Source organism: Loxodonta africana, chromosome 19 (assembly GCF_030014295.1).
Source record: "Loxodonta africana isolate mLoxAfr1 chromosome 19, mLoxAfr1.hap2, whole genome shotgun sequence".
In the NCBI taxonomy this organism is placed as follows: Eukaryota; Metazoa; Chordata; class Mammalia; order Proboscidea; family Elephantidae; genus Loxodonta; species Loxodonta africana.
This window is the reverse complement of record NC_087360.1, coordinates 76,175,051-76,296,946: the sequence shown is the minus strand read 5'-3', so window position 1 is coordinate 76,296,946 and position 121,896 is coordinate 76,175,051. Positions and strand designations below refer to the sequence as shown.

The following is a 121,896-nucleotide window of genomic DNA, read 5'->3' as shown; positions in this document are numbered from 1 at the left end:
GATTTCAAAAGAATCTTTGAGACAGCTAATCTGTACACTCACTGTAATTAAATATTACAGCACAAATGGCACATAAGATACTCACTTTCTTGAGAACCTCTTAGCACCAAAGAGCAATGACATAAAAAAGGATAGATTTTCAGAGGTCTTTTCTGTAGGTTTTTCAGCTTGAACTTTTAACTCTTATAGCACCTAGAGCTTGTAAGGAGCCAAGTAACATACAGAATAGGCTGGAAATCTATTAATTGTCTTTCATTCTGTCCTCAACTCTCGTTTTACTTCAGTGCAAAATCTGCTAGCTGACTAATCTGCTGACCTTCAGGGTACTTGCCTTCATTCCCCAAAATATACGTAGGCAATGTCATATTGAGTTAGATTAATAACCAGGTCCAATTCTGTAAATGTCATCAAAATAAGTTTTGTCACAGAGTATGACAGCTAAATTTAATTTTTTAATCCAGTAGCTGAGTTCCACTGAATTTCCTTTACCGGTTAATCCCTTTCCAACCTCCACTATCCAAGCTTAAACCGCATCATTGTTGTTGTTGTGAGGTGCCGTTGAGTTGGTTCTGGCTCATAGCGACCCTGTGTGCAACAGACGGAAACACTGCCAGGTCCTGTGCCACGCTCACAGTCATTATGCTTAAGCCCATTGTTGCAGCCACTGCGTCAATCCATCTCGTCGAGGGTCTTTCCTCTTTTCTGATGACCCTCTTCTTTACTCCTTCTCCAGGGACTTGTCCCTTCTGATAACATGTCCAGATTACATGAGACCAAGTCTTGCCATCCTTGCTTCTAAGGAGCATTCTGGCTGTACTTCTTCCAGGCAGATTTGTTCATTCTTCTGGCATTCCATGGTAGATTCGATATTCTTCACCAAGATCATAATTCAAAGGTGTCAGTTCTTCCTCAGTCTTCCTTATTCATTGTCCAACTCTCGAATGCATATGAAATAACTGGAAAATATTATGGCTTGGGTCAGGTGTACTTTACTCCTCAAAGTGACATCTTTGCTTTTCAACACTTTAAAGACATCTTTTGCAGCATGTTTGTCCAACGCAATGTCATTTGATTTCTCGACTGCTGCTTCCATGGGCGTTGATGGTGGATTCAAATGGTATTCACATGGTAGTTCCATAAATTCACAATTGCTATTATACTGTATATTTTTTTTTAACCATCTTTTTCTGCTTCAAGAAGCAACCTTTGCTCTGAATTTGGTGAATAAGTCCACCCAATCCATGACCTTCATGATTTATTCCCACTTTTTCTAGACTTGATACCCTATATTTAAAAAATTTTTTTTTTTAAAAAAGTAAACACAGACATGGTAAAACCCTCAAACAGTTCAATAATCATTCATTAAATATACCTATGGTCCCCATCAACAAAGATAACCATTATTAAATTGTGGTCCTTCCACATATATTCTACTCATGGAGATTAAATACATTGTTTTTGACACATTTTTTTTCCAATCCCTCTTGAACCCATACTAAAATGAGAGTAAAGAGATTTTTTCCTTTCGAAGATATGTTTGCTTTATTTTATAGGCTTTTGATAAAATACCACATTACGCTTTTTTAAAAGAACTCTTAATTTGGTAAGAATATCTTTCCTAGAAAGTGATTTTAGTCTATACTATAAACAAGTATCATCCTCTGGACTCTGTGTTAACTCAGCTCTTCACTAGTTCTTTCGTCCACCACGGTATCGTCTCCAAAGCCAGCCATTTGTTGACTATGTGTTTGCTTTCACCATTTCGGATAATAGGCTATGGTTTTGGAACTTGCAGGCTAGCTTTATTTCATCTTTAGCTATACTTTGAAATAAATTAGGATATACAGGGTTCGTAGAGACAAAATGCAAAAAATAAATTGTTTTCCTTTTAAACAGCATCCTTTCCCCCACAAAGACAAATCTGACACTCCATTATGTAAACTTTCAGAAAAGCTTTCCCATACCAGTGACCAGAAGCTCTGTAAGGTAGGAATTCCCATGATACACCTGGAGAGGTTTTATGGCTCTGTGATTTATTCACTTAGAAAGGTTGGGAAGGTCAACTTCATGGGCCTGGCCTGTCATAGCAGAGGGTGAAAAACAAATGGATGTTTGGTGATCCACAAGATTTCCAAATTCTGGAGGCGACATTTCAGAAGGACAATGGTTCACAGATATACGTAAGTGCAAAACACTAAGTTTCTTGATTCAAGGGCAGGTATGTTTATTTTAAGATAATGTAAGATCGTAAGTCAGGTTGCTTCACAATTACATATTGTAATAAGAACAATAAATTGGAACTTAAGTTAAACAAATTTCTTATTATGAAATGGCTGTAAGAAGTACCATAAAACTTTACCACACAGATTCTGTAAAAAGTATGATACCAGACTTTGATGTACATCTCTGTCTTTCCAAAGAATGGTTTGTAGAAGGAAAGACTAAAAGCATGCGTGTTTTAGTACATTATTGTTTTCTAAGTATTTTATAATGTTTTTAAACATTAATCCAGCGAGATAATTTTACCTCCCATTTTATAGAGGATAAAGTTCAAGAACAGTAGTATGATGGGAACCACTGTAATTTACTACTCTTTTATTTCTATTTTAATTGCTTGGAATATTTTATTTATTCACATTTTAATATCAGACTGCAGCATTACAAACAGATATTCATCCGCTCACTCTGATAGGAAATAAGAATAAAGATTACAGAAGTTACAGCAAGGTGTTCTTTCTTAGGGGAGTGGCAGAGTTTTAAAGGATTTTAATGAGCCAATTCAGTTTTTAAATATATTTACAGGATTTTTTAAATAGCAATTTTTCTATGTATGCAAGATATTATAATTTATAGTCAAAGGCCAGAATAAACTGCAGTTTTTCAGTTATTTTAGATAGCAAATGATCAACACTGAGAACATTCAGTGTAAAGTAAAACACCTTAAACGAGTGGACAGGATTTTCATTTAGTCAATCTCACAAGATGCTCACTAACTCAACCCTCAAAAGACGTAAAATTAAATTATTATACTATGTGGGATCCATACTTCTGTGTCAGTGTAATAAACAATACCAGATAAAAGAGGTAAAAAGTCTATTAAATACACAGTCAATGGTAATAATAACATTTTCTTGGAAATAACATTACCTTTATAAACAGTCTGATAACTATCAATTTCACATTCAATAACTTATAAAAAAGTTGGCGTTTTTATTTTCATACGCAAAAGCGATGTAACAGTTGGAGTGTGTGTAACCTTAAATTCAATGTCTTAGAAAGGAAGATAAACATTATCTTCCGCATATAATACATCGATATGTTAGCTTATTTTCATACTTTTTTTGCTCTATTTTTGTATCATACCCTTGTATAAACTATACTTTTCAAATTGAACAGGTTCTGTTAAGTACCATCAAATTATTTTCTCCATTTGAAAATCTTTGTGTTGTTTTTCTATTGAAAGTTTTTCTTTTTCCCCTTTAAGACATATTATTTTGAAATTGTTAATAATATCTAAATTATTTATAACAACTCTGAACACTGGCATCACTTTTGCATGTGGTCCTTTTGCAAGACACAAAATATTAACTTTTACCTAATATATACATCAGTCTTTTTAACCATTTTATATTAGTCTTTTAAAATACACATTTTGACACTACAGGCATATATCAACAACATGCAATAAGCTACAGGGCTGTAAGATATTATCTTTACTAGTGTTATTAACATATGCCACCTGCAATCAAGAGCAACACTGTGTCTAAGACAGTGACAGTGAACGCTGTTACAACTACCAGTGCTTCTACCATCAATCTTTTTAAACAAAAAAAAAAACCAGTTTTAAATTTCTTTACTGTGCACATAAAAGAATATCATTCTGTTGATTCTGGAAAATGAAAAATTAAAAAAAAAACTTTACACAATTCAAACAATGTATGTCAAGTACTTTTAAAAGTACAATGTAAACCATTGTATTACATAGTAGCTTACTTTCTATTATTAAAAAAAAAAAATTATTCCAATGTGATTAAAAACCTGGAAAACAAAAGGGATTTACTAACAATTCTAAGGGCATTAAGGTTAATTTCAAGCAACACGTATTTTCTGAAAATAAGTTCACAGTCTAAAACCAAGAAAAATAAAAGTGCTTTTCATTTTTAGGTGATCTACATTCCATGAGTAATGTATTATTTTGAAATGAGGCAAATTTCTAATAAATAAGTAAAAAATACTTAAATACATTCTTACATGGTTATTAGAAGTATATATATACTCCTGAAAGGAATGAAAAAGTGCAGAGTTCACTAAATCAAGGCAAAAGTGCAACTTGATAACGTAACGTTTGTAGTTAGTTAGAAGATACACTGTCTACGTGCTACACCGGAGGACTCAGCTCAAGAAAAATGTGATTTTCATAGTGTTTCCCCTTTTGCTTCATTTCTACATGCTGTGATCTCAGACCTGCTTCCACAAGTCTCGGAGAGCTTTGCTTGTTGCATTTGCCACGTAGACAGTAATGCTTTAAACTTTGTTTTAGGAGTGCCTGATTAGAATAAGGAAAACAATAATACAAAAGCAACGTTTATTTAAGATGTTATTCAGAGTTGAAGACATAAATTAAAAAATTATTGTGATAATAATATGAAACAGTAAGGCACACAATAAACAATCTAAGAAATAAAACACTTAACAGTAAAACATTTCCTCTAATCGCAAGTTCAACGTCTTGCTCAGGAACTTGTCTGATCCTCAGTCTAGAACAAATGGAGTTATTTCTGTCGACGGTTCTATGCCCTGCTGCACGGAGGCAGTCAACTCAGTGTGGCCCTGTTACTACTTGGTTGGGAACACTCCATGGACACGTAAATGGCGCCCTAATTTATTTCTCATTTTAAGTTCTCACAGGACAGTATGTTATTGTGGTTAGGTGCTGTCAAGTCACCCCCAACTCATGGCGAACCCACACGTAACTGAATGAAATGCAGCACGGGTCCCACGCCATCACCATGACTGACTGCAGACTGGATGGTTGTGATCCATAGGGTGCTTGCTGGCTGATTGTTGGAAGGAGATCACCAGGCTTTCTTCCTGCTCCACCTTAATCTAGAAGCTCTGCTGAAACGTGTTCAGCATCATAGCTACATGCAAGGCCCCACTGACAGATGGGTGGTGGCCGCACGTGAGGTGCACCGGCTGGGAGTCAAACCGGGGTCTCCTGCACGGAAGGCGAGAATTCTACCACTGAACTACCAGTGCCGGAGAGTACAAAGACCTAACTTCTCTTCTTAGCTCCATGACAACAGTTACCACCATAGATAAGTAAATGAGCCTGCTTGCCTCTAAACGTTTTAGATCAGCATTTCCCAAAGTGGGTTCCTAAAACACCGAGCCTCAGAGCTACTTGGCAGAATGCTGGGTACCGCGGTCTCCTTGTAGAGAGACATATAAAAGACCCATAAGTTCTATGTGGGAAGGAATCTATTTAACTGTGCTTTATTATGATATTTCTCAAAATTATTTGACTAAGCAACACTTTTTTGTTTTTTTTTAGAGTAATGCGCATTAATATCCTATTGAATTACTTTGGGAACACTTGCCATGGAGTTGATTCCAAGTTACGGTGACCCCATAGAACTGTGCTCCACAGGGTTGTCAACGGCTGATTTTTCTGAAGTAGGCTCTTCTCTTCCGAGGTGCCCCTGAGGAGACTGGAACTGCCAATCTTTTGGTCAGCAGCTGAGCGCATTAACTGTGTATACCACCCAGGGACCCCAAACACTTCTATAGATAGACAATATATAATGTTTCCAGCTTGAGAAATACAGCAAAAAATACATACGTGGATATTTTTAAAGGATTTATAAATAAACAACAAACTCTTATAGTAGAAACCCAACTAATTAGCACTCATAACTGACCAAAATTATCCAGCTACAGTCAACTTATAAAGGAAAAAATGAAAAGCAAACCCCTCATTTTCAAGATTAGCAACAAGTTTGAGATATTTATTTGGGTCAATATAAATCTAACAAACCTCATGTATTTTTCTCAACTGTTGCAATCTATTGTAACAGTGTGGACCCCTGGTAGTGCAGTGGTTTAGAGCTCAGGGCTGCTAACCCAAAGGTTGGCAGTTTGAATCCACCAGCTGCTCCTTGGAAACCCATGCGGGCAGTTCTACTCTGTTCTGCAGGGTCGCTATGAGCTGGAATCGACTCGACAGCAATGGGTTTGGGTGTTTTGGTTTGGTGATAGTGTAGTAAATAATAAATAGCACAGGCTTTTCCATCAGACAGGACGAGGTTCAAAGCCTGGTCTGCCACTTACTAGCCCTGTGACCTCAGGCAAGTTACTTACTCTCTAAGCCCTGATTTCTCTCTGCTGTTAATTGGGAGGAAACACTAGCGGTGCAGTGGTTAAGTGCTATGGCTGCTATCCAAAAGGTTGGCAGTCCAAATCCACCAGGTGCTCCTTGGAAACTGTATGGGGCAGTTCTACTCTGCCTTATATGGTCACTATGAGTCGGAATCGACTCAACGGCAATGTTTTTTTTTTTTTTTGTGGTTAACTGGGATGTCTGTGAGGATTAAATAAGACACGACATGGGGACAGACACTTAGTATAGTGCCAGGCACCTTGTAATAACTCCAAAAAATCTGCTAAATTTTTTTTTTTTTATGGTTGTAGCACATGCTCAGAGTCATGATTTTAAAAAACAATAGTAACAAGTGTTCCTTAGGTTGCAACCATCCTAGGTTACAATAACCCCACATGGATTCATTATATCGTATCTGCTCGAGCAGGAAATGCAGATTACACAGAAACATTTTCAATCGAGACACTCCAGCAAGAATTCCAGTCAGACAAGTGTGTGTTCCCGTCCAGTTTTAGACCACACCTCAACGGTGGCAAGCTACTGTTCTGTCACGAAGACAAATTCTTCAGTTAAATTAGCAGATAAAAATGAAATCACGCCTTCTTAAAAATTAAAAATAAGTTATAATTACATTCCTTTCAGCTATTTTCTGAATATTATAACAGACAAGCTGTGACCCTTTCTTACGGAGCTATGATATTTAAAGAAAACACCCAGCAGCTAACGTACTTATCTGCTGTGAAGTTCCTTCTTCAGACAGGATTTGAAAGTAGGATACTTCTGAACTGTTTTATAACCCTGCGGAAGAGAATCAAAGTGTGTAAATGTAAATAAAATGTTATGAAAGCCGTAAGTATGCAGCAAATAAATTAAAAAAATACGTCACACCTAAGACAACAACAAAATGACAGAGGTTTACAGCCCAGTTTATATTTTACCTTGATCTTGCCACTCTCAAGTTTCTGAGGAAAAACAAACGATTTTAATGTATATCCTTGTGATTTGTGGCACCATCTAAAATGCTAACAAGTAACCACTAGGTGGCAGTTACTACACAGCAGCTTTATCAATACAGCTTGGACTTTAAAATATTTAAAAATTAAAAAAAAATTTTTTTAAAATCTTTAAAAACATTGTCTAAGATGAAGGTTGATTTTTTTGTGTATATAAATGTTTCTCTTTTTAAATGCATGTTGCTGTCGTCTGCTGTCGAGTCGATTTCGACTCAGGGGGACCCTACAGGACAGAGTAGAACTGCCCCATATTCCCCAGGAGCAGCTGGTGGGTTTGGACTGCTGGCTTTTTGATTAGCAGCCAGGCTCTTAACCACTGTGCCACCAGGGCTCTCGATGTATAATACTTAGGGATATTCTTGCCAACAAGGACAGGCTGAATATTCTAGCTGTTAATTAAAAAAAAAAAAAAAATTCTTTTTCCATCTATGGCACACCCACCAATGTTAGATGGGTAAACATTCACTGACTCCTGCTATAATTTCATTCCTTAAAACATGCTTCTTAGAAGAAAAATTATTGAATTTCTAGTAATTACTCTGTAGTATGTCAACAGAAAAGTAGTTCAACTGACAAAAAATATTTTTTATTTCCCATATAAAGTATGGAATATACAGTGATGGCTGAGCCTCAGGTTGCCCCTTAGAAATCTGTGTTATATAAAATGAGAAGCATGATAGTGCTTTGTATATTCACAAGTCTGAAAAGCCAGCGTGCAGACTGAATTTTTAAAAAATACTTGGCACCACCCACCCACCCACTGCCAGACCGGGATGAAGACATTAAGCTAACTGAATGTGAAAATAAACTGCTGAAGGTTAAAATGATTTTATATTTCTTCAAAATGCATCATCTTTTATTATCTTGAATCCTCTTTGAAAGCAGGTAGCAGATACGTTTTTTCTTTTAAAATAAAAATTTCATGTTTATGCCCTTAAAAATTTATAAAAATTGTTTCTGAAACTTAGACGGATTTTTTTTTTTCCAGATTTTAAAAAGGATATCAATAGGCATAAAATTTATAGGTTTACCCGGAATCCTCTATGGAGTCTGTCTTTCATAATTCCAATAAATTCTTTGTAACTTAATTGATCATCTTTGTCAACATCAAAAATCTTGAAGACAGTGTTCACTAAATGTGGTGAAAATTTGAGGCCGGTGGCTACATACACGGCACGCTTAAATTCATCTAGATGGATGTCACATAAAAAGAAAAAGAGCAAACCATTAACATTGTCTTAATAATATATGTTAATTACTAGAAAGGTTGTCAAAGAAGCTGGTTTCTAAGCATGAGTCATGAACTTATTATATACCTCATGATGTTTTCATTAATCACACTGCCTTTAGGGAACAAAAATTTCTGTGGTTTTAATTAAAAGATCCAAGAAGCGGTAGCTTAATGATGCGTTCTTATTCACTGACTGTTTAACGTGCACCTACTATCAGCGACAGATGCTTTAGTGGTCATTCAGATGTATAAATTCTCAAATGGGAGATGAGACAGCTGCCCAAATAACCATTACAGGAAAGGCACCAAGAGACTGCTAAGAGAATTTGGAGATGGTGACTCTTTTTGTCTGAAGCCTGGAGTAGGGAGAAGGGAGAGAAGGGGAGTGATAAGGAAAGGCTGTGGCTTCTTAGATTGGAGCTGAGCCCTGAAGGATAGAGGGATTTCGGCTTGTAGGGACGAGAGAAGGCAGGTGAAGTGGCCTGAGTGAACCCAGGCATGAGGAGCCATGAGAGCGTAAGGCACACTCAGAGAAGAGTCAGCGGTCGGGCTGGGCGCAGCACAGGGAAACACACAGGAGCTGGACAAGTCCTCACAGGAGGCCACGAGGAGGGGGACCTGTACATTCTTCAATAGCAATTTGGAAACTGAAAAGTTTTCCATAGCAGGCATGTTGTAGAAAGGTTAATCTGTGTTTTGGGAAGATTATTCTGTGAGTTATCTGGGAAGCAGTGAAGAGTGTTTACTGACAGAAAGCTGGTATTCCAAGCCCACAGATAAGGCCGACCCCCATGTGGGGGTGGTGGCTCACGTGACCAAGTTTTCTAGGACCGCGCGATCACAAAGACGACAGGTCCCCCGACTCTCTTGGTTCGAGTTCCTGTTCACTTCTGATTACCATTTGGCTTGTTCGTCCACCTACCCAGAAAGACTGCTGGTTCTGATTTCTATGAGAGTTGTGTTTCTCTTGGTAAATTAAACAAAATCGATATTCAGTTTTATACCTTACTCTCAAAATTCGGTTAATCTAAGTCCTTTGCTGAGAAGAGGCTGTACTGACGAGTCAGGTTTCTGAGTCAGCAGGGATTGTGAGTAAAACCAGCAAGGTGACAAATACCATCCCGTGGGGACGTTTGGGCATGGCTACCTGGCTCTTCTCTAGGTAGCCATGCATTCCTCAATGTTACCGAGTGGCCATGAGATTTCTTCCTCCTTAACTTTTACACACATCATTAGCTTTTCCCTATAACAGGAAACGAAGGGCAGTAATACATTTAATACTAAAATTTAACATATTTCTCTAATCTCTGCTTGGTTTTCTTTAAGTGTCAGAACTTCCTACTGAAAGACGACACTAGACTTTTAGGCAAGCTGATGGCTAATACGGCATATTTAATTAATTTGTTGCCAGCATTCCTAAAAACAATGCAGGATTCTTTTTGGCTGATAGTTTTCAAAAGATGATTACTTACCTTGCCCTATAGAGCGACTCGCAAAGTTATACATATTCAAGGCTATTGCGAAGTCTTCTAGGTTATTCAAAAACTGGAAAAATGATCTGAACTCATCAAATGTGATGCCCTGTATTGGGAAAATATACACATAGTCTTGTCAACTTTATTAATATAACTACCTACATTTAATATAAGTAAAGAGATTAAACGTCTGCAACGTATCATCAAGTAAGCATTTCCAGGGAATATAAAATCTATTTATGTTAAAATTCTATCAGATTTCTTTCCACCGGGTAGTGTTGCCACCATTAGCAATAAGAGATGGAAATATTTTTAAAACACTGTTATAAGAACACAAAGGTGCAAAAAAGGTTACAATAAGAAATGAATTAAAAAAAGTTTAATTTCTGAAAATGCTCTATTTCAGACCTGAATTTTTTAACCCTAAAAGTAAATATAATGATTAAGAAAACAAAAACCCCGAGAAAAAAAAGTAAAACAAGTTTCCCCCGCACATGTACTTTCTTCAATGTGATTCACCATTAGATCATTAATGTCTGCATTATGGAGCCGTGGTGGCACGGTGGTTAAGATTTTGGCTGCTCATCAAAAGGCTGGCAGTTCGAATCCACCAGGCGCTCCCTAGAAACCTTACGGTGCAGTTCTACTCTGTTCTATAGGGTCGCCATGAGTGGGAATTGACTCGATGGCAATGGGTTTGATTTGGTTTCGGTCTGCATAATGATGATGCAAAATGAAAACGCTGAATAAGTCTCAACTATGGTGTATTTTTACTTGTTCCTGCCATGGTTACGCAGCCAGGGCAGCAGGAGGGAGGATGGTATCTGTCTACAGCTCTGAGAGGACCAATGTGGGGCTGGGTGTGCAACCATAGAAAGACCTGGTCATTACGGTGGCCCCTTTTGGAATGCCATGCACACAAATTGCAGTTATTACCACTGTTATTACTTCGATTAAACAGGGCACCTATTTGAAAGGAGCCCAATGTATCTCAGATAATACAAATTTGCACACCAAGAGCTGCATGTAATTAACATGTTCTTGGCAAAATTAACATGGTTGAGAGAGAAAGTACACAGGGGAAAGAGGAGAGGGCCAAAAGCTTATGCTTGACAAATTCTGACCTTAATATGGTGGTAAACGAGGAAGGGAAGCTAACAGGCAGGGTCAGAACACTAGGGGAAGGACCAGAGGACTCTTCTCATATAAACCAAGTACAGATTAAATAATTTATCCTCAAAACACCCAATTTTTGCTACACATACTTTCCACTCCAACACAATCCTTCTTTTATTTACAGAATGAGACTCTTCACTGCCCTTCCTCTTCTCTTTCCATTTTTCTCCTCCCCTTTCCTTCTGTTCATTCATGGCCACTCCAACCCTGGATCCTGCTTTGTGACCCAGCCCCAGCGGTTCTGCTTTCCAGAGAGGGATGTGTGAATGAGTTAGGAGACTGAGCCAGGAGGGTGTTGTCTGTCTTGGTGTGGAGAGCTTGTTGTCAGGGCATCTGGCCACTGCTCTGGTTCAGTACGAGCTTACACGGTGATCAGCTGCCACAGCAAGTTTCTGTCTCAGGGTGAAAGGTTACTGCTGGCAAAAGTTAAAAACAGGAGGGTAGGAGATTTTTAAGCAAAAGGTAAATGTTGATACTTTTAGGGAGGGTGACATTAAAAAGCAAATCAAAGAATGACCGTTACCCGCTGCTGCCAATTCCGACTCGTATCGATCCTATGGGACAGAGTAGAACCGCCCCACAGAGTTTCCAAGGAGCGCCTGGTGGATTTGAACTGCCGACCTTTTGGTTAGCAGCCGAGCTCTTAACTACTGCGTCACCAACATTTAACAAATAAACTTTTAGCTTTTTTAAAATAGGGTTCTCGTGTATGGAAAGCAGGTCAAATTCAAAACCATACAATTATTCCTTTGTATAGATTAAACTTTCTGTATTTGGAAATATGAAATGGTAGAATAAGAAATAAGTCATTCATTTTGATGGAGATAATTTAAAGCAATCATTCTCAACAGCTCCAAGGGAGGGGCAGTCTGGGAGAGAGGTAAAGGGGAGGGGCACAGCCATTTCTCCTCCCTCCCCACCATCACCCCAGAATCATTACTGTAACGAACCACTGGTATTTAAGTGGCATGTGTCTTTACTGTTAGGCATCCGGTGAAAAGAAGTTGCTTAGTTGCTTACATGCTAACAACAAGAATATGATGGTAATAAGCAAAAATTTAAAGCATCCAAAATACACGTACTGAAAATCCAGAAATAAATAAAACCATACATGTATGGTCAGCTGATTTTTGACAAGGGTGCCAACAGCATTCACTGGGGAAAGAAGAGTCTCTTCAAGAAATGGTGCTGGGACAACTGGATGACCACATGGAAAACAATGAGTGAATTACCTCACACCATATGTAAAACTAAACTCAAAATGGGTCAAAAACCTAAATTCAAGAGTTAGAACTACAAAACTCTTAGAAGAAAACATAGGGGCAAATCTTCAGGGCTTTTAATTTGGCAGTAGTTTCTTAAATATGCCACCAAAAGCACAAGGAACAACAACAAAAAAATAGATAAACAGAACTTCTTCAAAATTAAAAACTTGTGTGCATCAAAGGACACTATCAAGAGAGTAAAAGATGACCCACAGAATGGAAGAAGGTATTTGCAAATCATGTATCCGATAAAAGTCTAGCATTCAAAATATATAAAGGATTCTTACTGTTTGACACAAAAAGACAAATAACCCAACGAAAAAAAGGGCAAAGGACTTTACAGTAGACATTTCTCCAAGGATGATATACAAATGACCAACAAGCACATGAAAAGATGCTCAATGTCATTAGTCTTTAGGGAAATGTACATCAAAACCACAAGGAGACATCACCTCACAGTCACTAGCATGGTTAAAAAAAAAAAAAAGGACAAAAACAAGTGCTGGTGAGGATATGGAGAAATTGGAACCATTGTGCACTGCTGGTGGGAATGTAAAATGGTGCAGACGCCGGAGAAAACAGTTTGGTTGTTCCTCAAAAAGTTAAACACCGAGTTACCACTAATTCTACTCCTAGGTAGACACCCAAAAGAATTAAAAACAAGAGTTTAAAAAAAAACAACAAGAAACCTTGTACATGAATGTTTATAGCAGCTCTATTCGAAAAGACAGAAACAACTCAAATGCCCATGAACAAACTGATAAACAAAATGTGGTATATCCATTCACTGCAATATTATGCAGCCATAAAAAGGAATGAAGTACTGGTGCCTGACACGTGGTACGGCATGGATGAGCTGTAAAAACATCATGTGAAGTAAAAGAAGTCGGACATAGCAGCCACGTATTGTGTAATTCCATTTATATAAAATACCCAGACTAGGTAAATCCACAGAGGAGGGAAATGGATTAGTGGTTGTCAGGGACTTGGGGGAAGGGAAGGAACAGGGAGTGACTGCTTAATGGGTTTGCATTTAGGATGACTGTTATGGATTGAATTGTGTCCCCTAAAAGATACACTGAAGTCTTAACCCCTGTATCATGTAAATGTGACTTTGTTTGCTCACAGGGTCTTTGAAGTTTTTATCAGTTAGATAATATGAGATCTCACTGGAGTAAGGTGGGTCCAAAACCTAGACTGATATCCTTATGAAAGAGGAGACGATACACAAAGACAGGGGACAGAGGACCGATGGCTATGGGACAAGAGAGGCAGATGGAAACCAAGGCATGCCAGGATGGCCAGGAACCATCAGAAGCTAGCAAAGAGGAATGGAACAGCTTCTCTCTCAGAGCCCTCAGAGGTAATCAACATGGCTGATACCCTGATTTGGACACACATTTAGACAATAAATTTGTGTTTCTATAAGCTGCCCAATTTGTGGTAATGTTACCACAGGAAATTAATCCAGTGATGAAGAAGTTCGGGAACTTGACAGCGGTGATGGTTCCACAACACTGTGAATGTACCTAATGCCACCAATTTATACACTTTAAAAAGTTTAAATGGTAAATTTTAGGTGTATTTGGGTAAAATAAAAATACATATATTATCATTGGAATATGTCATTCAGGATGTGAACATGCAAATATGGTTGCTTTTGGTTTGAATTGTGGCCAGTCCGAAGTGGACCAAACTGAGATAGTTTATAAGGCATAATTCAATTAAAAGAAAAACCAGAAAATGCTGTGGACATGAAGCTATAATCTAATTACAATGTTTGCACTGGCCAATAATGCGCTTGGCCCGTAGCTATGACCGTAGCTGCCAAATACAAGGATGTGATTGCTGATGTGTGCATTTGCTATCTCTGGCGTGGGTGAGGAACACGAGCCTGAAATAACTGCTAAAAGGCTAAAAGGAGGAAGACGCTGCATGGAAAAATCCAGTGAATAAATCTCACAACATGCTATCATCCAAACAAAAATAATCATTTGGAAAACATGGTCTTATGAGGGCCTCAAGTTTACAAACTAACTTTGTTCTCAGCACAAAATTCACGCTGATCCTGTAAATTAAATATACTACTACTTACATGGTTCAAGTCACATAGGTAACTGATCTAAAAGGTAACTATATAGTAACTTTAAGAAATATAAACACTTTTCAAAGGTGGAGGGAAATGTACTATTTTGAAATAAGAAGAAAATCCAAGCCCACTGGCTGCATGACCTAAGTCATTTAAGTCTTCCTGAATGTCTGTTTCCTCAGAGTTTAATCACAATAATTATACTTCTTTCTTGTTAATATTTACAATATGTGGTTATCATGAGAAACAATCTTCCCCTTCCTTCCTGTCTCTATTTTCTCTCCTAGGTAAGCGCACCTAACCTCCTGACATTTAAAAAAAAAAATTAAAATTATTTATGTAGCAATATTCTCCATGTTCACCAAAATATAAAGGACACAAAAGGATGTACAGCACAGACCTTCCCGCCTCTGTCCTTTGGCCATGCAGTTCCTCCCTTTGGAGGAAACAATGTGGATCCTTCTAGAATTAGCATAGTCTTTCTTCTTACACAAATGGTATTATGCTCTACACATTGTTTTCAACCATGATCTTTTTACTTGACATGTCTTAAAGATCATTCTATATTAGGACATGAAGAACCTTTTTGGTCTTTTTTCAGCTGTTGTTTTTAGGTGTTGTTGAGGAGGTTCTGACTCATAGCGATCCCGTGTACAACAGAACGAAACACTGCCCGGTCCTCCACCACCCTCATGATCGTTTTTATGTTTGAGTCCATTGCTGCAGCCACTGTATCAATCCATCTCATTGAGGATCTTCCTCTTTTTCACTGACCCTCTACTTTACCAAGCATGATGTCCTTCTCCAGGGACTGGTCCCTCCTGATAACATGTCCAAAGTATGTGAGACAAAGTCTCTCCATCCTTGCTTCTAAGGAGCATTCTGGCTGTAGTTCCAAGACAGATTTGTTTGTTCCTCCGGAAGTCCATGGTATATTCAATATTCTTCAACAACGCCATAATTCAAAGGCATCAATTCTTCTTTGGTCTTCCTTATTCATTGTTCAGCTTTCATATGCACATGAGACAACTGAAAATACCATGGCTTGGGTCAGGCGCACCTTATTACTCAAAGCGACACCTTTGCTTTTCAATACTTTAAAGAGGTCCTTTGCAGCAGATTTGCCCAACGCAACGTGACTTTTGATTTCCTGACTTCTGCTTCCATGGGTGTTAATTGAGTATCCAAGTAAAATGAAATCCTTGGCAACTTCAATATTTTCTCCGTTTAGCACAATTTTGCTTATTGGTCCAGTTGGGAGGGTTTTTGTTTTCTTTATGTTGAGGTGTAATCCATAATGATGGCTGTAGTCTTCAATCTTCAGTAAGTGCTCAAGTCCTCTTTGCTGTCAGCAAGCAAGGTTGTGTCATCTGCATATAAAAAAGTTGTTAATTAATCTTCCTCCAATTCTGATGTCACATTCGTCTTCAAATAGTCCAGCTTCTTGAATTATTTGCTCAGCATACAAATTGAATAAGTACGGTGAAAGGATACAACCCTGATGCATACTTTTCTTGACTTTAAACCACGCAGTAATCTCTTGTTCTATTCAAACGACTGCCTCTTGGTCTATGTACAGGTTCCTCATAAGCACAATTAACTGTTCTGGAATTCCCATTCTTTGCAATGTTATCCATAATTTGTCATGATCCACACAGTCGAATGCCTTTGCATAGTCTGTAAAACACACTTCTGGTATTCTCTGCTTTCAACCAGATCCATCTGACATCAGCATGATACCCCTCATGCCATGCCCTCTTCTGAATCTAGCTTGAATTTATGGCATTCCCTGTGAATGCACTGCTGCAACTATGTTTGAATTATCTTCAGCAAAATTTGAATTACATGTGATATTAATGATAGTGCTCGATAATTTCACATTCCCTTGGATCACTTTTCTTTGGAACGGGCGCAAATATTTTTCTCTTCCAGTTGGTCGGCCAGGTAGCTGTCTTCCAAATTTCTTGGAATAGACGAGTGAGCACTTCCAGTGTTGTATCAGTTTGCTGAAACATCTCAACTGGTATTCCGTCAACTCCTGGAGCCTTGTTTTTTTGCTAAAGGCTTCAGTGCAGCTTAGACTTCTTCCTTCAGTACCATCAGTTCTTGATCATATGCTACCTCTTTAAATGGCTGAACATCGACCAATTCTTTTTGTATAGTGAGTACGTGTATTTCTTCCATCTTCTTTTGATGCTTCCCTCATAGTTCAGTATTTGCTCCTAGAGTCCTTCAGTATTGCCACTCAAGGTTTGAATTTTTTCTTCAGTTCTTTCGGCTTGAGAAATGCTGAGTGTGTTCTTCCCTTTTTGTTTTCTTAATCCAGGTCTTCACACACTTCATAATACTTTGTCTTCTCGTGTTGCCCTCTGAAATCTTCTGTTCAGCTTTTTATGTCATCATTTTTTCCTTAACTTTCACTACAGTATGTTCAAAAGCAACTTTCAGAGTCTCTTCTGACATCCACTTTGGCCTTTTACTTCTTTCCTGTCTTTTTCATGACCTTTTGCTTTCTTCAGGGATGATGTCCTTGATGTCACCCCACAACTTGTCTGGTCTTTGGTCGTTAGTGTTCAATGCGTTCAATCTATTCTTGAGATGGATTCTAAATTTAGGTGGGGTATGCTCAAGGTCATACTTTGGCTCTTGTGGACTTGTTTTAATTTTCTTCAGCTTCAACTTGAACTTGCATATGAGCAATTTATGGCCTGTTTCGCAATTGGCCCCTGGTCTTATTCTGACTGATGATATTGAGCTTCTCCATTGTCTCTTTCCACAGATGTAGTCGATTTGATTCCTGTGCATTCTATCTGGTGAGGTCCATGTGTATATAGCTGCCATTTATTTTGTTGAAAAAAGGTATTTGCAATGAATAGGGAGTTGGTCTTGCAAAATTCTATCATGCGATCTCTGGCATCATTTCTATCACCAAGGCCATATTTTTCAACTACTGATTCTTCTTTTTTGTTTCCAACTTCCATATTCCAATTACTCGCAATTATCAATGCATCCTGATTGCATGTTTTATCAATTTTGGACTGCAGCATTTGGTAAAAATCTTCAATTTCTTCATTTTTGGCATTAGTGGTTGGTGCGTAGATTTGAATAACAGTCGTATTAACTTTTTTGTAGGCATATGGATATTATCCCATCACTGACAGTGTTGTACTTTAGGACAGATAGATCTTGAATGTTCTTTTGGACGATGAATGCTACACCATTTCTCTTCAGTTTGTCATTTCCGGCATAGTACACTATATGACTGTCTGATTCAAAATGGCCAATGTGAGATTCCATTGTACAGATAGATACATCAATTAATTTAACCAGTGGCTTACTGAAAAACATTTAAGTAGTTTCCAATCTTTTGCTATTACAAACAACACTGTAATGAATAACCTAGTACACCGTCATTTCACACATGAGGGAATATCTTTCGGTAAAATTCATAAACTAAGTTCCTCACCTTAAATGCCATCTATCCATTCATTCAACAGATGTTCGAGATGCTGTGGATATATGAGTGAACAAAACAGACACGAATACCAGCCCCCTTGGAGCTTACATTGTAGATGGGGGAGACAGAGAGTAAACAATAAAAATAAGTAAATGATTTAGTTTATCCAGATAAACAATAAAAAATCAAAACAAGCAAATTATATAGTATGTTAGAAGGTGATAATGCTTTGGAAAAAAACCACAGTTTAAGGTAAGAAGGGGCAGGGAATGTCATGGGAGGGAGTTATAATTTACATAATAGGCTACAATTTATAAAACAGGTCATATGCTACTCACAAACTATTATTTATATATTATATTGGATATGGTAGGCCTCACTGAAAAATAACAGAGAGAGCCAGGTAGATACCTAGAGAAGAACATTCTGGGAGAGAAAAGAACATGTGTTAAGAGACAGATGCTTGCCTGGTATTTGAGAAACAGAAAAGAGGCCAGTGTGGCTGGAGCAGAGCAAGCAAGCAGAGAGGTGGTAGGAGTGAGGTCAGAGAGGTGATGAGGAAGCAGGCTGGGTATGCCCTGTGGGCCACTGTAAGGACTACAGCTTTTACTTGGAGAAAAATGGGGGGTTACCATGGTAAGTTCTGAATGTTGATGTAAAGCATCTCCTTAATCGCTAGACTGAGAACACACTGTAAGGAGGCAAAGTGGGAAGCAGAGAGATGATCTAGGAGGCAACTGCAATAATCCTGGCCAGAGAGAATGGTGACATGGGTGGTAGCCGTGGAATGGCCACACTCTGTTTGTTAGAGTAGATTCGATAGGGTTTGCTGATAGATTGCGTAGAGCATGATAGTAAGGCATCCAACATTTTGGCCAGAGCAACTAGAAGAAAGGAGTTTCTATTAACTAAAGCAGGGAAGATGGTGTGTGGAACAAGTTTTGTGGGGGATGATCAGGAGTTTCATTTGGAACCTTTAAGCCCAAAATGTCTACTGGCTACCAGGTGGGATGAAAAAGTCTGGAATTGAGGAGAGAAGTTTAAGCTGAAGACACAATTCGGAAATCAGTATACTAGCAGCTATCAACAGAGTCCTGACTGCTCCCCTGAACGCTAGATTCACACATCTATCTGCCTGCTTACTATCTTCACTTAGGTTATCTAGTACAAATCTCAAATTAACTTGTCCAAAATAAAACTCTTGATTCCCTCCTAACCCTAAACCCATATTCTTGCTTAGCTCAGAAAATGGCACCATTATTTCACCTGGTGGTGCAGGCCAAAACCCCAAGAGTTCTTCCTGAGTCCTCTTTTACCTTCACCAACAAGGTCTCCTGGATTTACTTTTTAGGTGATCCAGCACCTGACCATTTTTTCTACTCTCACTCTGGTATAAGCCATGCTCATCTCTTGCCTAGACTCCTATAACAGTGCCTTAACCTGTCACCTTGTTTCAAAGCTGGGCCAACTAAAATCTGGTCTGTATATGGCAGCAAAAGTGTTCTTTCTGAAACAGTAAATCAGATCATATCTGAGTGTCAAAGTAGACACCCAGTAAACACTCAGTGGATAAATACTTGTTGAATTAATGAACATCACTCCTATGCTCTAAAGCATAGATGTTTATACATGATGTTTCCAAACCCCAAAGACAAAGATGGAATTTATAAAGATATCGGTGATAAAGGCAATAATAATGAAAACTACCAAAAAAAAAAAGAGGTATTCGACTACGTCAGAACCGACTTACGACGGAGTCGTCAGAAAGGAATCCATCGTAAGTCAGGGACTAGCTGTATTCTTTTGGAGGGAGGGGATGAGTGGTGAGAGTAAAGACTAAGTAGGTGTGGTAGGAATACCACCGGCTTAGAGAGTCCTGGGTTTGCATCCTTGGGCAAGTGTTCAAGTACTTGAGAGCTTTAGCTTCCCTCTTTCTAAAACAAAGGTGTCAATAACTGGAAGGGTGTTCTGGGGATTTCATGAGGTAATACACGGAAAAAAAAAAAAAAAAAAAGCATGGTATAAACATTCAATCAATGCTGGCTCACTTGCCAAATCTTTTTCTACTGTAATAAATTATAGTGCTTAAGATACTTGTATCAATGAATTTTCAGAAGCTGAATCTAACTTTTTAAAGTTTTTTATTTTGAAATAATTTTAAATGTAAAAACTAGTTGCGGAAACAGTACGAAGTGCTCCTGTAAAGCTTCCAGCCTGGAATCTAACTTTTTGAGCACTGACTTTTATGTTTGTATTTAATAAAAGAAAAGGAGGGGAAAAAAAAAGCAGATTCTTTAAGGTCCTAAGTAACACCTTAATAACTTGACAAGGTAGTACACTTTCCAATACTTATTTTTTAGGGAAGTATCTATGAATTGGGAAAATTCAGTTCAACATGGAAAACAGATAAAAGCCTTTGATGAACAGATAATGCAAACTAATGGCCAAATGCATCAAATCCTTTCTTCTCCTTCCTTAGAGGTCCTGGAGAATTGCGAGCACCGTCACAGTGTGTCTGTTCTAAACAAAGTCAAACTATTTGCAAGTTTTTCTAGGATAGGCTAACCTGATCCTTCTATAAACACAAACAGAGGGCAGTATATTCAAAACACCTCACGCTTGAAGGGTTACTTGTAACACCAGTTCTATTTGGTTGCAGTGATGCAGTCAAAGAGCCACTAGATAATGTGACTGCTCAGAATTGCTGACAACAGATTCGTTACTACACAAATAGACAATCGGTTGTTCCAGGTCCTTAACCATTCATGCCATCAAAACTCTCTGAAATACCTCACTTCACCTGCTGATAAGATCACTCACTCAGCAATGGCTATCTTCAAATGACCCTTTATTAAGGGTATTCTAGAAATGAATAAGGTGTGACTGGATTGATGTCAATATAAACTGTTTATTAAGAGGTAATGTTTATGTAGTAGTCAAAGTATAGAGCTCAGCAGAATTCTTTTGGAAAATGATGTTAATTTGAATAAATCAATTTTGAATAGCCTTAAGGGTTTTCGACATACTTCGGAAAAATACAGATCTCTATCCAGAGTTTTAAATTAATAATAATAAAAAAAAATTTAGCCAGAGCACTTAGGATACAGGGAAAAAAGAATATATCCAAAGTATCTATAAATCCATAGAGGTGTAAAAGAATTAACAAAAGGGCAAAATATTTTATATTTCTGTATTTCCTTGTAACACAGAATTACAAGGCAATAATATACCTAGCAAAATAAATATAGGGGATTAGATACCTTTTCTTCAGGTATGCTGTAACGCACATTTTCCAAAAATACTGACGTATTTTCCACATTAGTATATCTCAAAAGAATGTGAGCAAAATCTTCTTCACTGATGGTATTCATTCCATTAGAGTAGGAAAGGAATTCTATTTCTAGGACTTCTGTTTGGAGGTTATCCATGAATCTGTGACAAAAATCCCATAAAGAACGAACAGGATCAACATAAAATGATTATAAAGGTTACATGGGAATAATTTAATTATATGATGACACAAAGCTTCGTGAAGTTCTTTGTAAACGGGAAGAGCCCAAGTTCGGAGAGGCTTTACCACCTAATGACTGTGGCACCTGAGGCAAGTTACTTAGCTTCTCTGGATTTTGGTTTCCTAAACTGGATAACAAAAAGTACCTCAGAGGGCAGCAAAGAGATGTTAAGAGTTTTAATGCATTGTGTCAGTCACACAGTAAACACCACACACGTGCTTGTCACTGTTACTGTGGCTTATTAAGACTAAGAAATTGGCAATACACTTTCTTCTGACTGTCTAGGAGGTAACAATCAAGCCAGAGACCCGGGCCTGTTTTACTGTTCAGTAACTTCCTGCCATGATTACCAGTATAAGCACTGGCATGGAGGCGCTGACAGACGTGAGCGTTCACTGCTGAGGGAGTGGGAGTGTCCGTAGTTAAGACGAAAGCAGTAAAGCATCGTCGCCCTAGATGATCTCTAAAGCCCCTTCCCACTGTAGCATGCTAAAAGTTTTCAACACAAGTGTAAAAATGAAGGCTCACCTATAAAAGTCTTCAAAGTTGAGCTCAGCTTTTCCTTTCCTTCCAAAAAAGTGTACAAGAAGTGTAGTATCTGCTACTAAACACGAGATGTCATCAGCCCGCTTTAAAAAAATCACACATTGCAAGTTAGCTGCAATAAATAATAGTGATAATACCCCTCAAAGAATTTTAGTATCCATATATATATATATGTATATTTTTTATATATAAAGACCATAAATACACTGACATTAGAACGAAAGGCACAAGCTACATAACCAAAAAAACAAAACGACAAAACCCTTTGCTGTCGAGTCGATTCCGACTTAGAGCGACCCTACAGGACAGAGTAAAACTGCCCTGTGGGGCTTCCAGGGCCGTAATCTTTATGGCAGCAGGCTGCCACATCTTTCTCCCATGGAGCGGCTTGTGGGGTCAAACCTTTGATCTTTCAGTTAGCAGCCAAGAGCTTAACAGCTGTGCCACCAGGGCTCCTCTACATGGCTATATAAAGACATGCAATTGTAGTTAAAATTAAGCTCAAATTTTGAAAATAGAAATTTGAATAAAAGATACAGTAGAATTAAAAATGACTATATTCTAAAAAGTTTTTATCCTCAAATTATACATGTAGGATAAGTATACTTTAAGTTACTTAAAGTAGTTGAAATTCTCTAGTAATCATCTAAATATTCAATTTTTATTTAAGCAATTTAGTTTGGATTTTCCTAATCAACCTGAAAAGCCATTTTTTAAAGAATGTCCAAAAGCGGTAAATTCTTCAGATGTGTCGAATGCTGTGCGGCTGACAACAGGACACCGTCAAGCTTCACAAAGCAGCTTCCTTTCACCGTCTCTTTCCTACTGAATTCCGTAATCATGATACTTTAAATAGAACATCGTCTATTTGGAAGAAGAAACTATACTAATATTATTACCTTAGAATATACATCATCTATATTTTTTCAAACAAAACTCTTATGTAATTTCTTGAATGGATAAGAAATTAATTCTAGAAGATGTCGCCTTCCCTACTCAAATTATCAGCTAAGTTTCAACAAGTGTTTCTGAAATAGCCTGATTATAGTCCTTATAAAGTTTCAATGGCCTCAGAAAGTCTTTCCTTCCTCTAAAGTAATTTTATAGGTTTTTCCCCTTTCTTTTCTTCCTTCCTCACCCTCTCCTCCTCTCCCCTCTCTGCCTCTTCCTTCCTTCCTTCCTTTTCACTTGGCCATTAACTCATACCCCTTTTATAAACTCAGGTACAAGAGTCAGATATTCAGCTGATTTTACATATGATTTACATATCGTCCTCAGAAATGTTACGAAAAATAAAAGGTTAAATAACACTATCATTTTCTGTATCAAAAAATAGCTGCAAACGACCACATAAAGGTGCATAGTCAGAATGTATTAGTTCTTGGCCAGGATCCTGGTGGGAGTCCATAGCAAACATAAGAAACAGAAAACAAATACTTCTCCACAAAGGATCAGGCTTTTCCTCCATTTCCTGACCAAAGACTCATCTCATACACCTTCCAAAAACTAACCTTGGAGATTCCTTTGATTCTGAAAGGCCCTCTTCCCAAGCTTTCACAAAGGTAGCTATTTCCTCCTTCATAACATTTCTCAAGTCTTTATTTCCTTCCTCCCTAGACTAAATATTTTTCTTCTCTTCTAACGATTAGTATGGAATAGAGACTACATCTTCTGATGGGTCATTTTTGTCTCCAATTTGCCCTCCTTTAATCCATTACACTGTTCTTCTGAACAGTTATCAGTCTGCTACTTTAATTACTATGGTGTGGGTGAAGAATGTCAAATACACCACGGACTGCCAGAAGAACAAACAAATCCATCTAGGAAGAAATACAACCAGAATGCTCCTTAGACGTGAGGATGGCAAGACTTCATCTCACATACTTTGGACATGTTATCAGGAGGGATCAGTCCCTGGAGAAGGACATCAGGCTTGGTAGAGAAAAAAAAGTCAGGAGAAAAGAGCAACACGCTCAATGAGATGGACTGACGTGGTGGCTACAACAGTGGGCTCAAGCATAACGATTGTGAGGATGGCGCAGGACCGGGCAGCGTTTCATTCTGTTGAACACAGGGTCGCTATGAGTCGGAACCAACTTGATGGCACCTAAAAACAACAACTCAAAACCCCAGAATGTAGGCATCTATATCTTAAATTATCTAAAATAGTTGAAATCCTTTAGTAATCATCTATATATTCTATTAAAGGAATTGAGTTTGGATTTCCCTAAGCAATCTCCAGCCTATAACCTCCTTATAATTGGTGTAGAAGATCGCACCACTTCTTCTCAATTTAGCTTGCTAACAAGTCCCAAGCCCTCTCAGGGGATGGAATACCCGAGAAGTTCCCTGAATACCACTAACTTCTTTGCAGATAGGACAGCGGTTTGATCTGACTGCTAAAAAACGGGGAGGAATAATGCAGCCAGGTGTCATACATCATCTTTTGGACATATTTTCTCCAAATAGCTTATCATGGACGCTGAAATACTGAGGTGGAGCCAGCCCTTCAGGGCGTCGTGTGTGAAAGCCGAGCAGTGTCATCTGAGCAGTGCAGAACGGCACCAATCTCACCAGTAAACCGTTCTCAGTTGAGGAGGCAGACTGCTCCAATGGGAAGAGGATAGGGTTTAAAATCAGAAGAATGGGCTAACTTTTCTGGGACTTCAGTTTCCTTATTTGTAAAATGGAAATAGTCATATTTATAACAATAATACTTTTTAAAAAAACGATGAAATCTGATGTTTACTGACACCTTTTTGTGATTTAGTTCCATCACATTTAATTGGTTTATTATCATGAGACAGCTAAGTTAGCAGGCGAGAAAATATTTGAGAAAGCATTAGAATACTATTAGAATAAGTGCAGCATTAGAGCGGAGGCTCCAGGCGATCAGAAGTCAGCAGGAAGAACCAGGGCATCTGTCTGAAAGTTAGAGGAATAGGGAAGAAAAGAAGGGACAGAGAGGGGAAGAAAAGAAGGGACAGAGAGGGGAAGAAAAGGAGGCGGGGGGATGGTGTTTTAGGAAGAGCCGTTCGCTTCCTTCGTAAATAAGCAGTAGTGTGGTGAACAGATAAGATGGTGAGCTCAGGCGTCAGATGGCTGGCTTCGATTCCTGACTCTTCTCCTTAGTAGCTAGCTGTGTGACCGTGGGGACGTTAACCTTTCTGAGGATCTCGTTGTTATCCTCAGGAATAATAAAAGCACATGATACCCTAAAGGATTGTTGTAAGGATTAAATACCAGAGGTAAACCACTCTGCACCATGGCAGGCATGCTGTCAATGCTCCATGAAGTTTAGCTATTATTTAGTTTTGCTAAATGTATTTCAAGAAGTTGAAAAAGAACTGGACAGAAAATATAATAATGTGGAGTCTTTGAGGAAGAAAAAACATTTTTATGTGGTGCATTTTTATTTCTTTTTCATAGGTGAAACTACACATACAGAGTATACAGATCTGGAAAAAAATGCCTTAAAATGAGAGAGTCTGGGAACAGCGAAAGGCAGTGAGCTCAGGCGACCCAATGACTGGATGTTTTTCTCTGGGGCTGTGATGGCCTTTACCTGAAGACATAAAACACTGAAATGTAGATGGCTTTGTTTTACACAGCTTTTAAATAATGGCCTCATTCAGGCAGTTTTTCTCATGCCCACTGAGCACGGCAGAGCTTCACTTACAGTCTTTCATCATCAAAATCTTATTAGATTTAGGTTGCATTGATCCGGAAACGCAGACCCACAGAGGCATAAGAGACAGTGTGACATTCAGGGGAAAAAAAATTAGAAAATGGAAATGGTGAAAACATTTTTTTTTTCCCATTCAGTGAAACAGTCCTGCTCAGAGTCGTTGAAAACCGTACCAGTGTCGCTGGTATCCTCACAGTGTTACATAACTTAAATCACGTAAGGGGTGAGACAAGAAGGGAGACTTTATCCCTTTGATTCTTGCGCTCTTTGTTAAGATAAAATGAATTCAGGTGTTTTTATAACAAAGCGAGAAAACAAAGCCACAAGAGAACCCCATGGGCCACATACACGAAAGGTCATTATCTAACTTGTTTTGATTAACAATTACTTAGAATGATGTCATAAAAATGGAGCAAAACAATAAATTTGCACGGAATACAAGTATGTCAAACTATTAAATAGTTTTAAGATATCCTTTTAACATTTTTATTGATTAAAATGTAATAATCTCAGCAAGCTCTATCCAGGTCTGGGGGAAATCTGCAAATCTGTCCACACAGTTCTAGAATACTCTATTGAAATTTATAAAGGATAGTAGAATTTAAAGTACATAAGAAAAATTTCTAAATTTCATCTGTAGAACTTAAAAGTTTTTATAATTCTGGTGCTGACAGGCTACATTCAACAGCTGTATTAAAAGCATGTCACATTCTACACCAAGGATTTATTATATATGATTTTGATTAGAAAGTTATTTCAGCTGTGGTATATTCAAATTTTCATCACAACACAGTTTTACTAGGAAAAAAGTCTATGGTTAGGAACAGCTCTGGAGTAAGAATCTGAGAGGCCAATGTTCTATTTACCTACAATATTTAAACTACTTGATTTCAATACTGACATTTTAAATAGATAACAAAGAACTATACATACAAATTGATTTCCAGGCCTTCTTTCAGAGCCAATTTGAATCCTGAAATACTGATACTATAAACAATTCAATATTATATTGGTATGAGTGGTAAATTGCAAGGAATTACAATTGGTTGTAATTTAACTATAGTTAATTCTCATTTATCATCTTCTCTAATGCGGGAGGGCAATAACAGAGACAATCCCCAAGTAATTATTTTAGTTGGAACATAATGTAAGTTTTGTTTTCTTTTCCTCTTCTTCCACTCCATTAGATTTACTTTCATAATTACGTTTGAGTCAATTCATTAATCTAAAAGCTCATGACCCTAGCGTGGATTGATGTAGCTAAAGGTACGCTGGTAAATTGGATCTCTGAAGGAAAAAAAGCCTGTTTTGTAGTGTTTGCCAGTTTCTGCAGTATTAACACTCCCATCATGGCCACTTTCAAGCAAACAAACGGAGGTTACAGAATGCTGAGCTGGGAAGAGATGTGTAGCAGTAGGTGGTATCTCGGAAGCTGGTAAAAGCCTGCTCCACCACACCGCTGATAGAGCCACAAACATTTTCAGAAGATTTTATACAAATCATGTAATCTTCCGAGTACATAAGAGCTGACCGGTCATCTGGTATTAAACCTCCCCAGACTTAAATTCAATTTAGCATCTAAGAGCAGGCTCTGTCTGTGAGAACTTCCAGCAGAGTTAGATGGATTTAAAGATAGGCTGGAGATAAAAACAAAAAACCTAACCCGTTGTCATCGAGTTGATTCCGACTCATAGTGACCCTATCAGGACAGAGTAGAACTGCCCCGTAGGGTTTCCAAGGAGCGTCTGGTGTATCTGAACTGCCGACCTTTTGGTTAGCAGCCATAGCGCTTAATCACTATGCCACCAGGGTTTCCAGGTTGGAGACAGAGGGCTGGATATTCCAGTATGGACAGAGACACCAGTGACACGACTGCTCATCTGACACCTGAAAACTCGGTTACGGTGCGTTTGGAGAGACTGTAGGGGTGATGTTCCCAGCTACTCTTATGTGCCTAAATAAAAGGTTAAAAAATGAAGCAATTCTAAAATATCTATAAAGGGAACACACACTGCTGTTTCATCCTTAAAATAGCTTAAATTTAAAAAGTAATTGCTGGTCATAATGATATTTATATATTATGAACAAATAAGACATAGGGCAAAATGTTTTATCTGTTCGGGAATTTTAAAATTAAGCATAAGCAACAAAAATGAACATTTCCAGGTGTTTTGTCAAGCCCAGAGATATAAACTAAGCAACGCTCTCACTATGGATAACAGAAGTCATACTGGACTCCACATCGCTTCTCTACATAGTGTCAGGTGCGATTTTTTTCCAAGTCAAACTTAAAGTTCAGGAAAAGGAATGGAAGCTAATTTTTAAAGAGAAAAAGACAATGAAGAATCTCTCTCTTGGAATTCACTGAAATGGCCTTGGCAGTAGGACCGACAGCCGTCTCTAAGGAGGTTTAAAAATTAAGAATCCGTATGAACAGAGATGTCAAGAGGGAAGGCTGGCGCGGCAGTCTCCCCCAGGTGCAGCGATAAGGCACGTGTCCGCACAGAGCTCAAAACGGTAATAAAACGGAATAACGGCCAGTCGGCTTCTTGTTTTCACCATGCCTCGACGATCTCCCACAACGTCAGGGTGAAATGCTCGCCATGCCTCGACGATCTCCCACAACGTCAGGGTAAAATGCTCGCCCTCCTGGATGGGCTGCTCCGACTGCGTGTCCCACCTGCCACCACCGCCTGGGTGAGCCGCTCACTATTACTACTAGGAAACGGAATTGCTAAAGTCTTTATCATAACTGCGAAGAGTCAACTACGTTTTACCAAGTTAACCATTCGGCATTTCATGTGACATGGTAAACGGCAGGGCTAAAAGACTCAGTGAAGCTATAAAATACTGTTTTCCAGTTTCTAGAAAGTGATCCTCAATCAAAAAATAACAGTATCTTCTCTTAGTTAAGGTGGACAGCCATATTTCATGTGACAAACAGGTTAATTTAAAATAAATGATTTTATGTAACTTCACCGCCCTCTACAGCACAGCCGACATATCCAAATATAGAGCTTATATGTAGTCTTTATTGCTTTACTGGGGGGATATATGATCCAAAATACATTTCCAGTTTTATCCCTGTGATTCTAAAAGGAAATGAAGACGAGATTAACACAAGGGAAAAGAGCACCACGACCTGGTTGGAGTTTGATCATACCTCTGCAAGGTCTGAAAAGAGGGCCTGGCTTGTGTTACGTCTCAGCGTATCCCAGTAGCTTCTGGAGACAATTTCCTCTCCATCTGTTTTCAGTACCTGTAGAAATTTTAAGGGGCACAACTGAAATCTAAAGAAGAGTCACGAAGAATGATAATTTATACACTTTAAACCTCTTCTAACCAACCTTGAAAAGAGAAGAAAACACATTAGCTTACCTTTTTTGTGTTCTGCTGCACACAGTACTGTATTACACTGCCGGTATACCCCTGGTACTTTCAAAGGTGTAATGGTACATATACAACCACTGTTTCTAAGTACAACCAGGCTTTGTCAAAAAGAATCAAATTCTCCCCCTCATGTCCTTATACTAAATGGTGCATAACTTCTAAGAAAGTGTAAAGCAAAAATTTTATTCACACCTTCTGCAAAGTAAATCTATTTGAAAAAGATTTAGGTACTTTTTTATATGGTGAACTATAAAAATCATGCCTCATTTACAACTGAATTACTGTTGGGTATTATACAGCTTGTTAGTCTGTGTATCAAAGGATCAAAATGGCTATAACCATACTTTAGAAAAACAAAGTTTAAATTAATTCAAAACTTGTCAAAAAGAAATATACCTGGTTAAGTCAAACCACTCAAAGCTACTCAGGGATCTGGTAGGTGTGTCTATTTTAAATGGGTAAGATACTTTCTCGTCTTTACTACAAGGATAGAACGCTAGCTTCTACTTCGGTCTTGGCTAATCTGAAGAAGGAGATACCAACATTAAGAAGCGCAGTCTAAATTTCAGCCGACAATGTAGAAATGCAAGCCTAATTTGGGCTCCTATAGACAAAAATAATGAAATGAGTTTCTGAAAGAGTAAGATTTCACGGGCTCTCAGGTTTGGTGGCATGTGGGTTAGTGTGAGAAGGAAACGCTACACAGTGTGCCCAGGAGTCAGTGTCTGGGGATAAGAACATTTTTCTTTTGTCTTGATCTTTAAAAGTCTGGTGCCACTAACAAAATTATGGTTCATCTAGGAATTATTTCAAAGATCTTCTAAATTATAATCCACTGTTATCAACTGCTCATATTTTAATAAAATCTTTGAAAATGTTAATAATAAAAGATTCTTTAGCAGGAACTACTACGATAACACAGATATAAGTGTGACCATAAACATCTGTGTAACAACATGAATGAAAATCTGCTCATCACCCCCTTTAGTAACTAAATAAGCTTTAACTAGGTTAGAAGCTAAATAAGTAAAATCAGCTGAATATAGAACTGACAAAGCTCATTTAAAAAAAAAAAAATAGGTATAGTATACCTCAATAAATACTAGAGGGACTGAATGCTTGTTCTGAAAATATTATCTAAATAGTTTGAACTAGATGCATTTTCTATTGTAACTTAGAAGGTTAATAATACATGATCAAGAGAGGGATGGCTAAACTTATCCAACAGGAAAATAAGGTTTAATGCCCGCTATTACTAGGAAGGGAACCCTGGCGGCATAGTGGTTAAGTGCTATCGCTGCTAACCAAGAGGTCAGCAGTTCGAATCCGCCAAGCGCTCCTTGGAAACTCTATGGGGCAGTTCTGCTCTGTCCTATAGGGTCGCTATGAGTTGGAATCAACTCGACAGCAGTGGGTTTTATTACTAGGAAGGTAACAGGGATGATTCCCTTTGTGAAGTCTGGCCTTTTCTCTACTTCCAAACACTGGTCACCATCTCACACACACACACACTGCTGAAACTAGAAAAATATTCATACCACATTAAGTCAATGTAGTTTGATAAAATTAGTTTAACAAGCTATATTGACATGGATACCTATACAGAAAAGATATATATTCTGAACATAGAAAAAAATGAAGTAAAAATACTAAAATATACTGATTATTTCTGAATAGTTAGATTAGGGTTTTTAATTTTCTTCCTTTTGCTTTTCCTTTATATTACAATTGATTTATCTTGATATAAGAAGTAACTTTTTAAATAATAATAATAATAAAATCTTACTTAGAAAAAAACAGCTCAATAGTCCCTGGTGCAGAAACCTTTTTCTTCTCATAATTTAGTGACAAAGAATAAATTATGAGGGAATCCCCCAAAAAACACCCAGTGGGAATATATTACTGAATTACTGTAACTGGCTATATTTGCTTTTATCATATAGCACCTTTTAAATTACAAAGTTTTTGAGGGCAGGGAAAATATCTCCACAGTAATTACTGCCATGCCTGTACCAAGTAAATATATGACATATATGATACACACCAATACAGAAAAAAAGCTAATTATATCAGAGATTTGCCTGGCACACACATTGATTCCCATATATACGTCTATTCTGGCACCAGTATTTAATTTTTTAATCAATGACTTGGATGTTGAAATTAAGAACAAATTTTAAAAACATGCAAAACTAACGGGAAGCTTTGACACCAGAAAAATATAATAAAAACAAACAAAAACACACTGCTGTGGAGTCTGACTCCTAGCAACCCTATAGGACAGAGTAGAACTGCCCCATAGTTTCCAAGGAGCGCCTGGAGGATTTGAACTGCTGACCTCTTGGTTAGCACCTGTAGCACTTAACCACTATGCCACCAGGGTTTCCCAAAATATAATAGAGTATTTAAAATAAGCCTGAAGAAGCCATGAAAATCAGAAAGAAGGAAAGAAGGGATGGAGGAACAGAAGAATGGGGGAAAGAAAGACAAAGGAAGGAAGGAAAAGGGAAGGAACAAAAAAAAGAAGAAAGAAGACTGACTGAAGAAGAGAACGTATCACTGTGGTGGCAGAATAATGGCTCCCTGAAGAGGTCCATGCCCAGAAAGGCAAACATCCTGTGCGAAGCTGGGGTCAGAGATCAGGCTTACTGGGGGGAAAGATAAAGTAACCAGTGAGCAAAGTAAATGGTCTTTACTATTGTTGCTGTTGTGAGCTGCCACTGAACTGGCTCCTGACTCACGATGACCCCATGTACAATGGAAAGAAACACTGCCCAGTCCCGGACCATCCCAAATGATTGGCTGCAGATCAGACTGTTGTAATCCACAGGGTTTTCACTGGGTTATTTTTGGAAGTAAATTGTCAGGCCTTTCTTCATGATCTGTTTTGGTCTGGAAGCTCCACTGAAACCCATTTTGAATGATCTTCAGCAGAATTTTGCTTGCGTTTGATATTAATGATAAAAAAAAATATTGTTCTATAATTTCCACATTCGGTTGGATCGCCTTTCTTGGGAATAGGCATAAATATGGATCTCTTCTAGTCAGTTGGCCAGGAAGCTGTCTTCCATATTTCTTGGCATAGACGAGTGAACACTTCCAGCGCTGCATCTGTTTGTTGAAACATCTCAATTGATATTCCATCAATTCCTGGAGCCTTGTTTTTCTGCCAATGCCTTCAGAGCAGCTTGGACTTCTTCCTTCAGTATCATCGGCTCCTGATCATATGCCACCTCTTGAAATGGTTGAATATTGACTAATTCTTTTTGGTATAATGACTCTGTGTATTCCTTCCATCTTCTTTTGATGCTTCCTGCATCGTTTAATATTTTCTCCATGGAATCCTTCACTATTGCAACTCGAGGCTTGAATTTTTTTCTTCAGTTCTTTCAGCTTGAGAAATGCCGAGTGTGTTCTTCCCTTTTGGTTTTCCATCTCTAGCTCTTTGCACATGCCATTATAATACTTTACTTAGTCTTCTCGAGAGGCCCTTTGAAATCTTCTGTTCAGTTCTTTTACTTCATCAATTCTTCCTTTTGCTTTAGCTGCTCAACACTCAAGAGCAAGTTTCAGGGTCCCTCTGACATCCATCTTGGCCTTTTCTTTCTCTCCTGTCTTTTCAGTGACCTCTTGCTTTCTTCACAGATGATGTCCTTGATGTCAGTCCACAACTCGTCTGGTCTTCGGTCACTAGTGTTCAATGCATCAAATCTATTCTTGAGATGGTCTCTAAATTCAGGTGGGATATACTCAAGGTCATGTTTTGGCTCTCGTGGACTTGCTCTGATTTTCTTCAGTTTCAGCTTGAACTTGCATATGAGCAATGGATGGTCTGTTCCAGAGTCGGCCCCTGGCCTTGTTCTGACTCATGATATTCAGCTTTTCCATCATCTCTTTCCACAGATGTAGTCAATTTGATGTCTGTGTGCTCCACCTGGCGAGGTCCATGTGTATAGTCACCGTTTATGTTGGTAAAAGAAGGTATTTGATCAGTATAATACTAATTATTAATTAAAATATGGCAAATTATTTCTGAAGAGAGGTTAAGAAGAAAGCAATAATATCTAATGAAAGGTCCAAAAAGTAATAATAGGTAAAATGGTAAAGAGATAATATTCAGTGAGATAATGGCAATGAATTTTCAAGAATTAATGGAAGAAAACAATCTTTATATTTGAGAAGCCCAGGAAGTCCTATAATAGAAAGCAGAATGAAGAGACACACTGTAGTATAACTGTAGTATACCAAAGGAAAAGAAGATCTTAGAATAGCCAGGAAGAAAACAGATCACCTGATCACCTACAAATAAATGATAATTAGACCTGACTTTCCACCAATTTCAGTAACAGAAGTCAGTGGAACGGTACGTTAAGAATAAATGTCAGTCTAAACTTATACACTCAGTAAAATTCTTTCAAAACCAAGGGAAAAATAAAGACATTTTCAGAGAGTTTTTTTTTTTTTTTTTAATTCACCAAAAAGTTCTCACTCAAGTATACACTTTGTGGATATGAAGTCTAGGAAGGGATAAAATTACAGACTGAATGAGTAAAGAATGGTAAAGATTAGTAAGGAAAAAGCAAAGAATGGCAAATAGTAGGCAATTCTAAACAGTGATGGTATACATTTAAAAGGGCTAATTTATGGGATTAAAAGGGAGACAGAGAAAAAAAATCTGCAACAAACAGTGAAAGACTGAAGCATTTCAAGATTGTTTATGTTTGAGGAAGAGAATAATAACTTAAGAACTCTATTACTTTAAGTGTGCTTATTAAAATTTAAAAAATAACTGCACAAAGAATAGAAATATAGAGAATGTCTTTGAACTAATATGGGGAAAAATAAACAGAGGAAAAAGAAATTTCAGTTAATTCAATAGAAAGTAAGAAAAAAGAACAGTGCATAGAATGAGATGATTACAATAAATCCAATAAATTAGTAGTCACAATAATGTAAATTGACTGACTTGTCCAGTTAAAACATACAGCTTTTCAGCCTGGATGAAAAGAAACAAACAAAATACGCTTTTCAGAAAGATACCTAAGGTACAAGGAAAGAGACAGGTTGAAAAAGATATACCAGGTTTCTGTAATGATAGGCTAGCAGTTAGCACTAACCTTTCAACTAAAAAAGCTGGACAAAATAGGAAATTGATATATCTTCTTAAAAGTGCCTTAAAGCACTATTTGCCTTGGGCCTTGTGTTGACGTTCCCACTGATGGAAAAAGCAACAGCGGGTAAAACGAGTGCGGCCGTAGCCTTTGCAGAAACCAACGCAGTGACACCAAAGGCCAAAAAGTCACCACGTTCTTCCGTTGTCGGTCCACATTTCTGGGGCATGTACGCATCTTTAAGATTTGGTGTTATGTAATGAGAAGGACGCGTAAATCGCTTCTGCTGCATACCAAAGTGCTATGGTTGTGTTGAGGAAAAAAAAATGTGTGATGGTTTGTGCTGCAAGCTCAACTAGCCATGCGCGATTTTCGTGAACCACTGTTTTTACATTAAAGGACAACTGGCAGACAAGCTGCGGCTAGTCAGACCTCGTTATCTGCAGACAGATTACTGCAAATGGACCGATGAGTTCGTCACTTCAAGGGAAACAACCCACAGCATCTGTCGCCAAAATAACGGATTTCAACAGCTTGACTGTAGAAGCAGATACAAGAACGCAGCTGTTATGCTAGACATTAAGGTAATTTACAAAGAATTTTAAACACCACTGTTCTTCTCACTACATTATTGAAAATAAAGTGTTTATGTTAACATGTAATGAGCTTATTCTTACTATTTTAACATGGATTAATAAATGTTTTAAATTTTCTAAGTTTTAATTTCTAATGTGCTAAATATAGACATATGTAAGCCACACAAACACAAGCTCTTTGGAGTTCTCAGTTTTTTCATTACACAAAGGGGTCCAAAGACGAAAAAGTTTGAGAGCTGCTGCTTATAGCAATGCTAGTAAATGAACCAAGCACTACATACAACGATGCAGATGAAACTGACAATCACGACGTTTAGCCAAAGAAGCAAGACACAGAAAAATTCTACGTGATTCCATTTACATGAAGTATAAAATTGGTGAAACTATATTGTTTAGGACGCCTAAGTAGGTGGTAAAACCACAAAGCAAAGCAAGGAACTGATTTACATAAAAGTCATGATTGGGGTTATCTTTTAAGGTAAAGAAAGGGGCCACCACTGGGGGGACCTATGAAGGGGTCTCTTGGGGCATGGCAATGTTGTATTTCTGGTTTATATAGTGGTTAAATTTTTACTATTTTTCATTTTATATTTACATTTTATTTGCAGTAAATTTCTCAATTAAAAAAATCAAGGAAAGCAAAATCACTAGAGGAAAATCCAGAAAATAAACAAAAAATTTGTTGTTGTTAGCGCCCATGGAATCAATTCTGACTCATTGTGACCCAATGTGTTCAGAGTAGAACGGCTCCATAGGGTTTTCAAGGCTGTGACCTTTTGGGAACAGACTGCCAGGCCTGTCTTCCAAGGCCCCTCTGGGTGGGTTTGAACAGCCAACCTTTTGGCTAGTGGTTTGAGTGCTTAAACCATTTGCGCCCACCCACGAACTCCTAAACAAAAAACAGAAGCAATAAAAAACACAAATAAAAGTAGTATAATTATGCTGTTAACAACTAAAATAGATTCTAAGGCAAAATATTTCTAGAGGTCTGGGGATACAACTAATCTATTATTCTTATATAGGCAATAATAATGCTTCAGAATGCACAAAGCAAAAACTGACAGCTACAAGTAGAAATGAACAAATCTACCATCAGAATGTGTAATTTAAAATACTAATTGATAGATGAAGCCAATCAAAAACCATTAGTAATGATAGATAAGATTTAGAATACATGATTAACAAGCTTGGTCTAATACATATATAAAACAGAACCCTGTATCCCAGATTAGAGAATACACATTCTTTTCAAACACAGATCATTTACGAATACTGATATTGTTTTCAGCCCATAAAACAAGTCTCGACACATTTCAAACAATTTGTATAAAAATTGATATATTTTCTGAGTACAATGGTATTAATGTCATTAAGAATATTTTAAAATTAAAAAAAATAATAATAATACAAGGCAGGCCAAAGTTATGTATAATTGACTTTTGTATTCCTGTTTTTAGCTTTTATATTTCTTTTCATTACTGTGGGCAGATAATAGGAGTTGGCTGTATGTGGAATATGGAAAAGATCAGGGTTACGGGAAACAAAGTAGGTTATAAAGATAACATCTATCTTCATGGATACAAAGGAGTATGCTGAATCTTCGAAGAAAGGTTACCCTACAAACCAAAAAAAACCCACATCCGTTGCTGTCGAGTCGATTCCGACTCATAGCGACCCAATATAACCGAGTAGAACTGGCCCACAGAGTTTCCAAGGAGCAGCTGGTGGGTTCCAACTGCCGACCTTTCGGTTAGCAGCCGTAACTCTTAACCGGTAGGCCACCAGGGTTCAAATTGATTGAATATATATAGGCAGAATCTACTTAAGAGTGATTAAATTCTGGACAGGCCACTAGAGTGGCCACAGAATCTCCATTTCTATAGTACAAGCCAGGAGGGCTGACTGCCTTTCCTGAAGGAACTCATCCTAAAGATAGAAACTTGCTATTATAAATCTCTTAGGCTTCATTTAGCTCCATGATTAGCACTCAAATGAGACAGTTTATCCCTCCAGTTGATCTACAATTCCAGAAGCTAGCAGATAATTGCCAGTTAATTCACAAAATTGTACTAATCTATGTATTCAGTACTTACATCAATGATATCTCATTTAAATTTTCAGGCTGTCTGAATTTTTTTTCCCCTAATTTTAAGTGAATTTTCATTGCTTTTTTATATGTTCTGAAAATAATCTTTCCTTTCTGAATAAAAAAAATTTTTTTATTATAGGAAAAAAGTCAGATTATATAACCAACTGAACTCAAATAATCCATTTAGACTATGAAGACAAAAATGACATCAAATAAGATCACTTTAAAATATGCATTTCACACTCTTGGCTGGACAAAAAGCTGTCCTCAGTAAAATAAATGATAATTACTACAATAAAATGCAAAACTCTAAAATCACTTTCCCATTAAGTAAGCTAGCATAAATAAACATGCAATTTATGTCTGCTTTTCAATATTATTCTCTTCATGTCTGAGCGACTACAATGTGTTTCTATATCTAGCTTTAACTAAAGCTTATTAGGATCCACTTCCTCTTAACAACATCACCCTGAGATATACTTTTTAGAAACTATATAATTGTCCTACATAAAAACTACGAGCTTAAAACCAAAACCAAACCAAACCCAGTGCCATCGAGTCGATTCTGACTCATAGTGACCCTACAGGACAGAGCAGAACCACCCCAATGAGTTTCCAAGGAGCACCTGGTAGATTTGAACTGCCGACCCTTTGGGTAGCAGCCATAGCACTTAACCACTGAACCACCAGGACTTCCAAGAGCTTAAAGGAAAAGTAAATATTGCCATAATTGGAAAATGGTTCATGCAATGACACGTAAGCTTAGAAAAATAAACCATAAAGTCTTCAGTATTATTAATATTTATGAAGTTTCATGGGACATACTGCCTTAAAACACATGAGATTTTCATTTATATATTCCAAATTTTTTGAAATTACTAACAGAGGAATCCTTTAAAAACTTTAAGAAAATGATAGACTATTTAATGGAAAACAGTAGTGAATTCTATAGAAATATTTTTAAAGCATCTTGTAAGGAATCAAAAAAAATTCGTGATAATGGTCCTACGGACTTGGCTTGTTTCCCAATGCAAGACATTTGTCTAGGTCTATTCCTTGTGACTGCGTGAGATATACTGGGTTTACTTTATACGGATTCAGCCTCCATAGGTGAGATATACTGGGTTTACGTTATAGTGATTCGGCCTCCAGTACATATGTTTTCCTCTAGGTCAGAGCTAGGCTTTACTGTTTGGAATTTTGATGAACTATCCAATACTTTTTTTTATCCAATACAGGAAGTAACACACCTGCTTTCAGAATTGTGCACTACACCTGGGACACTTTTGGCCAGCCACCATCGATTCAAGGGCTTCTCTGGTAGAATTTTTTATAATCTGAGGGATCTTTCCAAATGAGTTATGGCCCCTTGGGGAAATTTAATGAACTGTGTGTGTTTATGTTCAACAGAGGCCACGGTCTATTCTTAGTTATTTAGTAGCTGGCTAACCAACAAGTTCTGATATTCTCAGGAGGACAGGAAAAAAGAAAGTTCAGCATAAGAAGAAAAGGAGATTTGCAAGTTCATTTATGGGAACTCCTAACTTTTTCAGAGACAAGGAGAGTCTGAAAATCATAATCCCCTTGAAGATATACTATGACATATTGATATATTTAATGTATAATTGATAAAGTGTCAACTTATAGCAGATTCTTGTATCGATTATAAGCAGTAAATAGGCAACAAAAGTTTAAGAACACATTTGGGAGAAATACCAAAAACTAGGGGAAAGTCTATCCATTAATATACTTCTTTCTTAGAACTGAGAAACGACTGTGTATCAGATGGAGAGATCTAGTTCTTAAAACACCCGTGTTCTGCAGGCTCACAGCCTGAGAATCTGCTCCACACTTTGTATATACCTCTTCAAACACAGCTGAAAAATATAAAATTTCAATTATTCTACCAGAGTTTTCGGTTGTTGTTGTTTACTGACTTTTCCCTTGTTTCAGTCTAAAGAGATACGATTGTACTATACGTTTTAGTCTTCTGATAATCTGAGAAGAAAAAGTAAGATTCGGTTTCATTGTATTTTACTGTATTCAGTAAATTTCTAAACATTATAAATAGCAGCTATAACTTCACATAAATAACATTATCAAGTATAACAGGTGAGGGCTATATACATAAAGAACATTTAAAGTGTTGTACATACACTATTAGTAGAAGAATGGTATCCATAAAGTTGAAGACGCTGACATAGAGCACAAAGGGCCAAATGAAGTGTCACATTTCAGAATGAACCCAAGTATAGCAAAAGAAAAAAAGAAAAAGACGACAAAATAATCAATTAGGAAGGGCAAATCATTATGCTACCTTCTATACAGAGCGCACACGAAATACAAGTGGTATAAATCTTAAAGATGAGGAGCAAAGGTTTTAAAATCTCATGTAATTAGACATTAAATGAATCTGTGCTCATTTCAAACACTTTCATCATAACCTTCTGGTAGACCTACACACGGTTTTATTTAGTTTTGATTCAGCGGTTCTCCGCGGAAGAGGGAAAATCTAGATGCAACAGCGTGGCCTCGTGGAAGTGGTAAGAGACCTGCATTGGGATCCTGGTTCTGCTCCTAATGGTGCTGTGACCTCAGGCAGGTCAATCAGCTCTCGAAGAATGTTCTCTCATCTGTGAGGCAGGTATGATACTTACCTGAGAGAACTGTAATGAGGATTAAATGGGAAAAACACGTATAATAGATCTAGCTCAGAGAGTAGCACAGAGTAAGCAACTCAAGGAGTGTTTAGTTTCTTTCCCTCTTTCCTTCTGAAGCATAGTCACTTTTCATTTATGTAAATATTTTATTGAGTTTTGATTTAAATATTCAGCTTAAAGTAGAACCTTCAGTTTTACTATGAGCTAGCCTTTTTCAGTGCTCATTATATTTCATGCAGTTATGTGCTTTTAGCTCATTTACACCTTGTAACAGTCACGTGTGGTCATTACTACCACTACCCCATTTATGAATGAAGACACTGAGGGACAGAGAGGTAAGGATCTGGCAATGAGAGGCAGGATAGGGTGTGAACCCAGAGTCCTGTTCCTGAGCCTCTGCTACACTGTCTCTCTAATGTCACCTGTGTATTTTTAGTATAAGCTAAATTCAATTGCTTCAAAAATCTTCTAAGGGTATGCACAACAGCACCCTAAATTCTACATAATCCTCTATAACTAAAGTCGTATTTAAAATATGACTATTAACAATCAGTGACCACTAACATTTGCAGTTGTAAGGAGCCCTGGTGGTGCGCTGGTTAAGAATTCAGCTGCTAACAGAAAGGTCAGCACTGGAATCCACCAGCCGCTGCCGCAGAAGAGACAGACGTGCTGGTTTGCTTCTGTAGGGATCGCAGCCTTGGAAACCCGGCGCGCCAGTTCTGCTAGATCCTGTAGGGTTGCCTGGGAGTCAGAATCGACTCCATGGCAATGGGTTTTATATTGCCATAGGCTGCTGGTTAGTTCAGAGGCTGTACTAAGGATTATTCACAAACTGTTTTAAGGAATAGTTCTGATAGCTAAATTACATATGAGATTTCAGAAGGGCAATTTAGACTAAGATAAATACCTCTAAGTTATCTGTGAAGGTCAATGACTACTAAGCACTCCTTTACTTATAAACAAGCTATATAGTACTCATAAGTTATTTTTATCTATTCTTTAAAATAAGCTTCCTTCTTCCCTGTATTTGCTAGGGAATGTTACAATGATCCATACACATATAAAAATAATACAATTTAGGGTATGCTGGTCAGGGCTCAGTGGTTAAGAGCTGGGCTGCTAACCAAAAGGTCAGCAGTTGGAAACCACCAGCTGCTCCTTGGAAACCCCATGAGCCGGTTCTACTCTGTCCTATACAGTCTCTATGATTCAGGATCAACTCCATAGCAATGGGTTTGGTTTTGGTTTAAATATTCAGCTTGGTCGGGGTGGATTAACCACTAAGCAAGGTACGCACTGGCTTACACTGACCTACCTACTAATCTGTAGTGCACTTGTTCAAAACCATGGAAACTGTACACTACAGATTAGTGAGTAAGCACAAGTAAGCCCCTGCATATCATGCTTTTGGGCCAATCCATCCCTGATGCTGGTATAATTCAGATTTCACCTTTCAGATGGACCTTCCATAATTAATGCAAATTGATGAGGTTTCCCTATGTCACCATTATGAAGTAGCTGCATGAACTCAGTATTAGGTTCCTTGGCCTTGGCTGCAGTGAAGCTTGGAGCCAAGTTTTACACCGATGCTGCAGCTTTCGCCAGCGTGGGCTGTCTGCTATGATATCCCCCTTTTCTCTCTGCTTTTGTTACTTGAGTGTTTTAGTAAATGTTCATGATCAGAATATTACTGTGTTTTTTACTGGAAGACCCATAAGTCATTTCTGGGAGTAGTTTAAGTAAATAAAACAATTACATTTCTATCTATTGAAATACTATCTGCTTTATCACTGAGGTCTATTAATAGATACATTAATATAATTCAACCTCTTTAAATGACATTTTATAAGAATTTGCCTACCCTATCAATTATAATTGGAGGCAATCTACCAAAATTAAAATATCTGCTTATTCTTTCGATATATTATCTACATGAGATAAAATTTAAGTCTTATTTCCTAATATTTTAAGAAAAACTGCATTTATGAGGCTATTCATAGAGGATTTATTAATTACAATGTGAAAACCACAAGAACCTGAATTAAGTAGAGAATTAATAATGGCTTTTTAATACTTGGCTAACACGGTGATGAGTTCTTTGATGTTTAAGAGTGTCTTCTAGAAGCTCTATCAGTTAATACACTCAGAGGAGGGTCAACAAACACCGCTAGTTGTATCAGAGTCAAATATCCTGTGAGCCAATGTGTATTCTATAATTCCGATAATCTGCTTTTATTAAACTAAATACACACATTTCATAAATATATTGGGTTTGAATATGGCCCCACCTGCTACAGATAATCCGTGTTTTCAGAAACCTAATGCATATTCTTATAAGAACGAGGCTAGTAAAAAAGTCGCAATTTTCTGAAGTTAATGACTTGAATTCCAGGTACAACAATTGAACTTGCTGCACAGAAACACCGATGTGCAAATGAAACAATTAACATTTGCATAGCAACAAAATTTACCGTGTTTCTGCCATCCAAGTACCAGATGAAGAAATGTGTGATAGCGGGTAAAAAAGCAGGTTTTGGAGCCGGCCAGACATGGGTTCAAATCCTGACTTTGCCATGTCATACCTATGTAACTTCATACTCAACCACTTCGATTCTCAGTTTCCTTATCTATGACAGATAAGAAGAGAACTGTGGGGTAAATTAATTGAGAACATGCATGCAAAGCACCTAGTGTAGTGTCCGACAGTGTCTGATATCATGTGAACGTGGCCTGTCATCAGGCTGAAATACGTGGGACAAGCAAAAAGAAAACTGGTAGGAAGGTAAAGGGAAGTGTTACTGAGCTAACTTCAGAGTAAGACAAATGTAACTCATCCCAGAAGAACCTATAATATACATTTCTAAGAATGTAAGGAAACATGTTCCTTGTGTTTGCTTTAAGATTCATATTGTTACATTACAGTTAAATTCACTCGCATTTATAATTAAATCTTTGCAATTCACCTTTAAATTTTTCATGCATAATGATCTGCATTAATCTGTTATACGATACACCCTTCAAATCTCACAGATAACAAAAATAGGGATGAAAATAATTTAATGAATGATTATGGATACAGATGTTTAATATCAATATTTGATATAAATATTGATATCAATGCATATAAATGCTGAAGCAATTTTCTCTATATAAGAACGTTAGAAAGTCTTTAATAAAGGGAAAGCACCAAAGTTACAAACTATAATTACTGTTTCTCAACATAAATGGAAGAAATCTTACCTAGAAAACCCACCTGAAACTACTATATATTATCCTTACCAGCAGTGCACGTTTTTCTTCATCTCCTTTAGTTTCTCTCTTCTCATTTTTTTTCCTGAATATCTCTTGAAGCTAAAAAGGAAGCCAAGCAAGGGTCAAATATCCAACAGAAGTTTCTGGACACTTAATTACTGACCCTGTGTGAAGTACATTCTATAAACAAAGAAAATAGTTAGCTTCAACCACTAAGAAAATTAAAACTTCTGTAGATACATTTTCTGATTGCAATTTTTTCCCCCCTAAGGAAAAGAAAATACAATCTTTGTTACTGGCAAGCATGGTTAAGTTAAATGTATAAAATTATAGCCTTTTGACTAAAATATAAAGACATGGAGTCTGTGGCACACACATATAAAGAGCTGAAGCCTACTGGGACTAGGACTCAGGGACTCTGGGTCTGAATCCAGCTTCTGTCACACACTAGTTTTATGACTGTGGACAGGTCACCTGACCCTCGCTGGGCTCCAGTTTGCTCATATATGAAATGAGGAAGGACTAGATGATGTCTAAGATCTCTTTTGGGTAACTGAGCACGGTGGTGGAAACATACTCTCTGCACGTGTAATCCCTTGGGAAGGTTACTCTAATTATTAAAACTCATTTTCCATATCTGGAAGATGGAGGTAATTGCCTGACCTAACAGTAGCGTGTGTAGGGTAAATGTTACAAGTAGTTACTTAGCACACTGCCTGTCACATAGTAAGCTCTCAATAAATGTTAGCTATTATTATTGTAAATCTCTAAAATCCTATGATTTTTAGGGAGTACACCCACAAACACAGATAAGTTTGTCAATAGACATATCTACATACATATCTAGAGGTACTGCAAACATATTTATGTATACAACAGAGCACACGGAGGCACGGTCATGAAAACTTCTCAGCCATAACCAAACACTTCACAAGAATGAATCACTGGGCTTGAGGGCTTAAGACCATTGCCTCGGGCATCATCCAGGACAACTGGCATAACATAGACCATACAGACAACATTCTACATCCTACCTTGGTAAATAGCGACTAGGGTCTTAAAAGCTTCGGAGCAGTCATCTAAAATACAACTAGTCTCTTCCCGTCCAGAACATAGAAGAGTGAAGAAAACCAAAGACTCAAGGAAACAATCAGTCCAAAGGTCTAATGTAATACATGAACCACAGCCTCCACTAGCCTGAGACCATAAGAACTAGATGGTGCCTAGCTATCACTACCGGCTGCTCTGACCGGGATCACAATAGCAGGTCCTGGACAAAGTAGGAGAAAAATGTAGAACAAAATTCAAATTCATCAATAAGACCTAATTTACCAGTCTGATAGAGCCTGGTCCCCAAAACTATGGCCCTTAGACACCCTTCAAACTTGGAACTGAACCCACTCCCAGAGGTCACATTATAGCCAAACAACAGACAGGTCTGTAACACCTGAGAGGAACATGTACCTCGGAACAATCAACTATACGAGACCAAAAGGGCACCATGTGCCCAAAAGCCAAGTTCAGAAGGCAGGTAGGGGCAGGAAAGATGGGCGAATGGAAATAGGGAACCCAGAGAGGAAGGGGGAGAGTGCTGGCACACTGAGGGGATTGCAACCAATGTCACGAGGAGCTGTGTATGAACAGTTGAATGGCACACTAATTTGCTCTGTAAACTTTCACCTAAATCACAATAAAGTGTTACTAAAAAAAAAAAAATCCTGTATGAAGCGTATGCTTCTTAGTTCAATCAAATATACGAAAACAATGGACAACTCGTGCCCAAAAACGAGACAAGAAGGGACAGGAACTGGATGAATGGACGCTAGGACTCCAGTGTGGAAAGGGGGAGAGTGCTGTCACATTGTGGGGGTTGCAACCAATGTCCCAGAACAATATGTGTATAAATTTCTGAATGAGAAACTAAGTTGAACTGTAAACTTTCACCTAAAGCACAATAAAAGAAAATAATGACAACAAACTAAAAAAAAAAAAAAAAACCTGAAACCTATTAAAGTACTAAGTGTCTACCTGATTTGCAAGTTTTCAAAAAAAATCCTATGATCTGACACACGTAAGCCTAATCCTACCTTATATCAGTTTCTTGGGGGGTTTGTTGTTATTGTCTGTATAATGCCGACAGCTATCTCAACTCTTCATTTTCTACAGCAAGAGTTGAAAGTCAAATAAAATGTACTGCCTCCCAAGATATATGACAATATTTAAGAATATAATACAAAATACAAATGATTTTATTAACACAAAAATTTATTTCACACTTTTTTTTTTAGTGAAAAGAGATTTTAGCAAAGGTTGCTCATAGTTATTTTATAAATAGGCTGGCGATTCATAGATTTTAGACATCCTATTAAAAACCTAGCCCTAGCCTAACGCCTCCTCCTGTTTTCAACGACTGCCAGAAAACAAAATAAAACAAAAATCACATAGGAAGCAGCAGTTGAGCTACACAGGAGAACAAACCAGAGCTTTAAAGCAAGGGTAGCTTTTGCCAGCCCGCAGAGTGAAGATGAACAGGAGCTCTACGCGAGCGTTTTTAACCCCCGTCTCCACAAACGCCAACATCCCGAAAGACGGCTACGCCGGCATCCTTTCAATGGACGGAGCTCCAAAACCTCATCTGTAAGTCAGTGGGGTAGGACTTGGCAGCGTGGCCAGAACAACAGCATTCAAGTCATTTAGATTACTAAACCCATTCTGGAGGCTCCTAAAATATAGCTGTGCACTTTTATAACAAAATTATATTAAACTAAACGTGTTGGTTCCAGGATATTAGAAAAGTATCTTTACCCGCTGCAATGGAACTGAGAACTCCCGCCTGCTGGGCCCTGGAATGAGGGCGCCTCAGCAGCTCAGGCTCCAGCAGCTCGGCCCTGGCTGCATGCGGCCAAGTGCTGACGGGGTGCTAGGTTAAGCTTTTTGATAGATCCCAGTAATTAGTCTGCTTGCTTCCCTTCAAATGGCTACCAATTAGCTTTTAATGAGGACTTTCATCTTTTCTCTTTCCTACCACAGGAAAAAAATGATTTCATAGTTCCTCTTCTGTGTTTCAGCCTCTGAAATAAACACAAGGCTCTTTAAGAGGTTTTCTGAGGGATTTTTTTTATGGCTTGTTAAAAAGGAAAGATAGAAAATAAAGTGGCTGGTTCATGCACTCTCTTCCCCTCTTCCCCCCCCACTCCTATCCAAATGTGAGCAGCTTAACTGCAGAATAAAGTGTGTCCCAATAGTCTCCATTCTTTTTACTAGCAGAGTACAAGTAAAGGCAGAGTTAACATAAATGCTGAGAGTGGCCTTGTTTGCTAAGGAATGAATTAATATACATCTCTATTTCAGAGGAGATACAGAACAGGGATTTTGCTGCAGAAGCAGGTGCAAGGTACCTAGAGAGAGACACATGAAGATTCTGGAAGTGGCGAGAGGGGGGTGGTGATAAGATGAGTGAGCCTCAGAAGTTAGACCCGCATCACCAGTAGCACTAAAGCTGGAGTGGTTGGGGAGAAAGATGGAAGGATTAACACCTAAGATCGGTCTTCTTCTTCCCGCCTTACAATAGCCCTCAGTCAAAGACAGAAGGGAATAGGAAAATGGGGACAAGACGGGCATATAAGGCAGACTGAAAGACAAAAGGAGAAGAAAAATTATAAATCCTATTTTGGGAAGGAAGAAAAGTCTCTGTGGCAAAGACCTGTGATTGGGTGCCTGATCTGATGGGCATTAAATATTAACTGGGCATTTATAACCTCATGAGTCCTTGTTATTCCCATAATAGAAAATATGTGACACACTTCAAACTTCCAGATAGCATGTAAACAATTATAATCGCCTTTACGCATTCAATATGATTCATATTGTAGTAATGTAAATATTACTCAAAGTATGTATTCTTTACAAATTTAAAGTGAAAGCATAAAATTTTCACTATTTTCCCTTTAGTGTAGTATTCCCAATAATAAAAAATAAAATATAAGTAATAATTATTGATAAAATGCAGAATATCATATACATACCACCAGAAATTCCTTTTTATCCACCATCTCATTGCCATCAGTGTCAAACATGTTGAAAGCTATTCTAAAACCTGCGTGTGGCTCTACCAGAAAAAAATACGGAAAGTATTTAGGAAATGGAAAAAAGTACTTTCAAGCAAAAAGTCAATAGTAGTTGTAAACTGTTACTCCTATTCTGTACAGAAATACTTTCTTCATCCAAGAATATTAAAAGTAATATGTCATAATTAGTTAAATATAATAAATTGTATAGAAGTATACATACCTTTGCTTCATATGTTAGAACACTTAGAAATAGGATCGATAGTAAACTTTAAAGGTGCTCGTGTGAGATACCTTGAATGATACCAACAGAAAAACTTGAGTACCTTCCTTCTAAAAATAAGTTTTTTTTCTTTCTTATCCAAACTCTGTCAGTTTGTTTCCAAGGAAAATATCAATTGATCACATGTGAAATATTTCAGTATGTTCAACTACTTAGAGCACCAGGAAAAAAACAAAAAGCACGTCCAAGGACCAGTCCCAATTCTAGGAAATATTATAACAAAATGACCTATGAAAATAAATCCCCGGTGATATGAGAGACCACAGCAGTGAACTTTTTTGCAAAGACACTGTGGTCATAGTGTACAAATTGTTTTAAAGTAATAAATTAAGGGTCAGAGAAGCTGAGATGAAGTAAGATAGCCAATTTTAAGACAACTATTTCATGTATAAATCTTAACATCAAGAAACAGGAAGTGAAAGGAAAATCTTTGACATTTTCAAAAAATAGTTCCTATTTTGGGGCTTAAACTTTAGAGGCTTCAAAAGGAGAAATATAAAATAAGAGGCTTGAATAAGTAATTCCCAGCTCTCCAAAATATAAGGGACAATTGCTTTTCTGAGAAAGACAGACTTTCACATACTATGAACTGCTTCAACTTTATGAACCTTATAAGGTTCAACCCTTTCCCCTTTCTACTTCTAAAGCTTAAAGGAGAAAACTTGGGTAGAAGAAAACTTGAAAGCGTCCTTCAAAGAGCTTCTCAGCGTGTATGCCTTTCTCAAAACATTTGACCTTTCCTTTTGACTGGCAATAAGTTTAAAAAGGGACCTCCCACAGATACACCTGCCACTACCTGTTGTGAAATCTTGAGTCTGGCAAAGGAGAGGCATGTAGCCCTAGGTTTCTAACCAGTAATAGCTGCCTCTGAAAAGAATGGAAATGGAAAAGAGTCCTTTAAGAAAGCTCATTTCTTGCATGTATTCTAGGAATCTAAACTTATTTTGATTACTACTCACTAAGGGAAGGAATAGAAACAGCTACACCATCTCTGATAACCAAGTTTTAAACTTTAAAAAGATCCTGAAAATACAAACAGAAAGGAAGTCCTTGCTAGCAGTTTCAAAGTTAAAATGATAAAAGGTGAAGATGGGATACCTATAGACGGGTAACAGATTCATCAATGGTTATGCAGTCCACTTCCTATCAGCCCTCTTCCCATATATTTCTTGGTTCCAACCTAAACAACATCCCATAATTTTTCAGTTAAATTCCCAACAGGTATACATATATGGGTCCTCAACTCCAGAAGAAGTTCCAAAGAACCCAAAGATTTCAACCTTTCCACAGCAAGCAAAAACCACTGTATGTTTTTCGTATACCCTTAACTCCCATCCTCTCCCATCTCAACAACTGCCTTTCCTCAACAGCCATGTTCTTATTTTGCCTACCACTGTGCTTTTTCAGACACTCACTTACATCTACTACATTGGCATCCAAAATCGTTCTGGTTAACCAGGTGGCTTTTCAACAAGTCTCTGACAGTCCTTGGCACCCGCTCCTCTAATTCCTACAGATGTGTCCGTCACTGACTGGACCTGCATCGTCGTTAGCGCTTTCTAGTCTACAACAACTTGAAGTAACCCAGTAACTAACTGCACATTATTAGTATTTGTATACTTCTTGAAACTCACCCCATGGGGTTTATTTTACATTAAAACAAAGATTGATATATGACATAAAATTTGCAATTTATGAGCATTTTACACCACAAGCCATAATGTTATTTATGGTTTTGACTCTTGATAGTGCTATGCTTAGCATTTTTCTGTGGCACTTGGACTTGAATCTGCAAAACAGCATGGATATGCCTAAAGTAATTTTCAACAGAGAATCAAGGAAAGATTTGGTTTCCAAGATGCTGAGTAAATATGAAAACTACATATACAAATAGATTTAATGAGTATACTTACTTGTTAAAATGCATAAAAGAAAAAGATATTCTGTGTATGAAATCACACCTAGAAGAAAAATATCAGTTATGCTATATGTAAAATACTACTTCATCTTCATATGTATCAAAGTAAAACATTCTTCTCACAACAGTGATGAAGAATATGAATAACAGTTTTAAAGCAGATGCTAAATATTGTTTTAAATATTAAATTACTATTATAAAAGTATAACAAAACTGATCATCCATCATGTCTCTGTAGAAATGTATACAACATCCTATTATTGCTCAAATATATTTGCAAAAAAGGAAAATTATGTTTACTTAGAGAAATTTGTTGCTAGTTTTTAATATATAAATTTATCATAAAATAAAAAAGTTGGAAATAATTAATATTATAAAGTGTTCCATAGTTAACACTTTTCTCCTTTCAAGTTATCATTTATTATCCTTGATAATCTTAATGCTTCTATTAAATGTACTCATCTAAGAAATTTTTATTTTAATTAGATGGCACTGTAACCCCATAATTACAAACTTTAAAAGGAGTTTGTAGTAAATAAAAATACAAACTCTGTTACTATAATTCTTGCTTGTGGACTATAACAACAAAAATTAGAATTAATGGCTTAACTGACTTTCCGAGTGGATCATAAGAAAATCAAAATAAAGAATAAGCCTGTACCACTTATCTAGATATCAGATAGTCCTGATGTTTGGTAAAAGAATATAAAAACCCTTAAATAGATTGTGAACCTTAAAACTCCATTTTAGCTGATGTTCTGTGAGGCTACCTCTTTGTTATAGAACAAAGAGAAGAGGAGCCACTGTCAGGCGTTTGTCAGAAGACATGACAGGAACTAGCAAGGAGGCCTTGAAAGCATTCCCTTCTTGTATTTACACTAGAATACTGTGACCTATAGACAGATAGTTCTGGCTGATTGCCATGAATGTTATGGGAGAAAGATTCTGGAATGGTCACTGTATATAAAGATAGAATACTTAGATTCCATAGGGATCTCTTAAAAGAAAAAAGCATAAATGCAGAAAGAAGAAAGGGAAATGAGATCGGAAATGGGATCCCTGTCTCCGCAATCCCCTCTCTCTGACTGGTGTTCTAAATGACCTAGTGGAATACATACAGATGTTGGTTGGTATAAAGAAGTCCAATACCTCTATATACCTTTCACCTGTTAGTTAACTCAAGATTTCCCCCAAAGAAAAGAGACTATTTAGCAGAGAGAGTACCGGTCATGACCATCACAGTAGGCACTCATCTACAGTACCGGCCATGACCATCACAGTAGGCACTCATCTACAGTACCGGCCATGACCGTCACAGTAGGCACTCATCTACAGTACCGGCCATGACCGTCACAGTAGGCACTCATCTATAAAACAATTTTTTTTTTTTTGAATTGGGAACATAATCCTCTATTAAAACTATTTTTATGAGAAAGATAAATTTATCTTAAGAACTAGATGGTTTTTGAGGTGCCATAATTCAAAGGGAAGGAGAATAAAGTGAAAACCATGATATAATTTAAAAAAATGATCAATTGAAATGCCTTTCAATTACAAAAATGGAAAACTCTAAGACTAACCCTTCAATTTATTTTAAGACTACACAGGATCAAAGAGGGGCCCTGATGGCACAGCAGTTAAGAGCTCAGGCTGCTAAGTGAAAGGTCAGCAGTTTGAATCCACCAGCCACTCCTTGGAAACTTTATGGGGCAGTTCTAAACCCACTCAGTGGCAACGGATTTGGTTTTTTTGATTTAGAACCAAAGAATAAAAATAAACGTTCACATATAATAATGCTGGATGTTTAGAACCAGACGATTAGAAAGATGCCAACTAATTTCTTTTGAAAAGGCACTAAAAAAAATCTTAAGCAGAGTTCCTTAAAAACAATAAGCGATTTAGTTGCTATATCATGATACAGTGTAGTCGGCTGTTATAACTATATAATATACATTTTCATAAAAGTTGCATAACAAATAATTTTTTGTAAATCACATAAACTTCATTTAAAAATTAATTTTTCAAGAGCTCTAAAAATTTCGTTTTCAAATTTCTCTGCCACCTAATTTCTTGATTAATAAAACAAGTTTCTCTGTACTTCTTCACCTCGCCATATTTAATGGTTTTAAAACTTTCTGGGATCATGGATTACCTTGATAACCTGATCAGTGTGATATAGATTTGTACTGTCCTATAGGGTAGCCACATATAAGTATTTAATATTAAATAACTAAATTAAAAAAACAAAAAAACTAAATTACAATTCAGTTCCTCAGTTACACTAGCCACATTCCAAGGGCTTAACAGCTACATTTGGCTAGTGGCTACCATACTGGACAACACAGAAATAGAACATTTCCATCACTGCAGACAGTTCTACTGGACATTGCTGAATGGGTTTTCTCCCCAGGGGTGGGGCCAAGGGGATGCAAATATGCATATAACATCAAAAGGATCAGGAAACATCTAAATCTAGGGCTTTCAGATTAAAGTCCTCCCTTAACTAAAGAGAGCTCTGGTGGAGCAATGGTTAACAGCTACAGTGAGCTATGGCTGCTGCCTAAAAGGCTGGCGGTTCGAATCCACCAGCCACTGCTTGGAAACCCTATGGGGCAGTTCTACTCTGTCCTATAGGGTCACTATGAGTTGAAATTGACTCAACGACAATGGGTTTTTTGGTTAACTAAAAAGACTTTGCCTATTGCATGCATTTATTTTTCTCAGACTATATTTGATCCAATTTGTACTTTCCCATGAAAGGCAGTAAGGAAATATTTTTAAAATTCACCAAATTTTCCTGATCATTTGTAGCTTTGAATTTCCCTGGTCCTACCAACCCACTCTCATATGCATAACTCATATGCATCTGAAAGCTTCCAGTGAATAAGGAAGACTGATGAAGAATTAATGTCTTTGAATTATGGTGTTGTTGAAGAATACTGAATATACTATGGACTGAATAAACAAATCTGTCTTGGAAGAAATACAGCCAGAGTGCTCCTTAGAACTGACGATGGCCAGAGTTTGTCTCATGTACTTTGGGCATGTAATCAGGTGGGACCAGTCCCCAGAGAAGGACATCATGTTCGGAGTCAACGAAAAAGAGGAAGACCCTCAATGAAATGAACTGACGCAGTGGCTACAACGATGGGTTCAAACACAGCAACGACTGTGAGGACGGCACAGGACTGGGCAGGGCTTCATTCTGCTGTACACAGGGCTGCTGTGAGTTGGAACTGACTCAAGGGCACCTAACGACATCATTTCACTCTAAGATTTAACTGACATTCTTTAAGCCAACTTCCGGGAGAAAATTTCTATGAGCTTTTTAAGATACCTTGGCTGCGATTTCTGAAAGATTTTAAAACCTTAGCCATAAAAAGCCTACGATAAAAGATAAGATGCCTGTTTTTTTCAGATTCCATGTGAACCAAGTGGAAATAATTTGAATTTCTAATTATTAGATAAAATATATGAATTATATATAACTACTACTTTCTAGTGTTTGTTTCAAGCTAGTGTTGATGTATTTCAAACTAATATGGTTTAGAACTGAGAAAGCAGAAAAATGTAAGTGTTTTATCACTTGCTTAATATTTTTATTTTATGTATTCTTATACTTAGAATATAAAAAAGCATGATTTCTGAGAAGTCACAGGTTAAATTTTAAGGTTACAGAGATTTTACTCCTCATTTATTGCTATAAATATGTATCACAAGTGGAATAAAAGCCGTATCTATTTAATTGCCAGGCAATATAGGAACTAAAGAATCAACTTGGATGTATGGATATGGATAATAGGGTAAGTTGAAACTGGTGGATTTTTCAATGACTGCTTTTTGTTTATTGTGGTAAATATATATGTAACAGGTCCTTTACCATTTTAACATCAGTCACATTAGTTATGGGACTAAATGAAAGTTATTTTTAAAAAAGAAACACGTCTAAACTGGGCTTCCAAAGGACATATTCAAGAAGATTTTCACTCTGATTAAATTTAAGATCATCTGTAATTCCCTGGGAAATGGAAGGAAGAAAAACAGACCTTCAGAGAGCTAGTATTTTTGAAAAACGTTTTCTGTAGGTAAATATAATCTATACCTTTCAATATGGTTAAAAAATCATGTTTAACTATAAGAGTTCATTTTACGGTAAAAAACTTGGAACATTAATCATACTACCTAAAAAACAATTATTATTAATATTTTGATGTTTTCCTTTTCAGTCTTTTCTCTATGCATATACTATATGAATATTTACATATAAATTTTTAAATGCTTTTAAGTATGAGAAAAATATGCATGCATAAACAATACATACAGTACAGTGTTAACACTAAAAAGTAAATGCTAATTACCTTTGTCTTTAAGATTTCGAAATAGCTTTGATGATCCTTTCCAAACAGGCGGTGTTTCTGAAAGCATTTGATTTAATTCCTATGACATAAGGTATCATAAATACTAATCAATGGATAAACCACTTATTTATAAAATAGATAAAAAATATATTTAAATAGGGCCACATAAAGCAGAGACTACATCAGCCTGAGACCAGAACTAGATGGTGCCCGGCTACAACTGATGACTGCCCTGATGGGGAACATAACAGAGAACCCCTGAGGGAGCAGGAGAGCGGTGGGATGCAGACCCCAAATTCTCATAAAAAGACCAGACTTAATGGTCTGACTGAGACTAGAAGGACCCCAGTGGTCACAGCCCCCAGACCTTCTGTTGGTCCAAGAGAGGAACCATTCCCAAAGCCAACTCTTCAGACGGGGACTGGACTGGACAATGGATAGAAAAAGATGCTGGTGAAGAATGAGCTTCTTGGATCAAGTAGACACTTGAGACTATGTTGCCATCTCCTGTCTGAAGGGGAAATAAGAGGGCAGAGGGGGTGAGGAGCTGGCAGAATGGACATGAAAACAGAGAGTGGAAGGATGGAGTGGGCTGTTTCACTAGGGGGAGAGCAAAATAATTCTCCACTTAGAAGATCTGAAACATGGCAGCGTGTATCCTACTCTAAACCTGTGGTTCATTCTGCTTTAAAAGCCAGTATCTGTCCATGGTCCAAACGTAGCGTGAACAAAGATGTTACGTTATATTCAGTTAGAGCTATTGATATTTTCATATAAATTCAGTAATTTGAGGTACATATATAAGACGTAGTGGTGCACTGGTTAAAGTGATCGACTGCTAACTGAGAGGTCGGCGGTTCAAACCTTCCAGCGGCTACGCAGGAGAAAGATATGGCAGTCTGCTTCCATTAAGATTTACAGCCTTGGGAACCCTATGAGGCAGTTCTACTCTGTCCTATAGGGTTGACATGAGCTGGAATCCACTCTACGGCAAAAGGTTTGGTTTTGGTTTTATAGAGTCTCTAAGGAGCCCCGGTGGTGCAGTAAACAATCGGCTGCTAACCCCAAGGTCAGCAGTTTGAACCCACCAGTGGCTACATGGGAGAAGGATGTGGCATTCTGCTTCCATAAAGATCACAGCCTTGGAAACCCCTTGGGGCAGTTCTACTGCATCCTATAGGGTCGCTATGAGTCAGAATCAGCTCAATGGCAATGGGCTTGGTGTTGGTTTAGTTTTATGGGAGTCTCTGGCTGGCGTCAATGGTTAAGCACTTGACTACTAGTCAAAAAGTTGGTGGTTCAAACTCACCTAGAAGTACTTTGGAAGACAGGCCTGGCAATCTGCTTCCAAAAGGTCAGAGCCTCGAAAACCCACCTTACCACCCAGTTAAGAAACAGAAAATGACCAGTACCTTACAAGCCTCTTCGAGCCCCCTCTCTTGTATACCCCTCCACCTCTGCTAAAAGTAAAGACTACCTTGAGTTTTAGTTTTCCCAGCTATAAATGCATCCATAAACAATATTTTTCATTTTCCCAGTTCTAAACTTTATACAAATGAAATTATACTTTATATTTTTTGTAAATTGCTTTATTTGTTTACTATTGTATTTCTGAGATTCATCTAGTCAAAGCATTGCTATAATTCATTTGTTTTTGCTGCTGGATAGTATTCATTGTTTTTCGACGGCACTGGGCTAGGCAGTATTCATTGTGTGAACGTATCACAGCTTATTTATCCATCTGACTACTGATGCTGTGCTGAGTTTGTTTTTGGCCATCATGAACAATCTGTAGATATTCTTGTATACTTGTCCTGCACACAACAAGAGTCACTTACATGCAGCTGTGAAATTACTGGCTCACAGGGTATACTCCAGTGTACCCTTACTGGGTACATGTATATGCACTGCTGTAAGATTTAAATCCAGGAGTGGAATTACTAGGTATAGATTATGTGTACTTTCAATTTCATTAGATAATGCTGAACTAATTTACAAAATGGGTATGCCAATCTACATTCACACACAAGAGTAACCACTGATCCATATATTCACTAACACTTGGAATTATCCAACTTTTTAATTTTCTGGCAAGCTGGAGGGCAAAAAATTGTATCTTGGTGTGATTTAATTTGCAAATCTATTCATGTATCACATATTATACACATATTGTGTATATGCATGTACATGTACAATCTATATCAAGGGCTTTAACTCACCTGTTTGGAAAATGATTTCCATGTTTTAGCATCTAAAATAAATAAATATAAATTAATTACAAGGTGAATACTTCATGTAATGCATATCCAAATTCTACATCTATGATTATAACTCATAACCAAGCTTTTATGTTTAAAGGGAAAATTTCTTTTAAATTCAAGATTAGGCTAGATGGTATCATCTTATACATATTATCTATTTGTTTTATTTATCATAAACTACAATTAATGACATCAGAGGAATGGGAAACATGTTTTTCCATAACCATAATTCTTAATTTGGGGCTTTCTGGATTTATAAAGTAAGTTACATTATTCCATTTTAAACATCTATGGACATAAAAACATAAATAATGATGTTTATTAAATATTCAAATATAAAAGATATTTATTAACATAGAGACATTATAATTTTAAGGTACTGAAACCCTGGTGGCGTCGTGGTTAAGAGTCCAGCTGCTAACAAAAAGTCAGCAGTTTGAATCCACCAGGCGTCTCCTGGCAACCCTTGGGGCAGCTCTACTCTGTCCTATGAGGTTGCTGAGTTGGAATCGACTCAACGGCAATGTTTTTTTTTTTTTTAACCCATGATGTTTGCTGTATTAATGTTGCTGTTGTTAGCTGCCATTGAATCTGCCCCTGACTCACGGCGACCCGACGCACAATGGGACTGGACTGTTGTGATCCACGGGGCTTTCACTGGCTGATTTTCAGAAGAAGATTGCCAGGCCTTTCTTCCTAGTCTGTCTTAGTCAAGAAGCTCTGCTGAAACCTGTTCAGCATCACAACAACATGGAGGTCTCCAGTGACAGATGAGCGGAGGCTGCACCTGAGGTGGAGGCCTCCAGTGACAGGTGAGCGGAGGCTGCACCTGAGGCGGAGGCCTCCAGTGACAGATGAGCGGAGGCTGCACCTGAGGCGGAGGCCTCCAGTGACAGATGAGCGGAGGCTGCACCTGAGGCGGAGGCCTCCAGTGACAGATGAGCGGAGGCTGCACCTGAGGTGGAGGCCTCCAGTGACAGATGAGCGGAGGCTGCACCTGAGGTGGAGGCCTCCAGTGACAGATGAGCGGAGGCTGCACCTGAGGTGCGCTGGCTGGGAATTGAACCTGAGTCTCCTGCATGGAGGACAGATGAGCGGAGGCTGCACCTGAGGTGCGCTGGCTGGGAATTGAACCTGAGTCTCCCGCATGGAGGACAGATGAGCGGAGGCTGCACCTGAGGTGCGCTGGCTGGGAATTGAACCTGAGTCTCCTGCATGGAGGACAGATGAGCGGAGGCTGCACCTGAGGTGCGCTGGCTGGGAATTGAACCTGAGTCTCCTGCGTGGAGGACAGATGAGCGGAGGCTGCACCTGAGGTGCGCTGGCTGGGAATTGAACCTGAGTCTCCTGCACGGAGGACAGATGAGCGGAGGCTGCACCTGAGGTGGAGGCCTCCAGTGACAGATGAGCAGAGGCTGCACCTGAGGTGCGCTGGCTGGGAATTGAACCTGAGTCTCCTGCATGGAGGACAGATGAGCGGAGGCTGCACCTAAGGTGCGCTGGCTGGGAATTGAACCTGAGTCTCCCGCATGGAGGACAGATGAGCGGAGGCTGCACCTGAGGTGCGCTGGCTGGGAATTGAACCTGAGTCTCCTGCATGGAGGACAGATGAGCGGAGGCTGCACCTGAGGTGCACTGGCTGGGAATTGAACCTGAGTCTCCCGCATGGAGGACAGATGAGCGGAGGCTGCACCTGAGGTGCGCTGGCTGGGAATTGAACCTGAGTCTCCCGCATGGAGGACAGATGAGCGGAGGCTGCACCTGAGGTGCGCTGGCTGGGAATTGAACCTGAGTCTCCTGCATGGAGGACAGATGAGCGGAGGCTGCACCTGAGGTGCGCTGGCTGGGAATTGAACCTGAGTCTCCTGCACGGAGGACAGATGAGCGGAGGCTGCACCTGAGGTGCACTGGCTAGGAATTGAACCTGAGTCTCCTGCATGGAGGACAGATGAGCGGAGGCTGCACCTGAGGTGCACTGGCTGGGAATTGAACCTGAGTCTCCCGCATGGAGGACAGATGAGCGGAGGCTGCACCTGAGGTGCGCTGGCTGGGAATTGAACCTGAGTCTCCCGCATGGAGGACAGATGAGCGGAGGCTGCACCTGAGGTGCGCTGGCTGGGAATTGAACCTGAGTCTCCTGCATGGAGGACAGATGAGCGGAGGCTGCACCTGAGGTGCGCTGGCTGGGAATTGAACCTGAGTCTCCTGCACGGAGGACAGATGAGCGGAGGCTGCACCTGAGGTGCACTGGCTAGGAATTGAACCTGAGTCTCCTGCATGGAGGAAGGTGAGAATTCTACCACTGAAGCACCGCGATTTATAGGTCAGGTTTCTCTAAGGTAAAGGGGGAAGAAAGAAGGCAAAGAGATGAAAGGGACAGCAGTAAAGTGGAGGGAAACGCTTGCCCTGTTTTCCATTCTTCTTCCCTTTTAATTGTTCAAAGGCATCTCTAGAACAAGAGTGTTATATTTCAATAAAACAAAGGGAATTACTTTCTTTTACTGATTCCCTCCATCCTGGCACCCCAAGATCTCATACACAATAAATCATAGAATGTTGGGCTAAATGCTCAGTCAATACTGCTGTTTCCTTTGCTCAGATTTGAACGCTGAGTATCTGATGTCTGCTCAAGAGTTGTCTTCAGGTTTACATATGATTAAGTCCTATAATACACCTGCATTAGGAAACTGCTACATATTATTTCAGCTACATTATGATAATGACAACCAGTAATTTTTTCTACGTGACAACGTGTCTATTTCTGTATAATTGACCATTGTTAATGTAACAATATATCAAGGTCAACATTACAAGATAAGCATATTATTAACTTTTCTTTTAATTAACTATAACTATTAACTTTTCTTTTTTTTAGGTAAAATAATAATTCATTTTAAGACCAAAAGGAAAGAAATGTGTTTCTAAAAACTGAGAAACTGATTTTCGTGGAGATAGATTTCTTCATTGCTCAAAAACAACACACTCATATATCCCTTACTTTACCCAAGAAAATCTATAAAACTATATAAACACATAATCAAGTGATTAAAATCTCAGGTCTGTACATTAGAACTCAGACTAAACCTTAACTGTGATACCGTATAATCCTATGGAACAGTTCCAGTCTGCACACATGGGGTCACCGCGCATCAGAATCGACTGGATGGCAAGTAACAACAGCACGATACCGGAGACACGTTTCATAAAGATACTCTCCTTTTAGCAAATAACAGAACGATATAAATAATATTTATCATTTGGTTGCTTTTAAAATATAGCAGCAAGAAAAGAAGAAAATAAAGTGATTAAAAAGTACACTGCACGTGTTCTTATGCAATACTCGAAAGGCTATTTATCAAAAGAGGAAGTCAGACGTACTCTTGAGTTCTGTAGGGTTTACAAGACTTCCAGGGCAGATTATTCACAAAAGACATTCATTCTGCCGGAAATGTCACCATGTTCGATATTATTAGCTTTTTCAAAATAGAGAGTAAAGAGCTATTAAGATTGTTCTTCAAAGCATTTTCTCACTTTCTAAATTCCTTGTTTCACATGAAGTTATTGTACATAAAAATATAACTTGCATAGAGAAGGTCTGCTATTGGAAATGTTTTATTTTTTAAGCTCTAGGTTGTTATACTTTTTTATACTTTCTCGTATGTTGGGAATATTTCACAATATATTTTTAAAAACTAAAATAATACTTGAAGCTAGAAGAAAATAATGAATTATTGATTTCACCCTCTAGGTGCTATTTAAAGAGGTAAAGCAAGAAATATTTTAGATTTCTAAACAAAGTTATAACCAACAATTGCATGCATGTCTCGGTTAACATTTACTTGAACTATAATTATTAAGCAAATATTTATTCAGTACACCATTTTTTCTTACTGAATAGCACCATAAAACGATAAAAGATTAAAAAAAAATTATGGTTATGAATTACGGTGACAGTGATATTGGTTACCATGATAACAGTTACCAACATTTATTAAGTGCTTACTGTGTGTCGGCTCCTGTATTAAGCACACTTGATCTCACTCAATTGTCAAAAAACCTCATGAGGCTGTTATTTTTTTTTATAAATGAGAAATCAAAAGGTTAAATAACTTAATTAAGCTTTCAAAGCTTGTAAAGGAGGCCAAAATTTAAATATGTCTAATTTGTTGTTTTTTTTTTTTTAATTTCAATATGGAAACCCTGGCAGTGTAGTGGTTAAGAGCTATGACTGCTAACCAAAAGGTAGGTGGTTCAAATCTACCAGGCACTCCTTGGAAACCCTATGGGGCAAGTTCTGCTCTGTCCTATAGGGTGGCTATGAGTCAGAATTGACTTGATGGCAATTTTTTTTAATTTCAATACTGGACTGTGATATGTAAACCCAAAAAAACCTAGTGCCGTCGATATGTATCTGATTTAATATTCAGTCTATGTAGCATATTTTCTGTTCTGAGGCAAATATTTCTTTTTAAAACCCCTCACTTTCAAAAAAGTCTTTACAAATATCTTGATCTTTTGTGACTGTTTTTAAAGTGCTGGTTAGAAATTAACTATTGTTGTGGCTGTTAAATATCTTGTGCAAATTATTTATAACGGAAACTCGTTTTTTTCCTGCAAGCAATTCAGAAAAATCACCACAAAAGTTATTTCTAAAAAGTAGAAATCCAACTGTGGGCTTCCAGAATGTGTATTATGAAGAAAAAAATTAAAGTCAATAATGAACTATTATTGTTTTCAAAATATGAAATTATAAATCATTAAACATTACTTAAGGAACAACTTTTCAAATACAGGTTTGATAAAAATCATAGCATTTGATGCAAAATAACATTTAATAGTCTAAAAATATATTAATAGTTTTATCAAATCTATACTAATTAAGTAATAAATATAAAAGCTCCACATTGTACCAAATGAAATAAACAAAAGTGTGTAGGATACCTATTGTGTAAGCATCTTTTCTATCAGCTAAGGGTGATACAAAGGCCCTACACCCAGGAAACTTATTACGAGGCTGTAAAACACAGACACAACCGACTGCAAAGCAGTATAGACTTCTCTGGCCCGTGGTAAGTGCTCAGCAAACATCTCTTGAAGGGAAGGATGGAGGAAGGCAAGAAAGATCATAGGAGCACTGAGGGATATACCTCTTATCGCAGCCCTTGAATTCCTCAAAAAAGAGCCCTACTCATCTAGCCTCTTCTTTCACTACCTTCCTATGTACCCCCAAAGTGGACTACTATGAACACACCCTTTACCCCTTGATTCCATGTTTTTGCTCATGGAACTCCCTCTCTTTTAGATGCCATCCTCCCAGTCTCTTGTCAAAAACCTGCATGACCAAACCTGTCCTTCAGATTCCTCTCCAGCTACTACCCTTCCCTTCTCTTTCACACCCAAACTCACTGTCTCCATTTCTTCACCTGCTACTCAGTCTTGCAATCTGGACTCTGCTCTGATCACTTCACTGAAGCATCACTTTTAGGATAATTCGTTGCCTTCGTATTACTAGTTCCGGCCCGCTGTCGCCAGGTCAGCTCTGCCTCATCCTGACCCCCTGTGTGTCAGGGTAGCACTGTGCTCCATAAGGGTTTCAACAGCTGAGTTTTGGGGAATAGGTCACTAGGCCTTTCTTCCGAGCTACTTCCGGGTGAACTCAAACCTCCAGCCTTTCAGTTAGCAGCTGACTGTTCTCACAGTTTGCACCACCTGGGAACTCCTTTCTAACTCTAACGGGCATTTGTCTGTCCTCATCTAACAACTTCTCAGTAGCAGTCCACTCAGGTGACCATTCTCCCCTTGGCTTCTACTAATCCACACTCTTCTAGTTTTCTTCCTGTGTCTCTGGAGACTCCTTGCACCACCAGGGCTCCTATGTACATCTCTAAGGCATCTCAAATACATCAGGTCCAAAATTAAAGTTGTGACCCTCCTCCTCAACTTTGGTCCTCCTTCAGTATTCCCCACTGTCACCCATCTAGTTAAGTCAGGCAGACTCTTATGCCCTCTCCCTTTTAATCTACCTCCTAACAGCTCTGAAAGGAGCCCTGGTGGCACAATGATTTACTGCTTGGCTGCTAACTGAAAGGTTGGAGGTTCGAATCCACCTAGCAGTGAAGAAAGACCTGGTGATCTGCTCCTGTAGTGATTACAGCCTAGAAAACTCTGTGGGGCAGTTCTACTCTATCACATGGGGTCACTGTGAGTCAAAATTGATTCAGTGGAGCCTAACAACACCAACAACGGTATGTGTGAAATTTTTCCATTTCTCTCTCACCATCATGACCACCATCACTGGCGGCTTCTGTAGCCTGAAGTTTTTGAACCCTATGATCTCCTCATACCAGTCTGGCCCTGTATTTTCTACCCAGAGACTTTTTCAAAACATAATTTAATCATGTAATGTTACCCACCCCCTTGCGCTCCCCCTTCTCAGTTTAAACCACCAGTATGATTTCCTACCACTTTTAGGGTAAAAACAAAAAATAGATTACTATACGCTACAGACTCTAAATGATATGGCTGCATCCCAGTTCCCCAGCCTCATCTCACAGCACATTCTTCCTTGCTCTTCACACTACAGTCACACCCAGGTCATCCTGTCACTCCTCAGATGTATCATGTTCCTTCTTGTCATGGGGTCTCAGCCCATACTGTTTCTTCTACTCAAACTCTCCACTCGCAAGGTCCCTTATACCCAGTTACCTCTTATTCAGGATTTAGATTTCAGGTTGATTTTTATTTTCCCAGGGAAGATTACCCGAGCTCTCTAAGTCACTTCCCCCAGAATATGCACTCTCATAGAACCAAGTATTTTTCTTTCATGGCATTTATCAGAGTTATAATTTATTGTTTATTTATATATTTCATTGATCAGTGTCGACTTCGCCACCAGACAGTTAGCATCATGAGAGTGGGGCGTATTTCTTTTTCCCCTCACTCACAGTATCTCCAGTGCCTTCCTGGTGCAGTGCCTGGCACTAGATCAGCATAGCTGAGTACAAGTCATTTAACATTCTGTGAGGTGAAGAGGGAAGTGGGCATAAAGCCCTGCAGCTGTATACCTAAGTACTGTGGCTGTCTAGGAAAAGCACTTTTTGATTACTTGAGTTGTGAACTAGCCGTTTTTTCACGGAACAGAATTTTTACTTGAAAGAACAACTTACAGACAAATTACTGTTATTCAGACCTAGGTATTTGGCAGACATTCTCTTAAAATGGAACAAAATGAGCCTATTCCTTAGGGAAAACAACTGATAATACTTGTTGTCAATGATAAATTTGAGCTTGCAACTGAAAATAACAATTCTGGAAAACCTGTATATACCGCTAATAATTATTCCAATAATTACTGACTTTTTTTGATGAGATTAGTGATAATACTACTGAATGTGACTCTTTAAATATTGTATAATGAAAGGTGTTAACTTTTGGAAGATCCGCATAACTTAGTAAACTAATATTTTCCAACTGATGCTACAAGGTTATGCAAGGTTAAAGATTCCCTAAAAGTATAAGACAGACCAATGGAATTTTAACGTAACAGAGAACAAAAAGTTCATCGTAAGGTTTCAGATTCTATATTACAACTAACCTTCAAGAAACTACCACTACCCAAATTTTGATATAACGTCAAAGACTACACACAATTATTTGAAAAGGGCGATTAAAAGTCTTCCTTTTTTCTACCACCTATTTCTGTGAGGCAAATGTTCTTCATATAACCAAAAAAACAAACCCACTGCCGTCGAGTTGATTCCGACACATAGAGACCCTATAAGACAAAGTAGAACTGCCCCACAGAGTTTCCAAGGAGCGCCTGATGGATTCCAACTGCTGACCTTTTGATTAGCAGCAATAGCACTAACCCACTACGCCACCACAGTTTGCTGTTCTTCATATACTTCACGCAAAACAATATATTGCAACAGACCGAATATGAAAGTGGATATGAGAATCCAGCTGTCTTTAGGTTAGATTTTAAAGAGATTTGTCAGCCGGTTTGACAGCCACTGCCCTAACACGTGGAAAGGTGAAAAACAATTAGTCTGTATTAACAGTGCAGGAGCTATGACAAATACAGGAGAGGTAGAAGGCAGAACTCTTGCCCAGGTCTGACTTCAAAGCTAATCCTCTGCATTAGTCTGTTAGGTTGGCTACAAGAACGAACAGGCGGAAGGTGAGTCTACTGTAAGGAGTATTGAAAGTAAGGTGTTTAAGTCGGATACACTGAGAAAGTGTAAGCAACTGAAAGTTTCTGAAAAGACAGTTTATATAAAATATTACTCTAGTAACATCATATAGCATAATATTTTTGAAATACCACATTACTTGGTTAGGTATTCTGAAATTCATACGCCCCTGCATTTTTACAAACTAGAGATGAGAAGAAAAAAACCTTATAAAATTATTAAGATAACTATAAAAATTATACTTACATTTGGGCTCATCTGTTGTAACAGCCAAAATAAAATCATATGGAGTCATGAACAACTGTCCGTCACATTCTATAGAGGCAAATAAACGAAACCTCCGCTCCCGCGAGGTTGCATAGAGGTCTAAGTCTTCCGTGTCTGTTTTGCCCATAGCGACCTAAAATAAAGAAAGCAAATAAATTTGGATTGTGTGAAATAACTCTTTCTTTCTTTTTTTATTCTGCTTTAGGTCAAAGTTTATAGCTCAAGTTAATTTCTGATACAACAATTTATACACATATTGTTGTGTGACCCTAGTTGCTCTCCCTATATGACAGCACACTCTCCCTTTCCACCTGTTTCCAGTGTCCATTCAACCAGCCCCTGTCCCCTTCTGCCTTCTTAACCCGCCTCCAGACAGGAGCTGCCCATTTAGTTTCCTGTATCGACTTGAGCTAAGAAGCACACTCTTCACGAGTATATTTTATGTTTTATAGTCCAGTCTAACCTTGGTCTGAAGGACACTTTCTTTTAGAAGATAAATACTTCTAATTAAGTCGGGTAAATGAAAAGGTGTGAAAGAATCCTATCTTTTGGAGAACCTTAATAATTTTACAACGTATTTACCTGAGTAAAATGAATTAAAGCCCAATGAATATCATTAAGGGCTTGAAGATTCTTTCAGTTTTAAACAGGGGCTTTGAAGATTTGCAATTTTCTTTTCTATTTTGAAAGTTTCAGCATTAGAGAACACAAAATTTCTGAGCTAGTGGTATCTTTAGAAGGAACACCAACGCTTGCCAAAAGCCCACTATGCACTCTCTATATAAGCTTATTTATTTGATCAGAGGTCACTATTTTTTTAAAAGAAGAAAGTTGAGCTCTGACAGGCTGTTCCGTGGCTGCCAGTAATAAAGCCATTTTCACGGTAATGCTTAGATTAGAACTGAAGTCGCTAACTGTCAGTCACTATAGTAGTTTTACCATCAATGGTCACTTTAAATTTTATCTAAAGTTCAGTCTGATAGAGTCAGAAGGGGTGTGTATGCATGCAGCGAGAGGAGCTTTCTCTTCTGTTTTCCTACACTGCAAACCCTTTCCTTGTAGATAATGATTTTTCTATCACTATTTTCTCTCTAACTACGGAATGTATATTTTTTAATAAAATGATTTTTTCCTAATTACCAAAGTAATGCACAGTTATTGTACAAAATTTAAAAAATACAAAGAATTTAAAAATTTTACATATTTTTTGTTTTATTTTTGGCAAAAATAAATAATGGGATTTCACTACGCATGCACAATGACCTAGTGTTTTTTACTTACTAATACCTCAGGCACATTTTTCCCGTGTCACCAAATATTCTAGTGGAAGGCCGTTTGTTAGAGCGACGCTGTAATATTTCACAGGAAGTGTTTGCTGCCCAAGTATTTAATCAGTCCCACGTGGTTGGATACTCAGGTGATTTCTAGTCTTTCACTACTATAGAACAAAGATATAATGACCAGCCCAGAAAGTATTTAGCTAGATCCACAAACAGTTCCTTAGGATAAATTCCTCAGAACTGACTGGTCAAACAAAGCCTTTTGGTCCACGTTATCAAACTGACCTCTCGGGAGCTTATGCCAATTTACCTATCAACAATATATAAATTACACTTTCACATATTTCATATAAAATTATTTTATATTAGCATAAAAAAATTATTTAGGACAAGCATATTATTATCTTTATTATCTCCATTTTCCCTTATGTGTCTATTAAGTCATAATGCAGGTTACTGTATAATTGTTTAAACTATTTAAATATTATCTTGGGAAGTCATATCAAAATTCATAAGAACTTTCAACAAGATTGTATTTTGTATATGTTTTATTAAATGACAAGCCAAGGAAATGATTCATCTTTTTCCAGTAATCTGAAGACTAAGAACTTTCCCAAACATGACACAAGTCTTTAACAAAACTCAAAGAGCTGTCTAATGGCATGTATAAGAGATGGAATATACGGTCTCTGGCATACAATCTATCAAAACCAAACCTGTTGTGGTTGAGTCGATTCCGACTCATAGTGACCCTATAGGACAGAGTAGAACTGCCCCATAGGGTTTCCAAGGCTGTAGTCTTTATGGGAGCAGACTGCCACATCTTTCTGCCGGGAGCGGCTGGTGGCTCACACTGCCAACCCTTTGGTTGGCAGTCGAGCATTTAACCACTGCGCCACTGGGGCTCCTCATATAAGCTATATATAAAAAAAAAAGCTATAGGGAGGGATAAAATACTAGTTTGAGAGACGAAAGGTCCAAACATGGAAAAAGGCACTGAGTCAAGTTAGAATAAACAGAAGAAAAGCACTACAGGTTGAGGTTAACAGAAAGGCTTCAAGAAGAAAGTATAAATTTTAACGTCAGGAAGAGGGGAGTCAGGTCTACGCAGCGTATCTGAAGGATGGTAACCATCTTCCGGGAGCAGAGGATTTGCATCTATGGAAAATGTAGGTAGGATATGGCCTGCTGAATGCCAGTCGGAAGCACACGAATTTAATGACAGGAAACAAAGCGCCTTAGGAGATTCTTTAGTGGAGCAACTACACAAAGGAAATGGTGCTTTAGAAAGACAAAGCAGCCTGGTACCACAGACAAGCTAGCCCCTGCAGGATCTTGACAATTGCTCAGATGGTCCTCAGGTACTGGGAAATATTTTTGGCTCCATCATGGGCGAGAGATGAGACAATGAGGAACTCAATGGCAATAACGGGGGATAATCTTCCCCAATACTCCTTGGGGCCAGTACCTTTCTGCACAGAAGTCTCAGGGATTTCTTCTTTATCCCAGGGCAGAGAGACCAATCTTGTCTGTCACCACAGTTTACTTTTGTCTTCTTGTTAGGTCATTTTCTTGGGCCTGCAGGCCCCAATCATCCATGGCTCATCTCCAGTGAGGCTCCTGGATGACAACTCTGGCAAAGCTCCCACTGGTTTTGCCCCACAGTCTGAAGCCGTGCCACAGTCTAACATCCTGAACCATAGCTTCTGCCTGATTGGTTGGTATTTGCTATGACTTCACATGGACTCGATCTGTGACTTTCTGCCCCTCGTTCTGCCATTACTGCTCAGGAGGTACCTGTACTTTCTCATACAATCTTACCTCCCTTAAGCAGCACTTATCATTTTGCCCTACAATGTCAAACCTGCTTGACCACCGCAGCGGGAATCTGATGACCCTCCTATAAGTCAACCCTGACAACACCTCCTTCTCTTTAATCTCTGCTAACAATCAACGAATAAAGCCTGCTGTTGCCCTTTAAGTTCTCACACCCACCTCCTGCCACTACCGTTGTTCAAGCCCTCATTTGTTTCCCTAAAACTGTACAGTAACTGCCTAGCTGTGATTTTTGTGTCCAGTCAATACTGTACCGAAGTGAGAGAACAAACAGAATTGTAGACCAGATCGCATTCTTTTAACCACTTGGGTGAGGATATCAAAAGAAATCAGGCCAAATAGTTAAAGGTTTCCACTAAAGCTCTGCTGTATGAATCCCACCCCTTGTTGCCCCAGCAATACCACCCATCATTTTTGATAATGCATTAGATAGATAGAGCCCACAGGTCTAGTAAGCAACACCTTGAAACAAGGTCTGGGTAGGAGTCTGGGAATGGTCTGTGTCAAAAGCAAAAAATTATGTCCCAAAAGGGAAAAAATATTATTTCTGTATAAAAGAGATAACTAGAACCTAATGTTTACAAGGGCTTCCTGATGCTGCTGACTTATTGTTTCCTCCATTTGTACCACTCAATCCAGAGGAATAAATCACATAGAATAATAAAACACATTAAACCCATTGCCGTGGAGTCGATTCCGACTCATAGGACCCTGTGGGACAGGGTAGAACTACCCCATAGGGTTTCCAAGGAGCGGCTGGTGGATTTGAACTGCTGACCTTTTGGTTAGCAGCCAAGTTCTTAACCACTGTGCCACCAGGGTTCCATGTGCCTATTACATACAGATAAATGCATTATAATATAATAACTCAATTGGAAGATTACTTTATTTAAAACTGCTTTAGGGACAGATATGAATGAACAAGCTTGGTTTAATCATGTTCTGCCTACATATACCTAAGTAATAAGTTTGTTTCAAACACTTTCAATAGTCCGTCCACATGGCTCTCCCTCTGTAATCTGTCCACAGACTACCATCTTAATAAAAGATCTACCGGCAGCAAATGCAAACGTAAAGTTTTACTGTGGTCCAGTTCTGACCAAGTTAAACCTCACAGTGTCTAAAGCAGGTTGACACGGAGCAGTCTGTGAAGCGGACGCTTGACTTACTAGCACCTCTGAGGAAAGGGGCAGCTTCAGGGCAGCAGACTACCGAAGGGTCAGAAGGAACTCAGGCCTTTAAAGGATTCAGCTTTACTTTTGAACTTTGCAAAGTTAAAAAAAAAAAAACCACCTAAACCTTTAGAAGGTTTAATATTACTATTATGAATGTTCAGAAACCACCACCAATAATAAAGGTGGAAAATGATATTTAAACCAGTTTTCTAATCCTCTTGGCAGTCTTGCTTGCCTACAAATGACAACGATCTTGTATTACGTTAATGTTCTGGACCTTTTCAAAAACAAACACGGCCATTTCCCTCGAGCACACTGGCACGGAGCTTTAGGGGTATAATCCTTTTATTACAATGAGCAGATTAATATAAGTACGCCAGTATTCACTGGCTGGTCTATTTTATCTAACACCTTTTTTGCTTACTTAAACCCAATATATTTTTAAAAGTTAATTTCTGAAACCTAGATTAACCTAAATGTCTTTCATTAATATCTACTGTTTGGGTAAACTGGGTAATTATTTGGGTAAATGATACATAAATTGCCAACCTGGTAAAAACTCATCAATAGGCATGATGTACCTAAGGGCCAATGGGGACAGCTGACCTGAAAGCCAAAACACCTGAGTTACATTCATTTAGCTGTTAAGACATCATTGCTAAAATGGAAATCTATTATCATCAATTCAATATTACGTGCTCAAGATTAGAAAAGAAACCTTTCAAAGTGGTAAAGAACACCTATGAGGTGGCTTGTGAAAGACAGGGAAGAGAAGAGGAGCTAGAGATATCACAGCCATTTAAAAAAAATTCTCCATTTCTAGATGCTGCCATACAAACCGAAACACGTATCTGGGAAGCTGATGCTAGCCTCTAACCTATTAAGAAATATTACAAGAGAAGAACCTTAAGCTTATAATGGCAACAGAGAGAAACAAGAGCCTCTCTGAAAAGCTGGAGGGTAGGAGAGGGAGGCATGGACGGAAATGAAGGCTGGCTAGGTCTGCTTCTAAGGAATGATCTCTCCAAAGTAAACAGTACCTGAAGTTTCCAGGTTTAAGCATCATACATTCTGGGAGATGCCACTTTAAACGGCCTATTATAAGGTGAATTCTTTCTCTGCATCCACTCCTGCCTTGGTCTCTTTAGTTTTTTTTTTTGGTATTATCAGCAGGCCCACGGAAAAAAAAACGCAGGAAGGCTGAAACACAAGTGCTTCATTCGGCAATGAGCCGCCCGTCCAAATCTGCAGCTAATCAGCTTTTAAAAAATTTTCTCTAATTAAAAATTCTTATACGCTGAATGTCAGTAATACTGTTTGTGCCTTCAACGCATGAGTTCATGTTTTCAAAGTGAGAACTTGATGCTGAAACGGTGACTGGGACTCCCCGTACCTGGGCTGAAGACACTGTTTGTAGTGCTAGTTCCCATCAGTCTTTGGCATCAGTCCTGCTCCGAGCTGGGTGTAACTCCTTGGGTAGAACCAAGGAGTGCCAGCCAGAGATCTGGGTGCTGTCTGTCCTGTCCTGGGGCAAGGAGATGGACTTGTGACTCTCTCCTTGTCACCTAAACCACAACCAAGCCAGCTGCCCTCAAGTTGATCGTGACCCACGGTGACCCTGTGTGCGTCGGAGCAGAACTGTGCTGCACAGGGTTTTCAGAGGCTGACTTTTCAGTTCACCAGGTCTTTCTTCCAAGGTGCCTCTGGGTAGATTCGAACCACCAATCTTTCAGTTAGCAACCAAGCACTTAACCATTTGCACCACCCAGGGACTTGCTACCTAAACCACCTCTTAATTTCCCAGCTCTAGTACCTGGGTTCTAACTACAACCTGTGCCTGAGGTCTTTTTCTGCTACTTCGGTAGTTCCCTGGAATCTCCCCATCCCAGTGCCTGGGTTAGGATGCTACTCGCAGGTCTCCTTGATGCTTCTTTCTAGACCTAGCCTGCTATCAAGTGCTGCTAGTTATCCACACATTCAATGGTTGTCTGTTTCTAAAACTTTCTGAAACCAACTAAGCTACTACTGACCGAAGTCTAGGCCTAACCTGTTAATAAAAACAAGAGACTAATTTCAGTCTGTGCCTAGGGAGCGTTATAGGAACTGCAGCGGTATCTGAGCTACAGTCAGCTCCAGCAGTATTCTGAATCTACTTCAGTTTGCTGCTTGGAGCCCTGGCGGTACAGTGGCCAGCTCAAATCCACCAGCCGCTTCTTGGAAACCCTATGAGACAGTACTACTTTGTCCTCTAGGGTCGCTATGAGTTAGAATCGATTCAATGGCAATGGGTTTGTTTTTCAGTTTGCTGCTTAGCTTTGCAGCTCCTCTGAAGGTGGGCTCTGACTCCTTTCTGCGAATTGCCAAGGAGATGAATCCTTGCTCTGTATCAAATGGTCTACGTGATTCTTCTACCTAGGCTCTCAGGAAGGCGACCTGCCTGAAAACTTCTGCTGCCATGCCCTCTCTACCGTATAAGACACTGCCCCGACTCAATCCTAAGGTAATCATGTTCCTTGCAATCACATATATTAGACTGCTGACAAAACATTTTCCTCAAGACTCAATATTGCACCTTATGTACACTCTGCTTGTTTCTTTTTACATCTTCTTATTGTATCACTTGCACCGTCCCGATTCACACTGGATTTGCAGTTATCTGTTTACATATCTGTGACTCCCACTAAAACCATGAATTCCTTGAGAGGAGCAGTAAATTCTCTCTTTTATAGTCCCAGTGATTAGCGTAGTGCCTAGAACATATGAAAACCACCCACTGCTATCGAGTCAATTCCAACTCATAGCGACACTACAGGACAGAGTAGAACTGTCCCACAGAGTTTCCAAGGAGCAGTTGGTGGGTTCGAACTGCCAACCTTTTGGTTGGCAGCCAAACTCTTAACCACTGTGCCACCAGGGATCCAGAGCATGTAAGAGGCTAGGTACATGTTTCCAGCGTGAATAAATGAATGTTTGTGAATGATTTTTGGCAACTGGGTAATAAGTCACCAAAGGGACAGAGCGTTGGTCAGATAGCAGTTATTTAGGCTGAGTTAATAAAAGAAAACCTAAGGTTTCAATGAGAATGGTATTATAAATTACGTCTGTCTTTCTTTAAAAAGTTGTTCCAACATATTGTTAAAACTAATGATGTTAATTCTTTAAGTTACAGCTGTTATAATAAGAAGGTTTATAGGGTTTATTTTTCATTTTGACTGTTTTTTTTTTAATACAGTAAAAACGATGGTTAAAATAAATTCCTTGCGCAGGAATGCCTACAAAAGCACCTATAGCTTAAATCTTGAGGTTTGGAACATTCAATTCTCAGGCACCTCCTAACTGACGACAACATATGCAAAGTGTGTACACCTATATAAAAAACAAACAAACAAACAAACAAAACACCTATACCCCTCACTTATTTACTATCTTATCCGACATTTTATATTCACGACACCAGTAAAAAATCTACTATTTTGTGTGTTAACAACGTATGTCTGGCAGTAATGAACACTGAGGTGCGAGGTGAGGGTAACTCTGGCTCTGACGGTTAAGGTTATGTGTCACCTTGGATGGCCATGATTCTCAGTGGTTTCGCAGTTATGTCATGATGTAGTCATCCTCCATTTTGTGATCTGATGTGTCATCCTCCATTTTGTGATCTGATGTGTCATCCTCCATTTTTCTATAACATTGATTTTCACATAACAACCTGGTCTTTGGAACCTAACCATGTCGATAAGTGAGGAGTGGGTGCATTTAGATTTAAAAGAAGTTTCCATGTACTTAAACTTTTACAGTAATTACAATGTTACCAACTATATAATACTTCAATTGGTTTCTTTCAGTTATACATTGTCAATTCTTTTCTACAGTGCAGAGTAGTTTTTGCGTCTATAACACATTTCCAATGCCTTCAGAGCAGCTAGGACTTCTTCCTTCAGTACCACTGGTCCCTGACCATATGCCACCTCTTGAAATGGTTGAAGATCGACTAATTCTTTTTGGTATAATGACTCTGGGTATTCCTTCCATCTTCTTTTGATGCTTCCTGCGTCGTTTAATATTTTCCCCATGGAATCCTTCACTATTGCAACTCAAGGCTTGAGTTTTTTCTTTCAGTTCTTTCAGCTTGAGAAATGCCGAGTGTGTTCTTCTCTTTTGGTTTTCCATCTCCAGCTCTTTGCACATATCATTATAATACTTTACTTTGTCTTCTTGAGAGGCCCTTTGAAATCTTCTGTTCAGTTCTTTTACTTCATCAATTCTTCCTTTTGCTTTAGCTGCTCAACACTCAAAAGCAAGTTTCAGAGTCTCCTCTGACATCCATCTTGGTCTTTTCTGTCTTTCCTGTCTTTTCAGTGACCTCTTGCTTTCTTCACGGATGATGTCCTTGATGTCAGTCCACAACTCGTCTGGTCTTTGGTCACTAGTGCTCAATGCATCAAATCTATTCTTCAGATGGTCTCTAAATTCAGGTGGGATATACTCAAGGTCATATTTTGGCTCTCGTGGACTTGCTCTGATTTTCTTCAGTTTCAGCTTGAACTTGGATATGAGCAATTGATGGTCTGTTCCACAGTCGGCCCCTGCCCTTGTTCTGACTGATGATATTGAGCTTTTCCATTGTCTCTTTCCACAGATGTAGTCAATTTGATTTCTGTATGTTCCATCTGGCGAGGTCCATGTGTATAGTCACCATTTATACTGGTGAAAGAACGTATTTGCAATGAAGAAGTCGTTGGTCTTGCAAAATTCTATCACTCGATCTCCGGCATTGTTTCTATCACCAAGTCCATATTTTCCAACTACTGATCCCTCTTCTTTGTTTCCAACTTTCGCATTCCAATCGCCAGTAATTATCAATGCATCTTGATTGCATGTTCTATCAATTTCAGACTGCAGCAGCTGAAGGAAGAAGTCCAAGCTGCTCTGAAGGCATTGGCGAAAAACAAGGCTCCAGGAATTGATGGAATATCAATTGAGATGTTTCAACAAACAAATGCAGCGCTGGAGGTGCTCACTCATATATGCCAAGAAATATGGAAGACAGCTTCCTGGCCAACTGACTGGAAGAGATCCACATTTATGCCTATTCCCAAGAAAGGTGATCCAACCGAATGTGGAAATTATAGAACAATATCATTAATATGACACGCAAGCAAAATTTTGCTGAAGATCATTCAAAAACGGCTGTGGCAGTATATTGACAGGGAATTGCCAGAAATTCAGGCCGGTTTCAGAAGGGGACGTGGAACCAGGGATATCATTGCTGATGTCAGATGGATCCTGGCTGAAAGCAGAGAATACCAGAAGGGTGTTTACCTGTGTAAACATGGTATTTTCAATCACGTCATATGCATGTGAAAGCTGGACAATGATTAAGGAAGACCGAAGAAGAGCTGATGCCTTTGAATTGTGGTGTTGGCAAAGAATATTGAATATACCATGGACTGCCAAAAGAACGAACAAATCTTCTTGGAAGAAGTGCAGCCAGAATGCTCCTTAGAGGCAAGGATGGCAAGACTGCATCTTACATACTTTGGACATGTTGTCAGGAGGGATCAGTCCCTGGAGAAGGACATCATGCTTGGCAGAGTACAGGGTCACTGGAAAAGAGGAAGACCCTCAACAAGGTGGATTGACACAGTGGCTGCACCAACGAGCTCAAGATTAACAATTGTAAGAATGGTGCAGGACTGGGCAGTGTTTTGTTCTGTTGTGCATAGGGTCACTATGAGTTGGAATCGACTCGAGGGCACCTAACAACAATACCTTTCCCGACTTGAGGGCACCTAACAACAACAATACCTTTCCAGAAAGAATTAATGGAATTTATAAATTCATCTAAATTTTAACTATAGAAAAAATGTAGAGTATATCTGTTAAGAATTTTATCAGTATATGAATTGATAAATAAAATAAAGAAATACAGTATTTCAAATATGAGTGGATACTGGGAGTTACAACATAGGAAAAGTCCTTGGTTGTTGCTGGAGAAAATGACAGACATGAACATTACTTGAAGGAGGGTCATATTTGGTTATTACCCTTGTGGCTACATGAGGGATCGCAGGAGGGGACACCAGTGGAAGGGATAAGATACCAGAACAGGAAAAGTATGGCAGATGTATATAGGATTTATTTGCCAAAATCCTGAAGAAAGTGTAAGACCCAGACTGTGGATACCAGCCAGGAATAGGAAGAAGCACAGAGACTCAAGCAGCAGTCAAACTGGCTGGAGTCCACTATTCAAGGGGGAGATGAGTAGACCAAGTCAGGAGGAACCTGGACTCAAGAGGAAATTTCTTATTGTTGTTAACCAACCAAAAACGAATCCCAGTGCCGTCAAGTTGATTCCGACTCATAGCGACCGTGTAGGACAGGGTAGAACTGCCCCAGAGAGTCTCCAAGGCGTGCCTGGGGGATTCGAACTGCCGACCCTTCGGTTAGCAGCCATAGCACTTAACCACTATGCCACCAGGGTTTCCGTTATTGTTGTTCACTGCTGTCAAGTCGGCCCCAGACTCATGGGGATCCATGCAGAACGGAACAAAACGTTGCCTGGGTCTTGTGCCATTTCCACAGTTGGTTGCAGAATGGACCACTGTGATCCACAGGGTTTTCACTGGCTGATTCTCAGATTGCCTGGCCTTTCTGCCTAGTCTAAGTCTGGAAGCTCTGCTGAAGCCTGTTCAGCAACATGCAGCCTCCACTGACAAGTGCTGGAATCAAATTGGCATTTCCTGGGTGGAAAGTGAGAAGTCTACCACTGAACTGCCTGGGGAATTGGCATACAGTCATTGGAGGTATAAGGCAGGAATCCAGGAACGGAGGACTGGGAGATAACACTGGGGCTAAATCACAGAAATCAGTTGCATTAACAATGTCTAAAGTGGCCAATTAGCCATTAACCTGAAGCACCTTATATTCTCCTGTTGGTCTTTGTGTCCGTGGTGAGACTGAACCTACAAGTGGGCAGTTCAGTGAGCTTATATAACAGAAGATACAAGACCAGTCCAGTAGACAAAGTTAATACCCTTTCATCAAAAAACAATCATCTCCCTTCCTGATGATCAGGTCCTTTCCTAAGTAACCCCTTTTCTATCATACTAATTAAAAAAAAAAAAAAAAATTTTTTTACTAATTAGGGTAGCCAAATTCCTCAAATTTTTTAATGGCTCAGACTCAACAGCAATGTGCTCACTTCTCTCTCACAGGAGCACCCACAGGTCATCCTAGGAAGGCCTTGGTGTTGAGGTGGGCGGGATGAGGGAGCCTGGCTTCCTACAGCCATTCAGAGCCCCAGGGTGATTGATGACGACTCTGCTAAGGGAAGGGAAAAAGGCAGGACAGAACTTCACATGAGAAGCTTTTGTAGCCTAGGCCTAGAAGTGGCTGACACGACTTCTGCTCACATTCAGTTGAAGGGAGTTTAGCCACATGGCCACACTTTAAGTGCAAGGGTTGCTGGTAAATGAAGAGCTGGAGAGCCACGACCCTAACTATTATAAAAACAAAAAAAACACTGCCGTCCAGTCCATTCCGACTCATAGTGACCCTATAAGACAGAGCAGACCTGTCCCGCGGGGTTTCCAAGAAGCAGCTTGTGGATTCGAACTGCTGACCTTTTGGTTAGCAGCAAAGCTCTTAACCACTCCACTACTATGGAGAGAAAAGATATGGTCAACAGGTAGCAGTCTCTATCACAAGTTTGAGTGACATCAAGGATTCATGGAATACAAAGGATGATAAAATGAACATTAAAATTATATATATAATATGTTTATTTTATATAAATATATAAGATAAAAATTTCAAGAAATGCACTTCCAAAACAAATCACACCTGTACATTTAAAACCTACAGGTAACACTTCTAAAGCACCTCCTCCGTATCTCAAACTGCTGCGATTCACTTAGGTTGACAGTTCCACGCATTTTACCCTTTGCAGATTGTATCTCTTTCTTTCCAAAGTCTTACAAACAGTCACAACTGGCTTGAAATTTAACATTGTTTGCACACGCACTCTCCCCAGCTTTGTTTTTCTGAATTTGGCAAAACGCTTCAGTAATTCTGACCTTTTCCCAAAACACTGCGGTGAGATTAAGAAAACATTGCTAGATCTGGTCCTCTGTCCTTGGTGGTTAAAGAGGTGGTGCGCAAACAGAGGCTTTCTGCTCCACCTCCACAGACCTGCCCATGTTAGCTAAGGGAGGTCGACCAGTTATCACTGCTCTGCAGTTTCATTTGGAAAAATGGAACTGAACCACCTGCAGATAAAATGATCATGGTCTGGAAACCTCTGCTCTACAATTACAGAACTTAGTTACTGCTAAATTTGATAAGGAATTGCTAGAGTCAAAATTCCAACTACAATACCTAAAAACTCTAAATCTAACAAGTAACAGAAACAAATGAAATACAGTTACTAATTACCTGCAAATCGTATGTATAGATTTCTGTTTCAGATTGTAACAATTTTATTTGTTTTGTTAACACGGTAAAACTCACTCTGAAATTCCATCACGTTGAAATTAACATGATGAAACAACAATATGTGTGATTTCAAAAAATATTACCTACTAAAAAAATTTTTTTTAAATGTAATAAAACTACAATATCCAGGCTTCAATGGACATATTCTAATTAGATATGTTAAAGTTTCTACAGTGTTGTTTTTCATAGAATATGAAAATATAGACATTTTAAGTATAAGGTAAGGCATCACTGCAGTATTTTTGGGTGTCACACATTTTGTTGAGGAAATGGAATTTTTCACATCAAAAAAGCTGCTGCAAAGCTCCTGTTCAAAGCTACCCAAGCACAGACTTCAGAGTTGGAACATGAGTGATCTTACTGGTAGGTGCAAGGCTAGCCAGCAGAAAGATGAAACGACAGGAATCTAGAGGTACATGACAATTTAAATTTGTCTTTTCATTTTATTTCTTCTAAGAAATTATAATTTACTTCTTCTAGGAAATCGGATGAAATTCTATTCATGTTTGCTGAAAGTGTTTAAGAAATCTTCTTCCTAGCTCCAGAATTCTATATAGCTCAATCTTGTTGTCTCTGTTTTTCTGAGAAATTGTGAGCTACATTCCAGGTCTTTAATCTTGTTTTTCCTGATTATAAAAATGGAGAATTTATGTGGAAACAAAAATTTCAAACACACCTGTAAAACAGCATACATAATTTATTCATAAAAATAAGCAAAAACCATTTCCAGGTAACTTTGGGGATCTTCTAAGTCATGCTGTCAGAAGAAAGATGGGAGGCTTAAGAAGTGGTAGAAATAATAGTTTGCATTTTTTAATTACCTCATCTTTCCAAAAGAAATAAAACTATTGTGTCAGTGCAATTATCTTCTTTGGAATTTCCAAACTCACACCCTTCCAACTTAGTACTTAGATGTTACTTCTTAGGGCTGTGAACCTGGGGCCTTCAGGCAACAGAGTACACCATTACCCTTCCTACGAAGAACAGAAAGCAAAGGTTCACTGCCAAGGCACAGTCTCATGTTACTTCGGGTCAGCAATTCGAAAATGTACTCTATGGTAAGGTCTGGTTTTCCCAGGGAGGCCAGATTAAATGCCAGATAGAGGATTAACTACGTGACGATTGGAGAAACTGATGCCTACAAGCTGATAATACCCTAATGGGGTAATCCGAAATAATTATATCAATTACCTAAACACTGTATAATGCATTAATTACCTTTTACTAGCTGAGAAATGAGAATGCAGATTGGAAGAAGAAAATATAGAAAACCATTTGTATTAAATTATTTAGATTACTTATCCTTATTAGTTTCTTCAAACACCATTTGTTTTATATTAAATCAGATCAATACTAACTTTTTTTATAAAGAATGATTTGAATATTCACTTGATTTCATTAGGAAGTGTAGCATTTAATACCAGGGTCTACCTGATGTGGGTAACTGTGCCAACATTTTAATAAAATATTAAAGAAAGAATATCTTACAAATTTGCATTTTTATTTTATACTTTTTCTTATATTTCATAAGAATCTTATGGGACACGCATTCTATTTAAGTAGCTAAAAAGATATTCATGGAAGTATTATACTTGGCTTTCTCATATGGCTTCAGGCTCATTTAAACGTTTTTTAAGAAGATAAAAGAGGTAACATATTCTTTCCTTTTTGGGTGGTCGAAAGGTTAAACACCAAATTCCCAGTGTGGGAAAATCCCAAAGTACTCTAGGTGAAATGTTTTGATGCTTGGTAAATGTATCTTTGCAGAAATACACACAGCTAATTTTTTTTTTAAAGACAAACCAGTAGCATTTCCCTGGTTGAGATCAAATAAATAAAAAAGAAGTTGCTAGATAGAGCAACTTCAATTTATGACTATAAAGCCTCTACTCGTATGGCCATAGTAGCTTAGACTATACAGTTCTTTACAAGTTTACAAAGTACTTTCCCATACTTCATCTCATTAGTTGACAGAGGGCTGACATGTGAAAACATTTAAGGAGGCCATGTAGTACTGTGATTCAGAGTGGAGATTTTCATTTTCTCACCTACTCACAGGCTTGGCTCCAGCAATCCCTCCCTCGCCACGCACACCTTATTAATTCTTCCTCCTCTGTTGAATATTTACGGGTGGCACGAGCAGTTTGCGCTCAACTACTAACCTAAAGGTTACAGTCAGAATCCACCCAGTGGTGCCAGGAAAGAAAAGTCCTGGCGATCTGCTTCTGTAAAGATTACAGCCAAGAAAACCCTGATGGAGCGGTTTTATCCTGTAACACGTGGGGCTGCCGTGAGTTGGAATCAACTCAATGGCAATGGGTTTGGTTCTTTATTTTTTTGATTATTTATCTTCAGCATCCTAACGTATTGCTATTTCTCTTATATCAGAAAACTCCCTGTCAATTCCAATCCTCCTTTACACCAAGGGTACTGGAGAGAGCTGTCTGTATTCTCCGTCTCCAATTTCCACGCACTCCTTTGAAGCTACTCCAAGCAGGCTCTCCTCTTCGCTATGCCATTAAAGCTGCTCGTCAAGGTCATCAGTGATCTCCTTATTGATAGATTCTCAATTTTCATTTTACAGCCTTTGACCTAGTTGATGACTCTCTTTTCCTTAATTTCTTTACTTCTTTCCCAAGGTCTCATGCTCCTGATTTTCATCCTACCCCTCTCAATTTTTACAATGCTCCGCTGCTCTTCATAAGGTTTTCACTGGCTGATGCTTTTCAGAAGTGGACTGCTGGTCCTTCTTCCTGGTCTGTCTTCGTCTGGAAGCTCAGCTGAAACCTGTTCTCCTTGGGTGACCCTGCTGGTATCTGAATACCGATGGCATAGCTTCCAGCATCACAGCAACACACAAGCCCCACAGTACGACAAACTGGATGTTTACCTGTGTTCTATTGACTATGCAAAGGCATTCGACTGTGTGGATCATAACAAATTATGGATAACACTGCGAAGAATGGGAATTCCAGAGCACTTAATTGTGCTCATGAGGAACCTTTACATAGATCAATAGGCAGTTGTTTGAACAGAACAAGGGGATACTGATTGGTTTAAAGTCAGGAAAGGTGTGCGTCAGGGCTGTATTCTTTCACCATACCTATTTAATCTGTATGCTGAACAAATAATCCGAGAAGCTGGACTATATGAAGAAGAACGGGGCATCAGGATTGGATGAAGTCTCATTAACGACCTGCTTTATGCAGATGACACAACCTTGCTTGCTGAAAGTGAAGAGGACTTGAAGCACTTACTAATGAAGATCAAAGACCACAGCCTTCAGTATGGACTACGCCTCAACATAAAGAAAACAAAAATCCTCACAACTGGACCAGTGAGCAACATCATGATAAATGGAGAAAAGACTGCAGTTGTCAAGGATTTCATTTTACTTGGATCCACAATCAACAGCCATGGAAGCAGCAGTCAAGAAATCAAAAGACGCATTGCATTGGGTAAATCTGCTACAAAGGACCTCTTCGAAGTGTTGAAGAGCAAAGATGTCACCCTGAAGACTAAGGTGCCCCTGACCCAGGCCATGGTATTTTCAATCACATCATATGCATGTGAAAGCTGGACAGTCAATAAAGAAGACCGAAGAAGAGTTGATGCCTTTGAATTATGGTGTTGGCGAAGAATATTGAATATACCATGGACTGCCAAAAGACGAACAAATCTGTCTTGGAAGAAGTGAGGCCAGAATGCTCCTTACATGCAAGGATGGCGAGACTGCATCTTACATACTTTGGACATGTTGTCAGGAGGGATCAGTCCCTGGAGAAGGACACCATGCTTGGCAGAGTAGAGGGTCAGCGGAAAAGAGGAAGACCCTCAACGAGATGGATTGACACAGTGGCTGCAACAATGAGCTCAGGCATAACAACGATTGTAAGGATGGCGCAGGACTGGGCAGTGTTTCATTCTGTTGTGCATAAGGTCGCTACAAGTCGGAACCGACTTGATGGCACCTAACAACAACTAACCCTCTCAATAGTTCCTTCTTGGTGCTGTTGCTGGCACTTTTCATCTGCAGAGTATCCCAGAGCCAGTCCTTGGGCCTTCTCTTTTTATTTTTTTTATCTATAATTACTCTCCCATAATCTCATCTAGCCTTTAAATATTACACTGACAAATCCAAAATTTGTATCTCCAGCTCTGCTCAGTAATATAAATTACATGAAGGCAGGAATTTTTATCTGCTTGATATATACATGTACTTCAATTTCCACAGTGCCTGGCTTACAGTAGGCTCTCAAATACTAGCTGAATAAATGAATGAATGAATGAATATGGTTGGAAAGTTTCAAAATTTAAAGCATAATATATATTAAAAAAATCAATACCAATCCAGTATCGACACTGCAGTTGATTTAAAAAATGTGGGGTGGGGAAGGACAATAGTAAAACAGATTTCATGACCTGTCTCTTTTGGAACGGGAAATTTTCTGGTACTTATTTATCCTCCTTTTAGATGTATATAATATTAAAAACCTTTTTAAATGTGTGTGTAACCATGTGAAGACTAGAAATAGGATATATAACTTCAAGCCACTTCAAAAAAAATAAACTCAATGCTGTCAAGAGGGGGAAAAATGGTAAGAAAACAGGACAACCTAATATAAGGCCATTAAGAGAAACAACATACATTAATAGAGCAAAAATAAATGCGAACATGTCAATTATCACAATAAATATGATTGGATTAAACTCCCCATTAAAAGAGAATGAGCATAATATTTGTGTGTGTTTAAAGCCATATAAATGTTCTTTACAAGAGTCAGTTAAACATTACTCAGAATGTTTGAAAATAAACAGATGGAATTAAGAGTCAAAAGCATTAAACAGGACAAAGAAAAATTCATCAAGAAGATATTACACACATGAACAAAGTAATTTAAAATTATGACAGAAAAACTGTTACAAACACAATGAGAATTTGATCAATTCACAATCATAGGTGATGATGATTTAATTAGAAATTGACATATGAAGTGGAGAAACTAGTAAGAAAAACAGAATCTGAATAACATAAGATACTTATTACTTTGTTCTTAGCAAGCATAGGCTATGTCAACTGTCTACTTACTTGTCTTCATAAAAATATTAGTAAAGTAAAAAGGTAAAAATTATATACATATGATGAAAGAGTCTGTTTATAGGTTTATGACTTTTTCTTAAAAAAGTGTGAAGCGAGAGAAAATATTTATGACCTATAAAGTAAGACTTATAAAGTAAGACTTAGTATTTTATCCTAAAAACAAATAAACAAACAGAAAAATAGCAAAGGATATTAACAGGTAATTTTGCAGAAGAAAAACTACTAAGTAATTCACTGCACCACAGGCCACCCCTTGGCTCTTCTAGCCACTGGCCCATTCTTACCTGAAGGATTAACTTCCCCCTCCTAATCAATTTACCAGTCCAAAACAGTCATTAACAATTAGTCCCTCAGTAGGGCAGAGTCCTCAACGGTGAGGTTACTCAGGTACCAGCCATTCAGGTCTGCTGCAGGTGTCCATCTGATCTGGTCAAGTTCTCCAAAAGTTGTCTCTATGGCCTCTGATAAAATTTAACTGATAGAAGATTATTCTCTTGCTCTGAGTCTCTCTCAAGGTATCAGCATAATGTTAGATTCCCCCCACTGCATAACCCATTTATTCATTTCTTTACCTTCAGCTATTATTTCTCCTTCCTTCCATCTGTGATTTATTTTTACCCAAACTTTTCAACCTTGGGAAGGGACATCAGATTCAGCCGCTGTGCCAGTCCAGGTTGCTGGTGGCAAGACCAGTCTAGCAAATGCTTCCCCCTTCAGTTCACTCCCACTCACGTTGGGAAGGTTTATACAGGTGCTAGTACATTCATGTTGGGTAGGGTTACACAGGTACTAGTAGACTACCTCGACCACTAGGCAATATGGCAGTATTCACCGTGAACCCCAATTTTACAAGATGGGGAAAAAGTATAACCCATCCCATCAGGCCCCTGAGAATTCTGGCATATGAGTTCAGGGGTATAGTTAACAGTCTCTTGCTTGGGGGTCACCCCTGCTTCTGGCACCCACGGCTGCACCTCTAGTCCTTGGATCACACCATCCAATAGGAAAAAAGTAATTTTAGGTGATGTGGGGAAGAACTGTACAGTGTTGTACCAGTGTCCTCCTCAATGCCTCTTCCCAAGATCCCCCAGAGGAGCACAGGAATCAGTCCAGTGGTGATCCTCCCTTTGTCCTGCTCATGTTGAGTGTGAGCACACACTCATGAAGGCATGTGAGACAGCCCTTCATGCCTTTATCTCTCCCCTCCACCTGTTTTAGATACCAAATGTTTCAACTGCCCATTCCAATTCTCTATCAAACCATTAATCTGAGGGTGGTATGTACCATGGTATGTCCATTTAATATGATGTTTTTTTTTTTTTTTTGCTTGCCCAGTGCTGCACTCTATGGTCTGTAATGTGTGTTCGTTGGTCTGATGAAATATAACTTGGTGGCCCAAACTGGTATAGTATCTTTTGTTTTAATCCCTTAATGGTGTTTTTGGCATTGGCATCTGTCATGGGATAATCAAAGCCCAGTCCAGAGTGAGGATCTACTCCTGTGAAGACCATCTGTAGCCACCTGGGGTCACTGCCATCATTGGTCCAATATAATTAAGTTGCCAACTATGTGCAGGGCCTTCCCCCTGGGGAATCTGCCCCTCAGCCATCTGCAGCCTCTGTCTTTCTTGCTGGCAGACAGAGCAGTCCTCATTGGCATTTTGTGCCTCAGCACCCTCATGTCTGCTCACTTCATGGACCTAACTGGCTACTTCAAGTGAGTCTACCAACAGGTCCACTTGCTGATTCCAACTGCCTTCCAATGCAGGAAGGCGGTTCTTCTGACAGGCATTGATATGTCCTACTCTAATACACCCTCTAAACTCCCAGAGTGCTTTCCATACATCCATGCCCTACACGGGTATCCCTTTAATAGTCCAATTTGCCACTGCCCATTTGCCTGACCATATAGCCAGGCCACTGGCCACTGCCCATGAATCAGTAAAAATTGAAACATATGGGCTCTCGCCTTGCCCAATTCTTCCATCATGGCTAGGAAGATAACAAGCAGTTCAGCCCATTTGAAGTGACCTGTTCTTACCTACTTCAATCAGGGTTATTTCCATCTTCTGGTCTTAATACAGCAGCTTTCCACATCAAATGCTGTCCATGTACCCTGGAACTGCCATTCGTGAACCAAGCAGCCTTCTGCTGGTCAGAGGAAGTTGTTCGTAGGGCACTGTCCACGTAGCAATGGGCTTTGGCAAATTCTCAAGTGGTTCCAGGGTATAGCTTATGAGAAGAGGCTTCCTGCTTGTGGATATGGTGGGTGTCTCCCCGTGTTCTTCCAGTAGCTTGTTCTTGTATGAACCATTTCCATTTTATTATGGAACTAATTTGGGCACTGCCTTCCTTATTAGGCTGTTTCTCTGACATCATCCAAGACATTATGGGTATTTTTTATCATTGAGGCTGTCTCCATCAATGCCCAATAGCAGGTGACATGTATGTATCATGCTGCAGCATCTGGAAATCTTCTAGTCCAGAATCCCATGGTCATTCTAGGTTGGCATTCTCAGGTGTCTGCCATAAACTTCAGTCTGCATAAGCACATGTGGCAGATGCCTCCAAAATCATATCTGGATGTGGATCATTAAGGGCCTAAAGGCAGGGAGAGTAAGGCCGCTTTCTGTAAATCAAACATAGTCTGCTGTTGCTCTGGCACCCATTCAAATGTAATTTTCTTCCAAGTGGTTTTACGGATGGGAGCCAGCAATATTCCCAGATGTGGAATATGTGTTCTCCAAAATCCAAACAGACCAACCAAATGTGGAGGCTCCTGCTTAGTCTTTGGGGTAGGTAGCAACAGCAACTTATTCTTGGTTGCCTGCGGAATGTCACGGATGGCTCCTGCTCAAGTTATTCCCAAGAATTTAACTGCTTAGATAGGGTTCTGGATTTTTGCTTGATTTATTAACTAGCGTCTCCTGGTCACATGGGCCACCACTATATTCAAATCAGCCCTAGCCTGTTCAGTGTTTGATATTAATATAATATCATCAATGTAATATATCATTACACTCGAGAGCTGCACCAAGTCCAAGTCTCTTCTAACCAAACTATGACAGGAAGCTGGTGCATTCCAGTAACTCTGTGGCAATACAGTGAAAGTAAACTGGGATCATTCCCACATGAAATCAAACAGGCTGGTTCTTTTTCAAGACTGGGATTGAGAAAAAGGCATTTGCAAGGTCAATTACTGAGTACCAGTTTCCTACGGCCTGCTGTATTTTCTGCATTGCTTATACTACGTATGCAACAAGTGAAGCCAGGGGTGGCACTACTTTATTTGGACCTCAACAGTCTACTGTCGGCCTCCATGAGCTATCTGACTTTTTCACAGGCCATAAAAGGCTGTTATACAGAGAAGTTGTTGGCACCAATGCTCCAGCCTTTGGCATGTCTTTAATCAAAGCAATCATCTCTTTTTGTCCCCAGATGTCCCATGCTGTTTCAAATTAACATCCTGAATGGGTTCAGGCAATTCTAATGGTTCCCGTTTAGCATGCCCAACCAACACTGGCCTAAAGGCAGACTTACAAGCCTTCAGTTTCCAATCTCATGTGAAGGAACTGTTCCCTAATGAGACATAATATTCATACTAACAATACATTCAGGTAAGGGAGATGCAACCACTTCATACACGATGTTTAAATCTTCCAGTTCTCATCCAAGCTTTCACCTTTGTCGCAACAACTGGTGCATACCCATATCCTTCCAGTCTAAGCTTAGGCCCCTTCAAGATTTTGACAGGTTTTAGGACTATAGTACACTGATTTCTGCACCTCCCCAGGCCATTTCACCCACACATGTGCATATGGCCTTGAGTCCCCTGCTGGGGGCTGGATCAGAAGACCCTGGCACCCTCCCCAATCCTTATCTTGATCAAGTAGCTGAGCCTCTGCTTCAAATGGTCCCAGGTGAGACTTTCCATCATTAAATTCCTCCTGGCTTGGCTGAACAGAACAAACTTGTTTAGGCCTCTTTAACGTCAGGAGACCAGCAGGAGTTGCTGTTGGTCCACCCAGCCTCCTGTAGTTCTGCATTAGAACCTTTGTCTCAATTCCATCAACGTCCGCTATATTCATCCCATTCTTAGTAACCATTTAAAAGTCTCCGTTCTGCTGGGATAAGTTCTTTTTCTACTGCCTCTTCCCATTCTCCTATGAACCACCCTGATGTTTCTTGCATCTCTAAGACCCATGCAAGGCCCCAACGAGGCTTCTTGGATTGTCACTGTTTCACAGCAGCGAGGTTACACGAGCCGTCCATGTAGAAGGGGCTCCCTTGATTACTGTGACCTGTGTCAAGGAGCATGCTCACTGGATCAATATCCTCATCACCATAAAGCCATCCCAGCAAGCCCTCCATAAGCAGCAGCACATCAGCTGCTTCCTCTGGAGTGTTCCATTGGGTATTCAGAAGGAGTGAGGGGCAGTTTCCCCTCTCAGGGCAAACAAATCTCACTGCAGATTTTATCCAGTCCACCAGGCTGGCGGTCCCCTCCAGGCTAACCTGCTGTTTAACTGGGTCTTCTATCATCATTTGGGACTGTTCCATGGTGAGTTATGGGTCTTGCATCAACCCAAACATACTCTTCCATTCTGCAGCATTCAAAACTAAAGACACAGGCCCTAAATTAGTTACTCTCACAATCCATTTTAGTAACCGATTTCCAAACTGAAGCAACTTCTTCACACTATATCCCCTGGTTTCAATAGTTTCTTGATTTTGCTCGTTCCCCTCCAGGACTACCTTCTTGGTGTCAGTGGTCACAGGGGTACTTCCTGTTGTTCCGACATGACTTTTCCCTTCCAGGTCAGCTCTGAGACTAGCAGTCATACCTCTGACTGGACTGATCTGGGCTTGGTTCAGTGCTATATTCCGCCCCTACATTCTTTTTCCTCCACCACTGCGCTATTACTGAAACAGCCACCAAGGAATTGTAGGTCTCGCCCTTTCCTTATCACTCTGTATTTCCTTGTGCATCCAACTAGCCAATTCCTCAGGAGTTAGATCCATCACTCCTACTTCCCACGAATAGCTCTTGCCTTGGGTAACTGATTGCAACACAACAGCTGCTTCAATCCACGGGTGTTTTTTATCCCATCCAGAAATCAAAGGTTTTTCATTCTCCCGTTTATCCCTTTTTCCAAAACCATATATTCCAATGAGTCTGGGCTGTTGCAGAAAACCCCACAATTCTTACACCAACTAAATGAATAATTTCTTTTACAAGGATCAGCACAAAGCTGATTCCTATGAGGAGGAGGTTAGAGATGTCCCAAATGTCCAACTTTTCCAAACTGCTTTACCATTTCATCATCAAGTACTTCCTCTCTTCTCTTTGGGTTTGGTAATCCACAGCAACATCTCATAGAGCTCATGAATTGTACCTACAGTTAAGTAGTTTATTAGGGAAGTAAAAGGGTACAACTCGGAATTGGTATCAACTTGGAAGTAACAGGAACAACTCAGGACACAGTTACTCATCAGGACAACTTCTTCTTGCCCTCTGCCACTGGGCCCTGCTGCAGCCTTGCTGCCACCTCGTGCCAATCTCCTGGTTCCTGCCATCTTGTGCTGTCACTCTTGTTACTACTGCACTGCCATCTCTCACTGTCTTCCGTGTTACAGCTCCTCCCTTTTTCTCTCCGTGTCTCCCTTTAAGCCTAGCAAGATAGTAAATCTATCCAATCCCCTCGTTAGGGTGCCATACATCTTATTTCCATGGTCCCACCTGCACGAGTGCCATGGACCTCACTTACATTATTAGCAAGCTATCATATCGCCTTGGTGGGCCACAATTACCTCACTTGCATAGTCCCATCCAGTCATTTGGTGTGAGTTACAAAGACTACAGCTAGAAGGGCCATATTAGGTAATTTACTGTATCACACATATACTGTTTAATCTATCCACTAAGTTTTTCCCCCAACTATTTTATACTTCTAGAAGTTCTATTTGATTCTTTATTGAAATGTGCCTGTTTTTCATACTGAGTTTCCATTATGTCTTTAATAATTTTGAATATACTCAATTTATAAATCCACTTCCATAGAGTTGATTCCAACTCATAGTGACTCTACAGGACAGAGTAGAACTGCCCCACAGGATTTCCAAGGAGCGGCTTGTGGATTCAAACTGCCAACCTTTTGGTTAGCAGCCAAGTTCTTAACCACTGCGTCACCATTATACTGTCCTATTATCAAACTTGTTAGGAGTCTAATCATTTAGTTTGCTGACTCTTGTTCATAGAATTTCATGTATTTTCTTTAAATTTTGGCATCCTCAGCTAGATCTTACCTATAAGAATCACAAATGGTCAATGTTATCGGCATTTCCCTCTAGGGAAATTTTACATTTCTTCCTGTCGGGAACCTCAGGCTATTTCTCTGCTTGGGTAATATGAAGTCTAACTCTGAATCCACATGAGGTGGTGTGAGACCATGTTTATTCACTCTCAGTAGAGTCCTTTTTCCACCTAGAGCCCAAGAAGAGATCTTCAAGTATCCTTGTCATCAACCCTGTGACGATGGGGGATTTTTTCTAATGCATTTTTTTGATGAGGATTCCAGTTTAAGACAGGTGGTGCCTCAGTTCCAACTTCTCAAGGTTTTGTTTCCTGTTCCCACATGAGCATTAAAATCCAAGACCCTAGAATTCCACGAATAATAACCCTGCCCCTTCCCCAAGTAAGCTGCAACTCTCACAGTGGTCTGGCCATTAGTTCCTTCTTTATTCTTGCCTGCTAACAATTTCTCGTTAAGTGTGATATTTAAAAGAACTTTAAAAAGATTTTTATAACATATAATGTAGTATGCTGCACTATTACAGCCTGAAGTCTAAGCTATTTATCTTACTGAATGGCTATCCCATAATTTGAGTACAGTATTTTCAATTAAAAACCATTTTCCCAAACAATATACTTCACCTAACAGAGACTGATCAATGGCTCTTATTATTCATTCACCATTTACCTTAGAAACAAAATCCTGATTTTTAGCTAGGCACCTTGCCACACAAAATAAAGATGACATTTCTCAGGCTTCCCTGTAGTTAGATTGGGGCCATTTCTGACTAGTTTTGAGTGGTGAAATGTAAACAGAAATCTTTTATGAGACTTCCTGGGAGACGATGTAAGAGCTGCTGACTCAGCTATAAGGGACAGCCTTTTCGCCATCGTATCTCTTCCACCCTGTAAGGAAGATGTAATGGCTTAAGTTCTAATGGATGGACCATAAAACGTTCCTAAGAAGGAAGCCAGGCACGAGAACGGTGGAGCAGTGAGATAAACGGCGTCTGAATCCCTAATTTGATGATCCAGTTCTAGATGTTCTATCTTGAGACTTCTTTTACGTTTAAACCCTAGCGTATCCCAGGCCTTTACTAGCTGCAGCTGAATATTACTTTTTATACCGTACTCTTTAGGTTTGTATTTTTTCATTTCTTTATTAATAAAACATAAAATAGTACTCATTGTGAAGCATGTAACTAACATCACTGAACAACTTGTGTAGAAATTGGTGAATGGGAACCTAAACTGCTGTGTAAACCTTCACTAAAAACACAGTATTATATCAAGAAAAAAAAAAGTTCTGTCCACTCTGCTCATAAAACCCTGTCTGACTTACCTATTGACTACATCATTATCAGATCAACTATATTTGAACCCGGTAAACAGTCACTCTTTGCTCAGGAGAAGTGATGGGGCTCTCTATGCGGAAAAAGATGTTTCATCTCACTGATTTGATACGACTCTATCTGGAATGAACTGAGGGAGAAACAGCACAAGTGAGTCCCAGTGGAAGAGATTTTTATATGTGGCTTTCTAATCAGCCTAAGCATAAAAACAATTCATCTATACAATGCTTTTTCTAATATGTACTGTCACAATCGGCAGATGCTCAAAGTATATTTACTGTAAGAAGGGAATCTACAAAATTTGGGGGAAGAGGGTGTGATTCACTTTTGGTTGCTATCCAGTGACCTTCCCTGCTGCAATGCCACAAATTACTTTTGTGTGTGGCCTTTCTAGCCTTGGGCTTGTAACTCCTGCCCAGGTGATTGTGTGATAGGGTAATTGTGGCCTACCAAGGGGATTGGTCGGTTTTGCTTTATAAGAGAGCCAATCCCAGAGCAGAGAGGAGGAGCCTACCACCACCAAGGAAGGAGACCTGGCAGCAGGAGACAGCTCATTGGGCTTCCTGGCCCATGGAGAGAGAAAGCTGAGTGCCTTTGGGCAGAGATTGAGGGCCAGTGAGAGGCCTGCCTGTGAGCACAGCTGAGGAGGGGCTATCCTAATGGAAGAATTGTATCCTGAGTGTTCTTGAGCCTGAATCGTAACTCTTACTTCCCTAATAAACCCCATAATTGTGAGTATGGTCTGAGTTCTGTGTGGCCACTGCAATGAATTATTGAACCCAGTAGTGGGGGAGGGGCAGCTGGTGTCAAAACCAGTAGAGATGGTGAGAGAGGAGGCGTGTCAGACCTCCACCTCATAGGAATCAGCCTTGGGCTGTTGATCTTGGTTCTCCTCCACTATTGTGGGGCTGGAAGAGATCAGACAACTCACCCAAGCTGTTATTACACCTGCTTTTCCTTTCTTAGCAGCAGAGCCCCAGTTTTTTTTTTTAATTGTACTTTAGGTGAAAGTTTACAGCTCAAGTTAGTTTCTCATACAAAAATTTACACCAACGTTGTTATGTGACCCTAGTTGCTCTCCCTATAATGTGACTGCACATTCCTCCTTTCCACCCTGGATTTCCCGCGTCCACTTTACCAGCTCCCGCCCCTTTCTGCCTTCTTATCTCGCCTCTGGACAGGAGCTGCCCATTTAGTCTCGTGTGTCCACTTGAACTAAGAAGCACATGCTTCACCAGTGTCATTTTGTCTTATAGTCTAGTCTTTTCTTTGTCTGAAGAGATGGCTTTAGGAATGGTTTTAGTTCTGGGTTAACAGTCTGGGGGCCATGTCTTCTGGGGTTCCTACAGTCTCACTTAGACCATTAAGTCTGGTCTTTTTACTAGAATTTGAGTTCTGCACCCCACTTTTCTGCTGCTCCATCAGGAACTCTCTGTTGTGTTCCCTGTCAGGGCGGTCATTGGTGGTAGCTGGGCACCATCTAGTTCTTCTGGTCTCAGGCTGATGGAGTCTCTGGTTTATGTGGCTCTTTTTGTCTCTTGGACTAATATTTTCCTTGTGCGTCTGGTGTTCTTCAATTCTCCTTTGCTCCAGGTGGAATGGGACCAATTGATGCATCTCAGATAGCCGCTCACTACCTTTTAAGACCCCAGACACCACTCACCAAAGTGGGATGCAGAACATTTTCTTAATAAACTGTTATGCCAGTTGACCTAGATGTCCCTTGAAACCATGGTCCCTAGACCCCTGTCTCTGCTACACTGTCCCTCAAAGTGTTTGGCCGTGTTCAGGAAACTTCTTAGCTATTGCTTTAGTCCAGCTGTGCTGACTTTCCCTGTACTGTGTGTTGTCCTTTGCTTCCCCTAAAATAATTCTTGTCTACTATCTAGTTAGTGAATTCCCCTCTCCCTCCCTCCTCACCCTCGTAACCATCAAACAATGTTTTTCTTCCATGTTTAAACCTTTTCTTGAGTTCTTGTAATAGTGGTTTCCTACAATATTTGTCATTTTGTGACTAATTTCACTCAGCATAATGCCTTCCAGATTCATCCATGTTATGATGTTTCTCCCCTATTTTCTTTATGACTTTGCCCTCCCATGTGCTCAGTTACCTCCATCCAAGTTCTAGGGAGTAGGCCAATCATGGTGGTCTCATTCCCCCTGAAATAAACCGTTCACGAACAGGCATATGACCCAATACTGGCCAGTGGTATCAAAGAGCACCCCACTGGTGTGGAAGTTATGGGAAAGGTTTACCAGCCAAATAAAAGGTGCCATCTGGGATAAAACGCCCTTCTTTTTTGCTGAATATCACTGTATTTGTAGGTGACATCTGGAACTGCTGCAAGCACCTCACAAACACAGGGGCAGACCCTGCTGACAAGGCAGAGCAGAAAGATGGAAAGCGTCCGGTTCCTAGAGTTCATCACCGCACCAGTGAAAGAACCAACCCCTCAAATGTCTCATGTTTAAGTCATTTTTAATTTAGCTGAGATGATTTTGGGAGTCATCTAGTTCAACTTTTTCTGAGGTCCAGAGATAAAATAATGTGTCCAAGATCATAGAATGCAAACTCCCTGAGGACAGGGCTCATGTCTCATTTCAACTACGTAGGCTCAACACTTATTTTGGTGTCCAATATATCATAAATGCTCAACAAAATGAGCACTGGTAAATAAAGGCAGTATCATTATCTTGACTTGGATTTCCTGGCTCCAAGTCAACTGCACCTGGCTTTCACTTATTTCAACCCACACTATTTCCATAATCTCTTTAATTTCTGAGATTAAAGCTGTGGCAGAGGGTAGTCATAAACAGAAATGGACAGGGAGCTGCTGCAGAGGCAGTAGATCAGAGAAAGGGAAGCGAGGAAGGCTCTCATTTTCCCAAGTATAAACTAAACAATTATGTGAAGAACAAGATCACTTTAGGACTAGGATGCAGTGTTGTGAGTGGCTCAGTGGTTATACCATAGTCGCTTCAATTTTTCTAGGATACCCATGACCTCTCTTTCTGTCCCCTGGTGCCTTGTTCTTTCAAAGAAAAAAAACTCTCAAGGGAGCCACTCTACTGGCCTACAGTTAAGAAAACACAGCTGTTGATACTTGAATTGTGTTGTTAGTCGCTGTCTAGTCCATTCCACGTGTTTGCAGGCTGTGACCTTCAGGAAGCCGATTGCCAGGGCTGTCCTCCAAGGTGCCTCTGGGTGGGTTTGAGCCACCAACCTTTCAGCTAGCAGTCCACTGCTAAACCATTTGGGCCACCCAGGGAGTCCTACTTAAATTACACAGTACTGTTAAAGAACAGCTTTTTTCCTATAGATGCAAAGATAATTGTTCTTAAATAAGACATATTACCAAAATATGGTGGAGACATATTTCTAGAGCCCCTCTACCAGCCTAAAGTCAAACAACACACCCCTACCACCTGAGTAACTTCTACTTCTCTTTAATCAGATGATGCCTGGTATTTAGATAATCCCTTGCTAGCGTTCACTTCTTCATGTTCTTCCAACTTTCACCATTCTACTGAAGATCAGTGTTCAAAACTCTGCTGGGTGATCTTCCAAGTTTCACCATTCTACTGAAGATCAGTGTTCAAAATTCTGCTGGGTGATCTTCCAAGTTTCACCATTCTACTGAAGATCAGTGTTCAAAATTCTGCTAGGTGAGGGTGTGGGCAGAAGACAAAGACACAAAGTGCTGCCCTTCTGTAATCTGCTAGCAAATGGCAGGAATCTTGAAAAATGCCCCTATTTGCCTAAGGTTATATAAAAATTTTAAAGAGTACTATAATACTTCCGAATAAAACTCTAGTTTTAAATTATTTGGTGATTTATACTCTTTTTGATAGTATTCTGTTTAGTTTACAGGAGCATCCAGTATTTGTACCTTTGACTCACAAAGTATGCAGTATAGATTTTAAACTTACTTCCCAAATAGGATGTTTTGATTTTTATTTTTTAAGTCTGTGTTGGAAACCCTGGTGGCGTAGTGGTTAAGTGCTACGACTGCTAACCAAAGAGTTGGCAGTTCGAATCCACCAGGCGCTCCGTGGAAACTCTATGGGGCAGTTCTACTCTGCCCTATAGGGTCGCTATGAGTCGGAATCGACTCAATGGCACTGGGTAAGTCTGTGTTACAAAAGACTTAAATGGTTGGGAGCCCTGGTGGCGCAGTGGTTAAAGAACTCAGCTGCTAACCAGAAGGTCAGCACTTTGAATCCACTAGCCACTCCACAGGATAAAGATGTGGCAGTCTGCTTCCATAAAGATTTACAGCCTTGGAAACCCTATAGGGTCACTCAGTATGACTCGGAATTGACTTGACAGCAGTGGGTTCTGGTTTTAGTCACCAGGGCTGGAAGATCAAAGGAGAACATGGCAGAATATGTGATTGTGTATCTACTCAGGACTGGACCAAAAGTTCACTAAGGCTGTATTTTTTGCAATGAGAACATACAGTCCCAGTGTGACCCCTATTTGAATAGAAAGCAGTCTGTAAGCACCCATGTAACAACAGTGAATCAGGAAAGCAGGAAAATTTCAGGTCACATGGATCTCCATTTACCACAAACCCTAGTCCAGAATCTGCCTATTACTGTCCTTATGACCTGTCATTAAGCTTGGTGTTCGTATCTCAGAATCTTTCTGAATCTCCTGGGGCAATGAATGAATGCACACACATGCGTGTGGAGAATTACAAATCACATCCCATCTCAGATGAGTAAGTTTAAAGTGGTTGGAAGAAGTTCAGACAATCCTATTTGAACAAAACAGCCTGGAAATTAGCTTAAATTGGACATAATCTACAAGGACCAGTTGTAGCTCTCTGTAGTTTTCTGACCTGAAGAGAAGCCAGTTACAACAAATTCACTTTGAATTGTTGCAAATAGTTTGAACCATCAAATATATTTCTTCCAGGAGAAGGGCTGGTCCAAATACCTCACTTAGTCAATCCTTAAAAGTATCAACTTGATAGATATCATCCTTAATGGAACACAAGAAAAATGGAAGAATTTGAAATTCCTTTTATATATACTTCTTTATCTTAAATTGTACATAGAGTTGAATAATAAAATGGTTAAAAGGCAATTTGGTAAATGAGGAAAAAAGCAGAAGACAATTTTTTAATTTGGAAAAATAACCCTTTAATGAGCAAATATTTTCTATGCTACCCAATTAAATGACATAGCACTAGTTTCACGTTCTACTTAACTTACATGTCAATACATAAGAAAATAAAGGGGTAATGGTTTACTTAAAAAAGGGGAAGAAAATAATATATCTAAGAAATCCTGTGTACTACACAAATGGCTGTTTTCTTTGATGTTAAATAGATAATGCTATAAATAGAGTGTGTCTGATTTTTTAAAACACATTTTGTCCATCACAAGAGTGTTTGAATTGCACAAAATAAAGTTACCCCAATTCTGTTTGGCACAACAGTAACAGAAGATGAGTGAGAAATGATATTCTCCACTTTAACTTGCTCATCAAGTTTACATAAAGAGAGTAAAATATGTGTCTTTTTTTTTTATTATGAGTTTGGCATATTTCCTTTTTAAGTTAAATATTACATCATGAGTAAAAAAGTACTAATTAGATCAGATTGCTAAGGTTTATACATCTCTAAAAAAAGGAATCCGTAAATAATTTAAATATTCGAATGGCAAAAGTTGTACCCATGTAAAAATATTTGTTGAAAAACTGCATTTCATGTGCAAGTTAAAAATTCATTTTATCATTCAAAAACTCATATTTAACCTTGCAAACATAAAACATTGCTGAATTCAAAAATCTCACGGTTTTCTAGTTTTTTATAGCAGCTATTTCAATCCTCCATTCTCCACAAATCTTTCAGAGAGAATCCATAAATTTTTATCATCTTGCTCTTAGATCATCATGTCACTTCCTGTTTCACAGAAAAGAGAAGCCAATGGGCTGATCTCTATAAAGTCATGTAAAATTTGTGTGGATAATTTTGTGAAAGCAAGATTTCTGAAGGCATACAATATTAAAAATAATTGTAATTTATTTCTAGATTTAGAATTCATTCATTGGTCATTCGGTAAGAATTTATAAAAATCTCATGAGATACAAAGTTTTATGTGCTATAATGTGCAGGGTGAAAAAACCTTCAAAGAAGCTTAAAAAGTCTAAAGTTAATATAATCATGTAAATGATCTCAAATATCTCTTTAAACCTTTGGGTAGAATACTGCAACCACTTCTCAGAAACTATTACGGATAAATTATATATTCAATATATAAGAAGGCAGCTACATTGTACTTAGTACTCATAAACAGTTTACATCAAAATGTATGAACAAATTTACATGTGAGAACCAATTAGGAAGTCACATTAAACCCAAAGACTATCCACCTGAATTCCAATTCAAAATACAACTCGATGTCTTTTTTTATTTTTATTTTTTTTAAATTTTTATTAAGCTTCAAGTGAACATTTACCATTCCAATCAGTCTGTCACAATGTAGGTTTACATACATCTTACTCCCTTCTCCCACTTGCTCTCCCCCTATTGAGTCAGCCCTTACAGTCTCTCGTTTCGTGCCAATTTTACCTTCTTCCCTCTCTCTCTATCTTCCCATCCCCCCTCCAGTCAAGAGTTGCCAACACACTCTCCCGTGTCCACCTGATTTAATTAGCTCACTCTTCATCAGTATCTCTCCCCCCCCACTGACCAGTCCTTTTCATGCCTGATGATTTGTCTTCGGGGATGGTTCCTGTCCTGTGCCATCAGAAGTTCTGGGGAGCATTGTCTCTGGGATTCCTCTAGTCGCAATCATACCATTAGGTGTGGTCTTTTAATGAGAATTTGGGGTCTGCATCCCATTGGTCTCCTGCTCCCTCAGGAGTTGTCTGTTGTGTTCCCTGACAGGGCAGACATCGATTGTGGCCGGGCACCAACTAGTTCTTCTGGTCTCAGGATATTGTAGGTCTCTGGTTCAAGTGGCCCTTTCTGTCTCTTGGGTTCTTAGTTGTCGTGTGACCTTGGTGTTCTTCCTTTGCCTTTGCTCCCGGTGGGTTGAGACCAATTAATGTATTTTAGATGGCTGCTTGTTGGCATTTAGGACCCCAGGTGCCACAATTCAAAGTGGGATGCAGAGTGCAACTCGATGTCTTTTATGTTATTTTTTAAGGTGAGATTACATAGACCAAGAAAATAAAACAGAATAAAAACGTTATACACATGTATTCAAATTGGCTGCTGTGCAGTGTTTGACAATTTCCAAGTCGTGGAAGAGAATTACAGACAAAGATTTCTTTTCAAGTTCAAGATTGTGACAGTTTCATGTCCTGATGCCCAGTGTGAATTTGAATAAAAGGACATCCACAAAGTGTTGTAACTAGCTTTCATTTCAACCCCAACAAAAGGTGCACGCATTTTCACAACCCCAGGTTTGATGTAACCAAAAAAAGGAAATACTTGTTTTCCAAATTCACCCAGATTTTACTCTGATTTACTTAGGAAAAAAAACTATACACTCAAATTGTTTTATGTGACTCTATTTCTAAAGAGGGTCAGGCCATGTGGATAAAATCTGGTAGACATATCTGTCACAGCGTAATGCAAGAGCCCAAAAGAGGGTACTGCCTAGGTTAACTTACTACCAATTTTATGTACAAAGAATTAAGCTATCTTCAATTTCACATCTACATGACTTCCCTCACCATTTAAAAAAGTAGGACTTTACCCATTTACAGATCTGGCAAATTCTTCAACATTCTGGAAAAGAGTTAAGTCTAACCTCACATCTCAAGATAGGCTGCCTTAAAAAGGGGTGTAGGAAAATAAGGTTGGAAAAAGACAGAGTAAAAGAAACTTAAAAATGTCTATGAAGATACAAAACAGATACAAATATTGTTCTAATTTATTTTCTACTCTGAACTCTGAACTAAGTTGCTTTAACTTGCTTGAAGCTTCTTAAAATGAGTAACTCATAATTAGATGACATGTTCTAAATAATAAATAATATTCTGGGTTAAAGTTTGTTAAGCAATCTAATAATTTTTTTTTTTTCTGGACCTGAAACAGGAAGGCATTTCTAGAACAAAAAGTTTTTCCAGAAATTAAAATACTGCTTTAAAGCCAAAACTGTAAGGTTCTAAAGAGAACCCTGTCAACATCTCCTTATAATACCCATAAAGTTCAAGGCAATGGTTTACTGAAAATTTTGGCAAGCAAATTTGCACAATTAAAATAAATGCAGTGTCACACGACTTGGCCTCCCTGGAATTTTGACCCTGACTGAAATTTTCCCAATTCTAATGCTATAAATAACTACTTTAACTGAACAAAATATTACACCACAAATTCTCACAGAATGTGGCTGTGCCATTTCAATGTGTATACCCCATGCAATGAGGACAGGCTTACTCATTAAACAAATACTCTACTCTGTCCTATAGGATTGCTACTATGAGTCGGAACCAACTCGATGGCAATGGGTGTCTGCAGTCCTGGTGGTGTAATGGTGAGGAGTTCAGCTACTAACCAAAAAGGTCAGCAGTTCACATCTACCAACTGCACCTTGGAAACCCTATGGGGCAGTCCTACTCTGTCCTACAGGGTCACTATGAGTCAGAATCGACTTGATGGCAAGGTTTTGTTTTTTTACGAGGGCTAGGCCCTATACCGTGCAATGAAGATGCAAAAGTGACCCAAACTAACCAACACATTGCCTCTCCTTAAAGGGCTAACACAAGCAGAGAAGACAGCTAACAAATATTTATTTTAAAAAAAGCCATTATCTCGGGGTACAGCGTAAGCAGAGACATTTTAACAAACCTATGGAGGTGGGATGGCCTTCTGGAGAAAATTGAGAGCCAACATCTTTACAAGAACAAGAAACTTCAAGGCTATGATAACAGAAATATATTTATCTAGGGTATTGCTTATCACTCCCAAATTATTCTTACAGCACCTATAGGCTAATTTATATGCCAGGCTTATGTTCAGGATAATATGCTATCTAGAGAGACTTTATAAATCAAAAACTCAGCTGTAATTTTAAACGTCAAAAGTAATCACTGACACGACTTCTGGGAAACCAGTAACCATGATAAATGCAGCAGTAGCATGGGTTTGAAACCGTACCTCTGAAATATGGCAGACCGACCCCGGGAGTGTCTCTCAACCTCTTCCTCCTCTAACCAAAAAAAAAAACAAAAACAAACAAACAAAAAAAACCCCATCGATTCCAACTCACAGCAACCCTATAAGACAGAGCAGAACTGCCCCACAGGGTTTCCTAGCTGTAATGTTTACGAAAGCTGACTGCCACATCTTTCTCCCCAGGAGTTGCCAGTGGGTTCAAACCACTGACCTTTCAGTTAGCAGCCGAGCCCTTAACCACTGTGCACCAGGGCTCCTTCCTTCCTCCCCTAACTACATTAAAATCCCGGTAAAAAAATAAAAAAGGTATAAACACACAAGGCTTAAGAAAAGGAAAAGGAGGAGAGACAAAAACACACAAGAGAATTTATCAAATTTTTACAAAATTGAAGAGACGGAAGAGTAGTAACTGAGTTAGGGAAGCAGAGGCACTACCTGGGCACTGTGGCGGGGGAGGAGACCCTACAAAAGTAAGCTAATTTGCTGAACGGAACCCCAGAAAGGCTAAGAACTTGAAAAGACAGGTGCTATGGAGGCAGAGTAGAGGCTGGCGCTGAAGAGAGGATTAGTCAGCCATATGTATGTACGTCATCAGCTGCCCCCAGCACACAAGCTGTCACACTTGGGCACCTGCATCCAAAAGATTACTGTTCCTTCCACCTCTCCCATTCTTGGGAGAAGCCCAATGGCACCAGAGAAAAAGACTATAAAATACTGACCTTCGGATGCCATTCCGATGAAAAGCCCAATCACCAAATGAATATTAAGCCATGCTCACGTACAAAGAGCTTCTCAGTGGCTCTCAAATATGGTAGTGTGTGTGCCACACAGTCGATGCTGACTCACAGCTACCTTACAGGACAGAGGAGGCCTGCCCCTAGGGCCTCTCAGGCTGTAATTTCAGTTAGCAGCTAAGCACTTAACCATTGGGCCACCAGGGCTCTTCTCTCAAATATGGATAAACTAAACCCAAACTCAGCAACTCCAAAAGAATACATTAAAAAAAAAAAAAAAAAAAAACCACTGCCGTCGAGCCAATTCCAACTTATAGCAACCCCATAGGACAGAGTAGAATTGCCCTGTATACACAGCAGCCATGAAACAAAACAGAATGTTTAAAACACATGCATGTCAGAGGATGAAAGACAGTTGTTCAAAGCACCAAGACAGCTGAAATTAAAAATCAGGAGAGCTGCAAAATAAAGAGATTATTGCCCATAAAAACAAAGGAAGGAACAAAAGACAAAAGAACTGGAGTATCAGAAAGATTAGAATATGACAGGATCTGCCAAGAGGTTTAATTTCAAACTGGTAAGTTCCAGAAAAAGAGAAGAGAGAAAATGGAGATGAGGAAATCTTCGAAGAAACAATATAAAAAATTACACAGCACGTTTTGATGTGAATTTCCGTATTGAAAGGACCCGCAAGTGCCTAATATGAGAAATGAAAAAATGCTGACACCAAGGCTCATTATTGTGAAATTTTCAACCACCAAGGATAAAGAGCTCATAAAAGCTTTCAGAAGGGGAAAAAAAGATTGTACACAAAAGGAGTAACAATCAGAATGTAAAACTGAGACTCTCGAAGGAAGAGACAGAGACTTTAGTCAGATGACAATGATTTTTATAAAAAAAAAAGCAATAATAATCTAAGCAAATAAATAATTTACTAAGGAGCTCTGGTGGCACAGTGGTTAAGTGATCAGCTGCTAACTGAGAGGCTGGTGGTGTGAACCCACAAGCCGCTCCCTGGGAGAAAGATGTGGCAGTCTGCTTCACATTTAGGACTTACAGCCTTGGAAACCCCGTGGGGCGGTTCTACTCTGTACCATAGTGTCACAATCGACTCAACAACAACAGGTTTAAATAATAGGTGATAAATAAGTAAAATAAAGGCATAAAAGAAACCTACAATTTACTGAATGCTAACTACATTTCAGGAGTACTGTCCTGAACTGTGTTCCCAAAAAACATATGTTGAAGTCCTAACCCCTGTGAACATGACCTTGCTGAAACAGGGTCTCTGGAGATGTGAGCAGTTAACATGAGGTCATACTGAAGTAGAATGGGTCCTAATCTAATCTGAGTGATGTCCCTATAAAAGAGAAGAGACACACAAAGGAGAAAAAAGGCCATGAGAGAAGAGACTTAGGCTGCGGCTCCAAGCCAAGGAGCACATGGGGATACCAGAAGCTGGAAGAGGTAAGGAAGGAAGGGATTCCCCCTAGACCTTTCGGAGAGGAAGTGGCCCTGCCAACACCCTGAATTTTGACTACTAGCCAATAAATTTATATTGTTTAAAGCCACCCACTTTGTGGCATTTTGTTACGCCAGCCCTAGGAAGTTAATCCGGCTGCTATTCTGTTTTAAATGCATTAACTAACTCCCTTAAATTTCAGAACGCCCTATGAGGAAGGCATCACGGGCCCACTTTACAGATGAGGAAACAGGCATTGAGAGGGTGCATGAAATGCTCAAGATGCTGTCTCTCATCTGTAAAAATAAAATTAATTTTAAAGAAGAAAATAAAATACTCCTTTAATGTTTCCTATCTTGCTCATCTGCACCCAGATCAACTACAGTTGAAAGGCGCTCCCTGGAAACTTTACGGGGCAGTTCTACTCTGTCCGCAGGGTGGCTCGGTCAGAATCAACTGGACAGGTACGGGCTCAGCCGGGGGTTCTTTCTCTGGCTTCTGCAGCCCTCCTCCACTTTCTGCTCACCAAGCCCTGGACATTCTCCTGAGACTCAGGTTTTTGTTTGTTCGTTGGTTCAGGATTTTGTTGCTGAGGGTTTGGTTTAAAGGTGATGCCTGCAGCGACCTCTGAAGTCCTGATGCACCAATGGCAGCAGCGTCACCTACAGCTTCCCCATCACCTGGGTACACGAACCCGGAGCTGCCAGGCCTACAAGGTCCCGCTCACAGGGGCTTCCCAGCGGCCGACACAGAGCGCACGCTGCAACAACTATAGTTGATCTGGACCCGTGTTTAATGCTATTCTTCTCCCAAAGTCGTGCAAATGGTTAACACGCTGGACTTCAAGTCCACCCAGGGGCACCTAGGGAAGGTCTGGAGATCTACTTCTGAAAAACTAGCCACTAAAAACCCTACGGAGCACACAGTTCTACTCTGACACACATGGGGTTGCCATGAATCAAAATCCACTTGACAGCAAAGAGTTTTAAGCCACAAAGTGTGTGTGTACGGGGGGCAGGTAGGGTGGGGAGGATAAAGGTTAGGGGCGCTAGGAAGTATTTGAAGTATTCACTGTAAAAAAAGTGGAGCCCTGGGGGCACAGTGGTTAAGAGCTCAGGCTGCTAACCACAATGCTGGCAGTTTGAATTCAACAGCTGCTCCTTGGAAACCCCATGGGGCAGTTCCACTCTGTCCAGTAGGGCAACTATGAGTTGAAACTGACCTGTCAGCAACAGGTTTGGTTTGGTGTAAAAGTGCTTTATGCTCTGTGCTTGTGATTTGCAGCTAGAAGGTCCATAATGCAGATTCTCTGACCTAAATGCATTGACGACCTCAACCTGAAGAACTTAGGCACTTAGATCAGATCACCACTGTGTCTCCGGGCAAAGAACACAGGCTAAATAAGCTTCATTAACATTTCAAAACAGAATAGCTGTCTCTCTTTTATAAATTACTGTCATCTAAATTTTTCACAGTCGTCTAGTCTCTCAAGGGAGCAGGAAGCAGAGATCTGTTTTCAGCAAATTTTCTTTCTCTTTTCCAAGTGACATCTTCAATTCTTCTGACCTATGACAAGGAGGCGACAGAGTTTTGGCATTTCCTGTCTTGGGACACAGTGTAGTGGCTTTTGCAACCTAAAATCACCGTTTCCAAACTCATTCTTCTGCACTGGGCCGCCTAGACTACTCGCTGCCCCCTACTCAGCCTGGGGAAACCCTGGTGGCACAGTGGTTAAGGGCTGCACTGCTAACCAAAGGTCAGCAATTCAAATCCACTAGGCGCTCCTTGGAAACTTTATGGGACAGTTCTACTCTGTCCTGTAGGGTCGCTATGAGTAGGAATCAACTCTACTAGTATGGGCTCGGCCTGGGGGTTTCTTTCTCTGGCTTCTGCAGCCCTCTTCCACTTTCTGCTCACCAAGCCCTAAACATTCTTTTGAGAGTCAGATTTTTGTTGGTTTAGGTTTTTGTTGCTGGGGGTTTGGTTTAAAGGTGATGCCTGCAACGACCTTCAACGTCCTGACGCATCCATGGCAGCAACATCACCCACAGCCTCCCCAGCACCTGGGTACACGAACCCTGAGCTGCCAAGCCGACAAGGTCCCGCTCGCTCACAGGGGCTCCCCGCCCGCAGCCACAGAGCGCACACTGCGACAACGTCCGGTGGCACGGGGAGCCCGCGCGGGTGGCACGGTGACCCCGGGCGGCACGGTGACCCCGGGTGGCACTGGGAGCCCGCGCGGGTGGACGGGGAGCCCGGGTGGCACGGGGAGCCCGGGTGGCACGGGGAGCCCGCGCGGGGGTCACACGTCCGCCACCCCTCCCCGCGCAGGTGGGGCACCTGGAGCGGGGCACCTGGCGCCGGCCCCTCGGCGGCCCCTGCGGCCGGCCGGCGCGCGCACGCGCTCACGCACATACCGTCTCCTTGGCAGCGGCGACCGGGATGGGGAGCAGCCCCCGGGCGCGGGGCGCGGCCTCGGGCTCTCCCGTCGGGCTGTCGGAGGGGCGTCCGGGCGCCGGCGGGGGTGCGGCCCGGGGGTCCCCGTAGAGCTGGTAGCACACGAGGCCCACTAGCCCCCCGCCGGCCGCCGCCGCGATGCTCAGCTCGCCCCAGCGCCGCCGCCGCCTCCACGCCGCCGCCGCCACGGCGCCCTCGTCCTCCTCCCGGCAGGAGAAGGGCCGGCCCGCGGGGCTCGAGGCCACCCCCGCAGGCCACCCCCAAGGCCTGGGAAGGGGCCACTGAGGGGACAGCGGAGGCGGGAGCCGGGGCGGCGGCCACAGGAGCCTCCGCAGCGCAGCCATAGCGGGAGCCGCGGGCGCCGGGGGCGCGGGGCGGGGGAGGGGCCGCCGAAGCCTCGCGAGAAGTCGCGCGGGACTGCGGGGTCGAGCGAGAGCGACCCCTGGGGCGCGCCGCCTCGTCTCCCTCCGCGCTCCGCGCTGCGGTCTGGGGTCTCGGCATGGCTCCTTCCGCCCGCACCCCACTCATAAATAACGGCTCTGGGACGCGGGGAGCCGCCCCGCAGCCTGCCGCCCGGTCCGTGGGCTCCCGCGGCCTCGGCCTGTCGGTCCCCGTCTTCGCAGGGCAGGTGTCCGCGCTGGGGCAGGTGTCCCTGCAGTGAAGTCCCTGGGGCGCGTCCTGCTCCCTTGTCCCCCCAAAACTGGGAGTAATGCCACCCTGTTCTTCCCGACCACGCAGGAAGAGAGGATTAGGGAAGTGTGGCTCAGACCCTGAAAGTTAAAGGATGTTTGACCGTACAGTGGCAGATGGGGGAGAGCGGGCAGGCTAACGCTGTCCCGTTTTTTATTTTCAGTCACCGTTAGTATTTAAAAAAAAAATAAGATCATACCTGAGGTCGTTGAATTCAACAAATCAGAACCGTCTTAAACAAGTATATGAAGCTACGGGCTTTTTTTTTTTTTTAATCTGAATAAAGATAAATTCAAATATATTTGAAAGACACCCTCATGGGGGAGGGCTGTTGGTATAAATATAAAGAATTGGGACGTGTATTGTGTGGTTTTCATTTTTGCTATGCTTGTAAACGGACGCTGCCTGCATCACTTTTGTGAGAAGTACATTTGACCTTGTTGTCAGTTTCCCACCACTTCCGTTTGAGTCATGCTAGCAGTGGTCTCTGTAAAGTCTCTGGAGTGGTGCTGGGGAGGGGAAGCGCCTGAAATATTCTGGGTCTAGGGTTGTAGACCGCTAAATCCAGGAGCCTTAATTGGGCTGCAGTGACAAAGGGGTTAGATGAGTTGATTCTGGCAATTCTTATGACTAAGGGCTTCCAAAGCCAACCACAAAGTGGTTTTTTAGCCCAAATGCTACTATTTCGGTTCCTCACTAACCCCTTGCCTGTAAGTAGCCTATCTGAAACACCACCGTTACATCTTGTTTTAATATTGGTTAGTGGAGTTGTGCTTCCTTAAAGCTGCGAAAAGTGGTTTTAAAGAAATTCGCTATAACATACAAACAAAATATGTCTATTTTAGAATGCCATCACTGTCAGCTTATTGGTTTTATATCATCGGTGTAATATGGACGACTCAGTGGTAGATCCTTGACTTACTGCCAAGATTCCCTCAATTTCTGCCTTATCTAAATTCTGATAAAGTTTAGTTTTCCCCAAGAAGCATTTATCTTCTGGATATGTAGCATAGTTCTTCTGACGTTGTTTACTTTGGACTGAACACAATTTTCCGATTTTCTCATAGATTTCCATCATGGCCTAATGGCTGAATTCTTGGACAGACTGACAAATTCTTGTCAGCTGCATGTTTAAAGCTGAAGTCATAAAATCATGTCGTATTGTAGTTGAGGAAAATGACAATCAGAAATTCTCCATCTAAGATGATTCTGTATCTCTTAAGTTTCAGTAAATTTTAATACATTGCCTGTAAATTGTTTGACTGGCTAGAAGTTAAGTTCTGCTGCGGAAGATTTCTCGATGTGGGGTTTGTGCTCGGAGTTTTGGATAAATGGTCTCTGTACAAATGTTTTCCTACTTACAACTTCCCACAGTGGTTAAGAGCTCGGGTGCTAACCAAAAAGTCAGCAGTTTGACCCCACCAGCCACTCCTTGGAAAATCTTTGGGGCAGTTCTACTCTGTCCTATAGGGTCACTATGAGTCGGAACTGACTCAATGGCAACGGTTCTCTTGAAAAGCCCAATTTCCTTAAGAGTAGGTATCTTTTTCTTCCTGTATTTGATGTTCATTAACTATAATTATATAAAATTAACCAGATTCTTCTATTGCCTGAATCTTTTTGTGAGTTTAATGCTCAGGGAAAATAACTGGAAGAAAACAATATTAGGAATTCAGTTTTTTTTTTTTTTAATTTCAGAAAACATTGTTGGATCAATATAGATGCGGCCCAATTTCCCTCATTTTTTTGTCCATTCTACTAACATTAGTAGTGCTCAAAAATATGCCTCTACTATACCGACAGCCCACATCTTTAAAGAAATAAATAAGAAAAATTTACTAAGACAGCTTTAACTGTTGCAACAACATGGGTTAAACCAAGAAAGGGGTTTCTAGGATACAGCACTCAACTGGAAGTTGAGAGATCTGGATTTTTATTTTTTTCTTCTCAATTGTATAACGTTATAATTCTTTCGAGAGCCCTGGTGGCACTGTAGGTTAGGCATTCAGCTGCTTACCAAAAGGTCGGCAGTTCGAATCTACCAGCTGCTCCTTGGAAACCCTATGGGGGAGTTCTCCGTCCAGTAGGGCCACTGTGAGTTGGAATCAACTTGATGGCAATTGGTTCGGTTTTTGGTGTTTATGATGGTTTCAGAGGCATAATTTCCCATCAAATAATGGAGTTGAACAGGTGATCATTTCAACCTATGTTTCTAATTAAAAGACTAACCAAAATGCTCTAAGCCTATCAGTAAACCATACATAGATACCTGATAGCATTTGTCATCTGTCATTTCCCTTCTCCAAACCAACAATTGGCCTACAATTGCTTTCTTGTTTCAAGTTAAAATTCCATCTCCTGACCTAAACTAAAATTTCACTATTTTTTTCACTTGCAAATAAACTGACTTTCCATTTTTTTAAAATGTGAAATTATGTGTGATATGTGTCATGCCTACAGAGAAATGTCTTGTTTGACATGGCTTCCACAAAAAATGCTGCTTGCCTGATTTTGCTCACTTTGAGCACTGGAATTTTCACTCGATGAAAGAGAAGCAATTACAACTAAGACCCTACATCAGTGCTCATGAGTCCTCCAAGGTACACTCAGCTCTGACAGATAGAGGCCACCAGCCAAAGAGTAAGGCTGCTGCAGCAAGCCCCTTCTCCTGTAGGCTAAGCAACCAGGGACATTGTCCCCACCTTCGATGTGGACTTGTAATATGACAAGTGGCAAAGTGGAAGGAGAACCTGGTAAGGAAAGTGTGTTCTGTGCAGTTGCAGCCCTCGCTTGGTCTTTTGTCTTCAGAGTACTAGCTGCCAGAAGTCAAGCTCAGTTCACAGCACCCAGGGCCACAGAAACCAAGGCACCCAAGCCACTAAGCATTTTCTGTTTTCACTAGCTCCTCCTCCCAAAGACAGATTGACAATTGTCTGTATCTGCTCTTCTCCCTTAGCCAAGGCTAAGCTGTGTCAAAGCTTCATGAAACCAGAGCACATACTTAGCCTAGCACCTGGCATGTAGTGGGACATCAATGCATGTTTATTAAATGAAGAAATGAAAAAGGGTATTTATTATTGTGGGGGAGGAAAGGGGCTTCATGCCAACCTGAGAAGGCAAATCAGAAGGCCAGGAAATAAAGTGGCTCATAAGACACTAAAACCAAACCCACTGCTGTCAAGTCGATTTCAACTCACAGTGACCTTATAGGGCAGAGTAGAACTGCCCCATAGGATTTCCAAGGCTGTGGGAATCTTTACTGAAGCAGACTGCCACATCTTTCTCCCATTGTCAGACACTAATGGAGCTGATAAAGCAAACAGCACATCCAGAAATGTGAATAAAACAAACGAGAGGCCAAAGGGACGAAGTGAGGTGTTGGTGAGGAAGGATTAGAGGCAGAGCATGATCTTGAGGAAGGACTAACTCAGGAACGGATTTTGAGATACTAGTCTTGAGGCCATCCTTTCACATAATTTGGCATGATCCTGCCGCAGTAGGGCCTTCAAGCAACAGGCTTCCACCAGAGAGCTCAGACCTGTTGATCCTCTGAGGAATTCCAGTATGACCCATGACCAAAGTAACTTGACCACACACGTCCTTTTCTGTTCTTACAGATCACACTGGTGACACCAGCCAGCCCAGCCATACGCATTCTACAATTCAATTTAAAGACAAGTAATAATCTCACGTTAGCCATTACATCTGTCCAGTCTGAGCTCCTGGTACATAATTTCCAAGGTCTACTCTGACAGTGCTCACAGCTCAGCTCTTGTTGTTTAGGTCCCCCAAACTCCCCTGGCCTCTGGCCTCCCTTTGGTGGCACAGGCTTGTCTTAAGTGTTTGGAAATGAGGAATAGTAACATAGCCTCCCACCTGAAAACGAGAAAGTTCTTTTTCAGTGTTCATATCCTGTTTTCATCTCTGATGGATAGTGATTAAAGCTCTATGCCCATGGGAAAAAAGTACAGAGCTTCAAAAGAGTTGAGCTTAGAGCAACAAAGTTGATTGAAGAGAACTGAAAGAAAAGTTAGATAAGTTTGATCTAGCCTAAATAGATTTAACGAAGAAATACATTAGTAAAAGTCTTTTAGTATCTCTTATGGGTTGAATTGTGTCTCCCCAAAAATGTGTATCAACTTGTCTAGGCCATGATTTCCAGTATTATGTGATTGCCTTCCATTTTGTCATCTGATGTTATTTTCTTATGTGTTGTAAATCCTATCTCTATGATGTTAATGTGGCAGAATTGGAGGCGGTTATGTTGATGAGACAGGACTCAAATCTACAAGATTAGGTTGTATCTTGGTACAATCTCTTTTGAGATATAAAAGAGAGAAGTGAGCAGGGAGACAGGGGAACTTCATGCCACCAAGAATGAAGAATCAGGAGGGGTGTGTATCCTTTGGACCCGAGGTCCCTGTGTTGAGAAAATCCTAGTCTAGGGGAAGATTGATGACAAGGACCTTCCCCCAAGCCAACAGAGAAAGAAAGCCTTCTCCCGGAGCTGGCACACTGAATTCAGACTTCTAGACTCCTAGACTATGAGAGAGTAAATTTTTCTTTGTTAAAGCCATCTACCTGTGGTATTTCTATTATAGCAGCTCTAGATAACTAAGACAGTACCTGAAGACTCTTTAGAGGATTGTTATTAACGAGTCTCCTTATTTGCTAAGAAAAGACCAAAAGAAACTTGGCATTGTAAGCAATGACTCAGTACTTTTATCCTTTTTGACCTGTAGAGCTTCTCCTGTGACATGTCCATATGCGCAGACCCAGTAGGTATCTGGTGTTAAGACCTAAAATGACCAGTATATATACCGTTGTCTCTGGTTCTAGCCCCAAACTATCAGATGTTAGATGGGAAATTGCTTTAAGAGCAAATAAACAAACAGAAGGGCAGCCTTCAGAACCGATGGAAAGCTCAGCACAAAGAGGGAACCATTAGGGAAATCAAGAATAGGATAAGGCAAGTCAGTATACAACATGCAGAAGCTTAGTGGGATGGCATACCAGACTCATTTCATGCCAACTTGAACTGAGTCATATTGGCTACCCAGAGTATTGTGCTGAGCAAGACTTTCAAGCCAGGCCCAAAATTCACGGGAAGAAGTGCCTTGGTGGATGAGTATGCCAGCTAAGAGTAGGCTGTCAGATTGGACCTGGAGTGGACTTATAGGCTCACCATGGTTTCTTTGCCAAGTATCCCATAAGAAAAGACAGTACAAGTGACAGCTGGAACAGAAAATTTACAGAAATGTTTCAATATTTCTGTAATATATATATAAACATTTTGTATTTATCCCGTATAGACAGAGAAAACTGAAAAAAATTTAGAGAGAGTTTAGTCTGGTAAAAAAATTTTTTTTTAATTGTGCTTTAGGTGAAAGTTTACAGAGCAAATTAATTTCTCATTAAACAGTTAATACCCAAATTGTTTTGTGACATTGGTTGCCAACCCTGCGATGTGTCAACACTCTCCACTTCTCCACCCTAGGCTCCCTGTTTCCATTCGTCCAGTTTTCCTCTCCTTTCCTGCCTTCTTGTCTTTGCTTTTGGGCTGGTGTACTGATTAGTCTTACATACATGACTGAACTATGAAGCATGTCCCTCACATGTGTTATTGTTGGCCCTATAACCATAAAAAAAACCCATTGCCATCGAGTCTAATCTTTGGCTAAAGGGTGAACCTCAGGAGTGACTTCAGTACTCAATTAAAAGGGGGTTCAGGGGCCATACTCTCGGGGTTTCTCCAGTCTCTGTCAGACCAGCAAGCCTGGTCTCTTGTGTGTGTGTGTGTGTGAATTTGAATTTTGTTCTACATTTATTTCCTGCTCTGTCCTGAACCCTATATTGTGATCCCTGCCAAAGGAGTTGGTGGTGGTGACCGGCACCATCTGGTTATCCTGGGCTTAATCTAGTGGAGATTGTGGTAGTTGTGATCCATTAGTCCTTTGGACTAACCCTTCCCTCGTGTCTTTGGTTTTCTTCATTCTCCCTTGCTCCAGTAGTCTGGAAGATTTTTAAAACATTTTTAAGTTTTATTTTTTGGAGGAGAGGTATTTAGTAAAAGCTTTCTGTCAAAAAAAATGTTACATGAAGCCCCAAAATAGAAAGCAGATATCAGCAGAGCATCTCTAGTTGAAAAGAGGAGGGACCCTGGGCCTGTCCACTTAGAGCTGCCTTTTTAACTCCCATAGGGTGGCATGAAGCAGCTGCCTAGACTCTTAGGGCTTAAAAACTACTGAAGTGTAGTGTACGCTCCTTTAATTTTTGCTGATGAGGTAACTGAGATGCTTACAGGTTAAATGATTGTCTCTGGATCACACAACTAGAACTTGAACCTAAATATGCTGCCCTGTATGTAGAACTTCCCATGGTGGACTCATCAGAAACTGAGAAAATTTAAAACAGTCTTTCTCAAGGCACATTAAATTGCAAGGAGTAGAATTGTAATCCTGTTTGCTCCAGTGAAAGATAGATTTCAAGGATACAATCGTATGGAATCCAGGGAAAAGAGTGCTATGAGGTCTTAGGAGCATTCACAGGTCAGCTTCAGGGACCTATGGAGTAAGACTTCAAGGACAGTTATTCTAACATTCCGCTGTGAACATAACTTGGCTGCTAATTCCATCAGCCTCTGTGAATCTTCAAATTTTAAAGAGAAAGTACAACTTTGATCCGCCCTGTGGCTGTTTTCTCCCTTTGTTCGTTTTTCACTCCCTGGCCCATCAGCTGTGCCTGGGAGGAAAGGGGTGAAATCTTGTGGGGAGAGGCTTCTGGGGAATAAGGGGAGCAGTTTCCCTTAGAAGGCCCTGTGGGGTGCACCAGTGGTGTGCTGGGGAGAAGAGACGTGAGCCCCGGTTCCATCGGTAGTGTCTACAGATTCCCGTGGTGTAAATTCTCCCACCGTACTGACCACGGAGTTCAGAGGACAGAGCAGCAGCGCCTCACTACACAGCATTGCCACCACACACGTACCCAAGACACAGTAGAGAGACGATAGTAAAATAATTGGGAAGTGATGATATTCTGAAGCCCTGGTGGAGCGGTGATTAAAAGAGCTCAGGTGCTGAGCCGCTAACCAAAATGTCAGTGGTTCCAACCCACCCGCCATTTTGAGGGAGAGAAAAATTATTGGGAAGTGATGAATTTTTAGTGCCTTTTACCTTTGTATTAAATCTGTGTTTTATATAACATAAGCAAATTTTAAGTTTATATAATTTAATTTTTAATAACGTTTCTGTGTATTTAGTCTCCTAGGTCTGCCAAAACAAATGACCACAAAGTGAATGGCTTAAAATAACAGCAATTTATCTTCTCACACTCCTCTAGGCTAGGAGTCCAAATTCTGAATTCCAGATGCTGGCTGGTCCTCACTCCCTTCGAAGCTTTTAGGGGACGATCCTTCTTCGCTTCTTCCAGCTTTTGGTAGCCCCAAGCTTTCTTCCACTTGTGGCAGGAAACTCCAGTCTCTGGCTGTTTTCATATAGTCGTCTTTCTTGTATACCTCACGTATCTTCATTTCTTTTCTGCTTTTTATAAGTACACCAGTCATATTGGATTAGGGTCCACTTTACTTCACTGTCATTTCATGTTAACCACTGTAATTTCACCTGCAAAGACCCTCTTTTCAAATAAGGTCACGTTCATAGTTACTGGGTGTTAGGACTTCAACATATCTTTTTGGGGACACAACTCAATCCATCATACTCTGTTTAACTACTGGCTCACAAAGTTTCTCAAGATTTAACAATCAGCCCTAGTGAGCTAGTGTAAGCTGGCTCCGGCCCCCCAAACCCACTGTGATGAGTTGATTCCGACTCATAGAGGCCCTATAGAACAGAGCAGAACTGCGCCAGAGGGTTTCCAAGGCTGTAATCTTTACAGAAGCAGGCTGCCATATCTTGATCCCACAGAGCAACTGGTGGGTTTGAAGTGCTATTCTTTCAGTTAGCAGCTGAGCACTTAGCCACTGTACCATCAGGGCTCCTCCAGCCTACCACTATCAGGTTTATAAAAATCACCATCTCTACTAGACTGGGACATCTCGTAGGCCAGTGTTTGAGCCAAGGAGTTAACACTGGGGGTAGGACCTAAGACTAAGTCAAAAAAGACCAGGATTAAGAATTTGCCTTTAGCCATAAATGGCAAAATGATTTTACCCACCCTGGCTCGGCTGCTAAACTGGGAGAATGGGTAGTTGGAACCCACCAGCTGCTCAGTGAGAAATGTGGTAGTCTGCTTCTATGAATATTTATAGCCTTGGAAGCCCTACGGGGCAGTTCTACTCTGTCCTATGGGGTCACTATGAGTCCGAATTGACTCCATAGCAATGGGTTTTAGGCAAGAAGAGGGTTAGCAAAAAACACCCCCCATGTTGTTAATTGGTGTATATCAACCAATATACACATGTTGCTATGGGATCAGTTTTGCTCCTTCCAGTTAATTATACATGTTTTTCCAAAGGCTTGGCACTAACAATCTCAGGTCTGTTGACACTGGATCAGTACCGCTGACTACTTAGACAAGGTGGAGACTACGCTTCAGCTGAGTCTGTCAGGGACCCTGTTAAAAAGCTGTGCATTTAACAGCCAGTTTTACCCAAATAGGATGGAGCCCTGGTAGCACAGAGGTTAAAGCAATCGGCTGCTAACAAAAAGGTTGGCGGTTGGAACCCCTCAGCTGCTCCCCCAGAGAAAGATGTACAGTCTGCTTCCATAAAGATTTACAGCCTTAGAAACCCTATACAGTCACTGCAAGTTGGAACTGCATCTGTGGTGGTGGGTTTCGTGTTCTTGTTTTGATCCAAATAGAACAGGGAGAAAGGCTCGGTGATCTACTTCCAAACAAAGTCAGTGAATCCTATGGATCACAATGGTCTGATCCACAGCAATCAGGGGGATGGTTCTGCGATAAGTCATGGGCACGGTGTAAGACGGGGCAGTGTTTTGCTCCCTTGAGCATGGGACTGCCATTAGTCAAGGACCAGCTGGTGGCAGCTAACAACAACCCAACAGGGACTAGTTCTGATTTCATGTTCAGGGAACTAGGTCTTGTGTTACGCTGATCTTAATTTTTAGGTTGATTAAAATATGCTATTTCAAAGTTACAATAAAATTATATACTACATCTAATACTTAAATTGATTGCATTTACAATTTATAATTTGTCCACATGAAGGTGTTCATTCTTAAATCAAAGTAATAACAAAAGGACTCACTCACATCCTCATGCCATAACTTTTTCTGCTAAGACAGATTACTGACCGCCATAGAGTCAATTCTGACTCATAGCAACCGCATAGGTTTCCACGGCTATAAGTCTCTACAGAAGCAGACTGCCACGTCTTTTTCCCATGGAGCGGCTGGTGGTTTTGAACTACCGACCTTTCCATTAGCAATCAATCGCTTTAACCTTTGAGCCATCAGGGCTCCTTTGAGATATATTAGTTTGTCTCAGACGCTAGAGATTAATTTAGAAAGAGAAAGTCTGAAACTATAGGTGTTCAAAAATTCTTGGGCAACCGAAGTATATCAAAACTCTTGAACTTTAAAAACGACTGCAAGTTTTCCAGGACTGTTCCAGACCTTACATTCAGGTGCTGAAAACCTCAGACCACCACATCAAGGAAATGAAGTCAACCTTTCACTTGGTGATAAGACTTCATAGAAAACCACTAAAGAAGGTACTCTAACAACATCATGCAGGTGCCTGGGTCTCCTTGAACAAATTATCCCAGAAAAAAAAGGGGTCTTCAAGTAGGCACATGAGACTACGTGGGCATCTCCTGTCTGGAGCGGAGATGAGAGGGCAGAGGGGGTCAGAAGCTGGCCGAATGGACACAAAAATATAGAGTGGAGGGAAGGAGTGTGCTGTCTTATTAGGGGGAAAGCAACTAGGGGTATACAGCAAGATGCATATAAATTTTTGTATGAGAGACTGACTTGATTTGTAAACTTTCACTTAAAGCACAATAAAAAAAATTTTTTTAAAAAGGGTCTGTTCTTCTATCCTTGGTAGCGTTATACAAGGAAACCACGTTAGATTAGGATTTTCTTGTATATAGGATTTGTTTCAGGGACTGTGCTTTGATCAAACTCTACATAGTGGGTATCTATGTTTTATGATATCTAGAATTAATCACTGAACTCTTGGCTATAGCTAAATATAAAAGTTATACTGAGTTACTTACGTCGATTAAACACCTATGTGCCTGTGAAGTGTTCATCTCTAAAGCGAATTTTAAACAAAGAGTAACACCAAACAATAATTAGAAACCAATATACGAAACTCAAGGTCATTATTTAAACCAGATGCTTTCTTACACTGAAAATGAATCAAATGAAGAAGGAAGAACTAAAAGTAGAACTAATAGGGCAATTTTTCACTTTGAGTCTTTTAAATGTGGAATCAAATGAGAAATGGATTTCAGAACACGGTGTGAATGCTCCTTTACTCTTATTTCCAATGTATATATGAAAATTAAATTTTCTTCTAATCTTTCTCTGATAAGGATGAAGGACTGGTATGACATCTGCGATGGTTAAGGTTATATGTCAGCTTGGCTAGGTCGTGATTCTCAGTGGTTTGGTTTTTTTGTATGTAACCATCCTCCATTTTGTGATCTGATGTGAGCAGCCAATCAGTTGAAAAGGGAGTTTTCTTGGGAGTGTGGCCTGTGTCCAATATATACGGATGTTCTGGCGAAGCTCGCCCTCTCTAGATCCTGCATCCCACCCATCATTCTCTGACCTCTGGTTCCTGGGACATGAGCCAGTAGCCTGCCACGTGTCCTGTGGGATTTTGGGTTCGTCAGTACCTGCAAACACTTGAGTCAGGAGAAGCCTCTAGCCTGACACCTGACTCACGGGTTTGGGACTTGGAAGTCTCCACAACTGTGTGAACTGTTTTCTTGAAATAGATCTGTATCTATGTCTGTGTGTATATATATATGTGCTTTGCTGGTTTTGCTCCTCTGGAGAGCCCAGCCTGAGTCAACATCCAAGTAGCGGGGGCCACTGGGCAGTTAAAGATGGGAAACTACAGCTTTGGGAGGGAATCTTAAATGTGGTAATGCAGCTTTGTACGGAAATTTAGCTGAGTTCTAAATGTGACATTAGTAAAAAATAGTATAATTTGGAAGACTGTTTATAAATGCTGTAATTGGATTATGTTAGAGACCAAATTATAAATTATACAGAATTTATATAATAATGAAGTAGCCTTGGTGGCACCGTGGTTGAGTGCTTGGTTGCTAACTGAAAAGTTGGTGGTTCAAACCCACCAACTGCTCTGTGGGAGAAAGATGGGGCAGCCTGCTTCCATAAAGATTTACGGCCTTGAAAACCCTATGGGGGAAGTTCTGCCCTGTCCTGCAGGGTCACTATGAGTCAGAATCAACTTGATGGCAGCAGGTTTGGTTTGGGTTATACAATAACAGAAACTTGCAGCGACATCTGCAAAAATATGAAGTACCATACTTAAGATAACTACAGAAGTTGGAAGCTCATGTATATATATAAATATATTTATCTATATGTTTACTTTAATAAATTATCAATATTCAAGTCTCATAATTAGAACTTATCTTCTTTAAAGCTCTGATTTTAAGGGAGATCGAATTTAAGTGATTTGAAGAGGCAGGTTTATGAAAATCAGTTTATAAAGCAAAGTGTCTGGATTCTATTCTATTTTCCTATTAAATTTTACCTTGAAATTTGGATAGAGAATCATAAAATGTTAGGGCCAAATGGGGCCACACACACAAGCTAGTCTAAGGCTTGAGTTTCAGAAAGGAAGAAAATGAATGGATCAAGTCTTATGAGGAGAAATTTCCAGATTTGGCTTCTGTCTGCTTTCCCCTCCTTTCTCTGGCACTCCCCAAAGGGACTCTGATAAGATGTAATTTCGTCGAACGCCTCCTCTTCCCAAGGTTAGTTCTGTTCACCCTGTTAGCTTCTTTCAATGAAGTACTTTGAGCTTCTTCCATCGGAGCAGCGGCACTGTAAGGTAAGGTTCTCATCGACTTGCTTGTACCCCCACAGCCAGACTGTAAGCTTCAGGAGGGTAGAGAACTTGTTTCGTCTTTAACAAACCCAGACAGTGCTGGCTTCGTATTGTTTTGAACGACTGTCAAATTTCATTTGATGAAATTATCTAGCACTCCTGCAACTTATCATGAATATAAGTTCTTTCTTCAGGATAATAAAAAGATATGAATTGAATTATTGTTCAAACTTCAGAAAGCCAGGTGCACCATCTACTAGATTAAAATGATCCCCCACAAAATAAATTTTAATTGTAATAACTCATTAGAAATATTTATCATTTATTATACTGATAACTTTGAGGAAATAATAGTGGATCTGAGTATACTGAAGTCAATCCTAAAAGGTGGCTGTCTGGACCTTTCATCTCTTATTTTATTAAAAAAAAACCCACAAAGAGTTGGTTCGCTGTTGTCATTGTAGATTTTGGTTATGTGGGTGGATTTATGGGTGCTACAATTCCCAAAGAAGACCTGCCCTGTTTGTATTGTACAGCAGTGAACTACTCCGGATCCAGTTCTTTGCCATTTCATTTACTCAACTCAGCTCCTTGTCCTTGAACACATTTCACAACTTCATTGCCAGCTAGGAACTTAAGGCTTTGTTCGCAGGAATGGCTCGAGACAAATATTTTCAACGTCAACACTTTGCCGGAGTCGTAACAGTATCTGCTGAGCTGCACTTTATCCGTCATCAAGATTACTTTTTGTCCATTTTTCTGTGACTTTTGTTTTTGCCAATGGTCTGCTCGTTATAATTGTTTGTCTGTTCTTTTTTCATTTTCGAAAGAGGGGCTTAGACGAAGAATTTGCCAACAGTATGACGAGATGCTGAACAAATGAAACTTGGCAGTGTTCATTCCTGCCTATCAAGGTCCCTCTTGGTCACAGCAAGGGCCTGGCAAGGCATGTGACCACATCGTCCTCTAGTGGCTGACCCCACAGGAGGCTGGCAACCACTCTGCCGTGGTGGTAAAAGCTGTCCTTCTCAGTGCGTGGACTATGTGTGGGGGTTATTATTTTTTAACATGAAGGATATTTTTCTTACCATGCACATATTTTCTAATAGTCAAAATGTTGCCTCTTTGAGTGTATACTCTATAACTCAGAGCCAGGCTTTGTTAGAGAAAACAAAAAATGTAAATTCAGACATCATAGCAAGTATTCCAGTTTTAAAGTATGTATCTGTCAACCAACAGATATTTAGCGAGTGCTTAAAATACGCCAGGCACTGTTCTATTTGCTTGGTATTCATTAGTGAACACAATAGACAAAGATCCCTGCCCACATGGAGCTTACCTTCTAGTGTAAGGACTGTCCTTAAGAGTACGTGTTTCTTCTTACAGTAACATTCAAACCAGACTACCTGTAAATGTGACATATTTCAGTAACTGTGCTATCATCAGCTGTATTCCTCACATCCAGTAGTGTAATTGGTGTGTGTTATCTTCTTTGGAGCTCTGGTACCTCAGTGGTTAAGAGCTTGGCTGTTAACCTAAAGGTCAGCAGTTCAAATCCACCAGCCACTTCTTGGAAACCCTATGGGGCAGTTCTACTCTGTTGGAATCAACTTGACGGCAACAGGTTTTTTTTTTTTTTGGTTATTTTCTTTAACCTGCATTCTGGGCAAGTAGGAGGTGACGGTAACGTGTCAGTTCTGTAGCTGGTGATAGCCCCACTCATACCTCGCCATAAAGATGTAGTCCTCAGCTCTCCTGTGCTAATGTTCCTCAGTCCAGGGTGGCCATTATAGAGAGCTACTTACGCCTTCTTAAGTGGTGGCTGGCCACCATTCTAGTCTCCTCTTCATTCCTCTTCTCCTCCTCTCACCCTGATAGGGACAAAGACTCATCAGCACTGCTCAAGCACCAACTTAACTGAACGCCTTGAAGTTTTGGCCTGGGGCTAGGCTTCTGCTCTGTATAAACAGGGTGTCGTAGGCCTCTAATTAGGTAGGGGAAGAGAAATGAGTAAATAGAGCTTAAGTTACTCTTATCACTTAACTTAGCTTGAAAGGTATGAAATTATATGGTAGTTTAAGAAATTACTACTCCATTTTCTGACTCTTAAAGGGGATGTAATTCATGTATATTATTGACATTGAGAGATTAAACATTTTCATCTCCATTTCTGTAATACCAAAACCAAGCCTGTTGCCGTCGAGTTGACTCCGACTTGTGGCAACTCTATAAGACAGTAGAACTGCCCCGTAAGGTTTCCAAGGAGTGCCTGGTGGATTCAAACTGCTGACCCTTTGGTCAGCAGCCGTAGCTCTTAACCACTACACCACCAGGGTTTCCATTTCCATAATAGTGTCATTAAAAAAAAAAAAAAAATTCTAACCAATCCTGGGGAAAGGCAATGAACAAATTCACTAATTTTAAAAACCAAACAACCTCCTAAATTTTGTGCATAGATTCTTCACTGGAAGAGTGCCGTTTTGAAAAATTAGAATTGTAATAGCAATTCTATGCCCTCAGAAAATGTAATTTCTTTGAATGTTGATGATTTTTTTCAGAAAATTTTTATAAAAATACTCCTCTGTTGTTTAAGTGGCACTTTATCCTTCAGAAGAATGAAGTACTTGTAAATGGAAACCCCAGTTGCTATAGAGAATCAACTTTTAACACTATTCACTACTTGGGTGTTTGTACCATGATTTGGTGGGAACAGCATTAGATTTGGATATGAAATAATTTAATTTAGATTATTGTTTTTCTATTCACTAGGTGGCATTTCTCATCTTTCTCATCTGTAAAATGGAAGTGTTTGAGAGTGGTCTGGTATGAAAAATACCATGGGATGAAAATATAAAATACTTCCACACTATAATTTCTGACATATTTAACTGATAATGACAGATCATATAAAATGCTAATGAATGATGTGTATTTAGCCAAATGTTGAAAAATAGGCTACTTCCAAAAGAACTTGTTTATTTTAGAAATATAGTTCTTTCAGACCATTTAAAAATATTATTAATTAAAGTTTTCATCACAGGAAGCATAAAAATTATTTCTTCTGGTCTTCAAATAAGGAGAATTATTCGTTTTAATGTTGCTACACCCCATGGAGACCTGGTGCCACGGTGATTAAGAGCTCGGCTGTTAAACAAAAGGTTGGCAGTTCGAATCCACCTGCTGCTCCTTGGAATGAGGTAGTTCTACTCTGCCCTATAGGGTCGCTATGAGTCGAAATGAACTTGATGGCAACGGGTTTGTTTTTTGGTTTATAAACCCCATAAACTATCTTTATCTTTTTGCAACCTGGAGCAGAACATGGAACTTTAAGTGTCCTATAACACAAGGAAAATTTATCGTGATAATCTTCACTAAAACCCTCATTTAAATGTTGCAGCTCTGTCCGATTTTGGTGCACATTTATTCATATGATTATGGCACCTCTGTGAATTGGATAGAAGATTATTATCCCAATTTTATAGAGGAAAAATTGAGTTCCATGGAGGTCATGTCATTTCCCAGGGTCTTATAACTATTCAATGTCAACATGCTGCTTATTGTATCTAGTGAGTTAAGAGAGGAAAAAAAAAAAAAAGGTAAAAAACTACGTGTCGTTTATTACTCTTGTTGCTGTTTGTTGGGGGTGAGGTGGGGGCAGGGCTGCGTTAGAGTAGTTGGCATTCCTGAATATATGACTTTTGTGCCCTGAACTAATCCGGCAATAACCAAGATGTTCAATTAGTGCCAAATTCCCATCCTGCCTGAATTTGGTCCCCTTAATTATATGACTTATATGACTTAATGGCCAACTAGTATTTCTTTTTCCATTTGTTCAATACTGTTCCTATAAATACCCAGTCTGTTGCTCTGGTGGTGTTATGGGGTTTTGTACCAATTGGGAATCCTCTGTACAAACAGTTTGAATTCTGGAGCTCTGGTAGTGCAGTGGTTAAGAACTTGGCTGTTAACCCAAAGCTTAGCAGTTTGAATCCGCCAGTTGCTCCTTGGAAACCCTATGGGGCAGTTCTACTCTGTGAGTCGGAATCGACTCCATGGCGACGGGTTATAATAAAAATGTCTCTAATAGCTAAGTTGTGACCCTTTAAATTTTACATCAAAGAATGGTTTTATTTTGATATATTATACTTACAAGAAAAACAGCAAAAATAATATGAAGAACTCCAAGTACCCCTTAGACACATGCTTCAACTGTTAATATTTTCTCCCATTTGCTTTGTTATCTGTTCTCTCTTTTTCTGTGTACAGGTGTGTATGCATTTTTCTGAAACATCTGAGAATAAATCTGCAGACATTATGCCTCTTTATTCACCAAGCTTCATTTTGTATTTCCTAAGTGTAAAGGCCTTTTCTGACATAATCATGATACAAGTGTCCAAATCAGGAAATTTAACACGGATATAAGTCTATTATCTCCTTTATGGTCCATGTCCAAATTTTGCCTGTTGTTCCAATAATGTTCTTTATGGTTTGATTTCTTTTTCTGGTCCAGGTTCCATGCCGAGATCATATCTCACATTTAATTTTCACGCAGCTTTAATTTCTTTTAATCTGGAACAGTTCCTTCACTTTGTCTTTCTTGCCTTTGACAGTTTGTGAGCGTATAAGCCAGTTATTTGTAGAACGGCCCTGCGTTGGGACTTATCTGATATTTCCTCATTATTAAATTCAGATTATGCATTGACAGGGATAACACATTACTGATATTGTGTCCTTCCCAGGGCATCAAGAAGTATGTGATTTGATTTGCCCCAATATTTACTTTGATTACTTAGTTAAGACGGTATTGACTAGGTTAATCCACCATAAAGTTGCTATGTTGTCTTTGTGATTAAGGAAGGATTTGTGAGGGGAGACTTGGAGACTATGTAAATAACCTCGTCTTCATCAAAGTGGACACATTTGGTTTTAGCATCCATTGACGATTTTGTCTGGACCAGTTAACATTGTGATGGATGCAAACGATAATATGCTAATTCCACTATTTCTTCAATACTTATTAGTTGGTATTCTCCAGAAGGAAGAGATTTCCTTTCTCCCCTATTAATTGATTTGGTTGTTTATTTAAACACTACGCCACGCTCATTGATTCTTATTTTATTCCAAAAATATCTCATTCCAATCATGATTTATTTTGATGTTCAGGTGGTCCCACATTGGCCCTGTGTCCCTTTGACATGTCTTCATCATCTTTTGAGTACTTCCTTGCCTTCTAGTACAAAAAGATCCCCTGGAACCAGCCATTTCTCCAAAAATCCCTGGAGAATGTTAGACATTAACCCTAAAACGTTAGCACTAAAATGCTAGTGGGGGATTGAATTTAGAAACCAAAATCTAGGGACTAGGTGTGCTCATTGCCCTGGGGGTGTTTGTGCCCCTAGGCCCTTTTAGTGGACAAAGCTGAGATACACACATGTGTGCACAGGTGCACACACATACACACACACCATAAGTTAACACTTATAATGATGATTAGCACCACCCCAGGTTAAGACTAGTGTATTGAAGGATTAAACAGATGTGTAAATATATTGTGGATAAAGGGAACAAGGTGTTTCGCTCTTAGAGAAAGGAGTTACA

General features: G+C 39.7%; 1 protein-coding gene across 11 annotated transcripts; it reads right to left on the bottom strand.

Annotated features, from left to right (window-relative positions):
- Positions 1 to 2,199: 2,199 nt before the first annotated feature.
- MICU3 (mitochondrial calcium uptake family member 3) lies at positions 2,200 to 103,943 on the bottom strand. 11 transcript variants are annotated; one of them, XM_064272874.1, is made up of 16 exons: positions 103,560 to 103,943; positions 64,258 to 64,411; positions 55,778 to 55,809; positions 54,971 to 55,018; positions 53,559 to 53,637; positions 49,196 to 49,243; positions 46,958 to 47,040; positions 42,960 to 43,031; positions 39,174 to 39,212; positions 28,995 to 29,090; positions 22,126 to 22,226; positions 21,346 to 21,517; positions 10,096 to 10,204; positions 8,424 to 8,581; positions 7,109 to 7,177; positions 2,200 to 4,546 (listed from the first exon to the last, which is right to left on the bottom strand). In XM_064272874.1, the coding sequence occupies exons 1-15, from the start codon at positions 103,941 to 103,943 to the stop codon at positions 7,109 to 7,111; spliced, it is 1,644 nt and encodes a 547-aa protein (XP_064128944.1). In that variant the 3' UTR covers positions 2,200 to 4,546. The 11 variants fall into 11 exon arrangements, with proteins under 11 accessions (XP_064128944.1, XP_064128946.1, XP_064128947.1 ...); XM_064272876.1 differs by having other exon boundaries at positions 54,971 to 55,015; XM_064272875.1 differs by lacking the exon at positions 2,200 to 4,546 and adding an exon at positions 4,555 to 6,924.
- Between the last annotated feature and the right edge of the window lie 17,953 nt (positions 103,944 to 121,896).

What these genes read in the sequence shown, in the direction of transcription:
- MICU3 (XM_064272874.1), bottom strand. Translation starts at nt 103,943, where the DNA reads ATGGCTGCGCTGCGGAGGCTCCTGTGGCCGCCGCCCCGGCTCCCGCCT. An exon ending in ATAAAAAGGAATTTCTGGTG is followed by an intron (nt 43,032 to 46,957) that starts GTATGTATATGA and finishes CTTCCTTTTTAG; the next exon opens with CTTCAAGAGATATTCAGGAA. An exon ending in AACTTTGAAGACTTTTATAG is followed by an intron (nt 21,518 to 22,125) that starts GTGAGCCTTCAT and finishes TTTTTGTCACAG; the next exon opens with ATTCATGGATAACCTCCAAA.